The following is a 102,615-nucleotide window of genomic DNA, read 5'->3' on the forward strand; positions in this document are numbered from 1 at the left end:
GAGGATATTGAAGGATTGGTTCTAACTGTGCACTGCATCATCAAGAGAGTAAATCTACCTGGAATCAGATTACTGATATAAGAACTGATTATGGTAAAGGTAAACATAACCTTTCATTTGGAGATGTTTGCAAATTATAGCTTAGAGGGATAAAGGTTACAACTCTGACATCATTCTGCCATTTGAGCATATTACACTGATTGTAATGACCTATTTGGACTTAAACATCAGTTGCTGTCTCATTATCTACCCCTTTATTTTGATGGAGATGGAGACTAAAATGTAGATTAAATCCAACTTTATCAAGCAGCAGACTTTGGTGGCACTTTCTTGTATGTTACATTCCTACATGGTGATTTAGCCTCTAAAGCCTACTTTCATGCTCATTAAAGCTGATATCAGTTACCGTTTGTATGTTTCCTTTGTTTGTTTGGAGAAATTTCAATTGTTTAAAGGAGAGAAATTTTACGCAGTTCAAACTCTGAACAAACAAGACTTCGTATCGAACATCAACAAGAGTTTAGTGAGCTTCTGAATGATATTGAGTCACTAGAAAATAAAAACCTGTTTGGACCTTAGTTGCAGCCCTCTTCCATATGGTTTTGTGGAAATTTAAATGAACTGATGATAAAAAATAATATATATATATACGATGTAACAGACAACATGCCTGTCACATTGCTCCAGACAGCATGTTGTGTTCTGACAAGAACACTAATATGTACAGACTCTTCGAACCTGTAGCTTTAAATGTAAATGTTGTGAAGTGATTAGCAACATGAATGTCTTTGAGGAGTTTCCCTCGAGCAGTTGGCACTCTCAGCTAATCAGCGACCAGCAGCCTTAAAGTTTTTTCCTTTAGATAACAAATTAGAACACCGACCACTGAAATCAAAGTATAACGCTCCAATAACTTTTATAAAAGTATTCATTTTTTAATTGATTTTAGTTAAGGCAATCCAATACAAAGCATTTCACAACCCATCATATGACAATAATCATGTACAATAAAAACCCATTTACAGAAAAGTAGGGAATCATGCAAATCAGAAAACTCGAGGTATAAACAATAGAGAGATTGTGGGGTTTGACAAAATTAATATAAAAAAGTTTTGACTGTAACACGCTAATTAAGCTACAGTTGTGAGACAATAAATGTTTGGAGAACCAGGCACAAGAGAGAAGAAATAGCAAACCGTCCACAGAGCTTACTGCCTCGTTTGGCACAGACATGCATGTAATCTGGTTGGGCTGGTTCCTATTATACAGATGGTGGCACTCTTTTATGTGCCCCAAGAAAACATGCAGTCAACCCATCACACTAATAAATCGGGATGTTAACAGGTCACCGTAATGACATAATGGACAGGAGCGATGGCTTGTCATACAAACTCCAAAAATAGATAAATAAATATCTTCAATACAGTAATATTGCCAAAAATATATCAAACATATACAATGAGCACTCCTCGTGAGGATAAAGTGCTGTTGGGATCTCTTTGCAAACCAGCCGTTCATACACTTTCCATCTAATAGATAGTCTAATAGTCAACTCTTATTTTTTCACTGGTAACTAAGAAAAGAACAAGGATTGACAAGCAAATAGCTGTTTTGACCACCATCAAATATTTTCCTCTCCTTCACCCGGGAGCCATACCTTCCACCTGAGCTGATTTTCAGTACAGGACTAAATGAGATGCAGTGCCTGCCTTTCACATGATTAAGACCTTTAGTTTGCTACATTAAACATTTGAATAGAACTAGTTTAGCTCATTAATTCTGCCTCTGCCTCGCTATGTCAGTTAAAATGGAAACAACCCCCTTTTACAGTCTATTATACACATTGTAGCATTGTTTGTTTACTCGCTACAGCAATGAAGGGAGCATGAAGGTTAGAATAGTAAACAAAACCAAGTGAAACTGGAATAATACTAAAAGAAGAACAATGACCGCTGTGAAAGATTGACACGGATGGAAAAAGTAAGATTAGGAAGCAGTTTATGTTCATGTGATGCTAAAAAAAAGGTGAACAAGATACAGCCATGCTAGCAGCTCTGTGAGGCTGCACGTACACAAAGCGTTGCGTTGGGCTAAATGCTAACATCAAGGTGCTCACAGTGACAAGAGGTAAAGTCAGGGAGTCACCGCAGTCTTTAGGATACATTTAAAATGTCATGACAAACCATACAATAGTTGTGGAGAAATTTCTGTCAGACCAAAGTGTCCAACATTTGCATCCCCACAGCCCCACAGCTATTGTGGTTAAACATTCAATAAAGTAAATAAAAGAAGAATCTGCATCCCATGGAAATACCCTTTTTTTAGGCAATATTTGTATGGCTGCCTTCAACGAGCCTTTCCTTGCCTACTGCATGATATTTAAGTCGGGTGTCCTGTTCCTTGTTTTAAGTACAAAGCCTAACGTAGAAAGGCTAATGATGTGGCTAGCAGACTATGTCACTATAATGAGAAACAAAACAAACTGGAAATAAACATTGTTAGTGCAAATTGAGCAGGAATACTATGTGATCTGTCAGATGACAGGCATGATGGGAGAAAAGATTTGAGTGTTACATTGTATTCTGCACTTTTATCAATGGCTTCCTTGTTATTGTTATAATCCTCCGTGTGAACCCTTTTGTTTACTGATCATGGATCACATTCCTTCAATTTCCACATTTTTACAGTATGAGCTCTGCATTTCTTTAAGGCAACACATCATAGGGCTGTCAGGGATTGTTGTTTCATCATTGTGCGAGGACGCATCACAAATGACAGGCTTCGTTACTGATGCGGTGAAATTGGATTTGCCACTTGAAAGCCAGTTTGTTTTGGTTTCTTCACACTAAACTGATGTCACAGATGCTAAGCTACATAAAGCCAAACTAAGATTAGCACAAAAGGATCCCTCTTTACCCTGTGGTATAAACAGATTGTTAATGTGTTTACACATGAGAGAATTACTCATATGCTAGAAGTAATGAACATAAATCCTAAAGCTCTGGAGACCACTTGTGAACCGTCTCCCACCAGAGACTTGCACTGCTGGAAGGACTGGGCTGTATGAAAAGAGGAACACTGGCTATGATCGCACCAATTAACAGTGTAAAGTCTATGACGACGGAGGTTTTGTGGCTGCTGATGCGTGGCCGTTGGGGACTTACGGATTTCCACTGACATGGTCATCTTTGAGTTGCAGAGGTGGTGTGTTTGCAACCGAATCAGGGCCGGATTAAGCTGCCATTGGTACCCGGGGCAGGAATTACATGTGCGCTCTAAACCAAATAACATAGCAGTGCTCCTACATTGGAGTGCTACCTGCGCCCTATGTTTGCGGTATGTCAGTTAATTATATTTTGATAAAATACACATTTATATCATTAATATGTGACATGTACACATAGGAAAGGTATGAAACGAGAATTCAATCCACAAGACTTGGTAAAAACCAAGACCCTCACTGTCCGTGTATATTGTGCTTTAGTTGTGTATATAATAATGTAATTTTAGTGGTTGTTGCCCGCTTTGCCAGGTTGACTACAGCTATGAAGAGTATTTATGACATGTTTTGTTGTATTTTGTGGTCTTTATTTCTTTTTCCTCTTTCATGGTCCGTCTTTTACTTATATGGTAACTTTTATTTATGAAATATTACCAAACAAATGAAAACAGGTTACGAGTAATTGGTTAATGATCCTCTTGTGCAACATCATCCTTTGTGATGGAAGTTCATCCTTACTGAATGAGATCCTTTAACTTTCCTCACAAACAATGAATGGCAGCGTTCAAAATGATTAAATATGATTCAACCTGGTAGCATCATCATAATGCTGTCCTTGGTATAGAGACAAGTTGTGCTTTTTATATGCAATAACTTAAATAATTGGCCCCACTTCAAAACAGATCTATTAAATGCCCATGCCACTCTAAATAACATTGGAGAATAAATATACTGGGATATGGGGAATTAACTTCTCATACAACATGCTCTTATAAACATTTACCGAATAAAGAAGAGTGGAGGTGATACCTTAAGGTATGAAAAGCCTGATTTAAAGTTGGTAACGTAATAAACCGTAAACTACACACCTGCAATTTCTCCTTAATTATAACCGATGCATTAGCAGATATAGAGATAATCCCCAAATACAAAAACTAATTTCCAGAAGGGAAAAGGTGACTAAAAAATATCACTGCATTAGGCCACACCAAATACTGATGAGCAAGGCTTAGGTCAAAGATCACACGTCCTGATACAATTAGAGAAACAACCACAGACAGGCACAAGTTTAAACCACAACATGACCTTTTTGAACCAACCTGCTGTCAAATTAGACGTGAAACAGTCACTGCCTCAGTGTTGGATTAAAAGTTTGAGCCTCTCTTTAAGAGAAATCATCCAAATGAATATATCACAGAGAAACACCCCCCCCAAAAAAGCTGCTCCAATAGTCACTGGGGGTATACGGCACAAAATTCAACACCCATTTCCTAGTGCGTCAGCTCCTGTTTGCACCAAAACAGGAGGTAGAGAGTTCCCACTGGACTTTGAGTGGCTGCTGCATGCTGTCAGTACTCAGTGAAAAGCGAAGAGGAGGGCTTCAGATCTGTGTGTGGTGGTGTGTGTGTCCGGGAGGTGTGTAGGGAGGTGGCGCTGGGTTGGGTTTGATCCCCCTGCTCTTCATGTAAGAGATTAACTGGTCCGGGATCTCTGCTAGCACATCTTTAGCGAGCCGAGCCATGCTTAACACGTGGTTGCCTGTCCGATCCATGTAATCTCTGAAGGGAACAAACTGAGGAAGAAGAGCAGAAAGAGGAATATCAATATGCTGATATTCAGGAGTAACTTACCAAAACGATCATTTGTGTATCAATTACTCACACTGTGTTGCCTTAAATTTGAGAATAATTGTTGTCTTTCATGCGTCAAAGAACAAAGAACCAAAAAACGGAGAAAGGTCTTGAAGAATTAAAAAGGGGTCTCGTTAAACAACAGCAAAACTAAATCAAAACATCCGTTTAGAAACAAACTCCTGCAGTATAATCCAAGTCTTGGTTATCAGTTGTATGCTGACTACTTCCCAAACACCTGCATCTTTGCTAAAACCTACTATCTAAAGCACTTCTGCATAAACAGTCTGAGCGAGTACTGTTTATGTGGAAGTATTTTTAAATAGTACGGATTTGTCGAAGGAGGCATTAGAGAAAAACAAAATTTTCTTCACAAATTCAAGGTAACACTTGGTGAGTAATTGATAAAGCCTACAAGTGACAGTTGTGGTGGTGAAATATTCCTTCACTGGACTTGTAAACATGGTTTTCTCTGTCTAGCATAATTGTATCTAGGGATTGTGGGACTACTGTTGTAGTGATTCATGAAAAGCTTGAATACTTTTTGACATTGTACACAACTTTTTGGAGGTTGGCATACTGAATGGAAAACTCCAGAGGACTCATGTTTAAGCCCCTGTGTTAGTCAACATTTGGCTGATCCTGCAGGCTTTAGAATGCTGATCTGTTACTAATCCTGCACTCTGGCTCCCCTCAAGAGTGAGAGGAAATACATGAGCCCAAGTGAAAAGATAAGTTTTTGTCCTGATCAAATTTCTTTGGATTCCCTCTTTTGTATTATTTGTCATAGCACATCCATGTTTCCCCAGGAAGATGTTTAGCAGAGGTGGTAAGCCACCCAAACCCTGACATCTCTGCTATAAAACATTTAGAAAACCCTGCACATTTGCCCACTATTCAGTTAGTTTAGTTTTGACACCGCAGTCGGTTGAAACACCACTTTCTGTGAATAAGACACATGGGATTTCCTAGAGTGACATATATTATAAAACTTTAAAACGCGCTTGTCGCCATGGGAATTCACTGGAAGCACGCAGCTGTCCTAATCTGTTAGAGAAGCCAGTGCCAACAGATGCTGCTTTGTCAGAAACAGACATTTTAATGTACAAGCACAACTGAGGCAACAGCATGAATTTAAAACGCAAATGTAAAAATATGACACAGTACCTATACTGTAAATCACTGTTGCCTGTAAGTGGTGATCTGTATCTCACGGCTAGAGACTGCATGAGCCCAAGCTTGATAAATGTTTATCGACCGTATTGTCTGTTATCTGAATGTGGTTGTGCTGACATTTTCTATGTAATTCCCTAGGTTCTGTGAACTTGTTTTTTCCAGTTCCTCGTGTCTCAATCTGCAATGAAAGTTACTTTCATGATGTAAAGGTAAAGGGCAGTCACCTGAACAATGTCTCTCTCTGCCAGTTTACCCCGCGATGAGATCCTGATGTCATCACCATCCAGCTCCACCATAGCTGGAAGACACAAGGTCACACACACACATGCATGGATACACACACACACACACACACACACACACACACACACACACACACACACACACACACACACACACACACACACAGTGTGTGAAGTAAGCACACACGGGTGTCTTTAGGGCAGAGACAAGGTTGATACACTACCGGTGCACAGGTTTAGTTGTCGTCTTATTAATCGATATATTTTTGTTTAAGCATTAGTAAAGTAGAAAGGGTGTTGAGCTGCACAGCTTTAATCAGTCTTCATTGCATGTCTAATTGACTAATAAGTCCTTTATTATAGTCTCTGTGCAATTTAGAATCATCTGTACTAAACACTGTAAACCCTGCAATTAACCTCAGCCATTTCTTCTACAGCTATGCCCACATTCACCTACGCAATCCTTTCTCTACTGACTCAAATGAGTTTGTACAGTGATTTTCTCTCGGGTGTTTCTCTGAATTGGAGCCAGAGAGGTTAATGCTGGCTGTAACAGTAATAGACTGCGAGTTGTTTGAATTAAAATGTCAATTATTGGCCCATGTTTTAATCTGTTTCACTGCCTTCATTTATGTAGATGGTATGAAAAAAAACATCAGAATATAACACTACTAATGTTTTAAAAGATGTTTTCTTTTACTGTGGAATCTCTCTGTATGTGTCTGCCCTAACAAAATGACCAGAACATTTAATGCAGCAGTCAAAATGTTAAAAATGAAGTCACCCTACCGTCAAACTCAGCCTGACCCACTCCAACTATGATGATGGACATGGGAAGCTTGGCACCCTGCAGAGAAATTGAAAAAGAACAGTGGGCAAACATTTTTTTTTCTTTACAAACAAAATGTTCACATTTCTTTTAGTAAAAAAGTAGGAGACGCTTGTCCAAATCGCCACCGACCTGAAGGGCTCATTACATGATGTCAGATATCCCAGCCATTACATGCTCACCCACATAGATCACAACCACGCTAATGTTCTGTATCACGCTTTAACTAGCTGAATGATCTTTAACTCAGGCGTCCAGAGAGAAAAAGAGACAGGAAGTCAGAGAAAGTCAGCAAAATAGGAAGATGCTACAGCAGAAACTTGTTTGTGTCTCTGCTTTCCTTATACCAGATGTTTTATGTCCCGGATTCCAATTTTCTGTCGTATGAATGGTTCTTATCTCTGAAGGACACACACTGTATTTGCCCACTGAATGCTGGTTATCAGGCTGGGGAGTGGAGATTAAACTCACTGACATCACTAACAGCATCCCCTGAGATAGTGGGACAACAGGCCATATCAGTGCTGAAGCTATTTCATAGGAAATAAACTGAATTAATGAAATTCTGACCTGCAAAAAGAGCTGTGTTGTGTTGTTACATTATACACTCTAAGAAGCTGTTTAAGGCTAAAAGGAGACAATAGTTCACAGGGAGGAAGACAAGTGTTAGCGGACACCTTGATGAGGTCTTAATTAAAGGTGTGGCATTTGTGAGCTGGGAGAGGAGGGAGAGGGAGGAGGTGCAAACTTCAATCAGTACAGCGACCATCCTCAGTCACCCGCCCAGCTGCTCCCAAATCACATCTAAGTCAGATAACTCTGCTGTCAATCTCTCTTCTGTGGAGGGTTACCGTCTCCGAACAAAGGCAACATCTAGATATAAGCAAAAGATACCAACATTTATGAAACACACAGGACTGGGAAATTAACCATGTTGACCATCTTAGTTTAGCATGTTAGCATGCTAACACTTGCTAATTAGCACTACAAATAAAGACAAGATTAATCTTGAAACCCAAGGCTATCGGCCTGACGACGGATAAGCCTCCGGGGGCAAGAGGCTAATTTCTGGGGTTGAGGTGTAGCCAGCGGATAAGCACAGACTTCCTTTTCCATGCGCAGCTCATTGTTTACACTCTTGAGATGCAAGACTGGAGTTGAAGTTGAAAAACGGCATGCACTTCTGGATTGTTTCACAAGAAGCCAGTTTACAAGCTTATTTTAAACCAATGAAAAACTAAATCATCGTCAGATTATAGCCGATGGATTCCCAGATTGCATTGCGGCCAATACGTTTCTCTTTTGCTCCCCACACAGACTATTAACCTGCATCCAACCAAAGCGTTCTCCAACAGGATGGAAATGTCATTTGACCTTATAGTGACAATAGGTAAAACGTTAAGGGAACACCAATGTTGATTTTGCCCATATGGGACAAAAATACCAAATTTCAAGTCCATCAAATATTTGCTGAGAAATGTCACACCATAGATGTTGAGAGATGTCACTAGATAAGTGAAAGGTTTGAGCTGCTGGTGGCATTAGACAAAAAGTCGGGGGATAATCAAAGTCAACAGGATTCTTCCTCCGGGGTACATGAATGTTTGTATACAATTTCATGTAAATCCATTAATAGTTTATATATTTCAGTCTGGACCAAAGGGGTGGTCTTTGCTTTATATATGAAGACTTTTTCTGACATAATGCCTACCAGTTGAACATCAATCTAATTATTGTTTAATTAAATGTAATAGGTAAATCAGTTTATATTGATTTAATCTAAACCAGCTCTAATAACCAACAAACACACTGTATGTTTAAGTAAATATTTCTCTTCAAGCAGCCAAAACAGCTTCTCTTCTTTTGTTCGCCTTACTGTATTAAATGCAGCTAGAGTGATTTTCTTTACATTCTGCTTGAGTCACTGTGACTGCATCGCATTTTGACAGGCCATGTTTGTTACTGTTATAATTTCCAGATAGATGTCAACATAAATACAAAAGCCTCTATTATGTGTAACAAGTTTTTTCTGGGGTCCCATATTTTCAAAAAGCAGTTATAACAAGTGCAGTTTTATCTCTGGCTCGAGACAAACGCGGCGTAGCAAATCGTGGAACTTCTTTTGCCACGGGGGTGAGAGCAGAACACCGCCTCCTTCACAGCACATCAGCGCGATTATCAGTGTTCAACGCAACTCCTGTCAGTGCCTGTCCTCCTACGCGCACACAAACACTCATACGTGCAGATATAAATGCACACATCAAACGCCACCAAAAATAACCTGGCAACGCACCGTGCCCCACTTTTGCAGTGGCGATCCAGTTTAATGAGACAACAAAACACAGCATCAATCATCACTCATTACCTCAACAACTCAGTATGCACGTGTTGCTAAAATCCAGATGTCATGCATGCTTTAATGGGTGTATGTTATTGCATATGTGGCCACGCAAATACACACACAAACAGGTTTATGGATACGTGTTTGGAGAGGTGACTGTCCTGTCAGCACAGGGAGTCACCTGAGTCACCGGACCATCTGCCATTGGCTGTGTCAGAGCTCAGTTCAGAGAAAAGCTTAAGGCAGCAGATTAGAGACACTTAAAAAGCCAGCCGAGTGCTAATAATACTACATTAAGAGTAGCACACCCAGTTGTTAGAAGACTTTTTGTGTATTTGAAAGTTGCAGGTTTTTCCTGACGTTCTATTCTGTCATTCACATGTTGATTTAATGAAAATGAAAGCTTTTCATTTTCATCATACTTACGGTGATGTTGCCACATTCTTTACTAGCCAAGTGTACATTGAAATTATCCATTTATAATCAAACATTTTTGTAACTTTGATCTTGTTTATTTGTGCTCAGAGATCACATACTTCTGACAGGATAGTTCTTTAAACTTATTATTATAACAATGTTAGATATTCTGCTAATTAACGGGACGAAAAATAATAAAAAACATTTTGGGAGATGCAACAACCTTCATTAAACAGTAATTGCCAATTACAGTGGTGTATTTAATCACACATGTCCAGAGGGCCCTGCAGTGGTGAAGCCTAACCTTGTTCATGTGGGCAATTGTCTGTGAAAGCAGTAGTGTGTGGAAATGGGTAGCTACTGTTTTAAATGCAACTCCATTATGAGCGATGCGAGTTAAGCCTCAATCTTTTTGCCTAATATCATGTAGCTATCAAGTGCATATTAAACATCACTTTTACAGCGTTTTCTTTTTTAAAACAGGTCAGTCGAGAGTCAGTCAATGCTTTTCCAACTTAGGTTAGCTTAATTAACTAGCTGACAACATCTGTTAAATTTCAGGCGGCAACATTGACAGTTCCTGGTTATAAATGAGAATTTGCTTTTGTCTACCAATAGCACTGTAAAACCTCATATGCATACGCGTGTACGAGAATGGAAAGCTTGCCACACTTTGGATCTTTTTGTTCTCTCTGCCATGACGTGTGTCTCGTGCTGTACTATGTGTGTGTCTGAGTAAAGAGAGAGAGAGAAGGTTTGCGACGCTGCTATTTTCTGCGGAGATCTCGCTCCCTAACTTGTAAAGTATCGATAGCACAACCGTTATCTCCAGACCGTATCGATACTCTGGTATTTTAGTAATTTGGTACCGGTTCCTGTAAATGAGTGAGTGAGTAAATGAGTGAGTGGCAAATAAAAAATATGCTGCACTATTAGGCTTTGCTGGTCGAGAGGTACTTTGTCACCATTTTGTCACCATCGGCATGCAGCGTAACCAAGTAGTCAGCGCTTAGCAATTATTGTACGAAATGTTTTAGTCTATTACCTTGAGGAAAGTGAAAATGTAGAATGATGACAGGACCATGAAATATGTGAACTATTACCACTGAATAGTTTACACAGAGCAATGGACTGTGTAGAGGTTGTGTGCAGTACTTGTTGCTGCTGTATAGGGAGATGTTGTTTTCACATTACCAGGTATCATTTACCGTTACTTCTTAAACAAAGAAGCATCCAATACAAAGTGAATGGAGGTTACGGCTGCACAATATGGGGAAAACATTGCAGTTAACAGATATTGAAGTGTAAAGTATCCTGCTAAAATGCGAAGAAATGAAAAAATGTAACATTGAAATGAAAACGAAAGGCACCAATAAAAAGGAATGCTTTAATGGCATTTTAAATGCCATTAAAATACTCTTTAAAAAGTAAAGAAAATCCCTGAGTGCAACATCGCTGTCTTTAGCAATGTGTTTATCGGGCAAGTTGACATTGCAATGATGATAAAAAAACAACAACTATATATTGTGCAGCCCTAATGGAGGTAAAATGGTTGTGAAGTGAAGTACTTTTCGTTGTCCCCGGCACTGATACAGAGATGAAGCACAACAAGTTGAAGATGGGAAAAGAAGGAAATCAAAGGCAGCAGAGAATTGTTGTTGTTGCTATAGACTGCGTGTGGTGACAGAAGCATGGGGAGAGCAGATGAAGAGATTTAGATCTTTAAGAAGTTACGAAATGGAGACAGACAACAAGAGTCTTTGTATTTGTGAGTGAGGGCTCCACTGAGAGAAAGAATGAGGCAGCAGAGGGATCCGAGCTGTGGTGGGGGATGCTGAGTGACTGAGTGACTGAGTCAAAACCAACCTGTCAGGTTGGTTTTCGGTAGAATAGCAGATTCTGTTGTGACTGATAATAAATCTCCCTTTTGTTCTAATACATGGGTCATTATTACAAACATAGTGGATACATATCCACTCCACACAATGGCTGAAATGCACAAAAACACCTGCATGCACAAATATAAACCACCTGCAGATGTAAATATTCATGCACATTCTCCCACATCGTCTTGCTCTTTCTTGAAGGTACGTTCCAGCATAAATAAGTATGAGGAAAGACTTTTATATAACCTCAGCAGTGTGTTCTCCCTCGCCTAGGATCCGTGGAGAGTTAAAGGGAAAGCAGTGGAAGCATCAGTAGACAGAGGCAGTGAGATAGAGCAGCAGGCAAGATCTTAAAAGGAAGGTGTGGCTGTTCTAATGTTTTGACTAACAGTCGCAAATTCCCTTTAAATCCAGTCTGCTGGGTGTTCTGTGCCTGCGGCGGGCTGATGATGATGAGAAAAGGGAGGAGGAGATGAGAGGAAGAGACCAAAGAAGACGAAAAGAGAGGAAGCCAGCCAACTACTATTTAAAGCTTGGAGAAAAAAAGATTTAGGGCAAGTTTTGGGGAAAGCTCGGAGGAATAAAGCACACTGATGTGATTTTTATTTACAGAGGCAGGAACATCTTTTCAAGTGCTGTATTTTATAAATATGGCCACAACTATCTTTTTTTTTTTGGTGTTGAGCTTCTTCTTTTTAGCTGTCAGATAAATCATTAGTTTATATATTGATCTTGCAATTATAGAAGAAAATGTCAGCTATGTGAAGCCATTATGCCAATCATTTTTTCTTTACAGATTGCAGAGCAACTGCTACTATCACATGCTTCCTTCTATGTCTGAATCAGAGTGACAACCACAATGAACATCTGGGCTAAATATCATCTCAGAGAGAAAGCTAGAGAAAAATACTAACCAATAATGCAAAACATTGGTCGTTTCAGCTCTTCAAATTTAAGGAATTTCTTCTTTTCCCTTTTTTATATCATTGTAAACATAATGTATTTAGGTACCGGACTGTTCATCAAACATATTGAATATGTCTCCTTTTGCTGTAGGAAATTGTGATTGGCATTTTACACTTTTCCTTGATTTTTAACAAAGTCGGAGGCTCTGGGCCTCCCTTCAGACAAAGCTTGGAAAAAGGTTCCTCACCATCCTTTAGTTTACCTGCTTAGTTTCCCCTCTATTCCTGGATGCAGATGGAAGCATGATTATGTTATTGGATCCCATAGACACTCAACAATTGAGCCAAGATAGCTTCATATTGCAGTTAGACATCAAACTACACCAAATACATTAAAATAAAGTCTGTCCTAAGGCATTTATTGGTAACAGGCCTGCGTTCCACTTTGGAAACCTCTGCACTAAACAATTAATCAATACTGAAAATAATCTTTAGTTTCCTGGTCTTTTGGTGGCCTTTAAATGTTGATTTTAAAGGAAGAGTTTTACATTTTGGAAATACACATTTTTGTTCTTACAGAGAATTACATGAAAAGACACTCATGTCTGTACAGTAAATATGAATCTACACACAGACAGTTTAGGAAACGTCTAGCTTGGCTCTCACTGAAGATAACAAAATCCAGCGACAAACATCTAGAAAACTCAATAATTAACACGTTACATCTTATTTGTTTGATCTGTACAACAAGTGACGGGTAAAAACAACAAGTTATTGTGTTATGGGGGATTATCCGATGGACTATTCCTTGGCTGAAAGCAGTCATTTTCTAAAAGTGTTGTCGCCACCATGAGGTTGCCAAGCATCAGAGATTTAGTTACCCTTGGACAGAGCCAAGCTAGCTATTTTCCATTGTTTTAATGTTTATGCTAAGCTCTGCTAACTGGCTGTAGCTTCATATTTATCCTACAGATATGAGAGTGGTGTCGACCTTCTCATCCAAAGTCCCACAATGTCAATTCATTATTCACATCAAAGGTACTTTGTTCTAATTCATAACATTTGCATATCTAGCCTTATATTGTGCAGTAAAGCATGGTGTCTCGCCCCTTTCCCATTCTTACATTTACAATGGCCTCTTTGGTCTGGGCCATGTCGGAAATGACGCCGTCTGTGATGATGAGGAGCACAAAATACTGAGAGCCATCCTGCACCGCAGCAGCATACCTGCACACACACAGACACACACACAGATGCACTTTGTTTTGTTGTTGTTGTACTTCAGGTTCATTAAAATCCCTCACAAATACTCATTAATTAATCAGTCCAAACAATCAAGTTTGACACAAAGCTGGTTTACTCTGTTTGATTCAGGGATTGACACCTTTGTTAAACTTCTCTTCATACTTGAGTTCCCCCACTCAAATGCTAAATACCAATACTGGTTGTGTATTCTCACAGCTATGGCTCCCTGCCACAGTTTAAAAAATGTGACTCCATTTTTTTATCAGAATGACGTTTTTAATTACAGCAGAGTGTTGGCGTATCAGATGGAGAATTGTTTGGATATGGCTCAAACAATGAGACGGCGAGAGAAGCGGTGACAGTGAGAGGTGGAGGTGGGTGTCGGGGGCACAAGCATCTACTTGGATCATGTCACAGTTTGCATACTTTATGCTTTATAGCATGCTTTTGCATTATGTGTTATGATATGTGATATGTCAGTATATTTTAATAGCCTCAGGGCCATGTCAGCTAAATCTGCCACTAGCTGTCTAAATTCCTATTTAAGCATGTTACATCCTGTCTAATAGAATATCATATTCTTGATAATCTGTATGCTATCATTGTGGCTGAACCAAATTCTGATCATAAACATTGTCAGGTTTGTTGGAAAAGTATTGGACAATGTCTCCTGCTCTCTGCATGAAAACAGACAGACTTTTAAAATATATTTTTGAGAAAATCTGTGCAGGAGTCACTGTATTTTTGATAATAATTTCATATCCATGAAAGTACGTATAAGTAAAAATAAATTTTCCAAGACTCTTATTGTTTCTTTGGTATAATAATAAACCTGACATATGCAAGGGAGCGGTCTTGTTCTATGTAGTCGTGTCCCTGTTGCTTTGCCTCTTTAATAGGAGCGTTCGCTATTCACCAGCTGCATTGTTCTCTCACCTGGCAACATGATTCACCACAGGAGCGAAGTTAGTTGGCCCGTACAGCTGAACTGTCTTCAGACTCTGGTGGTATGCCTCTAAGATGCCCTCAATACCATTGCAGTACGGATTTTCCATGTTCCCATTCTGAGAAGGAGAGAAACTGGGAAAATCAATTTCATGGACTTGGTGAATGCATTTATCAAACCCCAAGATCTTTATCAAAGTGCACTGTTTTCATTAGAGTTCATTAACTTGGTTCTCGTAAACCAGGTCATGCTCAAAATCCATAAATTAGAGTAAACACAATACATTAGAGCGACTAGTCAGTGGCATGCTTTTGGAAGTTGAAAATAAAAAGCATGAAATAGACTTGAACTGATGAATCAAAAGTGATAGAAGGAGAGGTAGACTTCACCAGTGGAAACTCATGTGAAACCCGTCCATCAGGGGGCAGTTTGGCTCCAAAGCCCAAAGCGGGGAACATCTTGTCACTGTCGTAGTCCTGAATGATCTCCCCAACAGCCCTCAGGGCCATGGCGTAGGCGTTCAGCTGGTAGGGGTTCATGTAGTGCAGCGAAGTGGATTGGGACGGATTGCCTGTCGACCAATCAATCAATGTCACGGTCATTGTGGGTAATGAGGGACAAAGATGTCACTTCTAGAATGCTAGATACTGTTTGTGTGCAATGGTATGACAATAAAAACAACTTCTGTTTGCTGCAGCCATGGATCTCAATTACCTTGATTCCTCTACGGTAGAGCTTTCACATTAAGTCTTCAGAGATGATGAATCATATCTTTAAATTCAGAAGTTTGTGACAATGAAGGCCAAACCATTGACAAACAGTGGGAGGAAACCCATTGTGAAGGTGATTGCTAAGCTATTATTATTAGCTGTTCGGGGGAGGAATTTTGTAATAATCGTTTGGGAAATTAACATTTTCGTCTAATAACTATGAGTCACACTAAAGAGCTCTTCTTTGCGGATAAACGTTTTAGAGCGCTGTGCGTTCAGGCATTATTAATGGCATAAGTAGTGTAATTAGTCTTAAGTGTGGTCCTTTCACGACAAGCTGATGTTTTTTACCCCACGTGCTTCATTTAATTCTTAGCTAAAATGCCTGCTATAACCTTTATTTAGAGTGTATTGACAGAGCATCTAGGAGGGCGAGATATCCAGGAAAGGCTATCACTTACAGCGACAATGTGTGTACAGTATGTGCACCGTCTGTTTGATCCTTAGATCGGACATGTCACAGTCAAAGAGCACTACTATCTATTCTTGCCTCCCCATCCACACACTCACACTTTGCTATTCGTATCACTCACCATTAGATGCTGTGAAATCGATGGCCACAGTGAAATTGATCTGTGTCCTACAAGAGGGATGGAGAGGAGCACATGGGGGAAAAAAATCAACAACAGAGACCAGCCAGCAATAATAACAAGCCAAGCCTCATTAAATGCTCTCTCTCACACACACACACACACACACACACACACACACACACACACACACACACACACACGCACACACACGTTTTCTGGTACGAGATAAGATGACACCTAAGAGGAAGGAACATCATACAAAAAAAGGCAACTATTTTTATTATCACATACTTTCAAACGCATCAATTATTTAATTGCCTTTTGTTTTTTCTTTATACGTTAAGACACAATATTGCAGTTGCTCAGTTTTCAAATAAGATTGCACTTTTCACTGTTTGTCACCTCCCTTGAGAAGGCGTAGTCTCCTTTGAGACATTGAGCTGGGTAACAAGCAATTGATGGAGCACTTAATATCAAATCGTAACCCAATTTTCTCTGCTGATGAAGCACTTGCCTCTCCTTGCTAATTTACGACATTGAGACAAGGCCTTTGGGGGCCTTAATGACAGCCTCCGATTATCTATGAGAGCCATCGAAGAGGAAGGCCAAAGAATAATAATACTGTAAAAGTGTCAGTGTGGTGTGGGGACAAAGAATATGCAACAGCCTGACCCTGCTAATCTTATCACTAATTACACTTAATTGGTTGTCACAAGATCACGTGAGAATTGCGGCATTACATATCACATGGAAATTCTTCTTGTCATGCGTTTGCTTCCGGTAAGCCAGAGCACGGACAAATCGGCGTCCTGTGAGGAGAAACTGGCGGGTGTGCGAGATGACGCACACAAAGTTTGTTCTAAACAACATTGGCAGCTGCCGAAGAAGTAAGCGTATACTACAACAGCGTCAGTTGTGTCTGAACGGCACTGAAGGCTTTTCTCGATGGAAAATAAGTTTTCTCTCTTCTACCAACTGGCTTCAGTAAGAGTTTAATTGACAGATTATTTTGAAAATTGCCAGGCCTTCTCAGATGGTTCTGTGTAACAAACCATGTGGCGAGTCCATGATCTGAATGAATTGACATCATGATTCTCTACGATTGTCTGGGAAAACATTTTCTTCTCTTACCAATGCAAATTATTGCTATTTGCAATATTGAATTTCTTGTAAAAGTGTCCTCAACCACCAAGCCACAAAGTGTGTGTGTTTGTGTGTGTGTGTGTGTGTGATGAATGTCAGTATTTAAAAAAGAAATCAATTCAAAGCTGACACATCTTTTGGAGACTCTTGCCATTCTGTCGAACCCCTCTAAAAAGAGCCTCACTGACACATCAAATTGTCTCCGCTGTCTTGTTAAGACTTTAACTGCTACTTTATTAACCTGATAGGAGTGCACTGAACCATAATCAGCGAAGAGAGATGGCCTCTGTCATTATAGTCCAAGCATAACATGCCCTCTCATTCCTTAAGCCTTCCATGGGCTGCGCCCTTGGAGACCAACTTTTGAGTTATTTGAATAGCCACATTTTTCTTGTCTTGAGTGGTTGTCAAATGAGACAAAACATCTGCCAGAGTTCCCTTTGCATCACGATGAAAGAAAGGTGAAGCAGGAAAGTGCTTTAACAGCTAGTGTAGAAATGTCATGTAGACATATCATGTGTTCTTTCTCAGATGTTAATGCTGCAAAGTGCTTGGTCAGTTTAAGTGACACACTTTCTCAACATTCATCCATTTACTAAAGAGCAGAGGGCTCCATATTTGCAAGAACCAACTATTCCTATTCAGTAAGTGCCAGAGTAATGAGAGGAGAGGGGGCAGACTGATAGGGATGATATTTTTGAAGCAAGGCCACTAAACCTTAAGGTTTTTGTATCATAGATCAGCTAAAGCCAGGAACTGTCTGTCTGAGGAATCCGTCACACTTGTCAGCTCTGCCACAGCTCATAAAACCCATGACAGCCTACCCGCTGTGATGGGACAGTGGAGATCAAAGCAGAGCCTAACCTGCCTGAAAGGCACCCTTCACCTGAGACATACTTGCTATTCCCATGTCAACCTCACGCTCTTAAACTAAACAGAGGTGGAAGGGTTGTACCTGCAGTGAAGACAGTTTAGCCTTGGCTGGCAAATTTATAATATATTTGGCACATTATTACTACAGACAGCACCTACTGTGAAATGTGTATATGGTGCCACTACATGAAAGATAAAGGGATAGAGATAAATGCAAGTTAAAGCAAATAAATGTAATCCTCAATACCCCATGAAATGGACAATTTAACTTCATGCAAGCAATCAGTTTTAATAGTGGCCACAAATAAAATCTGACCACTGCCTTGTCAAATCAACCCTAATTTCTCTCCCTAACTGATATACCATTGGCTTACACTTCAAAAGGAAATCTGCACTACTTTGTGTTTAACCGCAATGTTTGTTTATAACAGGAAATGCAAAGAGTTCTTTCTTTGAGTATGCAGAAAGTCATTCCAACTCACCCGCCTTTGATGTAATCTAAGAAAGTGAACTCTGACTCCACTGAGAACGAGAGCAGGGTCACCTGGAATTAAAGACAAGGAGAAACGTTTGATTAAACATGGTGGTAAGGATCTTTTCTTACTGAATTAATAAAAAAAAACTCCACAGAATGTTGTGGATCTGCACTTGACACTCAATTTAGTAAAAGATGAGAACCGTGTGGTTTCGGATGACGGATTCATTTACATTGCCAAAGGACACGTTTGAAGAGCAGATGAGATGCATTTGTAGGCATTACGTGCAGATGCTCACTCTGCTGTGGAAGTTGTGTGAAAATTGGTGTCTCAATTGGTCGTTTGTGTCGCTCAATCTGATCTTGCAGATATCACAGTATGTCCTTCGTATAGACCCTTCATCTTTTATTTTGTCCCACCAAAATACTTTACAGCTACATCTTCCATTATCACTATATAATGGATAGTGTGTTTGTGTAGGAAACGCAAATACACACTTATATGACTATTAAGTACGTTATTTAGCTTGAGCTGGATTTCAAAACTATAGCTGAATCAACAAAGCTTGTTTTTCTGCTTTTTACCAAATGTTTTAATTAATTGGCATGTATGTGAATTAATTATGAAATGTACGTCTCCTTTTTTCACAGCATAGAAAGCACAGATTGACGCCAAAACACGCGTGATAATTACAGAGGGATTCATTTAACAGAAGAGAAGTAGGTGTAAACCAGAAAAAAGAGACACAGTCTCAGTCCTGGTTTGCTGCTGGAGCCATACTTACTGTTCCAGAGTTGGCATATTTCTTTTTCTTCATTTTCTTCTTGGTATTAATCACCTAAAAAACAAGAGGTACAGGTATTCTAAAATGAAGATATTTTGGCCAAAATTCACCAAAAAAAAGCGTAGAATAAACATTGTGGCTTTTAAGCAAAAATATAACATAACCATATAGTATTTTACATGATTATTTAATATACAAGATAGGCACTATTCACATAAAATACAAATACTATATCTACACCCACCGTATATAGGTGTGTAAATCAGTGTCCGTAATACAATATTTGAAATATTTTAAGTTTTTGCCAAAAATGGTTACAAACATCATACAATAAACAAGTATTTAAAATATGTATTTAAATAACCAAACCTAATAACTTAACAGGTATGTCAAAAAACTATTGTTCATCTTAAAAAAAATCTGTCAATTTTCCCAAGCTACTCAGAAACAAACAGTCAACCTCAATCATCCAATCGAAATACTGCATTACTAGCTTATTATTATTATTATAAAACTCCCTATAATTTATTGTTCGCTGGATTCTGCTGGTAAGTATGTATTTTTACTCATTAAAGGTAGTTATCAAGCCGTGGGCGGAGATACTCAGATGGGGGGCGGTCTATTCTAATGAGCCTGCATGTGACATTGGAAAGGGAACTGAATCTGAAAGGCTTGTTCAATAACATGTTTTCTAGCAGCCCACAAAAACTGACTGTGTGACTGACTGGGTTGGTAGGCACACCCCAAATGTTTGTGCATAAGCACTGACAAAGTGAATGATATGACCCCTTCAAGGAACGTGAGAAGGTGAGGTTGTGTGTTAGGGGAAGTTGTAGCTCATGTAAGAAAATAGAAACACTTCACCTTAAATATCTTCTACACGTCAATCACACAATTACAGGGGACAAGTTTGGACATTCAAACACAAACCTGAGGCAACAAGAATCAATGGATGAGACAGGCTTAAGCTGCAAGATTTACATTTACTGTACCGGTATTCCCCCAGCCCCAGAACAAGAGAGAAATGTCAATTCGGAGACCAAAGACGTCTCAGCTCATTACCTCGATCCTCTATGGCTGCTAGGCATGAAAGTGACAGCCCCTAATTTAACATGGAGGGATGGCAATTTGTCTGACACACTGAACAATCTGCTGATGCAAAAACTAAAGGGCCTTTCAGTCTCACTGGGAGGTAGAGAGGAATCAAGAGTAGCGTATAATGGAGCTGACATCCAAAAGACAGGTATTTGTCCTTCGGCTGGAGGCCACCACAGAAGCCTAAAGCAATTGACATGTCCGCTTTTATGGTGAGATTTTGACTTTCAAACGTTTTTATTTTTGCTTTTAACAAAGGTTTATGTTCAATGGTAGCCTTCATTCTCAATCTAACAGTAGCATATTTCACATAAATTAACTCAATTCTGCTCTTGACAAATAAATTGTGATTTTACACAGGACACATCTGTCATTTCCAGACCTTGCCCATCACCCTTGGATTCTGGGACCAGAGTTGGATTTGTAATTTGCATACAAAGCTGTATTGTGTGCTGTTAAGGGACATGTTAAGCTATCCCATGAGAAGTACTGAGAAATAGCTATTATAGCATTAAATCCCCGGATTGTTTTTCCATTTATCCTGTTTCACACTGCTGCAAATAGCTCCTTTTCCTTGTGTGTCAGTGTGCAGGTCATTATCGTTTCTAATAAATCTAATAACAAAAAAGGATTTGTGCAGAAGAAATATTTAATTGGATGTATAACCATGAATGAATTAGGAATGTAGGGAAGAACTTTTACGTGACGTTTTTTGTAACTGTTGAATAAATGCATTGGTTTGCCGCAGGGTTAGAAGATGGAGAGGAATGTGCTAGAGTAATGGAAAACAGTGCAGCAGTAATGTCAGAGATAGAAATGTCACTCGTGTCAGAAATGGGATCCAAGACGAGGCACTGCGTGGAGAGACTCCAGATCTCAGGAGCCAACAGACAACGTGAAAGCACTGGCATTACTCACCTCGTAGACATTAAACTGGCTCTGCCCTCGAGCTAGCTCTCGGTAGCTGGTTGTATAATCCCCAATGAAGTCATGGCTGGGAAAAGGAATAAAAGGAGACAACACCAATGAGTAGGAAAAAAATTACAGGTACAAATAACAGGAAAGATGTCAGGGACGAAATAGAACTTTGTGACAGGAAATGATCGGTTCCTATGGTAAATATTTCTGAAAACAGTAAACTTGGCCTACGTTTGAGTTAATTCTTTTTGCAATCACACTCACCTGCCATCCCTATCCCAATCGTACACCTCCACCTTGATAGTTCTGGTAAAAATAACAAAACACACACACAAACGCACACAATCAGGTTAGATTTTAAAGCAGCATGGCAGATGGTAAACAATCCTACAACAAGGTCTATTCAGTAGCTCGTTCTGGAGCTTTCAATTACACCAGTCAAGCATGGATGTGCCATCCATCAAAAATAAACTAATTCAAACAGGGATGGGCAGAAAATAATCTGAGACGATGTCTGTCTGCTTCAAAATGATCCCTCCACAGCTTTAGTAGAGGTCAAATGGTACCTCTTCAATATTGTTTGACATTCGTTGACGCGCTTGATGTAGGAATGTTGTCTTAAAAGATAGAAATTAAAAGAAAAACATACTTTGGGCGTTTCATTTCAAACACGAGGCCAACATGTAACATTGTCAGATAATTTAGGGAATACAGTGCATGTCTGATTAGGTGCCACAGTACCATCCTGCTGGGCGAAATGAACCTCTTTCCTCAGCAACAACTTCATTAGCTGCATTAAAGCTTTTATAATTAACAAAGACAGGAGACAGCAGCCACAGTGTGTTTTTGTTTGATGCCAACCCTTTGAGCCTTGGAGTTTTCAGTGCCCAATACATAAGGGTCAATTTCATTATTGAGTGGTACAAGGAAAAAAACATTGGGGATGTTTATTTATGTATTTACCTAAAAGAGGTTGTTGTTCAGTTTGGTGTTTGAATGACTGAATGATTCAATGGTTTCCCTGGATCCCAAAGCTGCTACGTGGAACTTTCATTATGTGTTCATTTTGATGGTCCCCATGGACGAAGGCGGTAGTTTTTCTGAGCAACAGATTCCTTTTAGAAAACCTCTCATTAACTGTCTGTCTGTCCAGCTCAGTCCTGGTTCTGGTTCTCTCGTGCCTCCCCTTCCCTCCAGCGGGCCTAGCGATACGACCTGGGCCTCCAGCAGCGTACTGTCGGAGTCGGGCACCCAGCGGAGCATTGCTCCTGGCCAGAGGAGCCGCTGTTGTTGAGCCACTGTAGGTGAAAGGCAGCAGCGTCTGGGGTGGGCTGGTAGCTGCTAGAGGCCCCCTGCTGGAGCGCTAGAGTCTAAGCTGGAGGAGTTTCTGGTGAACCTGCATGATTTCGTCTGATTTTGCACAGAATCCGACCCGGTGGCACCGATGACAAGCATTAAGATTAACTATATAAAAATAGCCAATATGTTCGCTGAATGTCTCATTTACTTACAGTATGTAGGTCATATTATAGAGCCATCAGTATGAAATTGAGATTGAAATTTCATAACCTGTTAAAAGTTCCCTCACAGTCATTTTAAGTAATTATCGTTCTATTTAAAAACATAGCTGTTTTTAAGTATTATACTGGAGCTCAGTGATATCGTTTCATTTAAAAGTAAGTGTTTTGAATTGGTGCCATGGGAACCCTGTAATCAATTAAAATTGATGTCACTTGGTTTTCAAACGGGGATATTTGCCAGCTTTAGAAAAGGCTGAGCAGCTGGTTGCACATTAAAAGAGAAAAAGTCAACTTGTGTAACTCGTAGCTTGCAAACTGCAGCACGTGTTATCTTCCACCCTTCACAAGAACATCAGAAAAAAGGACACTGATGACATTTTGCACAACTGCAGCTGAAACAATGTCCCTGCAGAGTGCAGAATCTTTTTTTTTTTGCCACTTTCACTCCTGAGTCACATTGATCTCATCCCCATGTCTCCCCTCTCCTCCCCACCTCGTCTTTCACAAGTACTGACACCAGCCCAGATCCAAAGAACATGGAAGCAAGCGGCACATCAGAGACTCTTTCCCCGTCAGAGGAAATGAAAGATGCCTGAAATAAGCCCAACTTCCTTTCTGCCACCTGTCATTCTGTGGTAACAGTTTCTTCTTTTGAGGTTATCTTCAAGGCTGTGAGAGAAAAAATGCGCAGGTGGAGGAAACATGATGCTTCTCTTCCAGCGTGGAAACAGAGGGAATAGGTATATGGATGCAGAAAGCCAGTTTTCCCTTACCGTGACCAATCCATCTGCAGTGCAAGTGGTTTGGTAATCAAAGTACCAGGAAGCTGTCATCGTACCGACTCAAGCATGTACCATCATTTTATTTCATATCCTTACTTACAGCTACATCAAAGGACTCAGATAATTGAGTGGCCCCTTGAATTCTCAGAACAATATACACTCCAAAGCTAATCTGCCACAGATATCCTCAGCTACTATTCTATGGCACCTTTAATAAACATGACTCATCTTCCGTAATGGAGCCGCATATAATTAAGGGGGAAAAGGAGACTGCATTTGACACGGAACAATTTTTCAGCTCCAATGACGGATCTCTTTGATCTTTTGCCAGAGACGGAAATAGACTACGCTTGAGTCTCCCGAGCTGGCATGTTATCGAGAAAGAATTGATCCTTGTTTTTAATGAATTATCGGCATATAGGAAAACATACCTTACGTACCACCTACACAGAAGAAACAGCATAGAGGTGGGTTTGAAGGATGTATACATACAGTAAAGAGATGAATCATGGAAATTTTGATTTCTGTTATTCAACAATTTGGAAGCACTTATAATTTTCCTGCTCTTTCTTCACACTCCCTCCTTAACTTACTCGTCTGGAAGAGAGCCTTTGATGTATTGGATTTCTGTTTTTTCTTTGGTTACACTGCAAGTATATCTGCCTTTGCTGCCTCCTTCATTTCTCCTCCTGTCCTCCTCCCTTATCCCTTTCCCTACTTTGCTTTCCTTCCTTCTAGTTTCCTCTTCTTTGCCAAAATGTAGTCTTCCAGAGGTGTGTGTGTGGTGTGTGTGGTGTGGTGTGTGGTGTCTGTGTGTGTGTGTGTGTGTGTGTGTGTGTGTGTGTTTGTGTGTGTGTGTGTGTGTGTGTGGAGAGATGGATTTTGCTCGCTGTCACTAGAGACTCAACTGGATCCTGCTACTTGAAGGACAGTCTGCCTAATCAGTGCGCCACCCAGTCGCCAGCCAACACAGTTGGAAGGTGGAGTGTTTTTTTATCCTTGACTGTGTTTGCAAGATATTCTAAAAGGTTATCAACAGATTACTGATTAAAATATGGTAGACAGATAGCCTTTGGCGAATCTGGCGATAATTCAGATCTGGGATTTATGGGTGTTGTTTCTAACAAGCAACACTTCACTATTGACAGATTTTATACGGCAACAATTGTGCTCGGTCCAGTAGCCTTTAGCCTTTGTTCAGTGTTGCTGCACATTGTTATGGATGTTTCCTTCGTCGCAGAAGGAAAAAAAAATTATATTATACAGATACAATCTTAAATGTATATCCTTACTCTTTGGGATATTTGTATGTGCAGTGAGTGTTAAATTAGGCTGTAACTAGGCTTCACTTAACTAAAAGAGGAGAGCATACCTTTATTCCAATATGACAATATGATTATTATGGGAATAATATTGTTCTTGATGGTGTGGAACATTGTCTTGTAAAATTGTCAAGCAATTGTATTTAATAGGAATTGGCCATGCCTCAGGATCGATAGATTGGTCATACGCATAGCGTTTGGATAGCTGTTTTGTTTTTTATTTGCTTATAAAGCAGTAGTCCAGTCAGACCAGCACCACACCTAAATCATTGCTGTCAAAGAAACGTTTTATTTTTTTTTATTTTTTTGGATGCCCGTCCTTGTTTTTGTAACAGCACTTTACTTCACGCACAAAAAACTGAACATGCAGCGCTTCACTGACCTTAAACAAATGTGAATGGACAAGGCAGACGGTCTGCCAAAATGCAGAGTGCAGCTGTCAATGAGATCTCTACAGTCAGTTCCATCCACATCCCATGTGTACCATCCTCTGACTTGAGAGTTTGAAAAAGAGTTTCTTTAGAGTAGTTCCATATATACTGGTCTAAAGTGCCTCCCACATAATGAAAGGACTAAAATCTAAAATGGATCCCACATTTGTAGCCTATAAGAGTTAATTGCATTTTGCTCCAGCAGGAAGAATAGAGTGCAGCACTATTTACAGGTGTTCCAGTGCTTATTGTCGACCGAGAGAGACTTATCGAGTTAGAGAACAGTAAATCAGCAGTAGGTCTCACTCTCAACTCTCAACAAGACAGAGGTGCTTTGATGCCTTTCCAACATGTGCTGGCGTGAGAGAGAGTATAGAGTGAGTACCAACTCAGATAACGAGTAGTCACTGCCTCTCCACCGAGATACAACAGCAATAAACATACCAATGTTCCACAAGTCATCTGCATGTTGTGCAACTCTTGGTATTTTTTACTTTATTAAATACTTTCTGTATTTATTCAACCGTTTTTTAGACATGGTGCTCCATTTGAGTTTTAAGGTCTCTTTTTCAAAGGGGTCCTGGCCAAGATGGCAGCATACAATATTCACTTATAAAAGTGCATAAAAGCACACATAAAAGACTAAAGATTAAAAATCTTTTTTTGAAAAAGGCTTCATCAAGTTGGCAGTGTCATTCAGTACCAGGACACATACAGTCAGTGTTAAAACAGTTCTTAATCACACATTTCTAATATAAGAGAGAGTTTAAAGCGTTTCTGTAGCTCACACCAAGATTATGGTGCAAAAACTCTAAAAGCGCCTCAAGAAATGATGTTCAGAACTTGTCCACATCATCAAAGGTTGTAGCTACTGATAGTTTTGGGAGTCACCAGAGAACATATGGGGGCAGTTTGTGCAATATGGCCTTCAGAAAAATGTACTAATGTACCCTAACGATAAGGAGGACAAACCAACTTTCACAAACAAACTGGACCTTCTGCAGACTTCCAGACCGACTTCGCTTAATTATTTCTAATCTGTTTGTTATGATCTGCAAAGTTAGTTAGGGGTTGGTTTTCATCCATCTACAACATTTTAGGGTTTAATAGGAACGATAACGTTAGCAGTATTGAACTCAACTCTTCACATCAACCATACTTTTTATGCAATGTAAACTTTGTATCTTGCATATTAAGTTGTCTACCAATACAGTTAAGAACCACTTAGAAAAATACTTCAATTCATATCCATGGAAGCAATCAAGGTCTTAAGTTACGTCTTATAGCGCTTTTTTTTTCTTGACATAATGATGGAGAGCATGTCACAATATGTGTGAGAGGAGTCTGTGAGAGTGGAAATGGGTGCTGCAGTGGACCAAGAGGACAAAAAGAAACAATGTTGGTGCACGGCTGTCTTAGCTCTCTAATTTGTTTGAACATAGACTTTTGATTTATGTAACATAAATTGGTCTGAACTGATTAAATATATATTTTTAGCACTTTTCCAATCACTGAAAGCGCTCCATCAGTTGATGGATGTAAATAATAATTACATACATAAAAAAAAAACTGACAGCTTGGATGATAATGTGCCATCGCAGAGGTTGAAAAAAAAAAATCTATTTAATAGTGGGTCCTAAGACATATATAATTAAAAAGAGACACAGACAGATCTTCCCACTCCCTGCAAACACAAAAAAACACAGACGCAAAGTTTATACCTCACCCACGCACAAGTATAAAACCTGTTTATAGCGTTGTCTTGTTGATATTTCAAGACTTTTCAGCTCGTGGCTTGTCACTTCATATTATACTAAGATGTGTGTGTGTGTGTGTGTGTGTGTGTGTGTGTGTGTGTGTGTGTGTGTGTGTGTGTGTGTGTGTGTGTGTGTGTGTGTGCGCTCACAAGTTATGGCACAGGAAAGAAGTGTATTTGATGCCCTGCTCAGTTCCTTGTGCATGATTGGCTCTGACTGGACAGTGACCCCTTCTTGAGCTTGCGTGTGATTGGCTGGCTCACTCAAATTCAGCTTATTTTTCCCAAGTATCAAATACTTCTTGGGACAACCCTATCAATATTCCTGTTCTCGCCTGTCTGTTTGGGAATTCTCTCAGCTTTCTGAGCACACACCAGGATCTCAGCACCGTCAGTAATTAGGGTTTGACTGCATACAAAGACGATAGGACAGACACCTTTGTGGGAGAGATGAGAGAAGGGGGAGAGGCAGGAAAAATACACGGTATGCCACATGAAATATTTCCCCTCACATCAGTAATCTGTCTGTCATTCCTTTTTCATCTTCCCTCACAGCTCCGTCATGATTTAGCTTGTTTTCTTCCAAGCACTGTGTTTTAAATTAGAGGCAGGCAGATAAGCTGAGGGAGAACTGAATTCAAATCCCCTCTGACACAACATGTCTACATTAATTATGTGGCAACTGGGAAGAGCAAACCCCTTATTATTTTCAAATATTTATTCAGTAATTTGATCAGAGTTTTCTAAGTATAAAAGCAAAGCAATAATAAATAGACCAAATGATAGGCTTCTAAGGGTATTAAATGTTTTTGCTGCCATATTCCCTCATATCATCTTTTTTCTAATATTGTTTGTTTTGCGCCGCAAACAGCGGGTCCTTTTTTCATTCCGAGGTAGACACCAGCAGGCTTCTCGTGTCTGGCCTGCAGCCTTCGATTTTGCTGAAATGAAAACTGTCAGAAGTAGCTAGTTAACTAAGCTAACTATAGCTCCATGAGACGGTTGATATCGCTGTCTCCAACTGATTCATTTTAAAAGGACAATCTTTTCAACGGGTTTTAAAGATGTAATGCTTGGCTACAGATTATATAACACTAAAGACTGAGGCTAAAGCTCCAGTTTAAAAGTCAGCATCCTCATCAGTTGATGATCTATGTAAATGGTGATGAACATTGTTCTTATCGTTTCCATGAAGAGCTTGTTAGTACTAACTTCATAGATGACAGGGAAACATATTTTTATCTGGATTACGGTTGCTGTTTTAAACTGTGTAAATTGAAACAACACAACACATAAACAACGCCACAAAACTACTTTTTCAGGTTCAGTAAAAGACATCATGGTTTGATGTAAAATTACTATGAAATTGAAATGAAATAAAACAAAAACGCCACAAAAGCACTGGGTTAGGTTAAGGCAACAACACTACTTGTTTACAGTATGTATAGGCAACAGAACTACTACTTGGTTATGTTAGGGCAGATAATCTGAGGCACAAACAGCAGTTTCCTGGGAGAAAGCCCTGTGTTTTTGTTCAACACATCCACCATTCTGGCTTCCCCTCTTTGCAGACTTCCGCAGACTCATTTGAAATGTATTTGTGATTCTTCAAAAGCGAATGTAATTTTTTGGAGACATGGCTATCTGGACATGCCAACGTTTATGGCCTATAACTAATTGTAAGTGTTATAATAGTACATTTATGTGGCTCAGACATTATATCTGAGGAGAACAGTGTTAATAACAGAAACACTACAAGGAGGTCATTGGCGATTAGAGAGGCTCATTGCGCCTGACTCGTACTTCTCTAGCAAAGATCGATACTAAGGGATGTCCTAAGCGCACAGTAGCAGAAATAATGTGACAGTAGAAAGAATTGGAGGCTTAACACTGCACCATGTTGAATTGATTTCCGCTGGTTAAACTTATTGTCGCACAGGGTGTAGTCATGCCTGCCATCATTATGCAGTTTGTCAGTCAGAGCAACTTTCATTAGAGCCATGAAGGCAGTTGATAGATTAAGCCAACAGAAACCAATGAAGGGAGAACATGTCAATGAGTTCAACATTGTAACATTCAAGGTGTGTGCAAGTTTACCTCTGTGTGTGTGTGTGTGATAAGGTAAATATTGAGGGGATCAATGCATCAGCAGTGAAAAGGCAACCAGCAGCTGTGGGGATCAGAAGGTGTAAAGAACAGGCGGAGGTTGTTTTGTACCTGTCGTAGTCTCCATTGCAGAGCGCTCGTACTGGGATGGGGAAAGGCTGCCACACTGGATTTAATGTGTTCTTCACCACCTCTGTTTTATGGCAGATAGTAAACCTAGAGGAGGAGGGAAGTTAGGAAACAATATGGTCAAAAAGAGGCAGAGAAAAGAAGCATATTAATATTTGTTAATTACACAAGCCAGGTAGAGAGATAAATATGCAAACAAGGGGAGGATCAGGTAACTGAAGAGACGGAGGTAACAGGAAAGACAATGTCAAATTCTACAGTGACGGGCGAGATGCTTTAAATAGGGCTGTACCCAGCTTTGTTTACCGCTTGGCCTGTCTCCCAGCTATATTGGGTTTTGGACCACAGAGAATAATTTGATATTTCAGTCTGGCTTTTAAATCCTTTCCCTTGACCTCAAGTATGACAATGATATGTAAATAGATTTCTCTGATATCCAAAATGCTTTGCAGAGTAGAGCCACGTAAATTCCTATCAAATACCCCCCAAATACCCTCTCGAAAAGCAACAAGGCAATACCTTGGATTACTTGTGCTCCACAAAGCGCCTTGAGCCTTTTAAAACTGTGTTAGTCCTTTAGCTGCACAGGCCTCTAATTTGTAACCCCCTCTGGCACCAACACCAGATACTTGTAGGATATTTGTGGGTATCCATTTCCCACCCTGTTATAAAAAAAATACTGAGAAAAGCTGCAAGATGGCTAATGAAGCACTTGCTAAAGAATCTCCGGATAGATAGGGCTGACGCTGCCACGACTGCACAGCCCCTTGGGGAGGCTGAGCAGCACTCTGGGAAGGCGTGAGGAAACAGGGGAGTGCACCAGTATGTGACAGCGCTTTTCCTACGGATGGAAAATGCAGATGGTGTTTTGTTATTCTTGCTTTTATGCTTTTAAATTTAAAGGTGTTTTTTTTTTTTTTGCTACATTAATTGCCTCTCTTTCCTTTTTTCGCTCTCCTTGAGTCATTTAAGAAAGGCATAGTCGTGGGAGTTGTGTTGTGATGTGAACAGAATAAATGCCTCTGTATGCAGCCTCTTAAGTTGTGCATGCCTCAGTAACCACTGCAGCTCTATTCTCATACTCTACATATACTTATCATCCCTCTCTACTGTATCTCCTCTAATGATACCCCTCTTTTTGCCTCCCACTCTTCCCCAGATAATTTCCATTCCACATTGTTTCTGTAACTTTTATGATATTAGGATGCCAGCACTTGCAGCTGCCTTTCGAAACAATTGAAAAAACGAAATCACATCAGGCACTCACGTTCCGTCCTCGTTGCTTCTATAGAAGACCATGAAAGGGTCCGACTTGCCAAAGAAGTCCTTCTTGTCTAGCTTGTTGGCACAGAACTGCATTGTGGCGCTGTCCTGCAGGGATGCATGGAGATGTGGGGAGAGAAGTGTGAGATAGGGTTGGGGGAGGGTATGTCATAACTTCTTCATGATAAAAGAATGTACGGTATTATTTATGTGGCCTATTTTGCTCTTCTTCCCAGCTTATAGTGGGACAGCAGATGGAGGAAGCTTCCTGTGCATCACACAATAGGATAGTGTGTACTGCATGAATACTGTAATCTGTTATGCGTGTATGAGTGCGTGTTTATCCTAATTTGTATTCCTTGGCACATTGTGAATCTTGTCACAAGGTAACGCAAAATGTTCAAAGTTAAGGACCATAACTGCTAATGAACATGATGAAGTAGAAGACCTAATGAATGTTCAGTTGCCTGATTATTTCAAACTCTTTTTTTGTCAACATGTCACATCACAGCCATCACGTTTCACCAGCTAACTGCTGGAGATGAGGACAATTAGTTTCAGCAGGGGTGTAAGACTAGTAGGACTGCATGTCCTGCCAAGTAGATGCTCACACACAAGCACACAGCGAGTGTTCAACAACACCTCATACGAATACCCACACATGTATACACAGCTACCGGAAAACTCAAAGAGCGGTTCGGAGAACTATTTTATGAATCACGTTACACAAAGGAAGAATGCTCCTTTCTCATTTGTATGAGGATGTACATATATGACTTCATTGTTTTAGTCTGTGTAGTGTGAATGTCACCTGCTTCCACTCTATGAACTGCTGGCAGTGAGCCTACCATACACTCTAGCTTTATCTATAACCATGTGTTCAAGTATGCACGCATTGTAATACCGAACCAATGGTACTGTGACCACCCACCTGCTAACATTAGTGCCAGCTGCTTTCCAAGTCTAATTCCAGCATGAGTAATAGTCATCAAGCTAACTTCTTCTGATATCTGTCACAACATCTGGAAAGCATCACATGCTTCAAGTATATTTCAGCCTCAGAGAAACATCAAACTCAAAGCACAGTTTCTGCTTCGGGCTTTGTATTTTCATTTTATTTTTGCTTCTTGTTTCAACTAAACACCCGATGATAAACTTAATGTTGTTCTCATAATGTAGGTAAAATATCATAGAACCTGAGATTACCTCTTGTTTTATTCCACTCATTCGTCTTCTTTGTGAAAATATCAACCGCTGGCAGTTTGGTCAGAAATGCGGTTGTTCAACGTATCCTTATATAATGGTGTGTATGATATGTGCGGTCTTACTTATTCGTTCATGATCACATCCATAACATACAAAATGACTTTGTGGGATACCTACGAATTACAGCTCATTATTTTTCGTAGGTTTCGCAACGAATGCTGGATGAGATTAACTCCAAATCTCCAGAATTCTTTTCATTTCCAAACATTTAGTCTTCAGCCCTGACTGATGCCGACTCAAGTGACAATTTATTTACAACCAAAGACTTCTTAAATTCAGTTTTTGAAAGCATAGGCAAGCAGCCTTTACAATCTTTTAACGTAGGCCTAGCTTATCATTGTGTTTTCCTTTGAGAACAGCATGCTGCTTCTCTGCTACTCAGAAAATGCTCCTTACGTGAACACATTCAATCAGAACTATACGTTTTGCTCTAATCACATGGATTCCCAAAATATAAACCACATGATTGCAGTTACAAACGGCAGATCCTATTTTTCACATTTAACCACTAGAATTTGATTGTACCATTTCCATGAGCTTGGCAACAATTAATCAGTCAACAAGATTCTTTACGCACAGTGGTGTATTTATATGAAGAATTAATTGTCTCTGAAGGTGACCCTTGGTTTGAAAATATGAACTAACAAAGACCATAACAATGTTTTATATTTACCTTCAAATAAATCAGAGGCCAGCAACAGATGCTGGGACATTAATATCGCTGCAAACCAACTCATTCTCCTTCGTACGCCCTCTTTCTCACACAAATAAGCCTGATAGTGCATTTTCTCCCCCAGTTGTTTATTATGAAATGTAGCGCTTTCAACAACCCCAAATATAAATCACTTGGCTGCTGTTGAGGCTTGTACTACTTGTTTACTATTACCCCTCGCTGTTCTTGGCTCTCCTTGTGTGGTGGGAGTGCAGGGAAGGGGCGTATGGACCGTGGCTAATCTCTGAAACACAGTGGGTTCATTACAGTACGTTGAAATGCTACAACAGTAGATTGCGGTTGCTTTCAGGGCTCGAGGCCGTACACTGGGTAGCCATGGTGCCACTAATGATAGCTTAATAGCTTTTTAATGTTGCAGCTTGCACCTTGTGTGCTGGCTGAGGGCCGCGTGGCCAATCAGCAAGAGAATGTGTGCGAGGTTGTGAGCGTTACAGACTGTGTGAGAGAGCGAGAGCAGGAGTGTTGCTGTGCACATGTTCCGATGCCCATTTAAATTCCTGTATGCATCTAACCACAGGGTCCTCGCCGTGTCTTTATCGCACACAGCCAGGCACCACGCAGCACACACTTCCCTCTGACACACTCATGATCACATCCACTCCACGCCGGCAGCTAGAGCAACTTTATCTGTATTCCTGCTCTCACCCCGAGGACAGACACACACACACACACACACACACACACACACACACACACACACCACATGTCTGCCGTTTGACCCATCCCTCCTACATATAGACTCAACCCGTTTCATTCTCTTAAAAATACTCTTTTGCTCCTGTGGAATGTTAGCAGTCATGATTGACACACAAGCAGTTGAATACTTATGTCGGCTGAATATGCAACAGTATAAATAATTGATGTGGCAACAGATTTAATTTCTGTAGCTTTCTGCCTTCTATCCCTGGATACTGTGTTTATTTTCAACAAGTACCTAACTTCAACTGGTACTGGCTGTGACAGTGTAGTCTCTATACACATGAAGTGTTCAAGCTTACAATTTAGTGTTCTGGATTGCAGCACCTATAAGTAAAAAATAACATCTGAAGATGCCTATTGTGAATGTCTTCTCCCTGCACCGAATAAAAGATATTTAAGAAACATCCCAGCTCCATTTTTTCCTGGGGCTCAACTATCTACAGATTGAGGTATACATCACTCCCCAGTGTAAAATATAGTGCAGTAAAGTAGATCACAGCATCTTCATTCACTCACATATTAGAATCATCTCGGTTTTCCTGTCTAATAAAACATAAAAGGTGGGATGATTAAACCATCCTGCAGAAGATAGTGAACACGTGCAGTGGAAGAAACACGTTTTTTTTGTTGCTATTCTGATATTCTGCGATTCAGGTGTTGATAAATGTCTAATCACGGCCAGAAGACTGCATGAAGTTTAGCAAGTATAACAGCATGTGCTCACTGGTATTAACTGTAGATGGTGACACGTACTACTGCAGAACACAGGAAGACTGTTGCATGGCCCCATGGTTGGCTCTATAGGAATCAAGTGAACTTGCTGATCAAGTTGCTCACAAAGTAAACGCCCGTTTCGATATTAAAAGAAGTTACAATTTGGCAATATTTCTGCTCTGAGGGACGACACACCAGAGAATCTCTGTGGAGCTAATAGGCACATAAAAGCGTTTATGGTGATGGAATGTGTTGAGGGTATTAAATATTCATCTGCTCCTGCCTCATTAAGGTTCTATGGCACGAACACAGACTCTTGCAAAGGTCTGTGATCAACAGCCATTTGCTAATATGGAGTGAATCAGAGTATCAATATTTAAAGAGGGGGGGAAAGGCTGGATAGAGACACGTCCACACCCTCAGAGGAGTAATGAAGGAATGTTTGTGACAGAGTAGTGTGAGAGTTATAGGTGCACCAATTAATACAGAAGAAATGCGGAGCAAAAAACAGGAGAAGTAGTAAAAGTATAGCGTAAGGGCCAAACCAGTGCATTTACATTGGAATCACATAAGCATGAGTTAGTGTGAGTCAGTGTGTTTCTGTCTCTTGGGGGCTAAATGTGGAAAAAAGAAATACGGCATGTGCATCCTTTTTTTTTACGTGTGTTTCTACAAATTGGTAATTCCTTGCCTGGGTGAGCTTCCCCCGTTTCTTGCCTGATTTAAAGCCACAGGATATGAAATCTGTGATTCATGTTGTCTTGTAGCATTTAATGAGGATTGCCAAACAGAATACGTGAGTCGAATAGAGTGTCAGCGATTTCTGCTTCCCACCCGCATCTTCTAATCGCTCCACTCCCAGCTGCTCCAGGTTTTCCATTTTCTACATTTGATATTTCATTTATTCCTCGCTCTAAAGGAAAACTGGTTCCAGGTTGCTCCGTAGCAAATGCGGTGAACGCTGCCTTCAAGATCTATTGCAGAATGCCAAGTGACATTTTGAGGCATCAAAGAAGGCAGTGAATGGAAGCACAGAAAGTAAGGCCAACAGACGTTGATCTGTCGTAGGAAATTTGCTTCAGGAGAAAATGAGAATGTTTCATCAACTTTGTTGTATTTTTGATGACATAAATGTGCAATCAAAGGATCAAAAAAGGGCCCGCAAGAAAGAAGGGCTAAAAACTGGTGTTCCTGTCACAGACACTCAACACATTTATGCTGTCAGTCGAGGGACATCTCCACTGGTTGTTTGTGACCGAAAGAAAAACAAAATTTGTGCGAATAAAAAAAAATGAAAACCCCCTTGGGGTTATACCAGCTTGTTCGTGTGATGGAGCTTTATCCTGAAGAGAGAGGGAACACAGAGAGACGCTCCAAGCAGAATCACACTGCTCTGCTCACACACCCTGTTGCAAATATGTCAGAGAAAATGCAATAATGCAGCATTATTACTCTAAGGTGGCCCAAAGTAGGCAGTCAATAGTGCCATGAAATTTAATAAATTATGAGATGCTGTTATCATTAGACTTAACTATAAGATTGTATCTTCTGCTATAGCAACAACATTTACACAACATTTTTACTTGTCCACTCTTCAAGTTGTATTTGTCAGACATCCTGCAGGATCAGGGTTTTACTGTTGCAGCTGCTTAAGCCCCCCCCCCCCCCCCACAAAAAAAATGTTATATTTGCAATGAGCCGTAGCCACCCCCGGAAATGTGTTGCTTCTGATGTGTTGATAGTTTTGCAAGTGGGAGTTAATCAAATTCATGTAACCCAATATTTTGGTGGTAAAGTGTTTGGATAGCTGCCCCTAACTTTTAATAACCACCACATAGTTGGAGAAATGTTTTGATATACTTGATTACTAATAATATTATTACTTTACTGCACGCCTCATAAACTTGATCAAACTTGGGAGAGCAATCTTTTCCTAATTACCAGTTCCGTTCCTCAAGCTCTCATGGTATTTGTCCATATGGTTCACATTTATCAAAATCAAACTGTTGTGGAAATCAGTTCATGCTAAATGATCGGAAAGATTTTCTCCTACTCTACATTTGGTTGCTGAATTGGTACCTTTGGCATTAAACTGAAAAATAATTAGAGCAAAGTCAGTGAGTTGTCATCGAGACAAACTCAGGGAGAGTTCAGGGTCGCACTACATGGGACGTTTGCTGCAACATTCATCTTCAGATTTCGGTTTCCACAAGACCACAAAAATGTCATTGGTCATCTTAAGCTGCTTATTTCTTCAGCAGCAAGTGTGGTTTACAGATTGCGGGGACAATATTAGACAAGTTCGAAAAAGGCACAGTGAGTCTGGTCTAGCAAAGCTGATTAATTGATGGTATCTGTTTTGACCGATGAACTCAGTTTATTAACTTTAGCTGGTGCTCTTTTGATTTTTCTAATGATGAGCACCTCCTGTAGTGAGACACATTTCTAAAAGGTATATAACCATTTAAAGTGTCTGTCTTTCTAGACTCTTCATAATAATGTCTCAAGAATAAACTTGCCAAGTCTGTTTTCAAACTGATCCAAGAGTTCTTTCGACAAAAGAAAAAGAAACACAAGCTGCACACCACACCAGCATGTACAAGTGTATTATATTTTCCTACTGCAGGGTATGTAAGCAAAAGAAACCCACCCACATAGACACACAGACTACATCATGAATGGAAAATTATGAATAATGTCAGTTCATGAATGCTAAATGTGTTTTTACCTCTTCAACCTGGCCAGACCCACCCGCGGGTCGATTAGTACGAACTTATGCTGTGCAGACAAGCGTTTTTAACCCAGAGAAGACCCAAGATTCAAGTGTTTCCATAAATATAACATGTATCAGGCTGCATTATAGGGACATGTTTAAAATCATGCACTTGGAATCTTACACAATAAAGCTGAGGCTTCTTTGAGACAAGCTGTAAACAACATAATAACCTATTGCTTTCTGAGATAATATGGTGACTTTTTAGCAAAGATTTTCCTGTTTACACATCCGGCAGTTACGGAGCAATCAGCGATCAGCTTTCATCTAGAGTTGTGTATCTGGCCAGCTGGCTTAAGTCCAAAACGTACTCTCTTTTTAGCTGTGTTTTAGTCTCCACCAACTTCCGGGGAAAAGGTCTGGCCCTTTGGCTGCTAAACGCTTTGTACGTGCTATGCAGCTTGAACCAGGCTTTCCATGTTAATGCAGGTTTGTTTGTATGTAAATAAGTATCCAGACAGGTTGATAACAAGTGTGTGGAATTAGAAGTAAGTTTGTGTGTGTGTGTGTGTGTGTGTGTGCGTGTGTTTCAGGCAGGGACAGTCAGTCTCAACCAAGCAGTTGTTATATATCTAAGAGCTGGTACAGTACATACCAGGCATGAAATAATCCTCTATTGATTCGCTCCACTGTCTTTGTATCTGTTTCTATCTGTCTGACTTTTTCTCTCCATCTTCTCTCTGCTTGTTTGCTCTTTCATTTTCATTGGGCCATTTTTTCTTTCTCATTTACTCTCTTTCTCTCTCTTTGTGCCATTTGCTCTGTTGCACTCCCTTGCTTTTCAATATCCTCCTCTAATCTGCGTGCTGGGAGCCCACTGAAGCATCCAAGGCTTAGGTTGGTTGAGGGGACGATCAGCACTCACCCCATCATGTTCCTGGGCCGTTTCATTAGACGACGTGGCTCTCTGCAGAGTGAGAGCAGCTGCCCTGTCTGTTATGCTCAGAGAGGGCAGTGTGTGCGTTTGTGTGTATCTGGGTGTGCAAATAAGTGTGATAGGTATTGAAGGGCGGTAGGTATGTAAATCTCTTAAGGGCTACTTTTTTAGACTAAAGATACTATAATTTTAACCGATCAAGCTGTGATGATGTGTTCAAAATAAATATTGATTTAAATTAAATTAAATTCAGGCATTTGCTCCCTGTGGGCGCACGTCTGTAAAGGCCTATCCGTCTCTCTTCTCTGCCACGCTGACTGTGTGCTGAGTGACTGGGGCTGCACAAGTCATCGAAACTGATCGAATCATATGGGCACAAAACCCGCTACAGGAGCTCTATCCAATACAAGGACAAGTTTCATCTCATCAGTCGTGACGTTCTTTTGCCAGAAATGAGTGCTTTCCACAGACTGTAAAAGTAAGTTTGCATGAATTGTACCAAAGTGCTCTTTCTCTCCCACACACAGACTATTTGCTTCTCTCTGTCTCTATCTTGGTTGCACACTGTCCAGAGGCAATACGCAATTACAACTTTCCAAACCGATAGCAATAATTGTTTTGGAATTGCTTGTGACATTGCTTGTTAAATCACGAAGCGGAGCTCAGTGGTCGATGACAGTCGGCCATTGACGATGGCGTCGTTCATCAGCCGTACCCGATCCTTTTTGATTTCTGCCCGGCTTCTCCGAGCCAGAATGTTAAAAAAAAGTGATAGTGGAGGCGGGGCAAATTGTTGTTAACATTTTCATTGATCAAGTTGGATAATGGAACAAGCGGATGTTTTGATGCGCGGAATTGCATTGCCCGCGTTCATTCAATGCGACAATAACACAGGCAAAGCGTTAACCGCCTTTAAGCAGCATCGGCTATAGAAGAACGAACTCCCACGTATCAGAATACGTTTGCATGAGCACAAGTAGGCGAGCACAATTAGGCAATACTCCAAATCTGACCAATCTTGTTCATCACACAACGTGAACAATGTCAGATACATTAAACTTCATGCGCGGACCCCACAGGCAGTTTCTTTCGTCTGTAGCTGTGCACTTATTTGCCTCAATAAACTTTCCTCACGCTAAATTCCCTTTAAGACTGTTTAACGAGGCTTCTCTGACAGATGTTTGCCTGCTAATGTGTGTTTGACAGGGGAGATTATTAGGGTTTACTCACTCGACAATTGCTCAGTTCCTCTGCGGACAGGACGACAGTGCCACATTTCTTCCCTTGGATTCCTCTGTGGAGTAAAGAGAGAAAACAATAAGAGCTGAACATAAATGACAGAAAACATCGTCTACTTGTCTACTCTTAGCCGATTATTAAAGGTCACTGCAAGAATAAAAGCATTTTATTTTTTCAACTGTGAATTAGTCTTTATGATTAACTCAGCCTTGACATTCCATGACACTTACAGAAAGTCTTTTTTAAAGTTAATTAAAATGTTTGATACTACTCAACAGGGCCATGTGATGAACCTTTATTATGTGTTACTTTAATTAAGCTCATTGTATTTGTGTTTTACACCAAGGGACCTCCCTTGGAGACGGACGGGCCTTAATTGCTTCAGGGGAAATAACAGTGCCAGTGTGTTTGAACCTTGGCATCCCTGTGTTGCAGTATTCTCATCCAATGCAGATTGAGTTTATGTGCTTATTCTTCTGTTTTTAATTCATTTTAATAAAATAATTCCGATCAAATCAATTTCAAAAGAAAGAAGAGATTTGAGAATCAGAAAGGCCATCAAAAACTCAACCCTCTTGTCTTGCGTTTTTTTTTTTACTTAACATTGTGAGGAGTAAGGAGTACAATAGGACATATGTGTTAAGGTATTTGAAATGGTAACCTGCAAAAAAAGACTAATATCTCCTCAGTCCTTTTGCCCACTTAAGGTGACAGGTGGAATTTAATCTTAATTGTCATGAAATGGAATTTGTATATTAAGTTTTAAAACAGAAAAGATGTAAAAATCACATGCCATCAGGACATACTTTCTACACATTAATGGAAGAAAATCAGTCCACAAGCCAAGGCTTTCAACATTATGGAAAAAGAGACCATATTACTTAACTCTATCCCTTTGACACAACTCTCTCCTCCCTGTACTGGCTTCCTCTTAATCAAAGAACTGAGTTGAAAAACTTCTTTTTTGTGTGCTTATATTAGTGAACTCCTGTCCTCATACCATGCTGTCACAGACTTGAGATCCTCTCACAAAAGGCCTCTCAGTCGCTACACTACGTCCGGGTCTAAATCAGGACCCACTAGCTTCTAACTTTGCCTGGTTTTGTTTGTCTGGAACTGTGTCTGTCGTCCACGGTTGGTTGGTTGGTAGGTTGGTTGGCTCTCTTACTCTGAACATTATGAACTTGTGATTCTAGTCTGTAATTTGTTTTCTATATTGTCCTTTGTGTCTGTACTGCAAAGCATTTTGGATTAACTGTGTTGTTTGAATAGCTTAAGTTATAAGTTGCATCCAGACGAAATCCATTCAACCTTTTTGTCAATATGAGACTTGTGTAGAAATGAAATATGCTCCCACTTAAGGCCCATTGGTCCCATTAGACAAAACGCTAAATGTTTCTCCCTTTTCCCCACAAAATGTATCGCGTCTCATTCATCTGCCTGTTAGATCTCCCAGAGCACTAAATGACTCACCAGAGGACTGTGATGTTTACTGCGGTCATTTTGCATGTGTGTTGATTGCCTCATTCATCAGCTTTGTGCCACAGTAAGAGTAATGTGCCTTATTAGTTTGAAAGGGCTTCGCGTAGGGAGGCATTGTGGTTGTGGGTGACCTGCATTGGCTTTCTTTCAATCCAAAGACGTTAGGTGAATTATCTAATGCTGGTTTCAGACCAAAGGAGTGAACGAGTTTGTGCACTTCCTCACGCAAACTATTCACACTTGCGAGTTTGGTTGCGCAAATATATTTTGTATATGCTTTATATGTAAACTTCTCACTGCAAATGTACGGAGTTACGGACTGCATATGCAAAACATTTTCAGTCAACATATTGCAATTATTTTCTACAATATTTGTTACTGCCAACTAAAGCTTGATTCATATTTTTATAGATTGTTTAGGCAACTTAAAGCACGTAATTATGTTCAGGGGAAGATCAGAGTCTTGTCAATGCTAACTTGAAGCATGAACACTAGATGAGTCAACTTTCCCCAAACCTAACCAAGTGTTGTAGCCGTCTTAACCTAACAATACGTAAGACGCAGCATTTCCTCATCAATCTGAAGGCCTTCAACACCACATCTTTACAGAATATGAATGTCTAAATTCTTGGATTATACATTTTTTTGCCAGTGCAGTAAATGTAATCTTTGCGGCTATTCTGTTTTTTCCTAAAAGTCTTTAGCAAAGCATAGTAGTCCAAAAATATATTGCATCGGAGACAGACATTGTGGGTGACCCAACATATTTTATTTTGCCAGGTAGATGCTGTATGCTAGAGTTGGATGCTCTTGACATTTCAGCTACGAAGTTGCACAAAAACCAACTACATTTAAGATTTCCACTAGACTTATATTACAATGGTATTTCCAGCTCCATTTTTTGACAATTTACACAAAAGATTGATGGACTTGGCTTGATGGACTCTGGTTTTCACTCAATATGCTGAGGTCATCAGTCTGGCAAAAGTGTTCTCCAGCTGTGTATAAGTGCATTCTGCTCTTTGTGTAGAGGTGAGTGTGTTTTTAAGAGGTAGATGGAGACCTTTGATCAACACAGTAAAAGACTTTCATTGATCTTGACGTGGGAAAACCATCCTGATCGCAGGATGGTCGCTGTGAGTGTTGTTTTTTTTTCTCACCTAAAATCTTGCACACACACATATTAGACATCTGGTACCCCATCAGCCTCTGCCTCAAAAAACAGCTTTCAAAAGACAAATGACTCTATATCTACTCCACACTTTCCTTCCTTCACCTCCTGTAGCCAAATCCATTCCCTCTCAGTTCTTCCCAGAAATAACACGATACCTTAAGGCTACTGAAAAGTTAAAATCAACAAACAAAAAGAGTTTGGGTTACACAAGTAAATCTCCGCTGTGCTGACAAGCTGTGACTGTACAGTAGCTGCAGAGCAAAGCAGTTATGGCTCAAATGAATAACGCGGTGTACAGTCACAGGAACAGGGCTTTCAACCATAAACCTGGGTTTTCTGGTCATTTGTGTTTTTGTTTTATTTATTTTTTATTTTTTTGCTATATGGACTCATGAGTCTGAAATAAAGTTGAATATATTAGTTAGTTGAAAAATAATTTTCTGCTTTGTACAAGTTGTATCTAAAGAACGTGTGGGAGCAGTAAATGGATCCTACTGAGAATATTAGTTGTGCTACATGCTATCCAAAAATAAAAAAACTCTAAAGTAATCTAATAGTATTTTTATTGATTGCTTTTATAATAACCTTTTTAAAGGTGCGTATGTGTATAACCATTAGAATCTCCTAAAACGTAAGGTTTTTTCTTGAGGTTTTGAGTTCGGTTTTTTTCCAGTCCAAAACACAAATATGGTGAATTTGCTACCACAAAAGACAAAGATGTGTGGCAAAGTCTCACAATTCAGAACCTGGAATTAAATCTGATGGAGTGATTTTCTGTCTATTGACTATAATCGTTTCAGCCTTACTAATAAAAATGTATAAATCTCAACCCAGTGTATAATAAGTATTTGTCTCACCACAATACACTGTATATCTACAGCAGTATATACTGTATATATTTGTGGGCAATACTCAAGATATTCCAAGTCTGTCAACAAAGATATTTTGCAAATATAATATTCACAATTCTGCTGAGGACTGACAGAAAAGAAAACAAAGCAGTTTTAAACTGCATTCTATCTCCTGCGGATTTATTTCATTACTATGCATGAAGAAAATCCCACCCACCTTGCTTAAGGAAATATTGGAGGAAGGAGGTGAATGATAGAATAAGATCCAATTTGCACCTTCTTTTTTGTTTGCAATAGCAATAAAAAAAGACTTGATTTATAGACTTGCAGTTACAGAGGATAGCCTTCCTGAAGGTGCCACACAAGATGCTGCTCCATCACACTGGAAACCTGAAGAAATAGCCTTTTACATGCTTTCGGCTGGCAGGAAGTTTAATTCTTTGAACTGCACCTGTACAAATTAGAAAGCTCTTCTTATAATAACTTGGGACGGCTGAAAATAACAGAATTTCTCCTTTTTTCTTTTATAAGCAGTAATGCATACATAATATAACCTATTAGCACAATGCTTCAAAGACACACAGCGTCGACACACAAGTGCTTCTGAACCTCCGATATTAAAGAAAGGACAGTTTTGTATTGACAGAGTGCACACACACACACACACAAAATACAGGAAGAGACGGAGACATATTATCGCCTGTAAACCTAGAAATAACACTTGCACCAAATCCCTCAAAGCATAAAGACCCACTGACACACTCTCTCTCGCACACACACACACACACACACACACACACACACACACACACACACACACACACACACACTTTTTGTTCAGAGTGGTGGAAATCTGTAATTACAGAAATCTTCAGGGAGTCAAGACTAAAGCAAACGATATTACCTGCTGTGAATAAGGAACAGCTAAATTAATTTTGCCAAGAGGCATACAAGAAGGACACAAAAAGTATGGATGATAACTACTGGGCTAATTTGGAAACTACTCTTTGTTCTCTTTCCAGCTTACAATGTGAGTCGCTGTGTATAGATCCTGTTATGATCCATCTTTTTTTGTATCTCGTTTGATTTATGCTACTGTTTCTCAGTATGTGACCACAGCAGAGCAACACATTTGTTTGTTTTTCACCTGCAATTTCTTTGGACTTCCATGTTTTATCTTGTAGTATCTTCTCATAACAAGAAAAAGATTGGAATATAATATAATATAATGAGAACCCTTTTGGGTCATGGTTAGAAAACTGGGAGTTTACAGTCATGCTAGTGGCTTTGTGAGGCTGTAGACACAGCGGTGCTTTGAGCTAAATACTAACACACAATGATAACATGCTATTGCTACTGAAAGCAGGTATAATATTTACCATTTTCACCATCTTCGTTCCGCATGTTAGCACAGCAACATTTCCTAATTAGTATCAAATACAAACTACAGCTGGGAATGAGGGGAGTATCCTTAGTTTTGCAGGTAGAGTCATAAACAAAAGTATCGGACAATCTTCGAACTGATGATGGCAAAAGAATCCAGTTAGATAAAAAATCAGAGGATCACCAAAGTTATGACAAGTTATTCCTGAGTGAGAACTGAATGTCTGAACTAAATTTCATGGCAATCAAGCAAAAGTTGACAAGACTTTCACTGAAAACCTCAAATGTCAAACTCATCACGGCGCTACGGGAAAAGTCAGGGGTTCATTCTCTGGGAGCCATGACTGTTTGTAGTTCAATTCAAATGTTCTATTCGTTGTTGTCGTCCAGTGACAATTTTGTGGGAAAGATGCATGATTTAGATCTAGTCTAACATTCAAAGTTCTGAATTAAAGTGAAATTCAAAGTTTCATATTAAGATGAATGAATATATCTGTAACTGTTCCTCTCCAAACAAGGGTTCAAGTAGAAACACAAAAGCATTCGAGTAACACAAAGCACAAAAGCTTGTTTCCTGGGCAAAGGGCCATTGTATATAATCAGACTTCTTGAGAATGACATTGTGCTGGAGGACTTCCAGAAGAGTACTCTACCAAAGGCATCTACAGTAAAGAATAGCGCCTCATTGATTCACTCTGTGCAGCTTGACAGAGAGCCTGGAAAATTCATGTCATTAACAAAGAACAATTAGAGGTTTGAACCAAGAGAGAAGGGCGCAAAAGTTGAAGAAAGATAAGAAAGAAAGAAAGAAAGAAAGAAAGAAAGAGGGAGGGAGAGGGCATGTAACCAAAGAGAGTACAAAAAGGCTTCGCACCCCAAAATCAATAAGATCGATGCTTTATTCAGTTTTCAATGTCTAAATTTAGCACAGGGGATTTATATATATATATTTATATATATACACGTACACACACACACACATACACACGCACACACATATACTTAAACAATAGCCATTCACTATACTGTATATGTAAACATATTCAGTATATAATATATTTATTTTTTTCTCTACAATTTCACTTGAAACTCTTATGTTCATTTTGCACAAAAATTCTTAATTTCAATGAGAAAATACTCTACTTTCCATTTGTCAAGTTTTACAAAATAGGCTTCGGGGTTGTTTCATACCATTCAGACCATTTATTCATTGTATTACCAGAAAACAATATATATATATATGTATATATATATTGTTATCGAGATATGAAATTATTTATATTGCGATAGAAGATTTTGGACATATCACTCAGCCCGAGGCCAGCAGCCCGAGGTTCCATTGTTTGACTGCAGTTTGTCGACACAGACAATCGGTCTGTAACACAAACAGCTGTGGCCTAGATTTCATCTCTGGACACCAGAACATCCCTTGCTCCTGTACAATTTTGTGAACTTCAGATTCACACTCAACACATTATGTCAGAACTGTCATGGAAAATTTCCCTACTGGCATTTTCTGACAGTTTGAAAGCAATTTATCGAGTTAGAACCTGACATATACCTTCCACTCGATCTGATCTCACAACAAAATATGTTTACCACCTCAACTCCTCCCGCACATTATTTTAACTCCTGCCACTCATCCGTTAAATTGCGCGGTACTTGGGCAGCTCACTAGTGGTGCCGGCATCATCTTCACCTGAAGTCTTGTGAAGGTTTTCAGACAGTAATTCACTTCCTGTAGAAACTTGTGCTAATTTACACCTGAAGAACAGATGTAATGATCATTCAAACGTGTATTGACGTTGCCATTGACCACCATCAAACAGAGTGAGAACACCATCTTTACCTAATCAAGAAACATATATAAACACACAACCCACCTGGGCTAATGTGCACATCAAACTTGTCGTTTTGATCATTAGTCCTGCACAGTTTTTTCTGCACATCAACAGGTGTGTTGGAGACTGACACATTGAAAACACAGTTCCCAGAGCTCTGCGAAAAATTGTGAATCACTTAAAACTTCGCTCTGCTTATTACTTCCTTGGGCCCGTCCGTTCCTGTGAGTCTATCGCCCGGTGTCTCCATCCTAAACACTGGGTAACTTGGGTAATGGCTGCCTTTTAAAATAAAGCTTAAATGTTGCCTGGAGCTCCATATGTTTAATTATAAAACAGGTCGATGTGGGGCTGCAACGGGCAACATGATGTGATAGATTGCTCGGATTCAAAACTAAAGTTTTAAAATAATTTCCGTTCCAAGTCCTAGACAACAGTAATTGTCCTCTGAGGACAACTCTCTAGAGGATTCTCATTATGTGTGAGGACGTTTTGGCACAGAGCAGCAAATTAGGTATTCAGCCCGTACTTTTGTTCAATTATCTTTTGCTCTTCAGTTTTTTACTGAGTCAGTTATAAATACATTTTTCGTTATGTGTGAAAATGGACGTGTGGTGTGAGAGCGTGTAGGCTGGTTAAGATATTTTTGCCAAAGTTCTGTGACCATAATAATAATAATAATAATAATAGACCATAATAATAATAATAATGTGCACATAACCATCTGTTGCAAATACCTTCCAGAGGAGACACGTGTATTGGATTAAGACCATCCTACAGAACCATCTGGAAACAGCTGTTAGCTGACTTATTAGTGCACATTAAACTGCCCCTTTGCTCTGTAATGTACGTGAGGTTTGGGTTGCCTCTGTAGACATGTAGCCATGTATGTTACAATGTACAATGCATGCATGTTTTTGTTACATAAACTAAACATATTACTCAGTGAACACAGTCAATTCACAATGCTGCATGTTGGACAGTGAATTGCATTCCAGCTGCACCAGGTTTGTCTCATTGCGAGGTTCCAACCCACAGGTCACCTAATCCATAGGAGATGGTGATTATCAGCTACCATTAAAACTGACCAAATGACCATCAGTATGTTGTGGGTGAATGAGTGCTACAAGCGAAGCCAACACTTTAGAAAATGATGATGAATACTGGCTGCTGTTGATATAATATCACATAAACTACTTGTGGCAACCTCATTTTATGGACACTTCTGGTTAAAATGTTCACCAAATTAGGCTATCTTGTAAAGAAAACAACAAATTGAACACAGGCGTTTATGGCTATGATTTGTGGAACTGACACATGAAATACATTTTCTGGTCATTTAGAAATGTGCAAGCAATACAAATGTCAGTTAAACAAAACTTTAAACAGTGAAGGAAAGAGCAAAGAGGTAGGAGTTGGCCAGTATTGTAATAAACATGGCAGTGAGCACAAAAAGTGGAGTGTTGTACAAGGAAACCAGGGTGTGTGTGTTGTAGAGTTGTATTTCAAATTCTGGATGAGGTACGGTTGACGCAGATTTTATCATCTGATATTTTCAGGATCACATGCAGGTTCCACTGCTGTCAGCTCCGATTCTCTTTGTACAATCTAATGAGTCGAACCAAATGTGGACAGCTCGCATTGTGCTGGGCATGATATAAAAGTCATGCCGTGCAGCCAAAGGTTGTTCAGACAAAGAACTTTACTTTAAAGTTACTTTAAACATGTGACAGTAATGTGGTTTAAATTGTGTTTAAAAAGATACACAGAACATCTAAAATATATACATTTGATGTAATTGTGCTGCTTCAGATTTTGGTATCTTAGGTATAAATATATTTCACTATGTATTGAGGATTCATAGCTTAAGTGTTGGTACTCATACTGTCATAAAGGTTAGAAACGGCCCTACATTTTAAGACATTAGACGAAAGGGTTCAAGAGGTAAAGGGGATGGAGAGGTAGAGCCAGAAAATGTTACACATACAAATTTAAACAATATAACTAATATATATAATATAATAATAATATAACTATAGCCATAGGAGGTGTATCATTTCTGGGTCACTGCAGATGCCTACAGATAGCATTTTTTTTGCATTTTTGCTCAGCCACTTCCATTTTGCTTGTAACATCAGAGTTTAGAGCCGCGTGCAGACAAGCCCGGCCTAGACTCTTAATTGTGTATATAGCTCCTTTATTCAACCCTAATCATACCTCAACCATATCACAATCTCGTTATAGCCTCAACCTTATAGTATTGACCATGTGCTGATAGTGCACAAGGAGAATTTTCCAAAATATTGTCTTTGGACGTAAAAAGCTAAAATGTGCCTGAATGTAAGGGTTTGGCAGAACTGAAATGACTTGCTTGTCTGGCGATAGAGTTGGCTCTACCGTAGAAGGTTCTTTCCAAAATCTGATTCCTTATTGACCTTATTCCCCTTTCATTTTTCTCATCCCCTTTTAATTGCCTTAGTGATGCACACTCAGCACAGCACAAGAGTAGAGATTCCATTCGTAAAAGCACAGGGACTGAAGTCTTAGGCATTAGTGTTTTCAACTCATTTTAGCTTCCATTCAGACTAATGAGCCAAAGAGCAATTCGTAGGGATTAACTTTAAATTAACTTGGAAGCATTAGGATATGTAACAAAGTCCTGGCTGTATAAGGAACTGCAAGTATCAACATGATACATGATAATTACCCTTCTCGTAACAGTGTTTCTGTCCTTTTCAACTAACTGTTTCTTGGTAAAAGAAAAAGTTAGTGTCATCAAGTTTAATTTAATGAAGCACATTTATGAATGGACAAGTGTTGGCGAAGTTTAATATCTTCATCTCTACAAGCAATATCTGTTAAAGCTTGTGTCTAGCTCTAGTTTGTGCAGCTGTTGGGAACCTTAAACAGGTTACAAACAGTTTTAGTTCTGCCTTCTGAATGGTGGTTCAATGATAATTAAACTACTTAAAAGTGCAGTCATCGGAGGTGGTTTGCTCTACCAAGGAATCAATTTGAAACTAAAACAGTATTGCAGTGTTCTTTTTCCTCTGTTGTTCAAGTTAAAGTTTCTTCTGGTTGCACTCATTACTTTTGCATGTCAAATGCAAATACAATTACACATGCATTTACAAATGCAATTGCAGTCCTTCCTCTATTTATAGTTTTTGTCTAGCATAACACGAACACTTGAATTAATACATTCAAGCTGAAATCCTAGCCTAAGGACTACAAAGAATATAGCGGCAAAAAATTCATATGCGGTGACTTTACAGGAGCTGTCTGTTCAGCGCCACCACAGCACAGAGGACCGGCACCAACAGCAGTAGTTTATTTTTTGATGCAAATTTACCTCACTGGCTCCCTCAATGATCCTTTTCCCTAAAAGCTCACAGCCAATCCTGTCCAGTGGATTTTTAAAAAACGGTTTACTGCAATAATGTTGTCAAAGGAGTTTTAAAGGTTTAAGGAAATGCCCTGATTGTCCCAAAGGCTCTTCCCTGCTATTAAAACCATTTGGTGATGTAAACTTGTGTGGCCTTCACAGTGATTGACAGTGAACAATAGTCAGGTTGCGATGTTAGTCCTGACACATTCAAGAATTGCTTTCCCCACTTGTGCGTGTGTGTGTGTGTGTGTGTGTGTTTGTATTAGGGGGGTGTTTTCTTGGCTGGGTGTTGTTTCTGCAGAATGGACTGCATTTGAACCAAAGTGGGGGGAATAGGGTGAGCCCTATTCCCAGTAGGAAGGGAGTGCTCTGCTACACCTACTACCCATCAAAATAGCCTTTTTGCTTTTGCAGAAAATTTCATCCAAAACAAAGTATCTCCACACACAAGAGTAAAGTCTTGCCTGGTAAAAGGAGATACTGAGGATTACCAGGCTTCAGGCAGGATTTCTCTGGAAACCCCTGCGACAGTTTTCAGCGTGGGAAGCCAAACATGTCTCTATGACAAAGGAACATCACTGTTGGTTAAAGAAGATACTGTGAAATACAACCTTTCAATTATCTCTCCTCTGCCACTGTTTTATTCAGGAGACAAACTGAAAACACTTTGATGCATTCGGGGAGGAGACATGTTTCTTCCACGCCACCAGCTCTGTAACCTTTAAAACCGAACACAAGCACAACCATCCAAACATACAACAATGTGCAGTGAAGCAAGGCCTCTCTAACACAATTACTGACTTCACCAACTCTGCCAAAGGGAAAAGTGAAACACTATTTCATTGCCGTAAGGACAGAGAACAGACACACACCCCCACCTGAGACATCCACCTCCTCAATTACCCACTGCTGATTCTACAAAGCCTCAGCCATTCGAGACCTCATTTGACTTTATTACAGCAGCCACCAGAGAGACTGTGCCATTAATCAAATAGAATAGGGGAAGAATGAGCAGCCACCCAGGAGAGCAAAGAAATGAACTGATACGGCTGCTACAATTTCTCTGTTCAGCTTCTGCATGAGAGAGTGACCCAGCGTTCATCATGGCTCAAATGAAGCACACACTGCATCAGAAGGCAGCACTGCGTTGTCTTTCGAGGTAGAGGAGCTGTGGTACCTGGAAATAAAGGTAGTTAGAGACGGATACGATGTGGGCAATGGAACTTGATTGATGAGTGTTATTTTTCAGTTTGTGGGTAATATTGCATTTCCCTCTCAAGACTTTTCAACTGCCAGAGCAGAAGCTGTCAAGCAAACATCTGGAAATGTGATTTCAAAACAAGCCGGTTGAGGAAAAGTGTGTGGAAAACAAGTCAATATGCAAAGAGGAACAAATGAAACAGGCTTAACAAATTTCATTACATGTGTTTTCTCTCTTCTGCTTTGTTTATTGTCACAAACACAGAGGGTGAAATTGGGGAAAAAAAGCCTTTTCCCCTCTTTCTGTTGGAGAACAAATGACACCTCAGGCAATTAACATCGTAACAATGGCAGCCAATCTCTCTAATGCTTTGTTTTCCATCGATGCTGCTGAGTTCTCTAATTCGTTTTGGAGTAAAATCGATGCCATTTGCCAAAATAGCAGTCTCCAAATGTTTAAACAGGCTGAGCATAGTGCAGGAGTAGTGTGTTTTGTCGATTTCAAACCAGATGACTGTGAAGTTTAGGTTCACTATAACCTAATAAAACAGTTAATCCTCAACAGCGCTCCTGAATTCGTTAATTCAGCGCAGGAAACCTCATCTGTCAAGTTGATTGATCGCTGCAATTCAATCCACAATGACAGAAAAATTGTTGTCCTAACAGATGGCTTGGCTCGGAAAAAGAGTGATCAATCGCTGCCTGCACGGGCAGGAAACTGAGTTTTGTTCAGAGATATTAGACACAAGGGTATCAATACTGGATGAGATCTCATACTGACAACAAACACCCTTTTCTCTCCAAAGCAACGGTGCAGGGAAAGCCTGTTCGCCATTTGCTGTGAATGGGTCTGCTGGGGTTATCCGTCCTGCTTCAGGATCCGGCTTACAACCAGGATACACACAAACAACCGTATGGCCAATGCAGGGTCACCCAATAAAAAGTTGAATCTGGCTTTGGATGTCGATGCCGACAGCTGTTTTGTGTATACTACATTGACGTCTGCCAGGGCTGGATTACCAACTGGGCAAAGTGGGCAACTGCCCAATGGCTTTACGGGCCACAGGGGCCACATATACATTTTTTATTTAATGTGTGGTAATTTGGTTAATTGCTAATTTGTTTGGAGAATGTGCATCACAAATAGGTGCTTTGTGTACTTTGCAGTTTTTGCCTCGCAGTTTTGTCCTTGAGTGGATTAATTAGGCCATATCGTATTCATATGCAGATGTGGTCCCCCATGTGCAGACATAATGCACGGTTCAAGCAGACAAAATTTTGGGCTTCATGTAGATAGATTGCACGGACTCATATGTTAATGGATGAAAACGGAGGATTCAATTTACATAACGTGGACCCTCGCAGCTATGCAGCTGAACGTTTAAATTGAGCTGTAGTTACTGACAGCTAGCTCAGCTCTGATTTGAACCCTATCACAGTTATTATTGTTCAAGATTGTAGAACACAGGTTGTAATTAGTGTATTTACATTTAATAAAATTTCTTTGAGATTAGAGATGATATTTTGATGACATTTAGAACTCACTTGACATGGCGGCATGCAGGAAATTATTACGCTATCAATATGCTGCAGTAGATACAAACATAAACTAAGAGCTTCTGTGTTTATTGAGAAGACAACACACATTGTCCTTTCTTGTTATTAGGTTTCCTTGCTTTTAATGAAGTTCGAGCCTATTCTGCATTGACTTAAACAAATCTAACTCTAGGCCAAGAAAACCAATTAAACTGAGCAGCCAGACAGAAACTGTTATTATTTCATTATTATCTTGTTATCTTTCCAGATCAAATGGTCTATTTTTTTATCACAAAAAAGGAAATATGTTTTCTTCTTTTGACATCTTATCATGTTCTGTTCATTTATTTTCTCAATTTCAGTCATTTTTTTATTTTTTAAAAAACAATTAGTTTTGCCTCTGTTTTAAAGGCTGAAAGATACATCATGATACCTGACAGTCACATGTACTTTAAATTGCAAAAATGTGAAAAATATAGACCTGGTGTAGAGCTGATCTCTAAATGAATGCACACACGATTGTTTTCTCTGTTACTTTCCTTCTCTACACGTCATGCGTTTAATTTGCTTGATATAGGCTCTCATTTATTTAATGTAAGCAAATTATTGAATTATGTCTTTTTGCATAACACAACTTGCATATAACCTTGCATAATAAACAATACACCAACACTATGTTGCAGAAGTGCAGGAGGAGAACTTGTTATTCCGATATAAAATCAATTACAGCATCTGTTATCTTCCACTATCGTATCACTTAATGAGCAGTGTGTGATGCAGCCATCAGCTCTTACATGCACATTAAACCTTTACATTCATGATTATACAATGTGATAAAAACATAATTGTGTGTGGGTCAGCTATCTTTAGATTAATTAAACCAAGATTTTGCTCAGGTGAGACAACATTTGAAGCTCGAAGCATGTGACTTTGAATTCTTCTTCTTAAAATAACCAACAAAAGAGTTAATTTGTATAAACCCAAGTTAAACCACTCTATAAAAGATTTTTTAATTTGAGCTGTGTCTGATTTGAGCAAATCCAGGCAATTAAGATGTGGAATATGCCTCACTTATGTGTTTTTAAAGTATCTGTAGCCTGTGTAGGAAGTTTGACTAAGACATAATCATCATCATATGTATAAGCTAGTGCAATATGGCTTGGAACATGAACCTTTGCATTGCTTTTGATTTCAGTCTTTGCTATCAGAGAGTTTCCTTTATCAAGCTGGTGATGCTCCTGAGGGGCAAACCCCCTCTCTGGCGAGCACATTTCCATGGAGCTCAGCACCCCTGAACCATCCGTTTCACTTCACCTAGACCTTGAAACATGAGCTGCCTTGGGCATTACAACCATCACTTTTCATCACAGCATCAAAGACTTCCCTGTCAGTTGCAAAGCAGGAGCTGGAGGGTGTAGTGGAAAACATGTCTTCCCTTTCCTTTCTTCCTTCCATTCCTTCCTTCCTTCACGGAAACACTGGTTTGATTGCACTCCAAAGATTAAAAGAACATTAACTAATTTATGAGAGCAGCAATTAAGGAGCACTGAGAAATGGTCTCCTTCTACCACAGCCATCAGCTAACTGCTGGATCCTTTGATGCTAACATAGCCTGTGATTGACACAAACAATAAATTCAAAGTGCTGTTTCACAAAAGAGACTTGGGGTGTAGCGAATGGTCAATTGGTCGAAGCCTTTTGTTTCAAAACAGAGTATAAATGCAAAAGTGTTTAAAGCACGAAATCCCGGCATCTCGAGAATTAATAAAAAAATTATGATTAACACTTTTTTTGTCAACCTCTTTCAATTTATCTTATTGCCTATACAGAAACATGTGATACCCCTAAGCTGAGGTGATCCTGACTTCCTACCAATTTTGCCTTTAATCTAACTTTGTGACCCAATTTGCAAAGGGCTATCTATAGCTCCCTTTCCCTTCATCAAATAGCTGCAGCATCCATATTCAATATAGACCTCCCAGAAGACAGAGAGGCAGCTGCAGCCTAAGAAAAAACCCTCCGCTTCCCATTAGCTGAGACCTTAAAGAGAGACACATAGAGCGTGAGGAGAGGAAGAGGTTAGGTGCTCATGTGGAAAAGGAGCCCTCTAGTAATTACGCTCTTGGCCATTACTCTTTTTTGACCACCAAAATCCCCCCAAAGGAAATAAGCCTTACACCACATATTTACTGTATGATCTTTGTCTCAAAGGAAACCTCCTACTGCACTGCAGTTATTCCCCGGTCAGACATTACTCGTGTGACAGCGTCCCAGGCCACCAATGAAGGCTTCCCCAGGGAGAGAGGGGTGTGTGTGTGTGTGTGTGTGTGTGTGTGTGTGTGTGTGTGTGTGTGTGTGTGTGTGTGTGTGTGTGTGTGTATGTGTGTGTGTGTGTGTGTGTGTGTGTGTATGTGTGTGTGTGTGTGTGTGTGTGTGTGTGTGTGTGTGTGTGTGTGTGTGTGTGAGATAGAGGGTGAACAAATGAAAGATACATGACAGAATAAAACGGAGATGGGTAGGTGAGGGGATTGTGTTTAGTCTCTCTCATACAGCCTGAGCAGAGGAACACAGATCTAATGTATTTGTGTGTGCGTGTGTGTGTGTGTGTGTGTGTGTGTGTGTGTGTGTGTGTGTGTGTGTGTGTGTGTGTGTGTGTGTGTAGAGCATGTGTATGCATGTGTTAGCAGACAGAAGTCTCTTTGTGGAAGTGATGCCATTGGAGAGACTTGATTTATCACTCTGTGTTAGAGAGAGAAAGAAGCAGAGAGGGAGGCAATATGACAGCTTTATCAGTCCGCTGGTCCAGACCTCCATTAGCCCACCATGCCAGAGGAGGAAAACACAGATGGATGTACGTGTGTGTATGTGTTTAGCCAAGTTTTGGAATAATCCTTACAGATATATTTTTTTCCCATTAGCTTATTTTCTCATTGCACAGCTCCTGTCTTCCTCTGTTGCTCTGCTTCCAGCCTGCAGCGCTGCTTCCAGCACAGCTTGTTTTAAGGAGAGCTGTTATCCAATCAGATTCAGCCCCTATGTCTCTATGTAAGGAGAGAGGCCCGATGCCCGCTAGAGAGCCTTTGCAGTTTAAGTAAATGGGGACGATATCGTTGATTGTCATAGTCATATATAATACATGTAGTGTATTTGTGAAAAATTATTAAATGATAAAATAGCTATAACTTTGTGATTCTGTTTAGGCCAGCAGAGAAGGCTTAGCTGACGACCCACCACTGAGCTCTGTCTAATCAAAATGAATCAATTATGTAAACCAGAAGTCACTGCATCATCACAAGCCGCAACATAACGTCCAAATATTACAGTTTTATGGGGGCAACCAATAACTTAAATTTAGCTACTGTTCCCTTTTTAAATGTATGGCTTTGTATTATTTATAGCATACATGGAGAAATGTATGCTATAAATAACTATAGTGTTTGAAACTGCACCTGCACCTGTTACAAGCTAAATAATTCAACCACACAGTCAGCCAACAACATAAAATGTCTTCACAAAGCTGAAATCCCAATTCTCATAAACAGAACAAAATGTCGCTTTTTTTCCAGAGGAGCCCAAAAATACACGAGAGTCTAAAACACACAAAAATGTCACCCAGAGATGCCAACTGGAGCTGTTACAGCAGCCATTTTGTTTCAGGGCTTGTGTTCGTGTGCATCTGCATATCCGATAGCTAATGATGAGGCGCAGTGGAGCACGGCTCACTCAAAGTGGGTGTTAGAAATAGCTGGTAGCCATATCAACAGAAAGAGATGTGTGGTTTTATGACAGGTTAGGTGAGGGGGGAATAGAGAGAGCATAAATGAGAAGCAGAAAATATTAAAAGATGAGTATAAAGATATAGAGGCTGTCAGACACAGCTGGCCTGCAGAGAGAATTCAATTGTTCAATCTTCAAACCTGCTGGAGAAGTCTGAACAGATAAGATGAATGAACACCTCCCTCCCCAACACCTACCACTGAGCTGCTCTTAAGCAAGGCACTTGAGCTCAGCAGCTAATAATTGAGGAGTATGATTGAGCTGGATGACGCACAGCAGGTGTCGGTGTGTATTACGGCATCTGTGTGAGTAATGAAGCAGTGTTTTGCTGACAGAGGCATCTGCTCCGCTGACAGAAAAAAACAACAACAACAAGAAGTGCCAGAAAGTCATAGCTTCAACTGCACTGTAGGTCGGAACTGAATCTTACAGTGGCAATGTGCCCTTTAAGAACGCATAAATCAATTAAACTGGGAAGAAAGCCATGTACAATCCATTATTCTGACTAGTGTAAGTGGATCTCGAGCAAAGCAAGATAAAATTAGGTCGGAGAGAAGTTAAGGTGGCAAAGAGGAGAGAATCCAACCCTGGCGGCTATAATGATAATTATTTCAGGAGTAAAAGGAAAATAGAAAAATAAAAGTATCCATTTCAAGGGTAAATTCAGTGTAAATATCCCCAGCATCGGATATTATATAGACTGTTTTAGTATCAAAGGTCAGCTTCTGATACATTGCCCCTTACACCCCTCTCTCTCGTAAACATTGCCTGTGGCCATTTGAAATCCTGTAATGGGTTTTTCAGTTTCTCACCTTCTCTGTTGAGCTCAAACACATCTCCGATTGAGTGCGTTGCGGTGCTGAGGCATGGCTTAAGGCCACATTTGCAGCCTCCGCTCCCAGTATGGCTTCCCGGGACACAGCTCAGTATGTTGCGCATTTCACAATTATCTGAGCAGCCCACAATTTAACACTAAAAGTATGTGATAGTTGCTTGTATTTTTGTTGTGCACTATCGTAGGTGATTTATGATATTTCACTTTCTAAGAGGTGAGGAGACATATTTTGATAGCATGTGGGATTGAAGCGTTCGGAAGAAAACAGAAACATCAGACCTATACTTGTCTTGTGTTTTTGCAGGAGAGGATGGAGACAGCTTACTGAGAATTACAATCATTTTGAGGGTATTTTTATTTTTATTGCACTTACCCTGCCATGGCCGCTTTCCCAGCCCTGAGCACATTCATGCATCTGTATACTAAAGGTTGGTTTGGCCGGTGTTTACTAAAATGCCCTCACATTTCAAGTATTTGTTACATTGCAGTACAGCTATACTCGGGACATCTACATAAATGAACAATCTAGCATCCAATGCTGTGACACAGACACATTATAGCATCACATACTGTCATGAAGACTGAGATTCAGGCAGGGCTTGCCTTCACAGTCATGAAGAATGACAGCAGCAAGTCTCTGTGTAGCCGACACTGAATCAATCAAAGTGTATTTAACAATGAACCTGTAATAATAATGAATAGAGTGCTATACACAGCCCAGAGGATAATCCTGCAAACGGATTTTTATTTATTCATTTATTTTATTGTATGTAGAATAGTTCAAAGTGCAAACACTAAATAAACTTGAAAGATCTTACATGGGATAGCTTAGTGGCGTCATGAGAACAGAGCCAGCAATAAAGTCAAAGTTTGGGGTAAATCAACTCTTTTTACAGTCAGACTCATCACAACTCTCAATACTACAGCCTGAAACATTCACCCAAATAGTTTAACAAGCATTTATTGAAATACATTTAAAGCTCAAAGACTTAAATGAAAGAGAACAAATGTGGTTTCTTACAGATGATCTCTTATCCCTGAAAGCGCAGTGGATAGCAACACTGAGCTATCTGTTGCAGTTAGCTATATGACTAGATGACAGTGATAATCCCAATACTTTCTATAAACAGAATAATATCACATCTCAGAGGTTCTTATGGTTGCAGCTCTTACAGTATTGTTCACTTCATCCAGGAGCACCTGGGGCAAACTGCTGGAGATAGGGAGACTTGGTGTCAGGATTGGTTTGTCAGACTTGGTTTGTCATCATACCCAGCTGGGTATCCCGCCTCTGCACACATGCCTCTATTCACATTCACAAATAATTTCCTTCCATTTTGCTGCTGTTCTCTAGTAATCCACACTGACACTCAGGCAATTTTGAAACGGTTAAAGGCCAAGCATGCTCAAACATACCTCCTCCTCCTCGTCTCCCCCCAACATCTTTCTAATGTCCTATCTAAGCTAATATAACTCCATTGTCCTCTTCTCTACTCTCATTTCCTTCTTTGTTGTACTAATTTAACTTCCTTTCATCTCTCTCCTCCATAGTTTCTAATCACAACAAGCTGTGCACATCTGTACACTATTCCTCAATATGCCATTTGCTAAGTATTCTGTCGACATAATGCAACACAGCAATCATACACTGCATCGACCTAAGGGTCCATTTTCTGAACCAGTAGTGTCACATGGATAACACATAGCCAGCAAGTAGTGGGCATTGCAGTACCGTTCCAGTGGAATACGGTGCATAAACTTGATCTAAAAACAACAGTACTCTGCAGTGGCTGACTGTAGTTGGCCTGAAGGTTAGAGAAAAGCAAACATGCGGTCTGAATGTTTTAAGTTTGAGTGATGCTGTGAGGAAGAACTGAAGCGGATGACAACAGTTGTCCTCCAGCTGCTTGTCTATCATCAGTGTGGCCCAGAGTGAGTCATTTAACTCCCATCTGCTGCAGTGGAGCACCTCCGTGGGTTTCTGTTGAAAACCTGGTGTTTTATGGTCAGCTCCAGGATGCTAACTGTCCAGGTGCAAGGAGTGCCTTGCAGTAAAACAGTATGTATACGCAGTAAAACGGTCCTGAATAAATGAATGCAATAAAGCACACAATATTCTGCCTCTTTGAATTGCTCTGCCTAAGGTTTTATCAATTTATTCTCACTCATAAGATGTTTCCAGTTGTTTCTTGTCTTTGCTGAGGGTTTGATGTTGGTGGTTAAGCTTGGCTGGGATTAAATAGGCGAGGTAGGTTTGTGATATCTTTTCATCGTGTGGTGTGATTTGCCCTGTGCCTTTTTTCTTTTCTCTTGTTTAATTCTATCCTTGCGTTGTCTTGTTTGTTTTATACTGTATGGCATCATATGGTCTTGTAGCTGATTTTAATTGTTGTGCTGTCTTCCTGCTGGCACGCTTTGTGAGGTAGAGCTCTTAATAAATACTGTATAATGAAGTGCAGGTCAAAGTAGTTTTGGGCAATTGAGGAGAAAAGATGAAATATGATACAATTGGAGATCAATCTTAAGAAATGTAACAGAATGATTTTAAAGTCTTGTTGTTTAGTTTTGAGTGTTTAAATGTGAGTGTTTACTAGAGAAAAGCACATGTTAAAGGCAGGGTCTGGACCAGGTTGCTTGGAGTTACTATAAAATGATGATGGGAACGTCATCAGTTTTCTCAGATATTTAGTCATAAACCAAAATATTGGACAAATTGCCATTTGATCTGATGGGGCCAAATCATTACAATTTACACGTTTGATAAAGACATTAATGTCTGTCTGTCCGTGTGTGTCTATGACCTGTGTATTTCAGATGTTTTGTGAATTACAAATACAACTCTCCACTAAAGACACAGCTGAGCCACCATGCTGTAGTGTCCTTAATTCATAACGCATGCATCTGTAAATAATCAGCAGCAGTCATTGCAATGCTTCAAAATAAAAGATACAAATGAAAAAAGACACAATGGTGTCCAAGTGAGAACTCTTAAAGCAGACTAATTACAAAAAAAGAATAATGTCATTGAGCTCACAAAATGCAATCAGTAGGAATTATGTTTTGTAAATGTCACATTGATTTGCACATCATGGTGTAGATATGTGTAAACTTGTGAGGACGCCAAACAAAACTGAAAAGAATCATTCTTTATAACACATTACATCTCTTCTATTGCATGAGATGTGCACATTTTCACTGCACGGTATATTTTTGATAAATACCAGTTTACGTGTAGAAAATAGTTTATATTTTCTGAAATATGAAGGAGCCCAACAAAAAAAAAACGTCATTATGCAGCTGGCTTCATCCGTTTAAATGTTTTTTTTCTGTGTAAATATAAATGACAAGAGAATGTTAATCTTTTTAATAAATATGCATTTGAGGCCTGTGGCAAGAGAGGACTGTAAAATCTGAAGCAATCATAAAAGAGCAAAGCGCCTTTGATGTTCAGATGAAACAAATGTCTTGTTTGGCGGAAGCGCTCTGTTTCTTTCTTTATATCGCAAACACACACACACACACACATACACAAACACAATGAATTTTTTTCATTTTAGGAAGTGGATAAGTCACGTGTTGCATCACATCATGAACAGAAACCCTGTAAATTAGAGAAAGGTGCATCATATTATCATTAAACAACACAGTGTTTGCGTCTCTGCGTACTGGAGGATACATGTCAATAACATTTCTTGCCGCCATTTTTACTTCTTACTTTTTAGGAGTCAGAAGAAACATGTTGTACAGGTACGATGAAGTTATACATATTAACCGTAATGCTTTCATTGTATTACTGATCAGGGTCTGTTCCATCAAATATGATCAGTTGAACACGTTTTTTCCAATCTAACAAACCGTCTGTGTGACGTTAATGACGGTCAATCATGATTTAATTAAACTACACCTGTTGAGTGAATGAGAGAGTAGTTGACATTGCCAAGGAAACAGTCATTACGGATGGTGCTCAGACGTTGTTTACTAGCTCGACTTCTAAGTATTAACCCATTTGTGCCCAAGACCGTATTTAATATGGTAAGGAGAAACGCCACATTTGTTCTGATTGGTCTAAAGCAGGGGTCGGCAGCCTTTACTATCCAAAGAGCCATTTTGCCCTAATTTCCACCAAATAAAATTCGTCTGGAGCCGCAAAAGCTATTTGATGTCAAATTTCTCACCACATATCAAGCATACAGGTAAGCCAGCATCGTTGGCAGTGAAAGCAAATTAATATGTCCATGCAGAATTAAACTCTCTATTTTCCTCCGTGACTTTTCTTCTTTTGGATTTATCCACTGATAGTTTACCGAGGGCGGAGGTCTGCAAATCATGATCAACCAACTAAAGGGCGGTCCACTTTGCCTATGGAGAGACTTTGCCTCTCCATATAGGAACCTCCTTTTCCAAAGAATATTGAACATTTCTGTTGCGGGCACAAATGAGTCAACATAATAGGACCTAATGCCTGTAAAGCATACCTGTACATACACTGCTTTCATATTCATATGTAAATATATATATGCACACACACACGAACACACATGTACACTAACTTAGTTTGACTCTGTGCCTGTGTTTGCATGGCTTTGTGTGTATTTCCTGTGTGCTTCTGCGGCCTCAAAGGGAATCTGTAAATAATACAGTGCAGTAAACTGGCTGACGAGGGCCTTAGAGGCCGCACAATTTGATACTTTCATTACTAGCCAACGTTAATGACTCTGTGCCTTAGAATTCAATTCAACCTTCTCAAGATTGTGATATCAGAATACGCAAATTAATAAGTAACAGCAAAATCAATCAACATGGTGGACTCCGCTTACATCAAGACCCCAGGGAATAATGCTGATCTGTGCAACTGTATTCATTGAGGGAAAAGCCTCTTCAGCATCCCTTACAAAATATAGGGTTGTTCTTTAGTATCAAATTAAACAAATTAAAAACAACTTTTAATAAAAACCCTTAAGAGTAATGTCAACACATTATCTGCATGTCATTCATGTGTTTGCTTGTCAGTTTAATATGCATAAAGAAGGTGTGTATTGTATTTGTAGTGACCAGTTTTCACTGTCATGAGTAGGACCCGTGTTTGAATATTTCATGTAGTTTTACTGCATATTTTCTACTGTCTTCTACTCTAATGCATTTTGTTTGTGCTTCTGTGTACAATCTAGACTAGCAATAATGGGTTCTTTTGACTGTCCTCATCTTCGTCGGCGTTTCTGTCTCTGCCGACAAACAAACTCTCCGGATAGTCATTGATGTCACCTTTCTATCTCTCTCACTCTCACTTTTCCTTCAGGAGACATCTTTTTTCCATAATGAAAATCGGCTGCTGCCTAATTAAACAAGCTCTAATTTCATGAACATTAAAGTCATGACAATTAGGCAGAGAAAAGAGAGCAGGAAGAACAATGAAATACGCTCTCATGCAGTTATACGCCATTTAACTAAGGAACAGGATTCATGAAATCAGTTACTAAAATATGTATAGCTGTGCTAGTGTATGTGTTTACATGCAGTTTATGCTTCGAGGCCAAGAGAAGGGAAGAACTTGTGTCAGAGTAACCAATAGTTCAACAGGCTAATGTTACCTAACATCCCTTCTCTCACGTCTTAGTGATAATATCGTATTATATTATCGTGAAAATGCAGGTGAAGAGAGAAGCAGAGAAATGGTTGAGGCAAACATGAAAAACAAACAGACGCTCTAAGACATTCTCCTATTGGCTCAGCGCAGCTTAGACAAATGCCTTTGACATTTCAAAGCAATGAAATGTAAAGCACTCTTCATTTCCAAAGAAACACGAAAACAAACTCCACTGGGTAGCACATCTACCAGGGCAATGCACCACTTGTGTGTGTGTGTGTGTGTGTGTGTGTGTGTGTGTGTGTGTGTGTGTGTGTGTGTGTGTGCGTAAGGGCACTCAGTGGGCCGCTGTGTGTTTCACAGTTCTCCTCCACACCAGAGACAAAACAAAGTCACTGCGCAATCTCACTAGTATAGCTAGAAAAGTAATCACACTGGAGGTTAATATCTGACAGTGTTTGAATTTGAGGAAATTATTCTGCAAATCCACCAAAACCACTTAATGGAACTGATCCCAATATGATTCATGAAACCATGTCAAAAATAAATCCATTACATTTTATGATTAATCATCAACGACCATAAAATAAATACCACGTGAACCAAATAGTGTTGTGCTAGTTTGCTGGCTGTCAACTTTATTTTTTCTTTAAAGAAAGACTATAGGCTGCCTTAAGAATAACATTTGGCGAGCAGTTATGTTATCTCTCAGCTGCAGATTGTCTCAAATTAAAAATGAATAATTTGGCAAGAATTCTATTTCCTTTTCCAACCGTGCCATATAAATTCTCAGCTGAGAAAGAAATGGTTTGATATTAACCTTGTAATAACATTATTAAGGTTTATGCTCTCAATATAGAGCCTCAAGGCACACTTATATTTGCACTGCTAAAGTGCACCGTTAAGTAAGCATCATCAACAGCACTGCACAGAAAACACACACACAGTGTCACAAAAATGTTTTTGCAACAGATTTGCAACTGTGTCATCACCAGGGGTGTGCTGGAGGGCGAGACAGATATTTCTGGTAAGCTCCATGTGCAATTTGCCAATATGATATACATTATTTTTACTGCGTACAGCTGAGATGTGATGTAATGCCTGCATCATGAAACATGAATATATAGGCTTTACAATGGTTTCCAAGAAGAGGAGAACTGTTGCAAACCAAATACTAAGATAAGCAACACTCATACAAGGAATAAAGTAATCCGTCAGTGCTTTCTATTTTAAACTTGTTGCGTGTGGGTGTTGACACAATCCCACTATTATTATTATTATTATATCTGTGTGTGTGTGTGTGTGTGTGTGTGTGTGTGTGTGTGTGTGTGTGTGTGTGTGTGTGTTTGTGTGCATGCCTCTATGAGTAAGTGTGCTCTGTGTCTGTCCACGGCTAATCTCGCATTCTGCTGCAGCAAACCACATCATATTTTGGGTGGTCAGTTATGGCTCACACCTTCTCAAAACACCTTTTATTACCTGTGTTATTCTGCCACTGACTACCTGGTGACGACTCCCCCACAACTCTTAACTGGTCACCGGCTGGTAGGGGCGGCTAGTGAGTAATTGTCCCGTTATGTGTTGAGAAAATGATCCTACTTCCTAAGCTACATTAACCAAATGCATTGTCAAGAAGCGTAAAACAAGAGATGTTTTGGAGATGCGTAGTTTTCATGCAACACTGTAGATACACCTGGTGTAGTTGAGATTTTAGAGATGCATTTAGAGGTGCATACTGGCTCTTCTGCCAGCCTCTGTGCCCTGAAGTTACCCAGATATCCCTTTATTTAGCCCTGCACATAAAGCAATCAGTGGGCATAACATATCTTGTCTGTGTGCTTTCCCCATACTGTTGCTCCAAAATCACCTTATATTAAAGTTTTTTGTGTAATTATATAAGTGTCACATGTGCACAATACAAGTAGATGGCAATTACATCACTTTTCAATTCAAAGTTGAATATTAATACTCAAGTATTCCATCTTAATGTTCTCCACGGTAACATATTCACAGCTGAAAACCAACACATCTCACTGACTGCGACATTTAAATGACTTCACCTGAATTACACAAGAGCCTAGCACACTGATAATGATGATGATGATGATGATGATGATGATGATGATGATGATAGATGTTTAAAGACAGATTAAAGGCTCTCCCATTAACATTACATTTTTCTCAGCCAGTGGGAGAGCACAAGCTGAGGAGACGGGCTGTAATTTAGATAATTTCGCTCAATTTTGCTCCCACCTTTTTCTTTAATGACAATAATTATCTGAGGAAACCATCTGTAGGATGTCTCTCATCCGTTCCTCCTTTGTCTGATCAATGCTTTGCTAAATCACCAATGCATTTCCTATTCTTCCTCTTCTTCATCCTCCTGCTATTTCACTCACACTGTCTCTGTGTCCCTAACTCAGTTTTTCTCAGTATAAATTAAGCTAAATTCATGAACCTGAGCATGGTCATTGTGTTTGGGTACAAAGCATCTTTCTTGTGTCTTAATTCCCTCCTTGGCACAGTATGTCGGTCCTCAATCATATTTGGATTCAGGGGTATTGAGATCTTACTCACCCCAGTGGTTTCTCCAGTCGACTGGCTGGCGATCCAACAATCTCCCCAAGAGTACAGAACGTCTGACCCAAAAAGTCCTGGAGGGAAGAAAGGAGGAGGGGAGGAGGGGGGACAGGGTGACACATATGAAGTGAAAAGACAAGAAATCAAAGTCATAATCACAGACGTGAACTAAAAAGTATTCTACTGCCACTGGACCTTTTGCCAAAGACTATACTCGTTCGTGCTCCTTCAAATTTGCGCGTCAGAGTTTTACATTTAGCACCAAAAGAAATTCTTGAATCTTTTTTTTTGTACAACATATTAGGTTTAAAAAACATTGGGTAAGTCATAGATTGTAGTTGTGTCTACCAAAGCTTGGTAAATTGTGGTCAGCTATGAAAAAATGTTCTCTTTATGCTCAAAGACACCATTACTGTGATCTGCTCAACATCGTGACATTGTATCCAGTTTTGGTGTGAAATGTAAAGTTTATTGAATTGCAATCCAAGTTGTCAATGTATGCAAGGTAAGCATTGTTTGATGCAGTGGTTCCCAACGGGTCTAGCCTCTAGAATTCTAAATGAACATGCATTTATCTGCATTGCCGTTAAAGAGTGCAAGTAGGGCTTTAAACTAACATTTCAAAAATACAGTATTGTGATAGCAGTTCCAACTAATTCAAGCATATTCAGGTAAATAAGATTTAAAGCATAAAATGCCTCACTGTAACCACACCTAAATACAATGCTAACAGGAGGGATGCACAATTCAAAGGGAGAACACACTTTGACATGAACCTGACCCGTCAGATGGTTTGTTACACAGAACCACCTGAGAAGTCATCGTTGGAAACTGTTCGGATAAGGGCAGGCACTTTCAAAAAATACATGGTGATTGGACGAAGCATCTCCCAATCAAACTCTTACGGAAACAAGTCCAGAGAAGAGCAAAAACATCTTCATCGAGAAGAGCCTTCAGAGCCGTTCTCCAGTTCTGATGCTATTGCAGGATCTACGCTAACCTCTTTGGGAGCTGCCATTGTTGTTTAGAAACAACAGTCGCCTCTTTGTGTAGTCTCGCACACAAATAGCTCCTCACAGGACGCTGATTGGTCCGTGCTCTCTCTTACTGCACACAAAGTCGTTCCTTGAAGCCTGTTTTTGTGTCATGTGATTCTTGCGTGATCACATCGCAAAAATCCATCTGTCATGCCAGGTAACTTTGACAAAAGAGTGGCATCAATAGGCTACTTGTACTACAGACATGCATGTTGTAGTGCCTCCACTCATAGGCAGCGGGAAATGGTGCTTCAAAATAAAAGCGCTTATCTAGAAGTCAATTTGAAAACTAAAATTGCGAACCCACTCAGAACAGACTCCACTTGTGGACCGTAATTCACCCGTTGGGATCCACTGGTTTAATGAATTGTGGAGGATTACAGACAAATGGGTGAAGTTGTAAGGGTTCACAACACCATGAACAATGACATCAAACATGATTTATAGTTTAGGGCATTAATGTAGAGCCTTTTTAGAGACAGAGTGACATATTTTCAGTCATACTCATGTCTCTAATTGGACAAAGTCTCTTAGTATCACAAAAGCATTGATCCGGTACATTAGACTCCCAAAGACAGATACAAAAAAGTCATATCGTGTATTTGGTTTCAGGTTTCGCCACAATCATTTTTTCTTTTTCTTTTTCTTTATCAAAGCAAGGATGTGGGACAATCCAAACTAAAGACTCCTTTACTCTGGCCTTGACAGACAGGTGCAGACTAAATAATTCAGCATCAGGCTATGGTGTGTTTCATTTCAGTGAGTCTTTGGTCTTTTGTGCACACGGATTTCGCTTTCTGTTACACGGAAGAGCCTGTGAAATCTCACCATATTCATCATGTTACAAAAAAATGCTACAAAAGCTGCTGAAAGACATAATGATTATCTATGTTCATAATGTGGCTGCTGTGGAGCCCTTTGAGACTGCATCAGTGGTTAAGAGCTGCACAGATAGGTTGACCTGTCCTCTCAGTTTATAGTTCTGATTAGTGTCGCCATCCTTCCTCCTGACGAAAGGATCATTAATGTGAGACAGCAGCCATGCAGTGTCAGCAGTGAGAGGGATGCTGGGACCTACGTTGAGTTCTGCGGGCTTCCAGAAATGTTGAGCAGCAGCAGCAACAACAGCAATGACAACAACAACAATAACAACAGACATCATATACCAACACTTTACCGAATAACTAGCACTCCTGGCACTGCTCAAGATGGCGAGGTGAGAATGTAAAGACAACATGCTGTGCCAGAAGTAAAACCCAACGCACATAGGTGGAATTAAACCTAGTGATGAAAAAATGCAAACCCCGCTTATCCAAATACATCAAATAATCATCAAAACTGATTATTTTGTACTTTTAACAAATGCTCTCTGTCACCATATAGTTCCAGCCTTATAGATAAACTCAACCTACATCTTTCTCTAGTGAAACAAAAAATATCATGTAATGTAATATAGTGCTGAAAATGGAATATTGCACTTTAAAGCATTGCATGATCCAAGCTTTGATAGTAAAGCAAGTTTTTGCACAATGCCTATCACTGCAGAACCACAACTAGAATAAATACAAAAAAGACCATTAATGACTCAATCATAGCTAAATAGAAATAGCATTAGCATACCTGTAGGGCAATGCAGCATTTAGAACACATGTTAAAGTCTAAAAACAAAGACATTGAATAAAGAGAATAATAAACATTTGCATTTGGATACTTCTGTGATCAGGCAATAAAAAGGGTTTGCTTTATTTCATCAAGAATAAACCACGCAGCAGGCAACACCCAATTTAGACAAACATTACCGCCATTAGACCACTGATAAAAAGTTTGGCCAATCTTAAGTCACTTTGAACCCCGTTTTTCATCAAGCAATATTTACTTTCTTCATTTTCAGAACCATTTAAGACAATAATTCAGATTTGACTCAAAACTGGCCTCCATTTATCTGTGGTTCAAAGTTAAATGTGTGCACTCACATGTTTGGACAGGTCTGGGCTTTTGGAGTCAACATCATACCTGTAAGTAAACAAAATAAAAGCCATTTTACTTCAAAAGCTGTAGAAGACACTCTTATCTAAGTGGAGACTTTTTGATTGATAAAGGCACGATTTTAAACAATCCCTGGTGATATGTCATCACTTGGAGCAGAAAAGAAACACTCGCACAACACTTATCTTATTTTGGCTTTTCAGATGTTTTTGTTTATTTGTTTGTCAGTTTGAGGACAAAGTGTCAAAGTCTATAAGTGAAATGGGTTGAGAGTAGTTTGAAGAAAGAAATTAGAGAAATAGATCAGAGTAAAGAAGGACAAGAGAAATTAAGCTACACCTTTTATTTGATAATTTGAAAACCACAGTATGTAAACAGGTGGGTAGACTCTTGAGAGATAAAAAAAAGAAAAAGACAAAGGCTCTGACATTAAACATCACACAAATTCAAAATGAGCCAAGATAAAAAAAGATCTTAGTTTCTTTTCAGATGTTACTAAAGGTGGGGCAGACTAATTGAGGAAGGGTTCAACAAGACCTTTTTTCCTCTTTTATGATAATGAGTGGTGGACCTGATCTTATTTGCATGTGAATAAAAAGCTATGAAAGTGAAGGGAGGCTATTATGTGATGTGCCAATATTAAACATCCAATGAAACGATAGATCATGTTTGCCTGGACATTAGAACAACGTTTATGCATTTCTCTCACTATTTATTGAAATAATAGATCAAATGATATACTGTAGAGTTGTCAAATAGCATCTAATGTATTTTTATATTGTGTGGTGGCGTAGCTGGGGAGGATATAAAGACAGGTAGTGCTAAGGGTCAATCTGTTGAAGGAGCTTTGAGGGATGGTTGTTTTATGTGGAGATTATTTGTCTCCATGAAAGAGCATAACCACAGCAAGTGCTGAGGCAGTGTTCTTTCTTCTTTGTGTGTCCTGCCTGTAAAGAGCTGGCAGTTAACCCTTCAACCTGGCCAGCATCATGTTACATATGCAAGGAAGATGACCCCTTTTGTGTGAGAAAGAGATTTAATTTCACTGAGAAATCCTCAAGAGACTTGATTAAAACTGCGAATGGTTATAATGAATAGAAAAATCCCATTTACGTCAAAAACGAAAGATGAGTTCAATTCACTGTTTTGCTAAACCGCTCTTAAACCCGTCAAGCTTTCAGTTCTCAAACAGTACAGCAGCTTACAATGGCAGATTTTCCTCTCAAAATTCTTTATATTTTTTAAACTACTTGATTTCACACAGACGTAGACAAAAGCAGGCTCCTTATTTCAGGCCAACAACTGTGGATTGTGTTGTCTGACTGTCTATAGCTTATTGTATCATCTGTGGGTAGCTAACATAAGCTTCTGCTAACTCCATTACTAAAACACCATGAGTTGGGATAAACCTCCATGTTGAGCTGACAAATGTTTCCAGCTGACATGTTTTAAGATAAGAATCTCCATAAAGGGCTGTCTAAACATGCACTTGATGTTGAACTAAAAGGCTGAGGCTGAAAAACATGTCCCAAGCATGAATGTCAATTGATCATCCATGTAGAAGACATGAATATAAAGCAGCAGCATTGATTGTCTATTGCAGTGTAAAGCTAGTTGGGCCCAATATTGTAGTAATACGATTGTAATTAGAATGTTGTTCATCTAACCCCAATTTGATGGTTTGGATGCTTATCATAGAAAAATAGACTTGGCCAAGCAACACAGAGATACGATTTATGCTTTGATGTTTGAATTGTATGCTTTGTTTTACAGAACAGACAGATTTGATGAGCTGCAATAACCGCGGTGTTTGATAAATGTAACTCTCTGACACAAACTTTGCCAGCTGCTGTTATTTTTCTGAACTCTGTTACAGCATCACAATGAAACCTGTGACCACTGTGCGGTTTGCTAATGACGTGCCCCTTGCCTACCTGTAGGTAGCAAGCTCGTTAGCCAGGCGTGCTAATGCGTGTAGCCTACTTTAGAGCAGATAAACATGCAGGGATTCCGTTCCTCAAACTTTTGCATTTGTGTTTTTTGGTTTTGTAAAGGATGAAAACAATGAAACAACACCCTCCAAACTCTTGATATATTGCTCTTATTAGAGCCCCATGCAAACCATTACAGTGAGCATCGCTGTTCGGGGGCGGAGATACCTAAAGGTCAATTTCTTAAGGGTGTAACAATTGAAGGGCTCTCAATGAGATAGAACGGAGGGTGTGAAAATAGAAAAAATACATCACAGGAAATGAGGACAGAGGGCAGGAGAGCAAATACAATTCGGATACACCTTCAAAGGAAATCACTCACAAGTCGAAGCGAAGATTCTGCTTCTCCTCAAAAAAGTAGTCCAGGATGTACTTTCGAACAAAGTCTGGGTTTAGGGTGTTGTCTATCACCTCTGTTCTGCCAAACTGTGGAAGGAGAAGGACAGATGAGACAGGTGAGGAGAGAAATTTGATTAAATGAAAAGCAAGACAACACATTGTTTAACAAACAAATATAGTTAGTGCTCTTGTCACCTTGCACTTCATAATTTTGTTTCTTTCTTCTCTTTCTCAGACCCTTGCTTATCACACATGCATACACATACACGGGCCTGATTAATGGATGGGGCTTTCACACGCTGCTGCTGTGCAGAGGAAGCCAGGGTTTTGTTTCCTGCTTCCTTGATCCTCACTCCTCTCCCACATTAATTACACCAGGATAACCCACTCATCAACCTCACAGAGAGAAAGAGATAAGGTAAGAGGTAAGTGTGTAGGGAGAGACAGAGAGAAACTACTTTGAGAGGAAAAGAGAGGGAGAGAAAAACATCTGTAGATGTATGAAGAAAATGGGGCAAAAGTGGAGTGGAGGGTTTGTACAGGAAAGGAGGGGGGAGAGTGGGAGTGGGAAAAGAGTGGGAAGGGAGAGGGGGAGAAAAGCCGTGATTAAGGCCTCCTAATTAGTGCGATTCTCACTCCCAAAGCAGGGAAATACGTATGCCAGATAAAAGGCTGGCAAAGACCCAGCAATGCCACATGCTTATACTGTAATAAAAAAGCGGTTTCAAATATGAGATACTGTATACTGTACATAAATCATTTAAAAGCCTTCTGGAGTTACACTATTTAATCAAATAGTCCAACATTTCAGATGGTAGCAGTTGGCGTACGCAAGGAGGAAGTCAACATTTGTGACTTATAGCATATGCTGCCGGCATCAATATGCTTCCTCAGTTCTTAGTCGTTGGCAAATGCTTCAGGCTTTGAGGGGCTAATTGTAAAGTAAGTGTAATACACACATAGACCAACAAGGTATTCAGTGTGTGAATCATTCAGGAATATGAACAGATTTCCTTACAGCACTCCATGAGTCATCTTCTTTATCATGACATTTAGTTTAATTTATATTTCCCAAAAAATAAAAATAAACTCTTAATTCCAGTCATCATAGCTAGTTATGTTATGTTCTTCATTAATCAAATCGAATTAATCGAATCCGTCATTAAATAAACTGCTCGAGTGGGGATTCAATTCAGACACTCATTGGAATCAGAGTATTGCTGTTTTATGTCTCTTGCCTGCAGTGCACAATAAAGATCTAATCATACAACTGAACTACAACTGTGTTAGAGCCCAGCTTTATTGGAAAGCTGCCAAACTCTACAATTTCAATCAATGTCACGGAAGCCAGTCGATCTTGTTTTTCCATAATGTAGACAGCAGGTACTGTAGGTGGATGTGTGAGTAAACCCTACCATTTTAATCAATACAGTGAACACAACACATACAATACAATGTGGACAATTAGGACAAAACAACTGCTACAAAACAACATACATTACACAATGTTGAACACCTCTTTGAACTCTGTTTTTTAAGGTTATATCTTTCTCTGTGTGAACTCACTGTCTGAACATCTAAATTTAACACCAACGAGGAAGAAAAGTTGAGAAAAGGACACTGATGTTAAATCCATGAGCCACCCATACTTTCTAACAGAACCCGAGGTGTTGATGAGGCTGTGAGCGCATGCTAGCAAAGAGGCGGGTGATAGCGGATGAGCTCCATAATGTGATTTCCCTGCTGAGTGAAATAGACAATGCCGTGCTGCAGAGTTCATTAGGTACTGCTGGGCTGCTGGAGCTGGCTAATGAGAATCCCGCACCCTCGACATGTACAGATGCAGAGCAGCTCACACGCGTATAGTCTACATATGGCAAATTGAACTCTTCAGGGTAGCAACAGCTACAGTACAGACCTGCAGTGTCTGATATTGAAATGTTAACATGTCACTAAAATACAGACACGGTGGGAAATAGAGGCGACAACAGGACATGAGTCTAATCCCAAACCTAACAAAGATTTCATTATCTTCTTTCCTAGAGCACACATGAATCACCTCTGGGGATTTGTGCTGTATGAATGTCCTGTAGTTCTTTGGCCAACATGGATTTGTGTTCTCCTCGTACCATGTACAGCCAACAACATGGTGCTGGTGAAATGAGCTTGGCGGAGTCTTTTGTTCACAGAGAGAAGTAGATGACGATGGTGTGAATTAAGAGAGAGAGAAAGAGAGAGAGAGAGAGAGAGAGAGAGAGAGAGAGAGAGAGAGAGAGAGAGAGAGTGATAGAGAGTTAAGGGTACTTCAGTTTTTTTCCTCACACTTTATGTGGCTTCATGAGGAGAATACAGTACATCCCAAAATTTGTAAGAGCTTTGAGCTAGAGCTGTGGTTGTGTGAGAATGAAAAAGACGGTCCACAAACCAATGCGTGGCGTCACAGTGACTACGTCCACTATACAGTCTATACACATACTGTAATCATATACATTCTTGTTGGCATATTATGTTAGATGTAGTAAAATAAATTTTTCGAACAGTAATATTGTGTGTAAAAACAGCTTTTTCTGCTCAAAAATGGTCTTCCAAGATCACAGGGCTTTGTTTGATTCCACTCCTGGTTTCATTAGTTCTTTTCTTTTGATAAAACAGAAGGTGCTGAAGCTTTAGAGAGGGATATACTGAGGAGAGGAGACCGGTCCAGGAGTGTGCGTCATCCAGTGTGTCTTTATGAGGTTGTGTTGGTCAATAATACTTAGCAAGAGAGCAGCTCTACCTGGCGCCCGGTAAACATCTCCTATGACCTAAGAGTGTTTTTACATACGATCTAGATACTTGAGTCTATACCGGAGTCATTACTGAGGGTTATATCCTGATATAATAAAAAATGTATCAGCAAATGAAGTATCTTGCATAGTTGCTGCTTAAATAATGGAGACATTCTCCATCTAATCAAGAAGCTGCATTGAGAGCACCCACTGCATTAACATGACACAAAAGGACTTGTGGAAGAGGTGGAAATCATCATCAAATGTGACCCAAGCCTAACCAGCTCGCTAGAGGGTCCTGTCAGAAAATGTTAAAAGTCATTGGTGAGTGTTTGGCATCACTTTATCAGTGTGAGGTTTGGGAGAGTGCGGTCTCACACAGCGTTACCTGGAGCCGCATCAACACCCACCACCTCTGAACAATATGATTTTCGAATGTGATGGCTTATGTCCGCGAGGAAATCCCGACTTTGAATGAAGAATGAAGTCAAATTTGACTTGAAAATTAACTAAAGTGAAATGTTCGTGATAGTAATTATGTTTTGTGTACTTGAATGAATTAACAGCCTCTCTTACAATCAGCAGTTGTCAACTTGGAAAACAAAGTGTCTTTTGTGAGAAGTGTGAAAGTAGGTTTTATGATAGAAAGATCTTAACATATGCGTACGCTAATGCTTTAAGTATGTACACATTTTCACATGCATACAACAGAGTCCCCCACAGTCACTAAACTATATATTTCAATGAAAGCCCACACAGCCATCTGCTTTGATCGGATGAACACACAAGCAGGAGATGAGGGTTATCTGACTATAAATACATATGAATTCCATTAAATTATGATCTATTATACATTCACAGTTGCCCAGGTCTGAGAGAAATGTTGAATTATTGACTATTTGCATTGTGTGGTGAGAAGGGCTGACATATAAGACAACTACCCTGTTATGTGTACATAAGCATGCACATAAATATATTTAGACTGTAATACACTCAGGGAACTTTACAGGGATACACAGAAAAAAAACAGTAGTTCAGAGTTGCAATTATTCATAAATGCATAAAGGGTCATAAACACAAGGCGCAGGAATTGGAAACATCAATTTAAAAAAACATGAAAAACAAGCAAAGCAAATATCACTCTCTGGGTATTTATTATGGTCTTTCTCCATTCTCTGCTACGGATAAATGTTGTCCTAGTTGATAATAACGGGCAACTGTGGCCGAAATGGAGAGGGCAGTAATGTAAATACATAGATTTCAGCATTAATAGTGAATTAATTAGTGCCAATATTCAATTATTTGCTCATGGTTTTTGTTAAGGTTTCATTTCACCTGTAATTTTTTACTTGCAAAAAGAATAATGGGCAAACAGACAAATATAATGGTCAGATAATAAGTAGAGAGAGTGGACAGTAATGCTGCATTGACTGCCTAAAGGCTGCCTTAAAGCCTCCCCAGCATGCTGTCTAGTCCCCAAAGTATCAACATATTGATCATTACATTGTGAGGTTTTTCTTTGTTGGCTGAAGCGTCCAATTAGAGAATATTTCCTTGACATTTGAGACAACTGATGGCTGAACAGCTGTTATGAAGCGTTTAAGCTAACTACTGCATGCTCACAGTGAAAGGAAAATAGCAGAACTTAAATGTCTTAACTGGAACCCCACTCTACACTCAAACTTACTCAATTCTGACAAACCCACAGTGAGCACAGCAAGAACTTAATTGGACATAAGTAACTGCCTTCCTTTTAATGTGTGTGTGTGTACACTCACCTCTCTCCACTGTTTGGTTTCAACACCTTGAGTATAAAGCACACATACTGTGGAAACAAAGAACCAGATAGAGACAGGAAGAGACAAAATGTTGTGAAAGAGAGAAAAAAAGAAGGGCAAAGAGAGAGAAAAGAAGAGAGATAATCAGAGAATTGCAGGCATATTCCAAATAGGAAATCAATGTGAGGGGTTTAGCTGCAGTACAGTGAACAAACAACCGTGGCACTCTGAGCAAAAGAAAGATTTTCCAAATCATATCCACAAAAAAAGAGAAGAAAAAGCCAGAGATTGTCTACTGTTGGAGAATACCTGCACAGACAAACATTCAAACACAGAGTCTCTACAACGTACTCACATGGATCTGACTTTGAGAATGTGTCTTTATCCAGCAGATTTCTGGAAAACAATGAAAAAGAATAGAAACATTTGTTACACAGCAACAAAGAACCTCCTGTAAATGCTGACACGTTGCTATCACAGAGGTCTGAAGTGGTCTATTCAAAACTTGTTTTATATGTTCTGTGTTTTGACTTTTGTGCTTACATATATTGTTGGTGTATTTAAACACAGCACCAGACATAATCTAAATTAAACTATTATCTTTGTTTCTTTATCAATCCCCATTGAGATGAAAGAAACAACACTTAACACTGTTAAATGATTATATCGAGCCCCTCTCCTTCTGAAAGATATATCCCCAACACGCATCAAAGGCACACCCATAACAACTGCAATACAGGAGTAGGTGGCAGTATGACTTTAAATCAAACACAAGAGGAAGACAAACGATGGTCCTTCACACCCTCAACATCAATCTTTAATATTGCTGTTCTGCCGTCGCCTTCTGATCAGTTGTTCAAGTTAAGAGAAGTGTCTTTTTGGGGGCGTGTGTTCAATCATGACAGCGGATTAGACCTTGCTCAGGTTGAAGTTGGCAGTACAAATGCTGTGAATTACACAACAAATCCTTCAAAATAAAAGACAAAGTAGGTTGTTTCTTCCCGTGTCTCTAGGACCACACGTAGGTAGTGGTGTACGTTGTCCCACCCAAAGGATTGGTTTTACTCCCAAAACGGACACAGACAGCTACGGACACCACAGAAGCGTAGTAGTTCTGTTTACATTGTCCGCTTGGAGGTCACGTTCCACACATGGTTAGAGGTAAAGGGCCAAAAGATCTAAAGCAGGGCTCACTAACAGGCGGACAGCGGAAACAAGTGCTTTCAGCCACAGATAAAGTCCCTGCACACAAATTTCTCTTATTAGAAGATGAGAAAAGTATAATATCACGGTTTTCTTTTGGTTGACATTACTTCACACCTGAATGAACTGAATTTAAGGCTGCAGGGCATTTTTCTTAAATGAAGTGCTTTATTTTAAGACGCAAAAAAGCTTTCTGTTATGTAATTTATTCTTTAATCCAGCCCTTATTTTACTTGAAGCAAGAGAAGAACATGTATTTATTATTAGAGTATGTATTATTTATAATTCATTCAGTTCAATTTCAAATCTGACAATAAATATTGTTGAGATTCAATTGAACTTTCTTTATTTGATTTGACAGTCAGTTGTTGACTACATACAGACATTAATACAACTGTTGGCTGATTCAATATATATGGTACTAAATCATAGAACAAGTCAGACATTATTGTGATGTTCCGGACCTTTGCATGAGCAAATTCTCTCTAACTGGACCTCGTTGAACTTTAGTTGAATACCCCTGATCTAAAGGTCCCTTGTGCGTTGGTATCAGATGTTGAGGGGTTTGACAAAGCGTTGGTATTTTGCGTCCTGGGAAGGAGAACGCGCTGGATGATTATCCTACAGTGTTGGTGCACTTTCAAACCAAGTTAAAATCAATATACTCATTTGGTTCTAGTTTAAATCAATATGTCTCAGTAGGCTACTTAAAGGTAGTACTGTGTGGCTGGAGATAACAGCATAGATCAAGTTGTTGTGCTGCATGTCTAAGATAAGAGATTACAGGGGACAGGGGATCTTTAGGGGTAGATAGCGTGTTAACAGTATGCCACAGAGTAGTGGTATAAATCATCTGAAAGCTGGGGACCTGCAGATTTATTTGAGATTCATCTCAGCAGTGTACGTCAAGTTGTTCTAGTCATAAATCCGAAAAAAATTGATAGAGAGATTTCTGCAAGAATTGCATTTTCCGCGATTGAATGGCAATGGTTCTTTTCTGGATACTGCGCGGGAACCCCCTTATTGTCGATATACCAAAGCCATACATCCTCTGAATGCCCTAGGTCTCTAGTTTGTGGTTATAAAGTTTCATGAGGCCGTGGTTATCCTTTAGGTCACAACAGGTCATTTTACACAGTGACTACACCTTTTGAATAATGGTCTAACTTAAAATGTCCACTTTGGGGACTAACATAATCACACAGGAATACAATTGGACTCATTGAAAAAAAATCAGCTGGCTAGCCGGCATATTAGCACAGATAATTGTTGGGTTTGGAATCTCAAACAATCACTGCCTGATTACCAGCTTGTCTGCATGTTTACTGAATGCTCATCTCTTTCTCTGGCCTCCAAACGCCCACCACGCCTCCCGCTTTGTGATAGCATTCACTTTGTTACCCCATACTCTTTGCATTAAAGTAAAAATAGTTCCAGGGCAACAGACCTTTGTGTAAGATTTGAACTGCATTAGACTATTTTTCTAAATTGTAATTAATACCATGGATTCCCTGACTGATGATATTTAGTTATTAATAGTAAAAGTAAGTAAATAAGTAAGTGGTAACTATAACAGAATGCCAGAAGTCATCATTTCCGGTGGGAACCCCATCAGACACCACAATTTAAATGAATCCTGATGAGCTTGATTAGTGCCTGCAGCACTGATTTTACAACAAAGGTTAAAGACAGAAAATGATATGCTTGTGCTATGCGAGGACAAAGACCAGAAAAGTTCATTCTCAAGGGTCTCTTTCAAACCGGGTGCTTCTCCGCCCATCTGTCCTCCAGCATTCTGTCTCTGTCTGGCTGTAATCTGTGAAGTGCTGTCTTTCTCTAAACGCTAATGACGCTCGAAACATTGTATCACTATTTGTCTCCTGACAGTGAGATGTTCAAATGTCTTCATATCAAGTGTGTGTGCCCATGAGCATGACTTTCATTAGGAGAAAATGCCGCCAAGTGTTTCTTTCATATTGTGTTGTTTTTGAGCTCAACATTTTTTTTTGTTATTATTGTTGTTGTTAAGATTTGGGAGGTGTTCACATTGGCTTCTCTGGGAACCTCTGCAACCTACAATGACCTACAGAATCCTTCTCTGCTTAGAGCTGCAATGACATCAATGTGTATCTTTTGAGAACCATATCCAGTTTTACACAATGTCGCCTATAACTAAAATAGATGCTAGATTGAGATTGACTTTCCAACTCGGCATGGATTTTAATAGACTTTCAAATAAATCTAAATCCAAGTGTATACCCCGCTTGGCAAATGAAGGTGTTCGTTGGAGTCAAGTCAAGACAAACTGAAAAGTACCTACTAACCTGGATCTTAAAGAATGAATCCAAAGCGAACTGACAATGCATATAAAGTCTTTTCATACCAGATCCGGTTCACAGGAAACAACATGCATATATTACAAGAACTGTATATAGTTTCCAACACAGCACCCAATTCATTCACTGAAAATTGCTCATCCAATTCCTTCCTTTAGATATGTTTCTTTTTTCTATCTCTATAACTTAATCTATAAACCGCCGCTCATGTTCGAGTGTCTGTGTTACACCTCCATCATGCTTGCTTGACCTTTTTCATTATGCCTGCCAGAGGCTACTGTGAACCCAACTCTATTATCCTCCTTGTTTTCTTTTGCTCGCTCATTCACTGCAGTGACATGAGAGCCCTCAGTCGAGATGCCAAAGCCCGCTGGCTTCTCTTGATTTTTGTTTTGTTTTCTTTCTTGTTTCATTTTCCTCTACAATCTCTCTTGTAATAAATCTTTAGCCGTGTTCTTTCATCGCCATCAATCTTTTTTGATCTTTTCTCTGCCTCTGTATTTCTTCCTCCCTCACTTTTATAGCTCTCAAGAGCGGGTTGAGAAGACAAGTGAAAAACATGAAATCTTGAAATCACATGTTTTTCATCTCATGTTCAAAGTTACAAAGACGATACTTTCTGATGTTCTGCGATTGAAGGGCATTTCAATTTCGAGCCGCAGAGAACACGGTTCCAGGCAAAAGTGCCTTTTATTACAATTTGATCTAAATTGAAAAGATGTGATGATACTAAAGCAGGATGATCAAATATGCAAAATGGAGCACACACTTCACAGAGATTAAAAGTACTTTTATCCTTATCAGAAATATTGCATGGCTACAACTCCAGCAGAGGAAGAAACATCTTACCATTTTCAGTTCAACATGCTTGCATACAAAATATCTCAGAAATGTTTTGTCTCTAAGAAATGGATGCTTCGTTTGCTTTAATTTATTCAGCCCTTATCCAAATGCACATTCACTTATTGATCTCTTTCCATCCACCAACACATCCTAGTAGCCCTGAAAGGCTACATTAGCACACAACGTGATGCGACAATCTCTGTCTATTTCTAAATTTAAATTAGAAACTTTCTCCAAAAATAAGTGTACTGTACATGATTTTTCCTTGAAAAAGAGAGAACTGTGGAGGCTGTGGAGGGGGTTGCTTTTTTTCTTACTTCATATAAAAACCATACATTCCTCCTAATAAAGATGTATGGGAGTCTACCTGACCTTTCATTTATTCTATTTCTATTTGAAGAGCTGCTCTGAGTGCATCAGATTGTTTCCTATAGCCTGTCCTCACAAATTAGAAAATAACCAAAGCCAGTGTATATAAAGGTCGACACCTAGTGCCATTATCTTTTTGTGAGTTTATAGAATAATCACGCAAGAAGAAATAAGTAAATGTCAAAGACATTTTTTACTGTGTGGGAGCCAACTGGAAAACCTTTTTTAACATTGTGTTTATGGCCTCAATCCCTAGTTTCAAGTCTTCACAGCATGATGTTCATTTAGTAAATTATGGTCCCATTCAGAGGGAAATAGACCATAAACTAGGGTATCCTTTAGGAAGTGGCTACCTTGTGATTGACAGGTCGCTACCACGGTGTGGTCCTGTCTGGGTGTGTGTGTGTGTGTTTGTGTACATGTGTGTGTGTGTGTTTTGTATGTCTGCATGCCCAGAAACAATCAACCAAGAATGCAAACATCCAACCAATTATTGTCGTATTCCCTCCCTTTCTCCCTTTCTCCCCTGAGTTAGTTCATTGTTTTCCTGCAAACTGGCCCAACATGAATCTGCACATATGTCATCCACCACTGCCTCCTCCATCTTTGTTATTTCCACCTTCTGTTCATCTGTCGGCTGTGTACTATCCCTCTAATGCTCTCTCTCTATTGTCTCTTATGTGAAAAGTATAGCATCAAAATGCTTTCATCCCTGTGCCACTGCTCGTTATTTTTCAACATTCACTCAGTCAACGCATATATATATATATTTTAAATCACTCTATCCCATCGCAATGACATGCAGGGCTCATATCTAAAAATAAACAGCAGATGGTGTATAAAAACAGTTTCATCTCTGCCCGTAATGCATTATTGAAGCAAACGTTTTCACTCATGATTAATACAGTGTTACGTTGATGTGATAAAGGATTTTCTAGAAACAAAATCCAGTTGCAACTAAGTCAATGTTGATGTATTCTAGTTGATGTTCAGTGTTGTACTGTCCTATGAAAACATCTCAGGACAACAGTAACTTTATTAGGATTGACATCTTCGGGGTCTCATGCAAGCTTTTTAGCAGAAGCCATCTTTTATAGTCAGAGCGTCTGAAGTGTGAAGATGGCCAGCAAACGCCATATCATACAATACACTATATCTCTAATCTAATAACTTATGATGGAAAGCCATCTGTAAACCATGTTGCTCTGTGTATAACACAATTTATTTGAATCGACAAATTATTATACTGGATGTCGCAACGATCAAATGAATAATGGCCATCATGACGTTTGCCATCATCAAAGAAAAGCCTTTCGCTAAAATTAAATGCATAAAAGCTAAAAACAAGCATCAAAAAGAGAGGCGCTTGGGGTGTATCCATTAGCAAACAACGCAATCGAAAGAAAAAAACACTCCATAATTACACATAATTTAAACGACATCAAAAAAGTGAAAAGGCCAACAGAATACAGTTTTACTAAGAGGGGGGGTCATTTTCTGCTCCAATTAAATAATTAAAAGTATTTGGTGCCATTATATTATTAAAAGCTTCTACTTTCTAACGCTTGAAAACCTGTGCTCCAGTCCTCAGACTTAACCAATTTCATGTCAGCACTTTTGATTCCCAGTGAATGATAATTGCAGTCTGATAATGTAAATGCACATAAATGATAATTGTCTTTTGGTTTTACATGTTATAAATCAAATGGAGGACTACATCTTTGTCATAGATGAAGCTGATGTTTGCAGTATGGTTTTAGCCAACTCTCTTGTCTGTCTAGATCTATGAGAGAAGGATGAACTGAAGGATTTGGTGGAGGAGCAGCAATTTGTAAGCTGCAAATATTCCTAATATGTGCATTTGATAGAAAAAGGTCAAACGAATAATATTAATTAGTGTTGCTATGGAAAGAGAGAGTAACCTTGGCGTAAGAGCGGGCCAGGTTCGATACACAGTGTGTCTGAATAAGGATGCTGTGAGCTGTTCAATCCTGTGTGCAATATATTGAATTTTCATTTTTGCTGTGAAAATTCTGGGGGGATCGTTGAGTTTCATTCATGAAAGCTTAATGTTGTTCTAGGAAAGAGGCAAAATAAAGCAGCTCATGTACTCTTGATGTACTGATGCAATTAGTGCTGTGGAAATGCATATTATACAGAATTGTTTTTACCTACTTGTTGGTTACTCCCCAGGCTATTATTTGAGTGCATGCTTTTATATGAGAATGTACGCTATAAAAAGTTAAGCATCACTTTAATTAGCCAATAAATTGGCATTCAAGATGATGGGAGACAGTTGATTGAGGACGAACCAATTTGATCCTTATGACAACCATCCAGGTACAGGTGGAGGGAAAATATATACATTATTGGATGTATTGCAATTTCCTCTTGAAAGATTATGTCCCAATGCAGGAAAATCAATAATCAGAAAATTAAAATTCTTGATTACATGATCACCTGTGTTATAAGAGCATCATAGCTCATTTGGAGAGTAGCACAGCCAGTATGTGTGGGCGTAGGGAGTGCGTGGTGGAGTATTAAAGAGAGACAGAAGGTCGGTGAATGCCGTGTGAGTGGACAGTGAAGATATGTGCAGTCGAGTTTGCAGTTTGTCCATAAATAAACGCTGCAGCTCCTCAAGACCAGTGGAGTGCCCTTGTCTTGTTTTCCGGCTGCTGGGTGAAGTGACAGAGCTTACAGTATCTCAGGAGTGAGTATCGACTCCAGCCCTACCACAAAGTGTCTCCCCTGTGCTTCGAAGCAGCAGAAAACACCTGTAACAATTTTGTAAGACTTGGCTCTGTGAGACCTCTGAATTGGAATCGAAGCAAATCCTGAGGAGCCTTGAGCTTCACATCCATAATATAGAGCACAGCACATGCATAAACATAAGAGGTGTGTATGAAAAAAACTCAACCAGGAAGTGGGACAGAAGCACGGCAAAAGGCTGCATTATCTGCAGCTTCAAACACCAATACCCAGCTTGCAGGAGCTCAACCTGAGCGTATTCAAATTGAGGTCTGCTGAAACAAAAGCAGCTCATCAAAGCGTTTCTTTTATTACCCTGTGTCAAGAGCACCCCCACAGCATATGCCTTTCTCTCCATAAGCCCCAAGTCAACAACGGTCCTGCCCTAAATTTTGAAGTAAACTTCACCCAAAATTCATCATTCTTTGGTGCACATCTACAACAATATACTGTACAGCCACGTCAGACTTCGAAAATGGTCCTAAAGAGTGAATGTCTTCAGGGTTTTAGACTTATACTGTATACTTATACTTTATACTTTATACTATATACTTATACTATACTATGCAATAACTGTAAAATACTCTTCTACTAATATGAAATGTCTTGATCCTTTTCGTCAAAGCAGTGAACGGAAAAAGCAAGAAAAGAAAGACATATAGAAGCTCAGAAAGTTAATTGGAAAAACATTTCCCCGCGATGATGGAAAAATGCTTTTTCAAGTACATGTGATTGCCTTTAAGAACAAGAATAAACTTTTCACATGTCATAACAACTACCACTATGACAGGAAATTTATCAAATGTGTCACCAGATTTGCATTTGTGTGTTACATAATCCATTTCAAAGGTAATGGCAATACTAAAGGGGTTTCAAACTAACTTCCTGAAACACAACGTCCTTATGTAAATGAGGTTATGAAAAGATTTGAGCTGCACGGGGGCAGGGTTTGGGTATGATGTCTCTCTGCACAGGGGAATTTGTGAAATCAAGAGAGCAGGAATGTAAGAAAAAAGTCAAATGTAAGAACAAAAAAAGCCGAGGAGAAAATGTGTGTCAGAGAATGTGTGTGTGTGAGAGAGAAAATGAAGTCCTCAGAGATTAGATCAGAAATAGACCGAGTATAACGGAGTTCCTCTTGCACAGGGAGAAAACAAGCCCCTGTTAGACAGACACACAGACATAGCTGACTTTACAGAGATCTGACACAAACCACCATAATTAGATATATAGTCCTTTCCTCTAACCTGATAATAAGGCGTTAAATATTTAGCGTTGAGTGGTTCTCCTTGAAGAAGTGTTTCAAGACATGAAAATTGAGCTGATGAGATTCTTAAATTGGAATTAAGTACAAGTCAGCATAAATAGGCTGCTACAGGCTATTACAGTAAGTAAAACTCTGGGAGCTTAAAGTCTCAGTGAAACAGAAGTTAAAGGATCTGTAGCTTGTGACGTATTCCCCAAAAGTAATATTTAAGAGGTGTACAGCTGGGCGGGCTTAGAATGCAGCATGATACAAAGCACCATTGTTGCTAAAAGTTGCAGATTGATTAATGGATAGATCTCTCGTCTTGATATCATTGGTTGAAATTGGTTGGTACTAGCTTACGTAAGCTATATTTTGTTTTACAGAAGGAAATGATGATTGGATTTTGATATAAATTTACAAAGAATTGCTTTTTCATCATTTTGTTGCATTTGTTAAATAGATGCACAATATGACCGGGGGTGTGTTCCATTTCATATTGACTTTGACTTGTAAAACTAGCCCAGATGCGTTTATTTACTCTTTATTGCACCTGTTGTGAAAACTGCCATTGTTTAGATTCTGAACCCAAGTCTTATGAAAGCCAGTGTGCCTAAAGCCAACAAGTCACCGTATTGCAGGCATTTCCATATTGTTTCCAACACAGTATTCCCTGGAAATGTACATCCAAGAAAAGACTCTGATATGCATGTGTGCATAAAGGGTGAAAGGTTCCCATCAAGGGTGTATTTTCCTGGTGCAAGGAGGACAACATGTGGGTGTAGACTGGATCTATATTGTATTCATACAGCACAGGTTTTGTGCTTGACCTCTTGCTTGCACACAACACAGCACCACTCAAGACTCGATGGGACAGTGTGTCAGTGTTTCTGTAGAAAATACGAAAACAATACTGGATATCTGCAGAACTGAATAGACAATCAAATGCACAACTGAGGGAGCTAAACAGGTTTTGCAAAATGTAATGCTAGTTTGTAAGCAAATAAAATGTTTTTTTTAACACCAGACAAAGAACATAGTGGAGGATTTAGCAGCTGAAGAGCTGCTTAACAACTGTTGTATACACCACTGTACTTATTTTTTATATGCCTAAATGTCACAATAGGAGATATCCATACACTTTGAAGCCCCAATATTATATTTTTGTATGTTCAACAAATCACAGGCTTACAAACTTCTTTCAAATTCATTTGAAATAAAAAACAATTGCATGGCGGTGAGGTTGAAAGAGTAAAGCTTTTTTTTAAAAGCCTGACGTTTTAAAAATATGAGCTTTTTATCCAGAAATGACAATGTGTCACTAAAGAATAGCAGAAAAGGGCCTGGCTGCTTTTCTCAAGAGCATTTAGCTGGGAAGGATTGTAAGCAGAAGGCTTGAATGAAAAAACCTTGCCGGTGAGACAAAATGAAAGAGACGGTAGCGATGGATGACAGAGGGGAAAAAGGAGTTAATGAGGAATCAGAATGGAAGAACGTTGTTAAAAAAAAAGAGAAGTGAGCTTAGAGAGAGGAGTTATAGCACAGATGGGGGATGTGAGAAAAGAGGTAACGTAAAGGAAGCAGAAAAGTGTGTGGGTGGAAGAAGGAGGGTAATCTGTTTATAAAAGCCGGAGACGAGCGTTGGGTAAAAGCCTTGTGCACCAGTGTTATTAAAGCTTTCATTGGCCCTTCATCACTGTCTCTCATCTTCTCATCATCCTGTCATCTGTATTTTCTTATTACTTGGCTGCCTTGTAATTTTGCTGATAGCAATATTTAATTATTATCATTAATGTGCTTTATGTGCTTTAATAGTAACATAAACATCCAAATATTGTAAAAACAAATGTGGGAGAAGCTCCTCTAAAATGATATTTTCTAATCCGTCTTTCTATAACAAAACAAGCCGCAGCGATTCATAAATAAATCTCTCTTCATTGCCTCGATCATCGGAGTCCAAACTAGTGCTGGCATTGCGTTAGTGTCGGATCGATGGCAGAACCAAGCAGGATCGTTTTTCCCACCAGCTGTTGAATTATTCAGGCCAGGACTTCCTCTGGGGAGATTCCTGCTCAGCCTGCCAGACAGACACAGCAAGCTTTGCCGCATGGCAGGGAAGCTCGGGACCATCAGAAAATTCCCAACAGCATTGATTGTGCCATAGCACGACCCAACAGAGGTCAGGTAACGAGAAGCATTACCAACTGCACGGTTAGGACCCTGAAAAACTGCGGGTCATTGATCATTTATAGTTTGCGTCATCTGTTTTTCTGTGAGCTGCAGAATAATGTGATGTAGTACGACTTTTTTGTTTTCAAAGTTGTCATGCAAAAGTGGCTGATGCTGTCACACAACAGCAGTTGTATTTTGTAGGTATAACAGGAAACGGTATCATACTGTGTGCCCCTCTCAGACGGAAAGCTTGCCAAGACATTTCAAGCTCTCTGCCTTAAATGTTACGCTGGAAGCGAATACACCAACATTTTTAAGATGAAAAGCAAAATGCAAATTAAGGAGAGCCCATACTGTAAAGATAAGACCCGAAGAGAAAACGTTGTGGAACTGCTTCAAAGGAGGTCAGTGTAAAATGTGTGATTGTTTTAGTGATGTGGGTTACTGTAGAGAGAGGATCTCATTGTTGGATTTCCCTCCTCTGCCTGCCACTAAGACTTGATCCTTCAACTACTAGCTCTCACAAAAACTGTGACTCAAATCATTCACTAGCACACACAAGATGCAACACTCTGGAACAATCTTGAGACTGAAGGGCGAATTCACAAAGAATGGATTGCAGCTGCTGATAGCACCATGAATTGTGCATCATTTAAAACCGCTATCTGCTCGGTCTCAAGGTCCCATTGACAAAAGGTATTCAGCTAATTATATTACAGCACAATACATTGCAGATGTTACAAAATACATGTTACAAAAAAAACACCATTTAAAAATGTTTCAGCCAATACTATCAGGATTAGAAAGTGCCAGTACTGCAGTAATGTCTTGATAATAGGACGAAGTTGTTTTGAGAGCTGACAGAAAAGTGTACACACTTTATTTACAGTCATTTGTTTGAATTAAAATCCTCAACAATAACTGTCCTAAACCATCCTGAATGCAATTACATCCTTATGAATGCAGCCAGGAGAACAAGTAATGTCCTGACACACACACACATACACAACTGTTATCTATTTTCCCTCAGGCCAATGGCAGCTCCATAATCAAATCCAGTTATCTCACCCACACACTTTCCACACATCTCCAGCCTCGCAGTACCACACAGGACGATCATGCCCAATCATAATGTCCTGCACTGGAAGGGACCAGAGCCAGAGCTGAAATAGCACCACAGGCTGAGAATAGGCAAACAATCTCACATCTACTCCTCGGAGTGAACTCAATCGTGTGTCACTCACTACGAGATGCTGACTGGCCCACAGTTTGTAAAAGTGGCTTTATAAACGGCGACAACATTAGACTGTTCATTCACTTCAGAGTCACATTTGTATTTTGACTTATGTTTTTAGTGACAAGCTATCAGGTTTCACAGGTAGAGTATGTGTAGTATTGGTAAATGAGCTGTCATCTCAAATTAACTGCACCCATTCTCTGTTTTGACAAATAAAGCCACAGCCGCTGCAACGAAGCCTCAAATGAACATTGTTTCTAAATAATGCTGAGTTTCTCTTCGACCGCAAATCCTACAAAACATCTTATACAACGTTCACATTTGACACATGATTATACTCCTTGCTAAATAGCTCAGGGACTTTGTCGGTGAACTGCAATGTTTCTGCTCAATGGCTCCATCAGATGCGGATAAGGAGAAATACTGGCAGATCCAAACCTGAGGCCACATACCTGGAGCAAGCTGAGCTCATTAGCTGAAGGTTACCAGGTATCGTTTCTAATTTTAAGCACCGCAGACTCAAATTACCATCACCGTGTGAGGAAAATGTGTTCAAATACGCATGGTATTATTCTTGGAATATATCAAAACAAGCATATAATTCATTATACACTGCAACATGTGCAGATAATTTACTGGAATCTTTTGGAAGTCCTGACACCAATAAGCATTCTTGCTGTTGCTTCACCAACGACTGGAAGCGTCCATTCACCTGAATACGCCAGCATGTCATTCAAAACAAATGAGTTCATTTTATTCCGTTAGGATGCACCACTTGTAGTGTATGTGGTCCCAGTGAGGATAAAAAAAGCTCCATCTTTCTAAGTGCCAGGTGATGGTAGCTGTCCACAGCTGTGACTCACTTTCCTCTATACCCCTGAATGAGAGCTAAGCTCCCATTACTCCAGCACATATGCCGAGGACAGATGCTTCATGCGCTGCTCAATGTGTCCAATTCACGCAGCAAAATATTAGTTTTTCAGGGGTTTTGATGCCTGTTGTATTTTTTAGATTCCGGGTAAAATAAAATAATTGGCATGTGCATCCAAATACTGCATCCATTTCCTCCACAGTCTGCATGTATTTGCTATGAGCTCTATGATGTTAAATTCCTGCAGTTTTATTTTAGTTGGGTTTGTCAGTAGCTCCAACTGAAAAGCTAAATGATCCAATTACGCAATGAGACTCATGAGATAGCGATCCCTCAGCCCAGAGTAACGCTGATAAAATGCTAATCAGGGAGCCGAGACAAGCAGGTCGTAGACCCCGGTCAGATGTTAATGAGGGCCTCTCCAATTAGAGAGATGACTCGGGTGACCCATGATTCCCCGCATGCAGATAAACATGTATAAACACTCATCCATCCCTGACCTGAGGGAAGTTTGAGAAACAAAGTTTGTCAGAGCAGTATATATGCAAATATGCTTGTTTGAATGAGTTTATCATGTGAAATAGAAACAGATTGCATTTTATATTATTCCAACACATTGCTGCTAATCAAGATTTGAAAAATGATTGTCCTTTGATCATGATTTAACTTGTTACTATATAATTTATACCCATTGGGCTTTTGCCAATCATGGAAACATCAGTCCACTCCTATAGTGACAATGGAGCCCCAATCAATGGAGCTTTCAGCATCACAATAAAGCTCGCTGTAACATCGCTGATAGCATGGGACTTGAAAAGAGCGGTGATACAAGTTTAATGCCACACATAAACGATAAAAAATGTTCTTTTGGCAAATTAATATAACTTTGTGAAGAAACATCTTTAAAGTTATTAGTTGTATGTACAGTATGTTCCTCAGAAAAAACGTGTACTTGACTGGCAGTTGTTTGGCAATCTGAGGTTTCTGCTTCACAGCAAAAGTTACATTTTGTACCAAATAGATGCAATAGACTCTCACTCTGAAATTCATTTGAACCGTCTAACATGTTTGCTGGTCACAGCTTCTTTTAGCTATTTGGGACACAGACAGAAGTAGAGTGTGTGTGTGTTTAGGTGGTCCTCCATTTCCGCAGTCCTTCCCCGATAAGTTTGACTTTGACTTCTCATGACTTCCCTCTGCTCTTGCCAATCAGCCAGCAAGCCTGTCGGTTCGAGGGCACAGATCAAAGCCCCGTTTCAGCCACTCAGCGAGTAAAGCCAGCATGACAGTGAACCATCATTAACACACGCACAGAGCGTTACCCCTCCTCTTCCTTTTGGACTTAACATCTCTGATGTCTAGCTGCTGACGACCACATCCTCACCAGGCCTCGTTTGTATTCCGGGAGAGTCTGTCACTCAGGCGTAGGAGCCAAAAGATACAAGCTTGTTACAAGTGTGCAGGATTGAAGAATTTGATGGGTACAGGAATGAGACAGTTCATTCTCAGCTCACAGAGCTGATTATAGCCTTGGCCGTGTTAAGACGCTGACAACTGAACAGTGCTGCTGTCAGGGCCAGGGGGAATTATTGGGTGTCATGTGAGGAGTGACAGATACAAACTAGAATCTTTATAATAGCATGGTAATGAGAAGATAAGAATAATTTACAGGTAACATTTAGTTATTCTATTAATATAAATATATAATCTTTTCAGCATACCCACAGTCCACTTTATTGATTTAGTGAATGCATTAGACACAGTGTGTCCATCAGTGTCCATCAGGACGCTGAAAGAAAAGCCTTTAAAGAGGCAAACAGCACTGAACTGTGAAAGATAGTAAATATGGGTCAGAAATGATGTTTGCTTTCTGCAAACTCACTCAGGTGTTATTAAGGTAAACAAGAGGGTAGAAAAATAATTGATTGGTCCTGCCAGGTCAAGAGAAGAGAGTGCTTTAAAGCATCCAAATGTGTTCATGCAAACAGTTCCAAAAATATGCTATCTGTACAGCAATGCAGTCTTGAAAGCAGGCGGGGAAAAACAGTTTTGTAAGCAGAAACAACAACTCTGATGAATGTTAAATATGCACTGCTTCCAATCTTCATAAAGTCTTTTAAATTGTCTCCCCAATGAATCGTGTTGCTGTTATCGTGCACATTGACCTCACACGGCTGTCTGCATGACAGAGCTACCAGGAAAGCACAAGAGGTGGAATATAAAGGTGGTGAGCTGCCATCTCCAGATTGTGTGTAATGTCTCCCAAGAGGCCAGGTCTGTGTAGAAGAGGGTTGGAGTCAGGGAGAGGCAGACTGATGCTGCAGGTTTAGAGTGCCATAATGCAGCTCCAGCTCACAGTAATAACACTGCAGCTTATACAGAGTGAAGCTTGAGATGCAAAAGGAACAAGATCTTTGTGGCCTCAACAAGAAACAAAAATCCTTAAAGTGAATACTGTTCCACTAAAAGCAAAATGCATACACTATGATCTGATGATTTCAACAGCTGAAACTCATAATGGCTTAATGAAATACGAATGCTTTGGGAATTATGCTTTAGAATTGAATGTAAAATGCATATATCTTGTGCATTCATTTCACAGTTTGCGGAAGCCAATATCATTCAATTGACTGTCAAACCCTCCCCTGTACAGCGATGATCAAATCATAGCTCAGCAACCATAATTAGGGACGGCAGCAGCTTCTGAGTTTTCAACATGTTAGAGCGTTACTCTGTATCTAAAGAGTTTTGAGGTTTATCTTTTCCACAAACTAAAGTATAAGAACCAAAGACTTGAGAATAGATTTCACAGCCTGTTTGTTCTAAAGCAGTGTTTCCTGAACTTTTTTTTTCTGGCGACCCAGTTTTTAAAATGACAAACTATTGCAACCCAATTCACAATAGGCCTTATCTATAAATCGTGAGCAATTATGTGCATAAATAAACTTTCCTGGCCATCTTTACTGCCACATCACCTTATAATATAGGTTATCTACAGAAAGAGATTTATCTTACTTTTGGCGGTGGTGGTTCATCTGCAAGATAATTATGTTGCAGATTGCAAAACTGTGCTCAAGTTTTATACACCACATTCTTCCTGTGGTTAATTAGCATCGATGATGCTTGCGGTGTAGTACGTATTCACACCAAAAGTGCTCAAACCTAGAGAGATGTGATGTGAAAGAGCATGGGAAATCAGAGTGATGATACGCTGTGACAACTGATCTCCCGAGGGCTTTGCCACACTGTGTGAGATGCTTTCATATCTGTCCCAGATCCGTAAAAGAAGCTATCAGATGCTGAAACCAGAGTCCTCATAAGCTCAAAGCCGTATGCAAATGCAGCTATCCTGGCATTCAGCAGAGGAATTTAATCATAGCAACACATGCAATGCCCTGCACTCAGGAAACAGGATGAGAAATCACCGCTGTTAAGGAGCCATGCACTAACTGCAGGAATAGAAACATTATAGCATGACCTCAAGCCACCACTTAGCATTAAATTGAAGAGCTGCATGATCTGTCTTCCCCCTACTGAAGATCTTAGATTAGGTATCACTCTCAAGAAAAGGACAATCCATTCATGGTGGGATTGGTTCTCTCTGCTCTCAGTTCAGTCGACGTGAACTTTGACAATCACACCTCTGCCTTCCTGACCCCTCTGTGTTTCCCATCAGCCTCTTGCACATACATGGAAGGACCGAGATGAATTCAGTAAAATGATTTTACAACCAGCAGATATGGCCTTGTTTTGGATTCGGGTCTCAAATCCTGGTCTGTAATTATTCAGTACCAAGTGGGTTCAGTTGGGTCAGGTCTCAAAGGTGTGTGTGTGTGTGGGCTCGGTTTGGATCTTAGTTTCAGGCCTAGAGCAAGGATATATGTCAATAGTTGCAACAAAAAAAATATAGATATAATTTTTTTCATCCAATTAAAATGAATCTTTGAAGATTCTAAAAATACCTTCAGAACAGCAGTGCTGTTAAACTACCTTCTGGGTTGTTTGAAATGATTGGCTATAGAAGCTATGTTAAGTGGATTTCTTGCATCGGTTGTGCACACTGCCACGCCAGGTGAGCTCAGCAGCTGGTTCTCCTCCATTTGACTGACCTCTTCCATACACAAGCCAGTATCACTTCGGCTGACTGGAGAGACTGTTTAATTGCTGTGGGCCACGTTATACACACACGTCATTCTTTATGATGTTTGAAATGGAAGAACAGGCTTGCTTGTGAAAGGCAATGGACTGAAAGAACAAAGGGCGGAACAAGAAGACTGTGGCTTGGCTTTGTGGCTGTAAGATTCACGCCTCCTCTCCTCTTCCTTTCTCCCCAGGAAGCAGACTGTTGACTGACAAGCCCCTTGAGAGTTTAAACACCCTATTTAAAAACCAAAAAAACACAGGTTTGATTTTGGCCCTGCATACTCCTAATTTTCTTCTTTTTTTTTAGTATCAAACTGTTTTACCGGTTTTCTATTTCTGACAAAACAGTAGCTCCTGAAGGCCAAGCTTTCCCACAAAACAAATGTGCTGGAAATTGTAGAGTGAGAGACGTGAACAGGGTGACAGACGTATCCCAAGGACTGCCTGTTCATATATAAAGGAAGGTTGTGGTTAGGCAACTACTTCATATGAATATAACACTGTTTGGAACTTCCTGTTACCAAATCCGTCAGTCTTCTAACCACCCTAAATGAAAGACAAACCAATTATTGACATTTCCCCCCCTTCTTTCACAGATCCAGCACCCACCCACCCCTTTCCATTTGTCATTGGTCCTGATAATAATCCGTTGTCAAAAGCAGGGAGTGTAGCCTGTAATAAGGGGTATTAACCCAGAGGGAACAGCTATCATCATGGCTTGGAGGCTTTGCAGAGTACATGTACGTGATGACAAAGGAAAATAGCAAAGAAGAAGACCCAATAGGGAGCCTTATCTCTTGAATAAGAATCTGATTCACACAACATCTGTAGGAAGGATTTGTGAGACAGTGAACTTCTGCTTGAATGTGACTTTACGATTTAGCTGTTAATTTATTCTATTTCATGAGAGCCTGATCCAGTAGCCTATTATTGAGTATTTGTTACAGCACCACCAACAGTGCTTGTAGGAAAATTGGAAGTAAGGTTATGAGAACAACCTTAAGCATGCTTCAGTTGTCTTTAAAGCTCGCTAAGCCACAATCCATTACAATCCTACGTCAATCACAATCACAGCAAACCCTCCTACTGATCGGTAAGCTTGTTTAGAGTATCTTATATTCCATACAAATTACAGCAAAATCATTAATATTTCATAAAAGGTTTGAATCTTGCCTGCATCAAACGTGTGCTTGTCTAAGATCTTTCTCAGCTTTTCTGGCTCTTGCTGGCTTTTTATTCTTCTTTTTTCCCTTTCTCTCTCTCACGCACACACACACACTTACACACACAAAGGGCAGTGAAGCAGGAGGGAAAAGCAACAACCTTCCCCTTACGATTAATGGTTTCCTCTTCCCAAACTCCTCTTGTAGGAGGTGGCATCTGCACCGCTAGTCTGCCTGTCTCCCTCTTTTCCCTACCAACATCAGCACATAATCACACACACACACACACACACACACACACATAGACGTCAAAGAAATAATTTGCATAAATGCAGTGGGTTATCAGAATAGGACTCATCATTTACCTGAATGTTGCTTGATTGCACATATCTATATGCAACATTAAGCTAGCCATCCTTTCTGCCTGAAACTAAACAGATTCTCCATTATCACCCACCATCTCCTACAACACATACTCTACAAGCAAACGGTTGTTCATTCAGTAAATTGAAACGCACTAATTTCTTGCCAGGGCGTGTGTTTATTTATTTATTTATTTGTTTCTCCGAGCTGAGAGACGTGGCAGCGAGCTTATCTGAACGTCAGAAAGCCCATCAATAATGCACACACGGCTTGTTATAGCTCACACTTACTCTGCTTCGATGGCTCACCAACCTAAATCCCGGCATCAAAGACCAGATAGATGTTGTGTCTCTTTCTCTCTCTCTGTGTGTGTGTGTGTGTGTGTAGGTCTCTAAATGTGTGGAGTGCGAACACATGCCAGCACTGAAGTGTATGTCTGAAAGGCAAAAGGCATTGAAAGCCTTGACATAAAAACCTTTCCTAATGGGAAGATGAGTGAACACTGGACAAGCGCTGTGGGGAGAGACATTTGGCGCAGGAGGATTTATTCTCCTGAAAAGGAAAATAATGACAATATAATAATAAAGAATGTGACTAAGTTTGAGTTCAGGGACACAGGCACTGTGTAAATGTGAGGTAAACCTTTTAATTTTTAACATTTTCTACTTTGTAAAGCATGCACAGAAGGAAAGAGGCTTTGTGTGCTCTGCCGGTGCTGAAACCGGCCAGTGGTTACAATGGGTACAGCATGGGCTTCAGTATGAAGAAGGCTTCTTTCTGAGATGTTACAGCAAATGATGTGTACAGTATAAGCACCACTATGCAAATGCAGTATATCCACAAAGAAGGAAGATAAACGAGTCTCAACCAGAGTTCAAATGTTGTGACTTTTATAAAGCACAAAAGGGCATTCTGCATGTATCACCCAACGTAAAAAAATGTATGTCAGACTTAACTGGTGTTCCAGTAGCTTACATGACACATTCCGTGTAAAACGCCAGCGTGCATGACTTGTGTAGTTCTGCACATCTTCACACCTCTTTTGTGATGGCTTGGGGCGTGACAGGTGTTTTTAAACTTAATCCCACAGAAATGGACACAAATCAATCGATTGATCAAAATAAAAAATAAAAAATGCTTCGTGTAAAGAGTCTTATTAGAACAATTGGATAAAACTCCTGATAAGTAAATGAAACCATGCGGACTGGCTCTGTCCACACCCAAAACCTGCAGCTCATTATGCGTTTGCGCATTTGATAAGTTGTCTCAATTTATTACAAATCACCTTCTCACTGAACAATCTTAACTAAATCACAAATAAAGGGTGGGGCGTTGTCACAACTTTTCCACCACGCAGTACTCACAACGAACTTTTCGGACCCTTGGTTGCGCTCTCCGCTCTCTGCGGACGCTTCAACTCACCTGCAGGAGACGGTGATTTCTACTTTGGTGGCGGGGATGTTGCCGGTGATCGGGTCGAAGTCGTACACCGATGACACGTCTTCCAGTTTGTCCATAACGTCTCCCTCCATCATCTCCATCGCCAGAGCTCGAGGTGGCTCGGGTCTGATCCGGGAGCCGCACAGCCTGGCCCTGACGGAGCGCGTCGAGTCTCCGGTGACTCCAGAGACCAGATCAGAGACCAGTCGGCCTCCGGTCCGAGCGGGAGAGGAAGCCACTTCACAAATGTTGAAGCTGGAGAGGAGGGAGGGGGAGCACTGAATGAGTGGACACCCGCAACAACAACAAAAAAGCGCAGAGGCGCACTTGGTTAGTCGTCCATGCAACGTAAATAAAAAATTACCAAAAAAAGAGTAATGCGGGGAAAGTATATGAGATTACTGGTGCGCCTTCACCGACCCGCTGCACATCACATGGAGAGGTGGACTTCTCTCGCGCCTTGTCTTCAGTCTGTGCGCACAGCAGAACGTGTGAAGAGAAAAGGCTAGATACACTCCAACACACCCATCCTTCCTCCTCCCACACGGAATTACACTCAAGTGCTGGCAACCCTGCCCATGCCCCGTCGATGCTGCGGTCGCCCTGCAACAGCCTCTGTGCTGCTCACTGAGAATGTGTGAGTGAGCGAGTGTCATGGCAATTAAATTACGCACTTTAGTTTTTTAACGTGTCTGACTTTTTTTTTGGTTTTGTGGGGAAATGTAGCGCTAAATCCATAAAAGCTTTTGAATACAGATCAGCGTGTCACTACACACCCCTGTGAGACCCTTCTGTTAAAGCACATGGTGCTAAACGGTGTTTGCCAAACTCGTGGACGGGATTATGTGGATTATTGGATAGTTTTATCTCCTCCTCGCAAAAAGTATTCATATGGATGGATCTGAGAGGGAGGAATGACTTGAACTGCTCTCAGCCAATGACAAGATGTCTCTAATTGACTGCTTTGTTTCAAAGGGTCGGGGGGAATATTTCAGCACCACAGCAATGAACAGCTCCCAGAACAAACTTGCTCAATAATCCAGTATAGTGGAAAACCGGTATTCATGGTACAGGTATTCATACACTTCTTTAGCCCTGAATGCTCGCTGAGTAATAACTGTGCATTTAACAAAAAAATCCAAATTAATTTGGATTTATAGTTAGATTTTGCTCAAAAGTGCAACTATTTTTCCGTCCCATTGTGTGGATTTTAGTCATTTTCTCTGGTGGAAGGAGGCACGTGCAAGACATTTTAAGAAATGCAGTTGCCAATTACAATTTGTTCATGCTGGCTGATTTAAAATCTATATTAATTACAAGGAGGGAATTACATAGAGATTTAATGGCCACCATCCATCATTGGCCTGTTGTATGCAGCTAAAACCTGTAAACCACATTGTAATAAATATGCTAAACTGGTACAACTGCCTGCCAAAAAAGTGATGGGTTTGTCATTTGTGGATAACTACAGTCTCTCCACCGCCTTACTGATCATCATCACACTTGGTCTGACACTCAACATCTCTCTCTCTCTCTCTCTCTCTCTCTCTCTCTCTCTCTCTCTCTCTATGCATAAACAAGTAGTCATGATAAACCAAATAACCAGCTGTTTCCCACAGATTGCTGGTTGCATCAGGAAACAAATAGTTGCTGCTGCCCGTTTATAAGAAAAAAACGGTGTCTTGCCTGTTTCTGAATAATTTAAGGAGCCAGCTTGTTGAGCAAAGTCTTAATAAACAATCTATATCATCTTTAAATGCTATTGCCATCCAATTGCGATGGACCAGGTGGTGGTCAATGCTTTGTACTGCTGGTCACATCAATAACACCATAAGGGATTTAAATATGCCTTTCCCTCCTTCTGCTTCCTGTTCTCTCAGCATCAGGAAGGAAATCACTTTTGACCAACTTCGAAATCTACAGTTGTCATTTTTTGGTCAAAATGAAAACAGAGACATCATATATCTGGTATCTCTCTATCTCTCTCTTACCCTCTTACTCACTCTCACAAACACACACACACACACACACACACACACACACACACACATACACACACACAGCTATAAGCATTTTTGTCTTTCATAAAATCTGTGCAGAAGAGCACCTTGCATCTGGATTCTGGAAATCAATTTATACCGACACAGGACGCTTCTGCCCACACAGCCCTCCAGCTCAGGATCAGGAATACACATGTGTGCGCGTGCACACACACACACACAGACAAAAAATCATTCTTTCAGAGGTATGCACCAATGTGCACATATAAATACAAATTATGTTCTCATATGTCTCTGAACCACCCATAAACAGAGATAAAGAGGCACACACATCCACATCCACAACCCTCTCTCTGCCAGGATGATTCATGTATTTTAAGGGCTCGCTGTTTAGTGTGGGTGAACACATTGTTGCAGATGTTCCAAGGAGTGGGTTGGCTGGAGCAGGGCTCAGAGGACAAAAGAAAGAAGCAAAAAGCCTTGAGAAGCCATCTGAGGTATTGCAAATGCACACAACTAGGATTCCAGATACCAAATTGAATTAATAAAAACAGGTGTATATTTGCATCTCTTTAATCTGAAAGCAAAGGGGGCTGTTGTTGAAATGTGTTCATGTTTTTCTCCCTCCATATTTTCTGAATTAGATCATTTTGTAGACCAATCTCATCTCTTTATACAGAACACATTTTTCATGCACTCATCTTGAATGTTTTCAGATGACCGAATGTGCATTTTCAGAGGTTATTATTACCATTCCAATGCTTCAGACAGGCCACACTGTACATCCCACGTCGTGAAGTTCAAAGTGAAACTTAACGTTGTGATACTGAACAACTTTAGGTATCGGCAACAAAACTAGCGGGTTTAGGAGAATATCATGGTTTGGATTACAATAAGTATATTTGTTACCTAACTGGCATTAGTTATAAGTATGTAAGCACAAAAATATGGTAAAATAAATCAACAAGTATCTGTGTCTGTCAGCCTGCTACGACCAGGAGGTTGTCAATGCTTTGTACTGCTGGTCACATTAATAACACCACAGGGGATTCAAGTGTCCCTTTCCCTAGGCTTCCTGCAGTTTCCTAAGCACTAATTACTGTGTTTATGCTTACTTGCGTCATGCTGTCCAAAAATATCGCCTTTCTTGAAGCAATTATGCAAAACCAGACAAATGCCCTTTCAAGCAAGTGAAGCTAACAATAAAGGGATTTTACTGTGGGGGGGGGGGGATTTTTCCCCCCACAACTTTGAAATTGAAGACATTTGTTTTCTCCGTTAATCACATTCCTCAGTTGTTTTAACATAACATAACAAAATGAACTAATTCATGTGTGTTGGATGAAGAGCTATTCTTAAATACAGGGGGTGGTCAGGAAATACTAGTTAATCAGGGAATCTGTTGTTATTTTGAGCCAGCCTCTGACGCACACTTTTAAAATACAGTCCTCTCCTTCAAATGTAACACCATCTATCGTCTAACCTTACTGTGGCTGTTAGAGGAAGTAATACAAATGATCAGCAATTGGTGCAATACCAGATTGAACATTGTATTGTACTTCAATTCTAAAGGAAAAATATCTCCCACAGCACAATTAGTTTTCATTTCTGGGCCCCATTTTGGTGTTTCTGTAAAGAATCTTTATTATTTTCAGTGACATGATTTCATGCAACACTACACAACAATGCAAATACACAATCTAAAATATTAACAGTGAACTTAAAGGGTTCAACTACTTTGTTTCTCAACTTGAGAAGCGCTAAGTCTGCATCATGTATCAAGCTCATGGCAAATATACAACTGGATAATTCAACAAAAAAATGAAAATAAAAGAAGACAGCTGAGGCTAAAGAAATTAGACAATCAGGAAGCCTTTTCCTTAAATTCTGTCCCTTCTGGTGCATACAAGACTTTTACCAGTAACCATACCTAAATGTATTACTGGAATGTTATTTAAGCTAATACAGTAAATCTTTTGGAATTCAAAACAGACTTTATCATGTATATTGAAAGTGGCAATTCAATCATAAAGGTGCAGTGTGTAGGATTTGGTGGCATCTAGTGGTGAAGTTGCAGTTTGCTACCAACTGAAATGTCTCCCCTGTGCCCAGCGTGTTGGACCGTTACAGTGGTTGACGCAAAAACGTGAAAATGCTAATGGCCTTATCGAGAGCCAGTGTTAGGTTTCCATTCTGGGCTACATTAGAAACACGGCGGCCGGCTCTGGGAAGAAGATCCTTTCCGTATATAAGGGCTCATTCTAAGGTAACGAAAACACAATCATTATTATTCTCAGATGATTATACACTAAATAAAACATACTTATTAATATTATATTCCATTTCTGCCAATAGATTCCCCTAAATGTTACATATTGTTCATTTGAGCAAACTGATGATTTATGATTCCGCCGGATTAAATCTGACCGCTGAGACTTTGTCTTTGTCTCTGCTTGCTGTAGAAGCAAGTGGGTACCTTACTTCTACCCTGTAGAGCAGTAGGGGGTTTAATAAACCCCAGCTCAAAAGGGCCACAGGTTCCCTCCCAGAGTGTAATCCTGCTCTGTGGCCCAGTGGTGATGTGGCAAACATCAGAGAAGCCTTTCATGAACGATTGCTCGGAGATTAACAAGCGAACAGACAGAAGGACCCATGGAATGACAAGCGCTCATTAGGTATTTATGGAAAGCTACAGCAGCCTGGGTGGCTGATTGACTGGCTAATGGCCCGACACTCCCTCAGGCAGCAGCAGTGGGGATTCAAAGAGCTGGCTGTTGAATTGCAGCTGCAAAACAATAATAATAAAAATAACCACACTGAGCGGGTCTACAGTTGATACACAAATGCTCAAACTAATTATGAACTCCTTGATTCAACACTTGCTGCTGCCCTTGATCAGATGAGCTACTCATCCAGCAGTTTTAATGGTGCAGTATTTTCTCTGCTGTAGCATTTAACATTTCACTGTTGAATCCTACAGGGACGCCGCCTTGGCGCTCTTCTCCTCTATTTTTACCAAAGGAGCATATGTTGAGTTGGTTTAACTCCAGATTAATACCAGACTGAGCAGCAAAGAACTCTCACAGGCAAAGGTTCCATCAGGGACTTTTTAAAGTAATCCAAAGAAGAAGAAGAAGAGAAATCTGCCCACTGGCTTTTTGATTTGGATTTTTGCAGTACATATTACAGGTGTTCATTTTGTCCTCCCACTGATCTGTGATGTGACAAGCAAGTTCAAAATATTTCCCCCTCGAATTAGTTTGAAAGCACTTATTTCAGATCACAAGAAATTATGCAAAATACAGTCAAAATTGTTTGTAACAAAGGCTCTGGCTGTATTCAAAGCTGCCTACGACTCGACAAAAGTTGCTCAAATGGCTTTTTCAGATACAGCAACAAAACAGTGGAATGCTCTCCCACCACGAGTGTAGAAGTTTTAGTCAGTTAAAAAAAATTTTTTTAAAGAGTCATGTCGTCTCAAAAAGTGTCTCTCTTCTCTGGAGCCGACTGAGCGTGAATGGCCGGCTACCAAGCGAGCTACGCCCGCAGGCGCTTGTGGAGCTTTTCAACTCCAAAATAGAAGATAACCGCATTTTAGAATGAATTCATACAAACAATCCGTCAACTGGGAAGTAAAAGCCTCTTGTCTACAAGACTGGTTTCTTGAGAGAGCTGGCTGGCTTGTTGACACGCTAGTTAGTGGAGCTTCTCAACTCTTTTACATTTTTGTAAAACTGCTGATATTTGAAATCAAAAGTGAAAGTATCAAATCAAAAGTGAATTTAGTAATGAAATACCGTATGAAAATTGTAAAAACTTTCCATTTTTAGCCGCTGTTGTTGTGAAAAAATATTGTTTCAGCGTTTTGGATACCATAGGCGAGGTAGACCGGTCCGATGCATACTAGAGTTTTCAAACCGACTCAGTACGACATCCGGGTCATTTTGACATGCTGCAGATTTTGCCTTTGTTTGCATACTGCTTACTCTACATGCTACATTCTGGCCAAATCAGTTCGTACTGCTTGTAAAGTATGGTTTTAAATACAGCCCATGTGAGAGTAAAGTTCAGGTTTTTACAACATCATGAATTTATCACACGTTATTCACTTCACACATGTCAATGTTGGTGTACTATGAGAATAGTTGAATTGAAGAATAGCCTACTGTCTGTGGCCTCTTTATGAAAACACTATGATAGGTTTTGTTGTTATTCAAAAAGTGTATTTAAGGAGAGCTTTATTTTTAAAGGAAACAGTTGATTGTGTCAGGAGGTAAGAACTGCCAAGTGTCCTGATAAAGAGGTAGATAATGTTTAACAGAGCCGTTGTGACGACAGATCAAAGGTTCAAGTCTGTTTTTCTGTCAGATCCATCGTCACACTTCAGAGGGAATTCTGTCCGCGATTGAGTGTAAATCTGAACCGGGTGAGTGGCTCTCTAACAACACTCTCACTCAATACTTTTTACAACCTGCTTTCCATCACATGTGCACATGTTAAACCCAAAGGTCTTGGTAGTTTGTGGGAGCATCCCGTCTTCGGCATCATGGTGGAATTGGCTTTCTACCCGGCGGTGGCACTGATGTATTTCTTTGGAGTACTGAAAGCAACGCAGGACGATCGGGTGGAGCTGGATGAACGTGCGTCGGTGAACGTGTTCTGTCTGTTCGTGTTGGCACAGCCACTGTGCCTTGTACTGGGAGAGTACACTGGCATGGCTACATACCTCCTCACAGCTCTGGTCTCCTACAACTTCCTGCCTTGGAGGACGACAAAACAGCCTGCGAAGGGGAAAGAATCAATAAAGAAGACAAAGTGAGAGCACGAAATTGACACTGAATGAAGATGAAAACACAGTGAATTTAAACAGTTATGTAAGGAATAAGCTTTCAATGAGAAAATGTTATTTGTATGAATAAATGAATGTGTTGCTCAACCATGCAGCAGTAAGTGTTTTTCATCTGCAGTTGTAAACATCTGTGAGGAAATATATCCAGGGACGTACGGTTCCCTTCTAGAAGTGAGGACGTGACTCATTCTCTGACTCCTGACGCAGTAATAGGGTGTATTTTAGATAAATGGATGGATAGCCATAAGAGGTAAAAGCCACAATAGAGAAACTCACAAACAGAAAGATCATACAAAAGAAATTCATCAACTAAAAAGGGTTCTCGATATAAATATATTGATGGATGCACACAGAAAGATTCGCAAATGTATTTCGGTATATACTGTGTATATGTAAATGAATGCTGACAAAACTAATAGAAATCCACAAATATATGTATTTAAAAGTATTTTCATCAAAAACACATTTGGATGTTTTTGGCAATTATTTGTTCAGAACGATCAGATGTGTCTTTCCATTTCAGCTAACAAGAAATATTTGTTTTATTTCTACATTTATGAACCTTATTATCCCTATCCTTCCTTATTACTAACACTACTAATCAGCACTGTGTTTAATTATCCACCCATATTCATGAATGACTGCGTGTCCCTCTGATGTGCCTAAACCCGGTAGTGTACAGAGAGCATGTGTGTGCTTTGTAAAGCTGGGCTCAAACAGCGAGTGAATAATGGGATTAAACCATGCTATTTAGTTGATAGTCCAAGGCTTTGTTCAGCAGTCGTGCAAGTGCTCGCTGTGTGTATCTGAGAAACAGTGGGACTTCTTTATTGAAGATGCTCATTGGTTCCCATAGCATTAAAATCCTTTCATGTTGTATGAAGTCATTGTCCAGGTTGGCACAGTGTCTTCCTTATTTCTTCTCCTGTAAGTGAATGTATGTAGGATAACCTATAGAGTCAAGCTTTAGCTACAAAGGTTGCATTTCCATTGTTATTAGCCTTTATATGTTTCGAGGTTGTATGCCAAAATCCACAAGAAAGTGTTTGTTCCATCTCC

At 39.8% G+C, this 102,615-nt stretch overlaps 1 protein-coding gene and 1 long non-coding RNA gene across 3 annotated transcripts; one reads left to right on the forward strand and one right to left on the reverse strand.

Moving 5' to 3' along the window:
• Positions 1 to 4,601: 4,601 nt before the first annotated feature.
• Positions 4,602 to 94,961, reverse strand: cpne5b (copine Vb; the record flags this gene model as incomplete). 2 transcript variants are annotated; one of them, XM_079186632.1, is made up of 21 exons in its annotated part: positions 4,602 to 4,793; positions 6,252 to 6,325; positions 7,059 to 7,116; positions 13,772 to 13,874; positions 14,829 to 14,956; positions 15,228 to 15,409; positions 16,142 to 16,188; positions 18,640 to 18,701; positions 19,418 to 19,471; positions 21,431 to 21,506; positions 21,695 to 21,736; positions 29,459 to 29,563; positions 30,744 to 30,847; positions 39,032 to 39,095; positions 64,669 to 64,745; positions 66,787 to 66,801; positions 67,682 to 67,721; positions 70,008 to 70,111; positions 74,571 to 74,617; positions 74,926 to 74,966; positions 94,690 to 94,961. In XM_079186632.1, the coding sequence occupies 21 exons, from the start codon at positions 94,806 to 94,808 to the stop codon at positions 4,602 to 4,604; spliced, it is 1,734 nt and encodes a 577-aa protein (XP_079042758.1). The 2 variants fall into 2 exon arrangements, with proteins under 2 accessions (XP_079042758.1, XP_079042757.1); XM_079186631.1 differs by lacking the exon at positions 66,787 to 66,801 and having other exon boundaries at positions 94,690 to 94,808.
• A 6,087-nt stretch (positions 94,962 to 101,048) lies between these two features.
• Positions 101,049 to 101,643, forward strand: LOC306715696. Its single transcript, XR_013767696.1, has 2 exons — positions 101,049 to 101,133; positions 101,216 to 101,643. It is a non-coding gene; the product is annotated as an uncharacterized lncRNA (long non-coding RNA).
• Positions 101,644 to 102,615: the final 972 nt, after the last annotated feature.

This window comes from Pholis gunnellus (genome assembly GCF_910591455.1).
Source record: "Pholis gunnellus genome assembly, chromosome: 3".
In the NCBI taxonomy this organism is placed as follows: Eukaryota; Metazoa; Chordata; class Actinopteri; order Perciformes; family Pholidae; genus Pholis; species Pholis gunnellus.